The 120,582-nt window shown below is 36.7% G+C and overlaps 2 protein-coding genes across 8 annotated transcripts; both read left to right on the forward strand.

Annotated features, from left to right (window-relative positions):
• Positions 1-27,160: 27,160 nt before the first annotated feature.
• Positions 27,161-47,586, forward strand: STEAP2 (STEAP2 metalloreductase). 4 transcript variants are annotated; one of them, XM_045496994.1, is made up of 6 exons: positions 27,204-27,313; positions 30,894-31,082; positions 33,690-34,214; positions 37,483-38,010; positions 40,400-40,564; positions 42,514-47,586. In XM_045496994.1, exons 3-6 carry the CDS (start codon positions 33,723-33,725, stop codon positions 42,799-42,801), a joined length of 1,473 nt encoding a protein of 490 aa, XP_045352950.1. In that variant the 5' UTR covers positions 27,204-27,313; positions 30,894-31,082; positions 33,690-33,722; the 3' UTR covers positions 42,802-47,586. The 4 variants fall into 4 exon arrangements, with proteins under 4 accessions (XP_045352948.1, XP_045352950.1, XP_045352949.1 ...); XM_045496993.1 differs by having other exon boundaries at positions 27,205-27,313; positions 30,897-31,082; XM_045496992.1 differs by lacking the exon at positions 30,894-31,082 and having other exon boundaries at positions 27,161-27,313.
• A 7,760-nt stretch (positions 47,587-55,346) lies between these two features.
• CFAP69 (cilia and flagella associated protein 69) lies at positions 55,347-115,961 on the forward strand. Of its 4 annotated transcripts, none has more exons than XM_045496987.1 (23): positions 55,347-55,731; positions 65,514-65,573; positions 67,369-67,434; positions 69,820-69,929; positions 72,568-72,644; positions 74,962-75,060; positions 78,442-78,591; positions 78,696-78,873; positions 80,936-81,059; positions 83,881-83,929; positions 84,020-84,141; positions 86,842-87,058; positions 90,141-90,305; positions 93,858-93,973; positions 99,350-99,468; positions 103,171-103,252; positions 106,151-106,343; positions 109,309-109,446; positions 110,069-110,145; positions 111,474-111,671; positions 113,374-113,460; positions 115,327-115,431; positions 115,744-115,961. In XM_045496987.1, the coding sequence occupies exons 1-23, from the start codon at positions 55,612-55,614 to the stop codon at positions 115,912-115,914; spliced, it is 2,823 nt and encodes a 940-aa protein (XP_045352943.1). In that variant the 5' UTR covers positions 55,347-55,611; the 3' UTR covers positions 115,915-115,961. The 4 variants fall into 4 exon arrangements, with proteins under 4 accessions (XP_045352943.1, XP_045352944.1, XP_045352945.1 ...); XM_045496988.1 differs by having other exon boundaries at positions 78,699-78,873; XM_045496989.1 differs by having other exon boundaries at positions 78,798-78,873.
• The last annotated feature ends 4,621 nt before the right edge of the window (positions 115,962-120,582 follow it).

Consider the following 120,582-nt stretch of genomic DNA (forward strand, 5'->3'; position numbering starts at 1 on the left):
CATGTAAATTCAGTTTTAGAATTTCAGTTTGTTTGTTTTCATGGTTTACAATTTCCTGTCAAATTCCCTAATCTGTCCTTAATCTCCTTGAGTGAATTAAGAATCCTAAAGATAAGTTCATGATGCTCCTATGAGTCTATTTCTACTATTAGGAGTTTCCCCCACCCTTGGTTTTCACTCTGTCATTTTATCTCCTCATATGACATGTTATTTTACTGATTGCCAGACACTGTATATGACGACATTGTAAAAATAATTTGAGGCTTTAAATTACGTTGTCTTACTCCATAAGAAAGTTGTGTTTTCTTCTGGCAGGTAGTTAAGAGCACTAGCGATGTAAGATTTCCTTAATTTCATTTTAAGAATTGAGATTATTTGAAGCTGGGCTACAGTTGCTGCCAGACTTGAACTACTTTTGATTTATATTTATTACTTAGAGTCAGTTCCTTGGGATTCAAATGCAAAATCTGGTAGAAGGTGACTACCTAGCTCTCTCCCTTGGCATACTCTGGATTACATATTTTGTCCTAACAGTCTCTTGAGGCTGTTAAAAATCCTGTTGAGTTTCTCAACCTCTCAGCTACCTCATCTAATTAAAAAATAGACTTTGGTGCTGGGTTTGTCTCTCTGGGTCTCTTTCTTCTTCCAAAACTTATTATCCTTCACCCTTTTGTTAGCTATCCAATACCTTCAGGCAAATAGTTTTTATAATTAGGCTTGTTTTTCTAGTGGTTCTCAGTATTGGTACATATAACTCAGCAAGCATTACCAGAAGCAGAGTCACTGGAGAGAATTGACTGTTTACTGTCATCGGTCCTCTTCTTCCATTTTCTGGCTTCTATTCTGAACAGCTTTCTCTCTCACTGTTCCACTGTATGCTCTTTTGTCAAGATCACCAAGTGATCAAGTGTCAGCCCTCATCTCATTTGCTCACCCAGTACCATTTGACAAGTTGGAGACTCTCTCTTTCTGGAAACATTTTCACTACTTGGCGTCTGAGAAATCATACTCTCTCCTCCATGCTTTCTCTGTGTCTTTTGCTGGTTCCTCGTCTTCCCATCATCTCAGTTAGCAAGGTTAACTCCTTGGCCCCCTTCTCTCTCTACACCCACAATGTGGGTGATCTCCTTTAGACTTGTGGCTTTAAATATAAAACACTGGAAGCATATTGATGTGTCTCAAATTTCTATTTTATTTCTAGCCTTGAACTTTCACCTGATCTCCAGCATATTACATCTAACTACCTTCTTGACAACTTTATTTGAATGTCTAAAATGCATCTCAAGCATAAAGTTCTAAAAATAAAATCTTAAGCTCCTTCCCATCTACACCCAGTTATCCAAGATGGACACTCAGGAGTTTCTTTAATACTGCTGTTCCCTCACATTCCACATCCAATTTATCAGCAAATTCTGCTGGCTCGACCATCACAATATAATTTGTATCCAGCTGTGTCTCATTACTAAAACCCATATCAGTCCAAGCCACTGTAGTCATACTTGCTATTCCCTCTTCCTGGAAATCTCTACCTTTCCCATGATTAACTCTTTTACATCATTACATCTATGTTGAGATGTCATCTCTTCATAATGACCTTCCCTGACTGTCCTGTCTAACATAATTCTCTTCCTGTATCACTGTCTCCTTTTCCTTGGTTTCATTTGTGTAGTTCTCATTACTATCCAATATTGTATCTTGTTTAGATATAACTTGTGTTTGTCTGGTCATCTGGTTCCCCCACTCATGGGAACAGACACTGTGTCTAGTTCATGACAAGGTTCTCGTGACGTAGAACAGAGCCTGGCACATATTAAAAGCTCAATAAATACTAGTTGAGGGGCACTTGGGTGGCTCTGTTGGTTAAGCATCCGACTTTGGCTCAGGTCATGATCTCGTGGTTTGTGGGTTCAAACCTCCCATCAGACTCTGTGCTGACAGCTGAGAGCCTAGAGCCTGCTTCGGATTCTGTGTCTCCCTCTGTCTCTGCACCTCCCCCATTTGTGCTCTCTCTCTCTCTTTCTTTCTCTCTCTCTCAAAAATAAACACTTAAAAATAAATGAATAAATACTTGAATGAACCAACAATGAATGGATGAATAAGGAACACAGTTGTATTGTCAAAAAATGGTTGAGATGGTGGTGTTTAGGAAATAAAAATTATTTAGATGAGTGGTTCTCAAAGTATGGTCCATAGACCAATAGTATCACATCACTTGAGAGCTTATTAAAATTGCAAATTCTGGGACACCCCCTCTAACCCCTGACCCACTGAGTCAAAAACTGGAGGTGAGGAGGCAGTCTGTATTTTATCAAGTCTTTCCATAGATTCTGTTGCAAGATAACTTTGAGAACCACTGATTTCAGGGATAGGCCAAACCTGGCCCACTGCCTGTTTTTCTAAGCAAAGTTTTATTGAAACACAGTCACTTGCATACATTTACATCTTGTCTATATATTTTTGCACTAAAACAGCATTGTCAAAAATTGCAACAGAGCCCTCATAGCTCCAAATGCCTATAATATTTACTATCTGGTCCTTCAATGACTTCTAGTTTAGATCAGCACCTTACACTGTGTCATGATGGTAGCATAAACTCATACATCTATCTCCTTCCCCACTAAATTCCCCACTGACATTAAAGAAAACCTGTGGTTAAAGAAGGATACATAACAGAAAACAAGAAAGGGTGGTCTCAGTGGACCAGAAAACCTAAGGAATTTCTAATACAAAAAAAAAAAAAAAAACATTTTGGGGAGGTAAGGGGAAACAGATGAGATCAGATTAACAGAGAAACAAGTGGGAGAAGCTGCAACACAAGATTCAAATACAAGCTATTGCAAAAGGAAGCAAAAGCTCTTAAGAAAACCCTGAATGAGTTTTATGCTCTAAGCTAACCAAACCAAAGCAGTCCTGGAGAAATCATTGGATGAGTCATTAAAGGACCAATCAGAGAATCTGGCCAGTGACCCTTTCTTCCAAAGATCTGAACAGCTGGCCATAAACCTCATTTATAAACAAAGCTAAAAAACTTTGGGAAAAGCTCCTGGCTTCAGTGCTGGGGCCTGAGAAGCAGAGTCCAGCAAGACTTCCACAATGGCAGCAGAGGACAGAAATAGAAGGTCATCCTGACTCAAACATTTGCACCATGATAAACTGGCATGCACAGGTCTCCAAACTGAGTTCCGGAATTAGAGACTCCCAGAGTAGTTTCTGGTACTGCAGAAGCAGGACTATGTCACAAGGGAAGGGATGGGAAGCCCACTTTTACTAAGTGGACAAGCTACTTACCCACTGTTGTAGGTAAAATTGTGTGCCTCAAAAAGATATGTTAAAGTCCTAAGCCCTGGTAGCTCGGAATGTGACCTTATTTGGAGATAGATGATGGCAGATTTAATTAGTGAAGATGAAGTTATACGGGAGTACAATGGGCCCTTAATCCAATATGATTAGTGTCCTTTTAAGAAAAGGAGAGAGACACAGAAATGAGAAGGCCACATGAAGACAAAGAGACACACAGACCATCACAGTGAAGACAGAGGCGGAGGTGGGGTTACTTTGCTATAAGCCAAAACACTCCTGATGCTACCAGAAGACGGAAGAGGTAAAGAAGGATGCTCTCTTAGGGGCTCTGGAGGTTGCATGGCCTTGCCAACACCTTGATTTTAGATGTTTAGTCTCCAAAGCTGTGGGAGGATAAATTTCTACTTTTTTAAAGCCACTCAATTTGGGGTATTTTGATAGGGCAGGCTTAGGAAACTAGTACACCAGCCCTCTGGACCACATATTCCACTGTGTTCCCCTTTATCACCAAAAGTGGAACCTGCCTTCATAGACAAGTAAACAGAGATTCTCATGTGGCCAAGGAAATAGATCCACACCAACAATAAGAACAGACAATCATCACCAAATATTTGAGGAAAATTAACACCATTAGAAAGGATGATCTAAGGGGTGTCTGGGTGGCTTAGTTAGGCAACCATTGTCAGCTCAGGGCATGATTTCATAGCTTGTGAGTTCGAGCCTCACGCCAGGCTCTGTGCTGCCTGCTCAGAGCCTGGAGCCTGCTTAGGATTCTGTCTCCCTCTCTCTCTGCCCCTGACCAGCTCGCACTCTTCTGTCTCTCTCTCTCTCTCAAAAATAAATAAACATTAAAAAGAAAGAAAGAAAGAAAGAAAGAAACAAAGAAAGAAAGAATCATCTTATTCAAATAACAGAACAACTAAACCCTACAGAAAATAATGGAGGCAACAGAATAAGACTTATATAAATAAGTATAAGTAATTTATTTAGAGAGATCTTAGAAGATACTACATCCATTAGCAAAAAGAGGATTGCTATAAAAAACAGAAACAATTGGGTGCCTGGGTGGTTCAGCTGGTTGAGCTCAATTGGTTGACTTTTGATTTTGGCTCAGGTCATGATCCCACAGTCATGGGATCAAGCCCCACATTAGGCTCCGTGCTGAGCATGGAGCTGGCTTAAGATTCTCTCTCTCTCTCCCTCTGCCCTTCTCCCTCTCTTCCCCACTCACCTGCTGTGTGCTTTCTCTCTCTCTCTCTCTCTCTCTCTCTCTAAAGCAAAAAGAAAGAAAAGAAAAAGAAGCAATTGGAGTTCTTTGGAATTAGATCTTCACTGCAAAATTTTTTTTAAGCCATGCTGCATAGCACAATACTGTCTATCAGTTCAGGAAAAAAGCATGCAGAGAAGACAACACAACATATTTTGGCATGCAGAATTACATGCACATTTAAGAACATACATCAAACATCTTAAATAAAAACACTGGTAGGAAGAATGGGAATGCAAATCAGGGAGGAAGTTTTGAAAAACAAGAGAATGAAATAAGACTCTTACACAGACAAATGATAACAACATTGTGCTGTGAACTGAGGTGTTACAATTAAGCCAACTCTTTACACTCAGGATTCAAAAAGGAAAAAAATTAAATATTAATGGAAGAATGGAATTCCAGAATAGATATAGTTGAAGATTAATTTACAGGTTTCCAGAAGGCAGTACAAAAGAAAAAATTCATGAAATGGAAAATATTGAAGAAAATTTAAGAGACATGGAAAAGCATCTGGGTGATTTCAAATACCTCTCATGTAAGCTTTAAAAGGATGGAATGAAAAAGATAAAAAGAGAAAATAAATAATAAAAGAAATTTTCTGGAGCTAGAGACTGTATAGGTGTGGATTCCTGCCACCTCTCAGGCCACCAAGGACAAGGGGGAGAAAAACCAAAAACTTCTATAGGGAAAAAACAGATTATTTACTTTAGAAAAAAAAAGTATCTAAGGTTCAAGCAATTGAGCACAGAGTAGGTGGTTATGCAGTGCTAAAATTTGGCTTTAGAAAAAAGCTGGGTAGTAGATGGTATAACTCGAAGGGGTGTCATTAATAATGAGCTAAGGATTCTAAAATTATTACTTTCCTCTTAAAGCTTCATGTTCTGACAGGAATGAGGCCATCATAATTCTGGTCTCTGCTGTAAATGAACCGGTGCCAAAATATCAATGCACTGTTGCCCAACTTTTCATATAAAATCAGTCTAACATCCATCTCACATAAGAAGCAGAGTTTATAAAATCACCTCCTGATGTCTACATATCTGTAATCCAAAATAATTTCTGCAAATTCTAATAAGTAGCATAATTTTGTATCGTAAATCCTCCATGAAGTCCCATTTTACAGATGACACAGAGGCCAAAGAGAGGAGACTCTTCCGGAATCACACAGTTGCAGGTGTCAGAAAGAGGCCTGAAACCCAGGGCCCCTGACTTTGTAGCCACTGTGTCATGCTGAGAGCTTAGCACTGATCCTTCTACGTGCTTGTGTTTGGTCTCCTCTGTGATGAAGGATGGGCATTTGTGTCATTGCAAGTGTCAGCAAAGAGTCCAGAGACTTAAAACAAGCACATTTCCCTGTATTTTGCAGAAATCCTCACCAAAGCTTACCACTCAGAGGCAGGAAGTCTGAATTTGCTTCAGATGGGTGAGGGGCATAATAGTGCCGGGAAAAGGGCCACCTGAAAACCCAGGGCCAGGAATTGTTCAATGACTACTAATAAATACTTCGTGGCAAAATTCTTCTTTCTGTTGGGACAGAAGGCTAGAAGCAGTTTCACACGCCCATTAATCACCACCATGATTTCCTGATTCATCTTGGTTTTCAGATCCCTGGGCCTCATAGGTAAAATTTAAACAGTAACTCTAGCAATCGTTCCTTCTCAGAGCAACCCTAGAATAATCACCAAAATCCCGTGGACTCGCCAAAATAGTGAGGTATGCTTTTAAATTAAAAGGCACTGCGTTTTGAGAGAGAGGCAAACCATAAGAGAATCTTAAACACAGAGAACAAACGGAGAGCTGCTGGTGGGGTGTTGGGTGGGGGAATAGGCTAAAGGGTGAAGGGCATTGAGGAGGGCACTTGTTGGGATGAGCACTGGATGTTATACATAAGTGATGAGTCACTAAATTCAACTCCTGAAACCATTATTACACTATATGTTAACTAACTTGGATTTAAATAAAATTTAAAAATTAAAAAAAATAATAATAAACGGTACCATGTCTTCCTTTAAAGAAAATATTTTGGGTGGACTCCTGGGTGGCTCAGTCAGGTAAATGTGCAAGTTCGGTTTGGGTCATTCTGTGCTGACAGCTCAGAGCCTGGACCCTGCTTCAGATTCTGTGTCTCCCTCTCTCTTTGCCTTTCCCTCACTCTCACCCTGCCCCTCTCTCTCTCTCTCTTTCTCTCAAAAATAAACACTAAAAAAATTTTTTTAATAAATAAAAAATTTTTTTAAAAATTTAAATCTTCTAAAAAGCAAATATAATGTGAAATTTATTAAGTATTGTTTTAAAAACCTGAAATTCACATGCAAAATAACCTATTAATGTCTAACTTTTCAATACTTACTGGAGTTTCCTAAATCTATATTATAGTGATTATAAAATGAAATATTGTCTTTACCTAAATAAGGCAAATTTAGTTTTTCTGAATTTTCTTTGAGGGCAATTGTTTTAATATAGACCAGCACACTACCCACTTTTCCTATCTCTGTTAGTCAACCCAAACCACGTTTCTTTCTTCATAATAGTCCTTTGAAAAACATTTATCATTTTGTTCTTTTCAGAGACTAAGACAGAAAGTGTGACTAATGCATAAGAAGTCAGTGAAAACCAAAATCATTTCAAGTTTTCACTACATTTGTGCAATGTCACCAGTAGGGGAGGAATGGCTTTCCAGACAACTTTCTGGAAGGAAAATATGAGTGGGAAATACACCAGGCCTGTATAGTTAAACAATTCCAAGATAGAAATCACTTTTCTCCCTGGAAACCAAAGGCTTGATTTTCATAATTCAACATATAATTTTAAACTAGGGCAACCAGATTTGCAACATGAAAACTGGAATTTTATTATTAAATTACACAAGTATACTGCACAAATCATACCAAAAGAAACAGCAAAATATTTCCAAAAGAGTCTTATACAATGAACGCTTAGGAATCTTCTCCCTGAGGTAACTATAGACAAAGGAACATTTTGTCTGTTGAGGGCTCAGCTAAATTTGTTCCACAAGAGCTGGTGAGATTTATTTCTCACCTCTAAGGGGATAAAGAAAGAAGAATGCACATCGTCTTTAAGAACATCCAGAATGCTGCCAAAATTCTGCCTCCAAATTTGGCATTCTGCCTTTATCCTGAAAGATAATATCTTTATGTTATAATAGCTTATGGTAAAACAAACTGTCAACAAAAAGGAGGGAGGCTGGAGAGGCAGAGGGAAAGGAAAATTATGAAGTCAACTGAGTCACAATACTCTCTTGGTTTGCATTTTATTTATACAAACAGAATTAAAAAGTCAAATAGCCCTGTTAGCCAGGTACCGTGTAGTTAGAAACGGCTGATTGGGAAATTCCCTACTTTCTTTAAACAATTGATGAGTGAATATTGCATCAGCCTGGTCTTTTGAACGTTCCTAGATGGCATAAGAAAACCTTAAAATGTTAAGTGTATCACCAATGATGAACAAGTCTCTTGTGTGATTTTACAAATCATTAAAAGTATCACTGCTTTTGCTAATCCTTTTACACTTGCCAAAACAAATATTTTTAAAGATAGCCTCTATTTTTCATTAAAATATTCAAGTGGATGCAGGGAAAGTACATAATAAATCTCTAAGGCAGGCATCTACCAAATCTTGCAAGTGGAAGAGATTTTTCCAGAATTGAAAGAAAAAAAGCATTCAGTGAATCCAAGGCATGGATTAAGGGAGACAAGAGAATGAGGCAAGACTCTGATGGACCTGCTTTCTTTGCATTGTTGCACTTCCTTGTTTTCTGTGTTGCACAAACGCTATTGAATATCAAGATTTGGCTTCCCATGAATAAGACACTTAATAAAGAATCATGTTAGCCCTTTCAAGCCCATAAATGCCTTTTAAGTGTTCACAGAATTTTACAACAATTTGATGAAAAAGCATTTAAAAATATAGCTTGCATAATTGTATCACTACAAGTACTTGAAACTATTACTAAAGGAGTTCAGTGACGCTACATACAAAATCCTTAGGACTTGCTATTTAAATTTATGAGCTAAGAGGAATCTTAGCAATTATCTAGTCTAACTTCCTTGTTTTACATTTCTGTTTTATTTTCCCCAAGCCATGTATTGTGTTTGCTTCAGGATCATGTTAGAGAAAAGGAGAAATGTTTTTAGAAAAATGGCCCAGAGGATAACATTTTTTTAAGGGAAAAGAAACTTCAAGGAGAAGGGAATTGAAGTGTATTGGGTACTATCAGAAAAATGTTTACAGGTCATAAAATCATAGTGGTAAAAACACATATAAACAACACAGTTTGTCCGTTTGCTGGAGTGCCTGTTGGTTTCCCCTGTTTTTCTGAGTATTTTGTGAGAATGCCAATTTTATACAGCATGGAATCAAGTAGGAATGGAGCTAAAGTAGTTTGCAAAGTTAAGGGATGGATGTGACCAGGAGTCCCCTGATCCTGGTTCCAGCCTGTCTAGTAAACTGGGGTAGGTGCTCCAACAGAGGTTATAATTCACCTGAAGCAACAGTGAGAAACAAGGAGAAAACTGCTAAGAGCTCTATGATTGGAGAGATTATGGCTATTGCCTCCATTTACCTTTACCTTTAGTGTGAGTGTGAGTGTGTGTGTGTGTAACAACTAGTAGCAATCAAATCACTCACTCAGAAGTGATTTTAGATGCTGTATTATTATAAGTCCAGTCTCCAACATCTGCAATAAGGAATCGAACAGTGACAGAGAACTCACTATTTTGTGAGTCTACCTCGTTTTTCTAAATACCAGCCATTGTTCCTAAAACTGCTACCTAGAGCCTCAACCTGATGATAAATTTCTTACCTCCTATTCATCTAGCACAATATAACAAATCCTCCTTCCAGACATTGTTACATCTGCTAATGATATAACCATTTTGTCAAAGTTGAAAACTTTGCATTCTCCTACGTCTAAAAATCCAATCAATTACCAAGTGTTGTTGATTCCATTTTGGAATCTGTAGCTTCCAGTTTCACATATAAAATACCACCACTTCTGCTGTATACTCATGTATCATAAAGACCAACCCTAATACAACACAAAGGAGACTATACAAGCATGTGAATGTCAGGAGGGAACGTTAGGACAATGCTGGGGTCTAGCTAGCAAACAATGTTACAGGAAAGATGAGCACTGACGATGTTAGGGTCCCCGAGGAAGAAGGTATCTTTCCTAATAGGTCTAGCAGAAAAAATTTCTAGAGGTAAAACTAATTGGCTCAATTTAGATCATGTGCTCATCTGTGAACCAATAATTATAACCTAGGAATGGACTCTCCTAGTTGAGTAGATCAGGGTCATGTGCCTACCAGTGGCTCTTGAGGGGAAATTGTGCCCTCTCCAGCTGAACCACTGAATCAGAAAGGAAGGAATACCAAACAGAAAAATATCATTATGTTTGCTGCTCTACCTCGCACTTCAACTGCTTCTCTCGAACAGCCTCATATTACCCTGTCTCTTAGCCCTCCTTTTCTTTTCTTTTTTTTTAATAACTGAAGTTCAGTTTATTTTCTGCATATTCTAATTATCAAAGGAATTATGCTTGCTTTATTTTTTTAAATATAATTTATTGTCAAGTTGGCTAACATTCAGTGTATACAGTGTGCTCTTGGTTTGGGGGGTAGATTCCCATGATTCATCGCTTACATACAACACCCAGTGCTCATCCCAACAAGTGCCCTCCTCAATGCCCGTCACCCATTTTCCCCCTCCCCCACTCCCCTATCAACCCTCAGTTTGTTCTTTGTATTTAAGAGTCATTATGGTTTGCCTCCCTCCCTCTCTGTTTGTAACTATTTCTCCCCTTCCCTTCCCCCATGGTCTTCTGTTAAGTTTCTCAAGTTCCACATATGAGTGAAAACATGATCTGTCTTTCTCTGACTGACTTATTTCACTTAGCATAATACCTTTCAGTTCCATCCACGTTGCTGCAAATTTTGCCCTCCTTTTCAAGTGGTACATAGCTGACAAACTATTCTTTCTGAAACCCAACTTGGATCAAGCTTTTTCTTTTATCAAGATCTTCCCCAAATACCTCCTCACTGCTTACAAAATACTTAGTCTTTAATCTGGCATTCACATTCTTCCACAATCTTGCCCAAAATGCTTTTCTAGCCTAATCTGCAATTTTTCACCTTTCTGAAAAACTGATTTACTCACTCTCCTCCAAAAATGTCTTTGTCTCCATGGTCTTGCTCACACTATTCACATCCTTTATTCTCCAAGAAAGTCTTTCTCACCTTTCTTTCATTATTCAAAATCCAGTCATCCTAAAGTACAACTCAAAGTCTACTTCCATTTAATTTTCTAAAGTCATCCTATTCATCCCAAAGGAACTCCTCTCCCCTTCTTCCTCAGAATAACATTTTTGTTGTATTATTATATGACCAATATGATGCACTGCTTTATTCTATCATGAATTCATATTTCAATAAATAACACATACTATCTACCTATATCTACCTATCCAGATTGCAAACTTCTTAAAGGCAAGGATTATGGCTTGTATTTCTTTTCAGTGCAAGTAAGGCTTAGCTTACAATTAATAAACAGGTGTTTATTTGATTTTGATCATACAGCCCTGTATATGTATAGGTATGAATCTCTTTAACCCAGTTTGGGAATCTGACTCTGATCAATGTACTATAAGGAAAAAAATACCAAGTTTCTATTGACTCTTTAGTCACTGTACAATGACACTCACATGTATTTTTTTTAATCCATTCAACATATTTGCTTCAACCAGAGAAAGAGCTGTTCAGTAATTAGGAAAGTACTGCAGTTCTAAAAATCTGTGTACTTTTGGGGTGCCTGTGAGGCTCAGTTGGTTAGACATCCAACTCTTGGTTTCAGTTCAGGTTATGATCTCACAGTTCGTGAGTTCAAGCCCAACACTGGGCTCTGTGCTGCCAGTGTGGAGCCTGGTTGAGATTCTCTCTCTCTCCCTCTCTCTCTGCCCCAACCCCACTAATACTCTCTCTCTCTCTTTCTCTCTGTCTCTCTCTCTCTCAAAATAAATAAACTTTAAAAAATATGTATAATTTCTCTTACATATCTGCAGAAAATGAATTGCGACTTTCTAAAACGAAGTGAATTGTTGACACAATAATCTAGATGATTTTAACCAAGAGTTAAATACTGCTACTCCAATCTAGTTATCTACAATGATTAGATTTACTACATACTGCTATGTCACTTTTTTAAATGTTTATTCATTTTTGAGAGACAGAGACAGAGAGATAGAGAGACAGAGTGTGAGCAGGGGAGGGGTAGAGAGAGGGAGACATGGAATGCAAAGCAAGCTCCAGGCTCTGAGCTGTCAGCACAGAGCCTGGCACAGGGCTCGAACTCACAAACTGTGAGATCATGACCTGAACCAAAGTTGGATGCTTAACCGACTGAGCCACCCAGGCGTCCCAATACTGCTATGTCACTTTTAAAGGAGGCTCTTTGGACGAAAGCACAGTCAATGCAAACTGCTTCCAAGAAACCATTTCTGAAAGAATTTGGCTGTTTATGTCTTTGGCCAGAATGATTTGAGTTTGGCTTACAGTCTCTATTTTGCTTTCCTGATGGAAACATCTACTCACATTATACTCACTGCAAGGATGCCTCGCCAAAAGAAAACCCACACTTCTTCATCATGAAAGGATGATAACAGATAGACAACTGGCATGTACTCTAAATGAAATCAACCCAGCCATCATTTCATTCTTCTTACCAAGTGTCTAATAAGACACAACACTGTTCTAGGTATTATGATAAACACTGTGCGAGGTGTTGCAGATATACAAAATCATCCAAAGGTTATTCTAGAAAGAGAAGCAATACAAAATAATAAGCATGCTCTACATCAATAATAGGATAAGTGCCGTATGTAATTAGAGAGAGAGTTTTGTGTGGGCTGGGAAAACACAAGAGAGGCTTCCTAAAGGAAAGAGATCAAACCAGTAGATCATTAGTAGAGGTGGGTCAAGTCTCATCAGGGGATAGGACTGCAAATAACATATTGTAGGCCAAAAAGATGTAAAAAGAGAGCTTACACAAGGGCATAGTAAGTGAAAGAAGCTAAGTAATTTGGAAGTACACTAGAGAAGAGTTCTAATAGTCTGTGTTTTATCCTATAGACAATGGAGATTTTTTTTTAAATTTGGAGCATCTGTGAAATAGTGTTTTAATATCAAAATGAGAAATAATTAAATCATTAAACTAATTTTTGAAGAAAAAGAGACAATTAAAAATAATCTTTTTAAACAAAATCACAGATAGCTTAGAAAGGAAGTAATAAAGGTCAGAGTCAGCATGATGAGGAGAAAGCATAGATTCTAACAGTATACTGGTTAGACCATAAAAAGTAATAATATTATATAACTGAAATAATTTAGCACTTTTATTCACATTTAGTTCATTTTCCTGATTATAAAACAATGCATATTCATTGCCTAGAAAAATCTCTTAGAAATTTAAATGTGTAAAATATAACTGGGAACTTGGTAAGAAGGAAAATTTATAAATAAAAATGTAAAAACTCTTGTGATATAAAAGGAATGTATCAAAAATCTTTGCTCTAAAATTACATTGTTTTTAGGGAGAACGTCATTCAAAACCCATTTACAGATACTTTTGACGTGGTTATATCAAACTTTTATCTAGTTTATCAGTTTATTGCACTTTGGATACAATGACTTAGAGGAGTTTTACTGCTAGGTGTTGGCATATTAATATCAGAAAGTTAAAGCTCATGGTGAGAACAGTCCTAAAAAGTATGAAAAATTTACACTCGTTGTTAGAGTCGTCCCCTTACATATAAAACAAACAGCTACTTGCATCTAAAATCATTGTAATTATAACAAAGTAATTTACATTCCTAATGACCTTGCATCATAAAGAAAACATAAAATTACATAGCATTTAATATGTCTAGTACGGCTTGAGAGATTACTATCAATAATATTTTTTTAAAAAGCTTTCAGACTTAAGGGGCACCTGGGTGGCTCAGTCGGTTAAGCGTCGGACTTTGGATCAGGTCATGATCTAACGGTTCATGAATTTAAGCCCCGCGTGGGACTCTGTGCTGACAGCTTGGAGCCTGGAGCCTGCTTCAGATTCTGTGTCTCCCCCTCTCTCTCTGCCCTTCCTCTGCCTGTGCGCACGCTCTCTCTCTCTCTCTCTCTTAAAAATAAAACAAAATAAACATTTTTAAAAAAACCTTCAGACTTCAAAGAGAAATTTTCAATTATTTAAATAATTTCATAATTATTCAAAATAATAAGCTGTGACAATAATAGTTTGGGAAAGTTGTCTATTACAACATTTTAACAATTAGAATAATATTAAAATTTTCAATAAGAAGAGGGGAGCCTGGGTGGCTCAGTCGGTTGAGTGTCCGACTTCAGCTCAGGTCATGATCTCACGGTCTGTGAGTTCGAACCCGCCTCGGGCTCTGTGCTGACAGCGCAGAGCGTGGAGCCTGCTTCAGATTCTGTGTCTCTCTCTCTGCTCCTCCCCCGCTCATGCTCTGTCTCTCTCTCTGTCAAAAATAAATAAGCATTAATAAATAAATAAATAAATAAATAAATAAATAAGAAGAGAATGAAAGTTGCAATTATATCAAAAGTCAATATGACTCTAAGAATGACCTATAGAAACATCTGGAACACAAGGACACAGGCATAGAAGTCACTATTTCAACAAGTTTTTAACACTATTTCTTGGTCCAAATGCCAACACACTTAAAAGGAGCTTTTCTTATCGAATCAAAATCTCTTTCTACCAAAAATTTAAAGCATAAATTTGGAATTCTTTAAATTTAAAGCACAAAGTTGGAATGTTATGGTTATAGAATAATAGAAGGATTTAATAAAATCATTATGCCTCTTAATAGGTTCATTATAGCTAGAAATTCAGGTTAGCAAAAGTCAAACAGGAAAAACAAGGATTTTAATAGTTTGGTATAAGATAAGAAGTGCTAACTGAAATACCTATCATACCTATTTTATGTTTTGTGGCCCTGAACATTTACTAATTTTTCCTGCTTACATTTTTCCTCTTTCAGTAATTTCGTCATTCTGGCATTCAGCCTTTCCCAAAGCTCTTCAGCTCTGAAGGAACATGACCTGTTCCCCAAGCTATAGGAGTGCACTCTGGATCAAACCATACCTGAAACTCTCTCCTATTGGATTTTCAATTATGAAAGTCAGTATATTTCTTTTATTGTTGTAGTCATTTTGAATAGATTTTTGTTACATTATAAAAATGTTTTTAATTATATATTTATATGTGTGTATGAAATATGTACATGAATGCACAGTTAAAATAATAATGAAATTAACACCCATGTGACAGACATCCAGCTTAAGAAATAAAATATTAGTCTCTCAGAAGCCCCCAAGTGCCCCTCCTTATTGTAGCTGGCTCCTCACTCCCACCCCCAGAGATAGACAGCAACCTGAATTTTTGGTTAATCATTCCCTTGCTTTCCTTTATCATTTTAGCTCCTATGTATAAATCCCTGTACAAAACTACTTTTAAAATAATACTAAGATGTTATTTTACTATTTTTTAAAGATTTTTTTAAAGCTTATTTATTTATTTTGAGAGAGTGTGAGCAGGGGAGGGGCAAAGAGGGGAAAAGAGAATCCCAAGCAGGCTCTGAGTTGTCAACAAAGAGCCGGACCTGGTGCTCGACCCCATGAACCATGAGATCATGACCTGAGCTGAAATGAAGAGTCACACGCTTAACCAACTGAGCCACCCAGGTGCCCCAAAATAATACTACGATGTTATTTGACTTTTTAACTTTCATTCTCTCACAAGTGAACAGTGGAGTTTTCCAGAGGCTACATGACTTGTGGTATTGCAACAGACTGAGTACAGAAACAACTAGGAGAATCAGGCTGTCCGTTAAGCTCGGCATTACAGAAATCTTTCAAAATATATGAAACAGTGCCACTTTTCTCACTTTTTGTTTTGGAAAATACACTAATTTTTCAAAAACTTATTTATGTTCACATGTAATTGGTCTATTATTGTCATTTTGAAATTAAATAATAAATATTTTTTAAATCTCTCAGGTTTAATTTGGTAAAAATTGATAGATATAACCCACAGAAACAAAAACTCTTAGGGGTTCTCCAGTAATGTTTAAGAGTGTAAACAGGTTCTGAGACAAAAGTATCTGAGGCAAATAACAGGAATAGTATTGCTAGGGTGAATACCATGCACATGTTTTCAACCATTTTTCTTTTGGATTGCCATTGCTCTTATAAATTTGTACAGTTATTATTTTTGGATGCTAATAGTTTGCTTATACGCATAGCACGTATGTTTTTACAACATGACTAGTACTCTTCAATCACTTTATGGTTTATTTTGGTCATAAGGAGCTTTAATTTCTGCATCAAATGGATACATCTTTTCCTCTTTCGGTTCACATCTTTGTACGTATGTCTTATTTAATAGATCTATCCCTACTCAAAGGTCACAAAGATATTTTCCTATGTTTTCTCTCTTTTTTAATTTTTATTTAAATTCTAGTTAGTTAACATACAGTGCAATCAATATTGGTTTCAGGAGTAGAATTCAGTAATTTATTTCTTACATCACTTACTGTGCTCTTCTTAACAAGTGCCTTCCTTAATCCATGTCACCCATCTAGCCCATCTCCCACCTACCTCCCTCCATCAACTGTCAGTTTGTTCTCTATTCTTAAGAAACCAAAGCAGGAGGCATCACAATCCCAGACTTTAGCCTCTACTACAAAGCTGTAATCATCAAGACAGTATGGTATTGGCACAAAAACAGACACATAGACCAATGAAATAGAATAGAGAACCCAGAATTGGACACAAATGTATGGCCAACTAATCTTTGACAAAGCAGGAAAGAGTGTCCAATGGAAAAAAGACAGTGTCTTTAGCAAGAGGTCCTGGGAGAACTGGATAGCAACATGCAGAAGAATGATACTAGACCACTTTTTTACACCATAGACAAAAATAAACTCAAAATGGATGAAAGACCTGAATGTGAGACAGGAAACCATCAAAACTCTAGAGGAGAAAGCAGGAAAAATCCTCTCTGACCTCAGCCGCAGCAATTTCTTAACGCATCTCCAAAGGCAAGGGAATTAAAAGCAAAAATGAACTACTGGGGCCTCATGAGGATAAAAATCTTCTGCACTGCAAAGGAAACAATCAACAAAACTAAAAGGCAACCGATCGAATGGGAAAAGATATTTGCAAATGACATATCGGACAAAGGGCTAGTATCCGAAATCTATTAAGAACTCCCCAAACTCCACACCTGAAAAACAAATAATCATGTGAAGAAATGGGCAGAAGACATGAATACACACTTTTCAAAAGAAGACATCTAGATGGCCAACAAACACATGAAATGCTCAATGTCACTCATCATCAGGGAAATACAAATCAAGGCCACACCGAGATAACCACCTCATACCGGTCTGAGTGGCTAAAATGAACAAATCAGGAAACTATAGACAGATGCCAGCGAGGATGTGGAGAAACAGGAATCCTTTTGTACTGTTGGTGGGAATGCAAACCGGTGCAGCTGCTCTGGAAAACAGTGTGGAGGTTCCTCAAAAAATTAAAAATAGAACTACCTTATGACCCGGCAATAGCACTGCTAGGAATTTACCCAAGGGGTACAGGAGGGCTGATGCATGGGGGCACTTGTACCCCAATGTTTATAGCAGCACTTTCAGCAATAGCCAAATTATGGAAAGAGCCTAAAAGTTCATCAACTGATTAATGGATAAAGAAGATGTGGTTTATATATACAATGGAATACTATTTGGCAATGAGAAAGAATGAACTATGGCCATTTGCAGCAACGTGGATGGAAATGGAGGGTATTATGCTAATTGAAATAAGTCAGTCAGAGAAAGACAGATAGCATATGTTTTCATTCATATGTGGATCTTGAGAAACTTAACAGAAGACCAGAGTGGAACAGAAAGGGGAAAAATAGTTACAAACAGAGAGGGAGGGAGGCAAACCATAAGAAATTCTTAAATACAGAGAAGAAACTGAGGGTTGATAGGGGGTGGAGGAGAGGGGAAAATGGGTGATGGGCATAGAGGAGGGCACTTGTTGAGATGAGCACTGGATGTTGCATGGAAGCCCGTTTGACAATAAATTATATTTAAAAAAAAAAAGAGCCTCATTTCCCTCTCTCTTTTTTTCTCCCTCCCATATGTTCATCTGTTTTATTTGTTAAAATTCCACATATGAGTGAAATCCTGTGTCTTCTTCCTTAAAGATATTTTCCTAGGTTTTCAAGTTTCCCTCTCATAGTAAGTCTTTCGTTTTCCTAGAACTAATTTTTGTGGGATAAAGTACAACTTCACTTTTTTTCATAAAATGAATTTGTATAAGAATATAAACAATAGCACTTCCTTCCCACTTTATGCTCTGCCATAAATCACACTTTTTTTCTCTGTGCCCGGGGAACAGATGTTGTCTGTTCTATTACCTTGGGCTGTTTATCTAACCCTATGTTATACAATTTTCACAGTTTTGTATTAGCCTTGTGTCTGAAAGGGAAAATCATCTTATATTCTTTTCCTCTGGGAATTTCATGCCTGTCCTTGACCTCTTGCTCTTCCGTGTCAATCTTGGAATTAATGTGTCTAGTTCCATGAAAAATCCTGACAGGACACCTATTGGAGTCACACTGAATTTATAGATCTATTTGGGGACAATTGCATTTTCATGATACTGAGTCTTTCTACCCAAGTTTACGGAAGAACTTTATACATTGAAGATTAGAAAGTCTAGAAATTTCTTTATTATATAATTGCATAATAAAGGTGAGAACAAAAGAAATGTTGTCCCAGCATTTTTAAGCCAATGGCCTACTTAATTTTTGCCTTAACAAAGATTCACTGCAAATTTTAAAGAGTTTCTTTAAGTGGTAAAACCTTTGATGATTTGCATAAATACTGGATTGTTCAAAATTAACCAACAGGAGAAGAGTGAAGAGATTACGAAAGCCTATAGACGGTATCTTTCCCAGTGTCTCTGTTTATTAAACAATTTTATATCTTCTTTATTAAAATGTTCAATTCTTTTGTGCTTTTATTGGAGCCTAAAGTTGCTTCTGTTCTGAATTTGTGTGAGCTATTTAAATATTTGACATTACTCTTTTGTTAAGTTACAGCAAACATTTCCCCTCAGTGTATGTTTTTTAAAAACGCAGAACTTTAACTCTTATTTAGTTGAAATTATAATTCTTTATCTTTGGGATTGCTTCCATTTATTCAAACTTAAAGAATCCTTTCCCCACTAGAAATATGACTAATGTTCACTTTGGTTTTATCTGATTTTCTTTATCATATGACTTAAATTTTGACCCTTTGACCTAAATAGAATTTATTTTGGAGTGTTGTAGGAAATTAAGTATTATAAAACAATTGTCATGTATAAATGCTGTGGTCAGTTTTTATAACATTTGTATAAAATGAAATGGCCATACCTTTTTTAGAGATAGTTGGATTTACAGTGATGAAATTCCAACATTTCAAAGTACATTACAATTTTACTTAAATGTGTTTTAAAATAAATAAACTAGGTTAAAAATAACTTAAAAAAAATAAAAGTGATTATAAAATAGACTCCTGTTTTATATCTCTTCCTTTCCTAATCTTCTCTGATCCCTTTATAGTCATATGGTCAAACATTTATGTTTATAGAACTAGCACTTGGGTTTTGTTTCTTGAAGCTGATTTCTTTCATGAGTATTAATGACAGGATTTGTAATGTTGGAGATAACTCAATTATTCCGGAAACCTACATCTTAAACCAGGCATTAAAAAATGATGAAATGACATGAAACCATGAAATAATGTCTTTGTGATTTTTTTTAAATAATAAAACAAAGAAAGAAATAGTCTCCTGAAAAAAGTGCTAATGGAGATATTTTTTAAGGAGTTCTTATGAGAGAGATGTAAAATGGGTATTACTGATCGAAAAGAAAATGAACTTTTTTTGGTCCTTAAACAAGCTACTGTACCACTGCATAACAGCTTGCCCCAATATTGACAGTATAAAACAATTGTTTACTTCTCACAGTTCTGTGAGTTGACTGACCTCATTCTGGTGATTCTCCTTTGGAGTCTTTCATGCTTTTGTCATCAGGTGGTAGCTGGGGCTGACTTCATCTGATGTTTTGTGTTGGACATCCAAGACAGCTTCTTCCCTCACATGATTTACACCTTAACTGGGCAGACTGGTCAGGTGTCTGTCTCTTCACGTGGGCTCTCAATGAGTCTAGATTGGGTTTCCTCACAGCATGGTGGTCTCAAGGTAAATTTCAAATGGCTGCTTGCTTCCCCCAGAATAAGAGTTCTAAGAAACCAAGGCAGAGGCTACAAGGCTTCTTGTGTTCTATCCTTAGAAGTCACAAAGCATCACCACTACTGCAGTCTATTTGTTAAATGGGGCCAGCCCAGGTTCAGTGTGGGGAAAGACTACACAAAGGCATGAATACCGGAAGGTGTAATTCACTGGGAGGCCATCTCTGAAGACCAGCTACCACAAGAACTTTCTACATTTTACATGGTGGCTGTTAAGATGGTTCCTTGGGGCGCCTGGGTGGCGCAGTCGGTTAAGCGTCCGGCTTCAGCCAGGTCGCGATCTCGCGGTCCGGGAGTTCGAGCCCCGCGTCAGGCTCTGGGCTGATGGCTCAGAGCCTGGAGCCTGTTTCCGATTCTGTGTCTCCCTCTCTCTCTGCCCCTCCCCCGTTCATGCTCTGTCTCTCTCTGTCCCAAAAATGAATAAATGTTGAAAAAAAAAATTTTTTTAAAAAAAGATGGTGCCTAAAATGATATCAAAAGAATATGATGGGTTAAAAAAGAAAAAAAAAAATCAGGAATGACTCTTTAATACTGTGCAGCCAAGTGTGAATTTTCTAGTTAATTTTTCAATCTTTAAATAATCCATATATTCTCTACTTCTGACCATTTTACCTTCTGCTACTTTGGAGAATCTTGCTGTGTATTCAAACTGATACCAAATGAGAAAAGGGCAGACCACTAATCACCTTCCAACTAGGTGATACCACATGAAAGTTTGGAACCTTGAAAGGCACATCTCTCTATTAAGTACTAGGTGACATGACAACTTATCACAGAACAATAGTTGGTATACTGAAAATGTCAGAATTTTAGACCTTGAAGGGACTTGAAGATCAGTCTTTGTATTCAAGACACTATACCTAAGACCCAGAATAATAAGCAACTTGCTAAAAGTTCACATAAGTCATTGAAGACTTTCTAACTCCTATTCCACAAATTTGCACTGCAACATGCTGCCTTTTTCATTTACTTACTAGTATTTCAACTCAAACTGTAAGCTATGAACAAGGCGACTAAACTTGGGTATGGTTGATCCTTATTAAATTTTAAGACTTAAAAAGTGATGGCAGTGAGGTAGTGGAGAGTACAGAGTGACGTATGGAGAGAAAAAAAAAAAAAAACAAAAAACTAAAACCTAAGCTTATTCTAAACCAGTGTTTCCCAAACTTGAAGTATGAAATCTTTTTAAAGAAAAAAGAAGGGGGACAAGTCCTCAATAGCCATGTTGTGGACTTACATTTTTTTATTAAAAATTACAGGAATAGGGGAGCCTGGGGGACTTAAGCACCTAACTTCGGTTCAAGTCATGATCTCATGGTTCATAAGTTCAAGCCCCGCGTTGGGCTTTGTGCGGACAGCATGGAGCCTGGATCCTGCTTCAGAGTCTATGTCTCCCTCTCTCTTTGCCCCTCCCCTGCTCACATTCTATTTCTCTGAAAATAAATAAACATTAAGAAAATCTTTTTAATTACAAGAATATATTCAAATGTAAAACTTAATATAAATTTCTTATGCTTAGAGCATGTACACAACTATAAAACCAAACAAGTTTGCAAGTTGTTAAATAATATCTAGCATTTACACTAGTTAATAAGTACTAGGCTCTTTACTTACACTGTCTCATTCAATATTCGTAACAACCACTATTAGGTGGACACTATTATTATACCCATTTAATAGATGAGGAAATTGAGACTGAGACAACAGTCAGCAACAGACTGAGCAACTTGTTCTGTGTCACACAATTGTAAGTGGGAGAACAGGCTTTTACAAAAAGTTCAAAGCTCATTAAGTGAATGTAAAGAACGATATTGTTTGATAGAAGTTAAATGACTGCTTGTAAAAGGTGGGCATGGTACTAACTATAACTCTGTAGATCTTCAGGGTTTAACATACATAAATTAAAATGTAGGGCGCCTGGATGGCTCATTTGGTTGAGTTTCCAACTCTTGATTTTGGCTCAGGTCATGATTCCAGGGTCATGGGAGTGAGCCCTGATTGGGCTCCTTTCTGAGAATGGGGCCTGCTTAAGATTCTCTCTCTCTCTCCCTCTGTCCTTTTCCTCTGCTTGTGCTCTAAATACATACATACATTTTAAAGAGATTTTTAAAAATAAAATAAATAAAATAAGAGTGAGTAATTTCTTCCATCACTTTTTTCTCTTCTGTCAACTGCTAAATATACCTTAGTAGAGCACAGATTTAATGTTATCTGGTCTTCACTTGAAGGGGATGCCTTGTTAGAAATTGTCTACATCTGCTCACTCATTAAGCTTTTGGGGGTTTTGGGGTTTTTAAATTTTTTTTAATGTTTTTATTTATTTTTGAAGGAGAGAGACAGAGCATGAGTGGGGGAGGGGCAGAGAGAGAGACACACACACAGAATTTGAAGCAGGCTTCAGGCTCTGAGCCGTCAGCACAGAGCCCGACAGGGGGCTCGAACCCACAAACTGTGAGATCATGACCTGAGCTCATGAAGCCAGACGCTCAACCGACTGAGCCACCCAGGTGCCCCTATTTTGTTTTGTTTTGTTGAGACAATCCCTGATTACTATTTTTTTTAATTATTGAGATATAATTCACATACTATAAAGTCTATAAAGTGTATAAAGACTATAAAGTCTACTATTTTAAAGTGTACGATTCAGTGGTTTTGAATATATTCACCAAGTTGTACAACCATCACTACAATTTAATTCCAGAATATTTTCATCATTTCAGAAAGTAAGCCCCTACCCATTAAACGGTCATTCCCTACCCCCTCCTCACCAGGTAGTAGATTAGCAATTCCTAATTCATTTTCTGTCTGTATGGATTTGCCTATTCTGGACAACTTATATAATGGAATCATAAACTATATGGGCTTTTGAGTCTGGCAGCCTTCATTTAGCAGACATTGTCAAGATTCATCCACACATTGTATCAGTACTTCATTCCTTTTTATAATAATATGTGAATAATATCCCCTATATGGATATACTACCTTTTATTTATACATTCCTTATTTGATAGACTTGATAGACATTGGGTTGTGAGCTATTATAAATAGTACTGCAATGAACATTTGTGTGCAAGTTTCTGTATTCTGTATTTCTGTAGACATGTTTTCAACACCAAGAAATGGAATTGTCAAACTGTTTTCCAAAGTAGCTGCACCATTCCACATTTCCATCAGCAATGTATAGGGATTCTAAATTCTCCCCTTCCTCGCCAACATTGATATTATGATACTGACTTTTGGATTACACCCATCCTAGTGGATGTGAAATGATATCTCATGTGGTTTTGATTTGCATTTCTCTAAGGACTAATGATGTTGAGCATCTTTCCATGATCTTATTGGTCATTTGCATATCTTATTTGGAGAAATATGTACTGAAATCCTTCATCCATTTTATAATTGGGTTTTTTGTCTTTTTTTTGGTCAGCTGTAAGAGTTCTCTCAGTAAGGTTTGACAGGGTAATATTGCTAGGTACCAATGCAATAAAAAATGCAAAAAAAAAATGGGATCTGAAATTGCATGGTTATTGTGAGTTACAAGATGGTCATCCATGAGATCCAGAATCAAATCTGCTTGTACCAAAATTTTTTTCATTATTTTTAAACACACATTTTTAGGGGTGCCTGGCTGGCTCATCAGTAGAGCATTGTTACTCTTTATCTAGGGTTTATAAATTCAAGCCGCATATAGAGTGTAGAGATTACCTTAAAAAGTCTTTAAAAAACACATTTTTAAATGTGTGTGGAGAAACAGGGGATGGGAATTAAAGCATACACTTATCATGATAAAACAATAAAAATGATTTTAAAATATGCATTTAAAACATTTTTTTAACGTTTATTTTTTTTTGAGAGAGAGAGAGAGAGAGAGAGAGAGAGAGTATGAGTGGGGGAGGGGCAGAGAGAGATTGGAAGACAGAATCTGAAGCAGGCTCCAGGCTCTGAGCTGTTGGCACAGAGCCCCAATGTGGGGCTTGAACCCACAAGCTGTGAGATCATGACCTGAGCCGAAGTCAGATGCTTAACTGACTGAGCCACCCAGGCATCCCTTAAAATATGCATTTTAAATGTTTAATAAAGAAATATTCCCAGGGATGCCTGGTTGAGTGTCCAAATCTTGATTTTGGCTAGGGTCATTACCCTAGGGTCCTGAGATCAAGTCCCAAGTAGGGCTTTATGCAATATAATGAACTATATAGTGATTAAGAATTATAACTATCTAGACCATATTTATATATGGAAATACATTCTACAAAATACCTTTTAATACAGATGCATATTCATATACTTTAATAGATTTAGAAATATTCTGTCATTTTTTCCTCAGACAATATCCATAAAATATATTCTTATAAATCTATTGAAATATACAAATGTACTTATGTTTCTATATAATTTTGTCTTCAAACTAAACCTATTTTAAACAGATGGTATGTATATTTATAAATCTATTAAAATATATGAATGTGCACTGACAAAAAAAGTATGTTCATTGGATCCTTTGGTTTCAAAAAAGCAGTTTCACAAAAAATGGTTCTATTTTATGAAGAAGCATTCCTCACAAAGTTTCAGTGCTCAAAATAAATTTGGGAATTTGTGGAAAATAGATTAAGTAAGTCTTTACAGTAGAAATTCTGAGCCTCTAATCCATAATTTGCATTGTGAATCATGAAAATGAAAAAGTTCTTTTTATTATTTATCTCAAAGTCTGTTGTTTTTATCATGATTTATATTACTTTACTTGCATAAATCAATTTGTATAAATCTTATTTGCATTTGTTTACTAATTTAGCTTCCCCACCAAACTATAAATTCTAACAGGACAGATAAGTTTATCTGTGTTCTTCATTGTTTCTAGTGCCGCAGCCAGGGGATATAGTAGGAGTTCAATAAATATTTTTGTAGTGAATGAATTACTGGCAGAGCATCTCGAGGAACCAGTGCATGGTTCCACATCTTAAGAACTACCATTCTAAAGTTACTCAATTGTGTAATAACTTCAAAAAAACTTGTGTTAACACCTCTAGGCCACTAGAGATCCATTTAATAAAATTATTGCTGCACTTGAGTGGAATCAATTACTACTTCAGGGAACTGTAGAGATTTCTCAGAGAGCACATCATGACCTGGAAAAATCTTGCAAAATGATTTTTATATTCTATAACTCCAACTGAAAAACAGTAGTAAAAATTTCAGTTACCCTGGAATAAGCTGAAAGGAATCATGCTTTGCATCAATGCCAACAATTTTGGGGGACACAATTGGCAACATGAGATTTTCCATCAGGGATATTTAATAGTTCAAATATGAAAAGCAGATATTCCTTCTGGCAATTGCAAATTATTGACTGATTCTCTTTTAAGTGATTTTGCATATAACTTGACGTTTGGGTGGGAGGGGGATAGTCCAATGTTAAGATAGCTTTTAAAAATACTTAAAATACATGGTTTAGGGGTGCCTGGCTGGTTTAGTTGGTAGAGCATATGACTCTCGATCTTGGGGTTGTGAGTTCGAGCCCCAGGATGGGCATAGAGATTACTCAAAACAATAAAATCTCTAAGGGTAAATAATTAATAATAATAATAAAATATATGGTTTACCTACATGTTTTGCACAATAATTAACAGTTTTAGGATAGTTAGAAAATGCTTCATTTTTAAATAACCCTTTGTGAAAGTTTATAATGCTATTGTTTTTTCTAAAAAAACACATGAGGAAGCTGCATGCTTTTCATTAACAACTAAGATTCATGAATTTCCTCCCCTTGTCCTCCAGAGTGCTAAAAAATGCTAATTTCATTGAGAGTACAATTGAAGCAAAATAATAAAAATTGGTATAAAATTTAACTATTTTTTTCCAGTTACCAAAATGGAAAGAATTTCACCAGCTGTCAATACCCCAACATCACTAAAAGCTTAGCTTATGCCTAAACTTGAAACCTTAATAATATTTGGAGGTAGGGGACGGGGCAAATGTCAAGTCAAACAAAGAATGTATTTCCAAACCAGCATTTGCAAAGGTTAATCTGTGAATGGACTACAGAGGGGAAAGTGCAGTTGTCCAGTGATCGATCAGAGACCCCTTCTCGGTTCCCCCCCACCTCCGGTTAATAAACCACCAGGAGAGATCATTTTTAAACTTAATTTGCTGAAATGAGAATTAACGTATGAAAAAAAAGTTACCCAAATTTGAGAATTTTCCCAAATTGATTTTAATTGTGAAAATAAAGATCTCTTGCAAAAGATAAAGGAGTCCTGACTAGGTAATCTGCAGGGAGAAAATTTACAGAATCCCAAAGCCAAAAGAGTCCTTACAGCTCAGAGATTCCCTGGGCATTCAAGGCCATTGAGGCCCCAAGAGTTAAGTGGTTTTCCTAGGAACACAGTTCTCCTGACTCCCTGTCTAACCCCTCTGTTCCCCAACTCCACAGCTAGCTCGGCACCAGCTACAGTAAAGGTCAAAGTCAACAGACTAATCTGCATTCCGCAGGCTGTGAGGATCCTTCTATCTGAGGGAGTTTTTAAATATGGTTCATGAAAGGGCATTTCTAAACATTTTATTACAAGGACACAATCCAGACAAAAGACGGTTTGGGTGGGTAAAGGTGAGGGAAGGAACACGCAGAGGAAATAAAGCGCAGTTTCTTGGAGACTTGTCAGGAACTGAGAGTATGGAAGAGGGAACGGGGAGGGGGTGGTGCACGGCGTAATAAAAAGCAAAGTCTAGAGTGGAAAGGAGACTACGCAGCACAAAAGCAGTGGAGTAGAAAAGTGGGCTTGATTTTTCTAGAGCTTTTTCTAAAGGAATCGAGGGGGAGCCTTGCGGAGACTGAGGGCAGGGTGGGGGCCGCAGGCGAGAGGCGGATACTCAGCAGCTCCCAGTCCAGGGGATACTCAAAGCTGGAGCGAGGCAGCCGGGCTCTCCGCGGCACTGCTTGCCTGGGTCGGTGCTCTCTCTCCGCCCTCCCCAGCTCTCTCCGCGCCCTCTCCTGACCCCGCCGAGCTCCCCGACTCCTCCAGACGCCGCACGGCTCCACACCTCCGCCCGCTGGGCCCTCCAGTTCGCGTTCCCGGCCCGCTCAGCGCCCTCCCCGCGCGCAGCCCCTAGCGGCGCGTCACTGCGAGGCCGGCCTCTGCGCGCCTCCCTCGTCCTCCTCCTCTCCGGCAATACGCGATCCAGCTCGGGGAGGCGGGGAAGCCGCCGGAGCGCGACTGCCGCGGCAGCCACCCTGCAGCCGCCGGTCCGAGGCGCGGTCCCTAGGCCCTAGAGCGCGGACGAGCCCCTGGGGTGTCGGCGCCTTGTCCGCAGAGCTGCCAGGCTCGTCCCTGCCCGGCGCGGGAGGCGCAGAGGTGAGCGGGTCGGGTAGGAGCGCGAGACCAGGTGGTGGCGGCGGAGTTGAGGGTCAAGATGCAGTCGGCGCCACGCGCTGCGTCCGTCCTCCCCGGATTCCGCGCCCTCTGCGGGCGTCAGTCCTGATCTCTTGGCATCTCGAGGTCAGGAGTGGGAAGGGTGGAGAAGGGTGTCTGTTCCACCTATTCCGCCCTCTACTCCTCTTGGTCTTCCACGAGCTCCCAGAAAGTCCTGAGGTTGGGCCCAGGAGAAAGGCCAGGAGAGACATCGTCCCAGGTAGGATGTGCCCCAAAGGGTAAGGACGGGCAGGTTACCTTAGCCTTCCTGATCGTCTACCTACCACTTTGGGTTCATGTAGCGCATCTCACTGAGTATCACGCGGCGCTGCTTTGCGAAAAAGTATTTCTAGTAGTCATTCTGTTTATTAGCCAATTATGCATCCGTGGGGTGTTTAGGCCATTATGTGTTAGGAGGTAATTGGCTGCTGCTTTGAGTGTCCTAAATCGTTTTTCAGCCTTGTGTTCAGCCTCAGCCAAAACTTGTTGAAAATTATGCCCTAAAAATCTTGCTCTTAAAATAGAGCAGAGAGATAAAGAGAATTTTGTCCAGAGATTTCCATTTATTATCTTCCCCACCCCTTGAAGAAGGATTGGTGTCAGTTTTTACTCCTCAGGCAGTTCATTTTTTAGGTGGAAAAACTTATTCCGAGCCATGGTTATTATCACTCATCACTGCGGGTGAAATTGGGAGAAGCAGAATTTGAATTTGAACTCCTGCCTCTTCCCCCACCCTCAAGACTGATTAGATTGAGTCCTGGTAGCAGCTCCACTACTGGGAACCCTGAAAATTCTCTCCAAACCACCTCCTCCACCCCATCTCACGCAACTCCACCCCCACACACTCTTACCACCTTTATTATTTCTTTGTTGTGCTGATCTGCTGTATTTATTTTTTCTTTCAGGAAGTGTTTTTTGTTTTGTTTTGTTTTTTTTACTCAGCATTTCCCCCTCTGTTGTTTCATAGATTAAAAGCTATTTACAGAAGAAAAATACCCATCCTAGATATTTTGCAGGGTATTTAGAAATGGTTTGCAATTTCTTTTTCTTAGCTAGTCAGCCTTTCAGAGGGGGTAAGAGGTTGAGACACTTTTATAAACAATGATAAATTGAGCTAATTGTGCAAAAAGGGAATGAAAAACTGTATTCAAGTCACTTTTTATTTTACTGGAGACATGGAAAATAATACTTGTAATGAATGAGCATAATTATATTTTAATACTGAAAAAGCACAGACGAAGGCAACTACATTTTTAAAGAAAGGATAATAAGTAAGAAAGGTGAGAAAGAGGGTACACCAGTTTGAAAGACTAGGACTGAGGTTTCAATAAAGGACACAATCAGGACAATCAACATCAGGATGTTTTTTCTGTGCTCAGCCAGTGACCATGACACTGGCATATCACTTACTCACTTTGGGCTACCATGTCTTGATCAGCAAAGAGAGGGATCTTACCTATAGATTTTTTACATCTCTTTAGGTCCTCACGTTTTTTTTTTTTTAACGTTTATTCATTTTTGAGAGACAGAGACTGACTGTGAGTGGGGGAGGGGCAGAGAGAGAGGGAGACACAGAATCTGAAGCAGGTTCCAGGCTTTGAGCTGTCAGCACAGAGCCTGACGCGGAGCTCGAACTCACGGACCGCGAGATCATGACCTGAGCTGAAGTCAGACACTTAACCGACTGAGCCACCCAGGTGCCCCTGGACCTCACATTTTTTTTTGATACATTCAACAAAGATTATTTATTGCATTCTTTTTTTTTTTTTTTTAAGTGGTGTCCACCCCCAGCATGGAGCCCAACACAGGGCTTGAACCTATGACCCTGAGACCAAGACCTGAGCTGAGATCAAGAGCCAGATGCTTAAATGACTGAGCCACCCAGGTGCCCCAAGAATATTTATTGCATTCTTATTTACAGAACAGATTCAGGTACCACTTCCTGGTTCATGGACTATCATCTTGTTGTCCTCACGGCAGGAGAGAAAGAGTTTTCTGAGGTCTATTTTATAAGGGCATTAATTCCATTCAAGAGGGTTCTACCCTCATGACCTAATCACCTTATAAAATCCAGACCATCTGATACCTTCCCATTGTTAGCATTTCAACATAAGAATTTGGGCGGGAAGGGATACAAACATTTAGTCCTTAACAAGAGTTAATCTTTTTAAGCAAGTGACAATAATTATATCCTTTGGAATTTAGGATGGGTAAAGAGAAACCAGGAGGAGGTCGAAGGAGAATGATAAAACAGTGGGTCAATGTATCAGATTTCTTCTGCTGTCTAGAATTATCACTTTGAATATTTGACTAGGATTTTTGGAAGACTCAGAAAATGAGTGACTGAGTGGGGTGGAGGCAGAGATTCATTATTTTTGATGAATAAGTGACAGAAACAAGAGGCCATGAGGTTGAATGGTTTATCCATTTGAATGATGACATACTGGAGAAGGATGACCACTGTTGGTGTAGAGAGGAAGACTGTGTATGTATTGGGGGCCAAAGGCACTAGTGATAAAGAATAAGCTAGAAGTCAGTAGATAAAAGCAGTGCTTATAAGAAAGTTTTATGAGGTGCCACGAGCCTCAGTGCAGCCGAGTGTTTGCAGGAGAGGAGAAGAAAGGTTCAGATGTGGCCTTGCAAAGTCAAAAATACACCTACATCATGGCCCTGGGGGATTACATTTTCTTGGTAGCATATCTAAATCATCAGGTTGTGAATGTTATCAAGGTATCTGAGGTCAGCCTTTTCAGAGTTACTGTCATCAATAATGAATGCCCTAGATGTTTATATGTGAAACAAATTAGGTTCTATTTATGTAGCATAACAGCTGCCATTCAGCCAGAGGAATGTCAAGGAAACTCTTCTAAACAAAATCTTAGGAGGGAGACCACATAGCTGAGTATAATCCAATTCTTTTACCTTGATGGTAAATACACTTCAAGTATTAAATGCAAACAGCAAGTTGAATGGCCATTCAAGAAAAACTGTGACCTTGAAATTTCAAGGAATCCACCCATGTGCTACTTACATCACATTTAAATCGAGCTCGTAAAGTTGAAGTGTCACAGTGTGAAATATAAAGTAGTGATATAACTATTATTATATAGCCTTAAGACTTGGAGACAAAAGGATTTTAGTATTGGACTGCAGGAGTCAAGTACAACCTCTTTGTTTTACATTTTACAAAGGAAACTGAGACTCAGGAAACAAGGTGATTTCGGAGGCCTCAGCCTGTCTTTTCTCCTCAACACCACATAAACAAAACTTTCCATAAATGACATAGTCTTCTCAATTCTTTGATCTGAGAAGGTAGAGAGACTCCAGGACCTTGCTAATCAAATTATAGCCCATGAACTACAAGGACCAGGGCCATCACCCAGGAGCTTGGGAGAAACACAGAATCTTGAGCCTCACACCAGACCTAGTGCATTTTAACAAGATCTCAGGTGATCATATTCACATTAAAGTTTGATAGACATTATTCCAGAGCAAGTCAGTAACTCCCATTTGCTCCAATCAGCAGAACCCCTGATGCCTGGAGAGTTGAGGAGTCCCTTTGCAGACAGAAAGAAAAGATACCATCACTGACCATTCCAAATGTTGAATGTGATGAAACAACAGGAACAAAGTATGCCGGGCAGTGGGATGACACAGTTTAAAGAGCAGTACTGCCCTTTCCAGAAAGTGGAAAAAGGGAAATTGCAAAATAGTGAGTGGACCTTCTGATTCTGCTCCTGCCCAAGAAGGAGAGGGGAAAGGACAGCGTGCATTTCCTCAGCTTCCTCTGCTCCAGAGGGCAACCGTTACTCTCTTGCTAGTGTTACTTTTCATTATTACGAACAACAGTGTAAAAATGAGCATAATTGAGGATCAAAAAGCCACATTTGTTCTTTCTAAATACCAAATTTAAGTATTAGCTTCAATCCTGAATCTTTTAGTAGGGTTGTTTTCAAGCGTGGCTGCATTTAATTAAAACACTTGATGATCTCCAGAAACAAAGAAACAAATCCCGATGCCCAAGCTGGACTGCAGACCACTGAAACAAAAATGGGTGGAGTGGTGGAGGTGACTGGGTATCGCTGGGTTTGAAAGCTCCTCAGGTCATGTCAGTGTGCAGCAAGAGCTGAGAACCACTGCTTTAGCAGGCCATTCTCCCGTGTGGGAAGAAGCAGCTCTGAGATTGGAATTCTGCATCTTCGTTTACTCAAGTGCTGGGATCCCCTACTACTCCCATAGCACCAAGCAGAGTCAGCAAACCTCAGGTCACGCCAGTGGGGCAGTTTTCGTATTTAGGAGATGCCACAATCTCTACTCAGAAGAACTCAGGACTGGGAAACAGGACACTTGGGTTCCTATGTGTGAGTCTAATAACTCTTTCCCCCTTAGGTAACATATATGATTAGGGTCAAGTTGGCCAGTTCACCTTGCATTGTTGAATGAAATGACCATTGATTTAATTATATCTGTTTTTTTTAACTGCTCTTGATTCCCAAGATAGCCCATGATTTCTCCAAGAGGATGTTGATGGTTTGTATTACTCTGGTGCCTCTGACCTCTGCCTGGCCTTCTGAGTGCATGGGAAGCAGATAATTACCACCCCCTTCTATCTTGAAAAGTGTGAAAGGAAACGTGTAATAGATTCAAAAATAGGGAGTTTTCTCCCTTCCCAGGATCTGAGTTAGACATTAAGATCACTAGCTAATGCTGAGGAGCAAACCACGGCCAGAGAAGGAGAATATACTACTCTGTGGTTGAACACAACCATAACTAACTGTTCCATGTCACCCCCCACTCAAAGAAAAAGCCCTCTCTTAAATTCTTGACATACACCAAAGTAACAACATGCCTTCGCTGGACTGCATGGGTTCTAATCATGGCTCCCTGACTTTCTCACCTTTCACCTTGGACAAATTAGTCATCTACTGCATGTCTGGTGCCTCCTGTTCACAGTGGGCATGGCAACATTAGCACCTGTCTCACAGAGTGGTTGCAGGGTTCGGTCAGTGAATAAAAAAAGCACAGTTGGCAGATAGAATGAGTTATGTGAGTATTAGGCAATATTATTATTGTTTTTCTGAAGATTAACTTACAGGTTTTTTGAGTCATTGTGATCCATTTCTAGGGTAAGAAGTTGAGTTTTTCTGGCTTTTTTCTACATTTCAAATGTCATTTAATTAAAACCCCAAAAACATGTTTTTTGAAGCATTCTACCTGTTCCTGTAAAATCCATTAAATCCTCTGTGGTGCTTACATCTGCTGTAAGCATAAAAGACATTGTGCAATGGGGATGGAGTGGAAGAGTGTTTTTTGTTCAGATCCAGCAGTGACACTGATTCATGGCCATCTGATGTGTCTTCTTGAGCAAGTCATTATGTTACTCACTTAAGTAAAAAAGAATTTGATAAATTTTTTCAGGGAAAATAAACGGCATCCTGTGAAGCCAACAAATAAAAGGGGAAGAAAAAGATTTCATAAGTATTGTGTAATTTAAGACCATAAACACATTACTAACCCCGCTTTCATCGGAAAGCTGTCTTTCTCAGTAAAGTATAGGACATAGGGTGAATGACAGAAGTCAGTGGAATCCTTTGTTATATTTTAAAGCCTGTTTTTCTTTAACTCTTATTTAAATGCAGGGGTTCATTTTTTATTAGCTGATTTATCTCTCATTTAAGAATAAAGTCACTCATTAGCTGTGGAGGTGTATAGGATCATTGATTGACTCCATCCTAAATGATTCTAGCCAGTTTTAGTTTAAATTGTTTTTTGTTTTTTGTGGCTTTTTTGTCTTCTGTTGTCATGTGAGCTGTCACATGCCAGCATGGTCCCCTCTACCTCTAGTGGCATTTCTGATTGGTTCCCTCTGATCTGTTGCCAAACTGGGGAATCAGACTTGTTAGAACCATGTTTCTAGGTGAAAACTTCAGTCTGGTTCCTTTTGTGCCATGGTGTCTTGCTGCTCAACGAGGGGTCAGCAGACCAGCAGCATCAGCATCACCTTGTTAGAAATGGAGAATCTTGGGCCTCACTCCAGACCTACTGAGTCAGAATCTGCATTTTAATAAGATTCTTGGGTGATTCATGTGTCCATTAAAAATTTAGAAGCCACACTTTAGCATATCAGCTTTGTGACAGTTCATTTTTCTACTCTGACATCCTTTTTTAGCTTACAAATTGTGTCTTGCTGGGTTCTAGGTTTTATACACCTAGCCAAAATATTTCACCTCTAGAAATGAGAGGTAGTATTTTAATGTCTAGAAGTGTTTGAATGTTTGGTCATAAGTAATTGATGAAGATTTTATTTTCTCTCCCCCAGGATATCTCTGGTGATCTTGAAAGAGCCTGTATCATGGAATCGATCTCTATGATGGGAAGCCCTAAGAACCTTAGCGAAACTTTTTTGCCTAATGGCATCAATGGTATCAAAGATGCAAGGAAGGTCACCGTGGGTGTCATTGGAAGTGGGGATTTTGCCAAATCGCTGACGATTCGACTTATTAGATGTGGCTATCATGTGGTTATAGGAAGTAGAAATCCTAAGTTTGCTTCCGAATTTTTTCCTCATGTGGTAGATGTCACTCATCATGAAGATGCTCTGACAAAAACAAATATAATATTTATTGCTATACATAGAGAACATTACACCTCCCTGTGGGACCTGAGACATCTACTTGTGGGTAAAATCCTGATTGATGTGAGCAATAACATGAGGATAAACCAATATCCAGAATCCAACGCTGAATATTTGGCTTCATTATTCCCAGATTCCCTGATTGTCAAAGGCTTTAATGTTGTCTCAGCTTGGGCACTTCAGTTAGGACCTAAGGATGCCAGCCGGCAGGTATGTGTTTTTTGTGTTTTTTTTTAATTTGTTTTTAAATTTTCTTTTCTTTGTTTTAATTATTGAAGTATAGTTGACATACAGTGTTCTGTTAGTTTCAGGTGTACAACATGGTGATCTGACAATTCAGTACATTACTCAGTGCTCACCACGAAAAGTGCAGTCACCATCTGTCACCACACATTAGTACAATACTATCGACTATGTTCCCGATCTCTACTTTCATCTCCATGACTTACTTATTCTATAACTAGAAGTTTGTACCTCCTAATCCCTAATTTAAGTGGTGAAAAAAAATGTCATACTTCTAAAAAGCAAATTCTGACTCTCCAAGGATTATCATTTTGAAAACTGTATAGGAGCATCTGAAAAATCGTGTCCCGACCTTGTAAGGGTACATTTCTACCCCTATAAAATAATGTGGAAAGCTAAGAAAATTACTTGGATTTTCCTGTCACTTGACTTTTCCTGTCACCAGCTAATTCAGGGAAAGGCAAAGTTGGCTGATGAATAATGGGCCACATTGCCTTGAGTCTCTCCTGGCTTCCACAAAAACAGAAACAATAACAAACATATCTTTTTTCTTCCTCTATCTCCCAAACTTTCTTCCTCCCTTCTCCTTCCTGGCAGCTGTTTGATAACAGGATTCCATCTGCATATGAAACACTATTTAGTAGGATCCTCAAGAAGAATTCTTTAGTAGTACCTTTTTACTTTACATAGATTCTTCATAGAATTTAAAATAGTGCAGTGTACTTTAAAATAAAGTACACTTTATTTAAAGTGTAAATTTTAATCTGTGTGGGGAGGCAGGCTGGATTTCTTAGGTTCTTTTTTAGTATATGGGTTCTATCTAGTTCAACTTGAGAATAAAGCAGATGGGGAGCTCCATCAATGCCTATATGGAATGAGAACCTTTAGAAGTAAACGTGTAAAATAGTGCACCTTAAAAATCTTTTAAAGGTGTAGTCATGCATCATAGTTAAGCATGGTGGTAAAAGACTTTTATTATTTTTGTCGATAAAGACAGTTTATGCCTTAGATTAAATGCCTTAAGAAATAAATTCAAGTATTCTACCACTGCATGCATATCCAGTCCTGACATGCATATCAGGTCTTTGATTTGGAAGAGTTGGGAAAGATTATATACTTTCCAGCTTTCCAAAGGTCATTTCTAAATCCTTTTTTCTTTTGTATATCTATCAAAGTTTAGGAATGGATACATACCAAATTTAAATTTGTTTAAATTTAAACCTAAATTTAATCCTTTGCCCATACTTGTGATAATTGTTATTTATTCATTTATTTTGAAAGACAGAGAGAGCAAGCAGGGGAGGAGCAGAGAGAGAGGAGGAGCAGACAGGCTCTGTCAGCACAGAGCCCAGTGTGGGGCTTGAATTCATGAACTGTGAGATCATGACCTGAGCTGAAATCAAGAGTCGGATGTTTGGGGCGCCTGGGTGGCGCAGTCGGTTAAGCGTCCGACTTCAGCCAGGTCACGATCTCGCGGTCCGTGAGTTCGAGCCCCTCATCGGGCTCTGGGCTGATGGCTCAGAGCCTGGAGCCTGTTTCCGATTCTGTGTCTCCCTCTCTCTCTGCCCCTCCCCCATTCATGCTCTGTCTCTCTCTGTCCCAAAAATAAATAAACGTTGAAAAAAAAAAATTAAAAAAAAAAAAAAAAAAAAGAGTCGGATGTTTAACCAACTGAGCCACCCAGGCACCCCTTGATAATTTTAATTCATTAACAACAACTGTGGAACAAATAATTAAATTTAAAGTGAGTTACAGAAATAGTTTTGTTTATATTTCTTGGTCCTCTGCCTTTATTACAAAAGTTGGATTTATACGTTTAGGTTTATAAATTAAATAAATTTTAAATTTATTTAAATTTAAATAAATGTTATAGTTTATAGGTTATATCTATAATTAAATTTTATTACTTTAGGGTTTTTTAACAAGAAGTAAAAAAAAAAAAAAAGTCACCATTGTCAAAACTGTAATAAATTACCTTAGAATGCTTTTCCTTATTTCTTTGGAATATGTATTCTTCCCCACTCCATTTTAGAAATTTGTGAACATTTGTATAATAGTATAGAGTCTGTTACTCCTCTGGTTAATGTTAAGTAGAATTAATAATTGGAAGAGCTCTACATTATTAGCATAATGCAAATTTTAGCATGCAAATATTTTAGTGTGGTCTGTTCCAGAGACCTTATGTAAACATCTTCAGGGATATATTTAGGAATTTGTTTTCCCCAAACATTACCCAGAGATTTTATAGCAATATTTTTCTAGCCCTGAGTAAGATGACCTCCCCGTAAGTTATACTGGCTCACTTCAGCAGTGAATTGGTGACAATTCACAAATACTTGTTGAATTCTCAATTACAGTAATTTATCTAAGAGGTTTGTGTAGTTCGAAAGTCCACTTTCACCCCCCCACCCATCACATCATTATATTATATAGAGGTAACATCTTAGTGTTAGAAAATGGCAGTTGCTTTACTATTTAAATTAACTAAATCTTATAATACCATTTTTCCCCCACATAGGTATAGTATCACTATTTATAGATGAAAGAATTTCATATTCTGACCAGTGAAGTAATATAATAATAATAATAACTTGAGATTCATGGTTCTTCAGATACTTGGTCAATCAGTTTCTAAACCAAGATAAATTTTATAAATAGTACGTCATTGTGACATAAGTTAGAGATTTTAATTGCAAATTCAACCACCCAGAGTTCATGCCCATCTTCTCTCTTGCTGAATATCTATAAAGGATAGTACTTGTAATCCCTCTACTAGACAGAATCACTACAGTCCTAGAACTGAATATTGTTCTCGAAAGTCCAGGAAGCCAACCCCACCCTGATACCTGTGAGAGTGAGAGCTGGAGTGGGCAGGAGAGGGCCAGCAGCCCAAACTCCACCTCAACCTTACCATGCCACTGCTGCCAAAACACGTGGTCTAGAAACCTTTCTTTCCTCCTGGCTTTCTTCCCGTGAGGACTTCCCGATCCCAGGCTCTAGCAGGATTGTTCTGCATTTTATTTTCAGGTCATCACAGGTAGCAAGGACTTTGTTTTAACAGTTTTAACCTATTAATAAATAGACAAATATGTTAATAAATGCTTTACCTCCTTAACTTTTTGCATCCCTCAAGGTCGTCACAAATGACGTTCCATGGGTGAAGTGGAGCATGCGATCGTCACTGTCACCATTTTTACAAACAATAGTAATGATGAGTCTTTTGTTTTTGCCGCAGGTCTATATATGCAGCAACAATATTCAAGCTCGACAACAGGTTATTGAACTTGCCCGTCAGCTGAATTTCATTCCTGTTGACTTGGGATCATTATCTTCAGCCAGGGAGATTGAAAATTTACCCCTGCGACTATTTACTCTCTGGAGAGGGCCAGTGGTGGTAGCCATAAGTCTAGCCACGTTTTTCTTTCTTTATTCCTTTGTCAGAGATGTGATACACCCATATGCTAGAAACCAGCAGAGTGACTTTTACAAGATTCCTATTGAGATTGTGAATAAAACCTTGCCCATAGTTGCCATTACTTTGCTGTCCCTGGTATACCTAGCAGGTCTCCTGGCAGCTGCGTATCAGCTTTATTACGGCACCAAATATAGGAAATTTCCACCTTGGTTGGAGACCTGGTTACAGTGTAGAAAACAGCTTGGATTACTAAGTTTTTTCTTCGCTTCGGTCCATGTTGCCTACAGCCTCTGCTTACCAATGAGAAGGTCAGAGAGATACTTGTTTCTCAACATGGCTTATCAGCAGGTATGGAATGTGCTCCTTATTTACTGGATACGAGTAAAATACCTTATCAGTATATCTGTAAAATGTAAGATTTAAAGTAGTGTGAGCTTTTACACATCTTGTAATAGAAATTTTGGTATATTTAGGGAGGGGAAAGAATTATTCTTCACACAGTGTTTCTGTTTAAGAATTACGTGGCTGATCCAAAATCATTTAGGATAAAAACTGCTACTATACCTTTCTTTGAAGAGTAAGAACAGAAATAAAGGATTCAATTCTTTCTTTCTTTTTTTTTTTTTTTTTTTTGATGTTATGATTGCAGTGATTGTTTTCAGCATTAAACATTGAGTTAATGTTTTATGATTGGCCATGTTCCATGGAACAATGAGGCATCTCTCAGTAAACATATGCGACAAAATTACAACTAGTGAAAATACAAAACAGAATAGGAAGCCAAGATCAGGAGACATACATTTGTAAGGTTTTTGATATCAAAAAAGCTGAAAAGATACTTTGGTGAAGCTTTAGTTTCTCAGGTGAACCTTTATAGCACTTAGCTCTTCAAGAAAATCTCAGGGAAAGCTTCATGGAAGGAGCTTGATGATGGAGCCAAGTATGATTTTCCTCAATAATTCCCACTGAGCAAATGTAACATAAAGGGTTTCACTGAAGTTATCTGCTGTAGCATTTACCTGTGACAGCCAAGGACACTGCACCAAAACAAATGTGAGCTTTTGCGTTTTATAAGGAACCAAGGCATCATGATCCAGCTTTGTAGCACTAGGTACTTAGGCCTGTTTCAACAATTTCAACCTAAAGTTATTTGAAAAAAATTTGGTAAATTGATGTTCTTGAAGCCATTGTCTCTGTAAAAATACCCCTTCCCCTAACTGAATGCTAAGGCTTTGCTATCTGCTGCACCAGCTCCCTCACTGGTTGTTGTTTGCTCAGATCTCACCTCCTCAGGGACGCTGAGCCTGGACACCCTTTTAAATTCTGCTATGCGCTTCTGATTCAACCCCTAGACTCTTCCTCCTCCCTCCAGTCCCTCCTCCTCTGCTCTACCTTCACTCTTTTCAATAGCATTTATCACCTCCTAATACACTTTATGTTTTCCTTGTTGATTATATTTACTGTTGTCTGCCTCCTCTTATCAGAACATTATTTCATGAGAGGAGGGACCTTTGTCCATTTTGTTCACTGATAGATGCCTAATGCCTAGAACTGTGCCTGGCACGTAGTAAGGCACTCCCAAAGTGTATTTGTGGGATGAATGAATGAACCAGGAGGCCAGGTAGATCCAGGTTGTAAGCTGTAGGTATGTCCTACCGAGGTATGTCCTTGTTCTGTATTGTTGTATAGATGTCAAAAAAGGTATCAAACAAGAGCCTTTTTCCACAGAGGAGCTCTGTGGCTTTCTTCGGGATGTTGGTATGATTGTTCCAGGGACCTCATGCTCAGAACTAGCTTTTCTTTTTTTATTTCAAGTTTGTTTGGTTAACTGGAACTGGACAAAGTTAAACTGTTTTAAGTTAGAGTCTGTTATCCATGAACAGATTTTATTTAAAACAAAGCTTTAGCCCAAGGATGTATACTCTTGATGTATACTCTAATCATATTGTTTACAATAAACCTTTTTTTAAGTAAATAGACAATTCTAAAAGTAATCCCTGTGCAGAATACCACACATTCAGAGTTAATCAAGTCTGACTTGATTATATATGTATTATCAATGTAAGGGAAAGACATTTGGAAAAGTACTATATCCGAGTGAGGCAACTGAATAGTTGGAAAAGTATATTGATGAGGCAATTCAAGAGAATAAATATTTGCGTTCGGTATGATTTTATCCATATGGAAATCTCAGCTTCCTGAAGAAAAGAAGTTACGAAAAAAGAGATAAATTAACATATAAATATTCTTCATGTGAGAGAGGAAGATAGAGGCATAATTTAGAAATTCTCTTCCTGAGTTCTAAGTTGATCTAAGACCAGAATGTATCCAAAATATTTAACCGAGTTTAAATCAACTTGGAGAAGTCCCTCAAAACTAATTGTAACTGCCAGTACGTTTTTTATGTCACCTTGGAACCAACCACTTTGCATTCATGGTCTTGGGACTTCAGGCCAGGAATGGTGGTGAATTATAATGCAAATGGTAGATTTACTCACCCCCTTACACACATGCAAGGAAAGAGAGAATCTTAGTCCTCCTTTTATTTAACTCCCTCTTCTCTTTTCCCCACACCTGGAACAATAACATCCACTAATAGGTTCTCCATCATAGTCTTAAATTGAAATAATGCAACTTGAATATATCCATATATGATGTACTCTCATGCCAAGAGTGAACTGTGCTGAATCAGTTAATGTTCTGCCAAATAAAAGAAATTCACATTTGCTCTCATTAGGTTCATGCAAATATCGAGAACTCTTGGAACGAGGAAGAAGTTTGGAGGATTGAAATGTATATCTCCTTTGGCATAATGAGCCTTGGCTTACTCTCCCTCCTGGCAGTCACCTCTATCCCTTCAGTGAGCAATGCTTTAAACTGGAGAGAATTCAGTTTTATTCAGGTATGTGGGTTGAGGGATTGGGCGGCATAGAATTTAAGTGTTAAATACAGTTTAATTTTAAATATGCTTCTTATAAAAGAGTGCCTTTGGGGCTGCATTTATACATCTAGCTCAAGGAACAAAAACTGCTGGAAGCCAGCTTAGGACCATTTGGGTTTAGTAAGTAAAAGACCAGTACAGGATTCTACTAGAAGACTCTGATAGCACTGCTTACTATGTTACGGGTTAAGGTTATTTTAAAAAGAAAAAAAATGAAAGTGGGGATGGGTAAGCTTAGATCAAGTTTAGTGCCAAAGTCAGTTTGTTATTAGACCAATGAGTGAATAATTATTTTACATTTTGAGCCACCTTGATCTTTCTAGAAAAATCTCATTAATTTGAATTCAAGTTGGGGAGAAGGTCAGTCTGAATATTGTAAAAGACAGGTGTGTGTATACACACAAACACAAGCAGTGGCAAATTAGGTAACTGGGCTGCTGGGTTATGACAAGCAACCAGCCTTATGGATCTTGTTAGTATATGTATTTAATATATGAGTTGTATATATGTGTATATGAGTACATATAAAGGGTTTTCAAAGTAGCACTGTGTTCTTTAATAAACAATTCACCTTCTCCAGTAATGGTTATTTAATAAATTTGCCTATTTTTAAAACATGTAATTCAAACTTAGACCCTACCTATATTATCACAAAGTCAGGACTGGTTGTATCCAAATGGTTTATAGCACAATATGTGGATGACTGTCATTGGGTAGTACACTAAATTTTGTTTTGTTTTTGCCTATTTGCTCAATTCATCTAAAGAACTCATTTAAGTTAAGGGCATATCCCTGTCTAAATTAACTTTTCCTTTTTGAAGGCAAGAAAATGTGAAAACTTTTCCCATTGTTAGCTTAATCACATCTGAAAAGAGATAGAAGGCCCTCTGATAAAGGGTGTTAGACGGATGCAAATTATCATTAAATAGAGATGAGTAACTGCCAAACAGGACAATTTTCTGCTAGTTGATCCTTTCCCAGTGAAGTTAGACATTACATCATTATACTGATGTAATGTTACACAGACCATTTTGTCAAAGTAAGCAATCAAACATAATAATTTAGGGAACCCAGAATGCTGGCCTTTTAGATTTTCACCTATAAACTAACAGAAGTACTCTTAATATAAATTTCATTTAATGTCGTCAATAAAGCCACATGTTTGAAATGCTATTCATATTATATACTAATACTATAATATTTTTCATGTTCAATATTTACATGTTTACTTTCAACTAGTATATTTATGTGAGGCAGGGCGTGAGGGGGTAGTGTATATGAATGAGAATGCCCTTCAGCATTCACACACACACATACATACATACTATTTTTTTAATACACACAACTGGTGGAAATGTGGATAACCTTCATAAAGAAGTTTGGCAGTTTTCATCAGTATCCTTAAAGAAAACCCAGATGTTTTCACCACTAATCCCACTATTAGAAACAAGTTATAAGAAAATAAACCAAGATATAGAAAAGGGCTTATAGTTGAGGAAAGTTGGAAACAGAGTAAATGATCTGTTGGAAACAGAGTAAATGAGTAAAGAAAAAAGGAAAGGTCAAGTAAATTGTAACACATCCATTCAGTGGGATATTACATAACATTAGGGTCAATTTTTTCATATTTAATGACATGAGGAGAAAGTTCCTGATATAAAATAATCACAGTATCAAGCTATATGCAGTATGGTCTTATTTGTATAAAATGTGCAAATATATAAATAAATATATATGAAATATATGAAGATATTAAAATTCTTTAATTCAGGAGAGAACAAAGAGTAGCTCAATAATTTAAGATAAAATAGTTTTAGCACACTATAAACATGGGTGTAGCTGGATAGGTTAATTTATGAGTTTGAATAACTTCTTATACTTTGTTTCTTTTTCTTCCTCCTCTACCCAAGTCTACGCTTGGATACGTTGCTCTGCTCATAAGTACTTTCCATGTTTTAATTTACGGATGGAAACGAGCTTTTGAAGAAGAGTACTACAGGTTTTATACACCACCAAACTTTGTTCTTGCTCTTGTTTTGCCCTCAGTTGTAATTCTGGGTAAGATCATTTTACTCCTTCCATGCATAAGCCGAAAGCTAAAGAGAATTAAAAAAGGTTGGGAAAAGAGCCAATTTCTGGAAGAAGGTATTGGAGGAGCAGTTCCTCATCTCTCACCAGAGAGGGTTACAGTAATGTGATGATAAATGGTGCTCATTGATGCCATATAGAATTCTGCTCATGCCATTATTTTTATGACTTCCTTTATGTTCATTTGCAAGTGCATTGTCAAATTGACGTGGGCTGAAATCCTTACAGTAAGATCTCAATCAAATTAGTGGCAGAACTTTCTTGAAATTAATTTTCACAGAGATCAATTTTGGCAATATGAATTTTTGTGGTCAACTTATATGTTTTGTTTTACACAACCATAACACTCTTGTTATTTTAATAAACTGTATTCCATAATCAGGCAAAAATATTTATGGCGAATAATATAGATATAACCTAATGTTAAAAAAACTTTACAAACCAGCAGAATTTTAAGTGTTAATATAATTGAATGGATGCATTTTTTTTTCCTGAAGCTTACTTAAGGTTTTAATTGTCATCCAGCTTAAGAAATAGAAACACATAATCATACATTAACTTTAAGAAAGGACATGTGACATTAGCATCTAGGTAAGGGTGAATGGTAACATTCCTATATTTTTCTCATAAGATAGGGTTTGAAGAATGTAATTAATTGTATGAACCAGTGTGCTTTGTGAACAAACACAAATTAAAAAAAAACAAATTGAATCTGACGTATTTGAAATGCAAAGGAGACATGAAATACATACTGATAATATGTACCTTATGAAAGATTTCATTCCTTATCTTTTTACAGAGCAGTTTCATTTGCATATTAATATGTTGATTTGGGAGAAGACCGTGATATTTGGCTTCCAAAACTGAATTTTTCTACTATAGTACCAATCCAGGGAATCTTACAGTTGTTTCTAGTGACAGGGAGGGTATTAAGTTTATACACAAGGGGTTGTTTCTCAGCTGATCTATGTTGTTGTACATTAGCCAGTCCCCACTCTCTCTGGTATATGATTTTACTGATGTTCACTGAGGGATTATAATATGCCAGGCACTGTTCTAAGCACTTTACTCGTACTGTCCCATCTAATATTTACAACTCCATGACAGAGGTTGTTATATCCTCATTTTACATAGGAGAAAACAGAAGGACAGAAAAGCAATTTGCCCAAGGTCACACAGTTAGTAAGAGCCAGAGCCAGCATTTAATATGTAGACAGTCATATTTCCGAGGCTACGGTTTTAACCACTAGGCTAATGGCCCCTGCTCCATCCTTATGCATTCATTACCATCATGATGCCAATCTAGATGCTTCCTCTTTTGTCAGTAAAGGCACTGACATTCTTCACAGTGTGTTGTGGGTATCAAAAATACATGAAAATATTACAGTCATAAATTTATTATTGATTGTGGGATAATCTACAGTCCCTCACCTTGCAAGAGGCTCTTGCTTGGGACCTGACCCTGGAGACCTATGGCAGTCCATATGACCCTATGCAGTGAGGGACTCCAGCAGGGTAGGACCATAGCAGTTTTAATGAATGGCTAAGGACCTGCAGAATCTTAAAAGTCCCTGAAGAGTTGGTCATCCCTTTTTTCTCTCCCTGAGAAGTCCTCCTGCCTGTTCAACCATTCATGAGGGAGCAGTTTGGAAGCATGAAGGATATTAAGAAAAGTGGTTAATTATAAATCTACTCTAGAGACATATAATCATACAAATTATTCATAAAAATTTTCAGTGCTGACACTCCACATTAAAATTGCATTTTGTTCAAACTTTGATTAGAATGCCCTACATTTTTTTCATTTGTTCCTTCCTTATTAAAATAGAAAACTGCAGATAAGATACAATTATATGCATTATGTAATTATATACCCTGAAATTATAACATTTCTAAACTTATACCCACTGAAGTACTACTGAATGCAACTGCCAAAATAAAAGTTCTATTCAGTGGAGGCTACCTTTCCCATCATTGGCTCTTTCCCTCCTACTGCACCCTGTCAATTTGGTAAATCACTCATGATTCTCTGGTGTTCTCTTCTTGGTGAATTTTAGTATCTTGTACTTCTTAATTGAGCTCTCCCTTTGTAAAATTTTAATTCTATTTTTTTCCCTCTTCATAATCACTTCCTTGCTAGTTTTTAGTAGGAACTACCTTGGGTGATAACTTTTAAAGGGAAACACCCATACACTGTTGTAGCACACTAGTGAAATTAATAGCATATTTTCAATTTGTTCCTCAAGTTACCCTCTGTCAAGACCATTGCTTTCACCATTTAATGTGAAAATACAATGAGACATTTTTAAAAGCTATATGACTATTGAATTATATTGTTGTATGTGTATATTAAGTAGCCAATAATATAACACTATTACAGATAAATGGGGCCTTTGAAAATGTGAAAAAACAAACTTTATGAAAATGTATATAGTATATAACTTTTGTTTCAAATGATAAATTCTTCTTTTTCAGTACTACAAAGATGAAATAATTTTGAAGTTTTAGAATAAATGTAATATATGCATTCTAATTCTAATTCTAAATGTTTAAAAACCTTTCTAATACTGCAAAAATATTGACTTTTAATTTATTTATTTAATTGACTCTTAATTGCTTTATTTTACCATTTTCTACCTGATTTTTTTTTCTTAATCATTATTTCTCATAATCACTTTTTTTTTTTTTTAATCATTACTCTGGCCTCAGAAGTAGAACTGAATTCTGCTCTTGCTAGATGTGAGAAAGTGGTAGGAACTTTAGTAGGGGTTTGTATTTTGAGAAGTGCCCCTGAGAAAATTATAAGAATGTAGAAAATATACCCAGTCTTAATCCTATGCAAAAAAACTAAGTAAGTTTTTTCCTAACAGGGAAGTAATCACGGGCTGAATCATGCTACTTAGCTTTTGTGTGCAGATTTCATATGTCTCCTCTATGAAGAATATTTAAAATCATGTTTAAATAAGAATATATTCATGCTAACATATATTTTTCAAAGCACATATGGAAATTTAGCCCAGATTGTCTACATATAGAGATTTTTATTTAAATTTTAAAATATTTTAAGGTATGAAGAAATTATATTTATAGGTATTTATGAGATAATTATTTTCTGCTACATACAGTATTGGCTAGTGAACTCTGTTTTAAATTATCTGATTAATTTCTTGTAAATTAGCATAATCTTGACTTGATTAAGGAATTTTACTTTCAACATTAATTTGATAATAGCAATTTAAGATATATTCATACTTTCAAATTATGAAAATTACTTGTGTAAAAGGGCTTCAAGAATATCATATCTGATTTTTGTATTGTTTATCTCTTACATAATATGATAAAATTTTAATTCTTTTTAATTGCCTTTTGCCATTAAACTATTTCATAATAAATTCTGTACAAAGAGTTTTTCCCCCAAATAGAGGTTTATTTGTGAAATGTAAAGGTTTCTTATGTGATATTTTAAATACAGTACCATAAATGTAACTCATAAGTATTTCTTTAGGAATATTATAAACACTGAACCTGTGTCAGCCTAGAGAATCTCTGTTTTGAAATAAGTATTCAAATAGCCTAAAATGTGGTGTTGAAATTATTTTGTGAATTTTTGCCTAAAGCATTGCTACATGTGCTCATGCCTTGATCCAGTGTTAACATTTCTATTTGTGATGTGTCATCATGAAAATGAGATGCTCTAACCTTAATTGTTTATAAGTGAGTAAAAAAAATATTCTGGTGGATATTCAGTATATGTAATTGCTCTAAATGAACATGTACTGATTTTAGTGGAAACACAGTCTGTTCTTACCTTTGAACAGTGGATTTTATAGGAATGAATGGGTTCTTTAATTTTTTTAATGCAAGAAAATTATAAAGTGCTAATAATCACAGATTCTGTCCATATGATACCAAAACAGTATTTTGGTTAGTTCAGCCTAACACACAAACATACCGAGATTTTTTTAACTTTCCAAATCACTGGCTTTCTATCATGCAGTCATACACAATTAGAGCAGACTATACATATAGGACTCTCCCCATGGCTGGACAGGCTAAATTAAATCACTAAGAAAGGTGCTTTTTTATGACTTCAAATTGTCAACTTCAATCTTAATTCTCTTAAGATTTTCCTTGAAGGTCTTTCATAGCTTTGCAGACATTCAGCCTACACAGGGCCTGGAAGTTGTCTCCCAATGTCTGGTTACCCTACTTCTTTAAAAGCTGCTGTCCATCACATTACTCAACTGCCCTGGCAGTTGGGTGTAACAATGAGACTGAGAGTTGGTCAGTGAGATGTAGGGGCACTGTGGTTGACTTCCTGGAAGTCTCTTCAAAGAAAAGCAGCACGTGTTCTTTATCTTATTCCTCCATCTTGCTGCCGTAATTGTGGATACAATAGGAGACCTGGCAAAAGTCTAAGAGGACCAAGGCCACACCCTAAGGAAAGCCTATTAGAAACTAAAAAGATCTTGACAACTTCTACTTCACTATTTGACTCCCTCTGCCTGTATTTAACTCACTGTGCATTTGGGTTTCTTTATATGAAGTCAGACTAATCCATTCTGGTCTTCTGTTCTTTGTCATGATTCTATTTAACACTGAATGAACTAGACTGCAATAATTCTTATCTTTAAAAGTTTTTCAAGGATAATGTGCAATTCAAATTGGAATTGATTTTCCATTGTTAATTAATGATACTCATTTTCTTGCCTTTGATCTTTCATTTGATATTTTGTATCTGCTTGGAAAATATTGTTTTCTTTATAACTGTGTAATAGCTATTTGCTAAAACTCTGTAATAGCCAAAATATCGCTGTCAAATTATATGCCATTTTTTATATCATTCTCATAGAGCTGCCTTATGAGCATCTAAATAAAAAGCATTATTTAATGTGTTTTAACCTCTTTTTTGAAGTGTTACATACAAATGGATTTTTCTTTCTTACTGAATAAGACTTCCCGTATTTGATGAAGGCCGTCTGTTTCTTTCTAGAAGCATCTGGAAAGCAATACATGAAATAGTTTTGGGCTTTTGGAGGTTTTGTTCATTTTTGCCAAAGTAGTCATTTAGGAAGATATCTATCTAATGAGGTGGTATTTTAAAAATTATTTCAGGGCACCTGGGTGATCAGTCAGAAAAGCGAGTGACTCTTGATCTCGGGGTTGTGGGTTCAAGCCCCACGTGGAATGTAGAGGTTACTTAAACTTAAAAAAAATTATTTCAGGGGCGCCTGGGTGGCTCAGTAGGTTGAGCGTCCGTCCAACTTCGGCTCAGGCCATGATCTTGCAGTCCGTGAGTTTGAGCCCCACATCGGGCTCTGCTGACAGCTCGGAGCCTGGAGCCTGCTTCGGATTCTGTGTCTCCCTCTCTCTCTGCCCCTCCCCTGCTCATGCTGTGTCTCTCTTTGTCTCAAAAATAAATAAAAACATTAAAAAAATTAAAAAAATATTATTTCATTTCACTAGTGTTAAGTATCTTTAAACCAGGACTCAACATAATAGTTGAGCTGTATTCTGTAAGCAGAAACTGTATCTTATTCACTGCTGTATTCCCAGTGTCTAATGCAGTATGGTCCTGAAGATACTAATGAGATAATGAATGCTGACTCATCTTTAGAGAAAATTATGTTATTTATCACCCCACATGCATGCAGCTGTGCCTGCATCCTCCTGCCCACACCCCTCCCCATCACTGTCTCTACCTCCTGCCTTGCTTCCTGGCTGCCACCATCGCCACACTGCTGTACTGAGGAGAAACCAACCTTGGTGCCTGTGCGCAGGATCTGTGGAAGCTCTGGCTTCCCTGACAGCTGCCAGGGAATGCATGGGCGTTAATGTCCTGAGAGTAGGGTTGCCAGGCAAAATACAAGACACGCAGTTAAATTTGAAATGCAGACAAACAATGAATAATTTTTTATTTAATTCTATTACAATTGCACGGGACTTTTTTGTTGCTAAATCTGGCAACTCTCCCTGAGGAGTGATCTTTGACCAAAGAGATGCAGCACAAGAGGGAGCTGGTAGATAAATTCTCCCTTCCTTTCCCGCAGATAAGCTAGCTATTCCATAGTATAAAAATGCTTAAGGCCTCCATGAAAACATCCTAGAAGACTGAGCAATTGGCTGCATTTGTTCCAAAGCTATGGCCAGCTCAAGTAACACCTATATTTGCCTGCCTCAACTTCTGTCTTTTCCTCACCTGCTTCCCAGAGAGAGTGCCCACTAATAAAGTGGCAGCAAGTAAATGTTTGTTTGTTTGTTTGTTTGTTTGTTTGTTTAAGGCAGGCTCTAGGGAACCTAGGCTGGCAAATTAACTTTGGTAGAGGATTCTTCAAATGGAAAATGCGACCTGACATAAATGATGTTGACAAAGTCGCGCCCAGGGCCCTGCAGGCTCAAAATCCAGATCACTTGAAAGCTCTGAGAGTGGATGCATCTCCCAGGGACAGATTCGTGTAGATCAAATGTATAGTGATTGTTAAATCAGAATAGTCATTTGTCATTTCTGTGAGAAATAATCAATGTCCTATAGGTAAGAATACCAGTATTGCCTTAACTAAGCATATTCTATCCTTTAATTTGTTCTTAGAAGAATTCAAATTATAGCCCAAAGTATGTTGGGATCTGTTATGGGATGAATTAAATCCCCCTAAAATTCGTATTAATTCATAGGACCTTTAAAGAGGTATTTAAGGTAAAATGAGGTCATATGGGTGGGCCCTAATCCAAGGATAACTGGTGTCCTTAAGAGGAGATAAAGGGGCACCTGGGTGGCTCAGTTGGTTAAGCCTCTGACTCTTGATTTCTGCTCAGGTCATGCATGAGCTCATGGTTCCTAAGAATAAGCCCCGCATTGGGCTCTGTGCTGACAGCGCAGAGCCTGCCTGGGATTCTCTCTCCCCGTCTCTGGCCCTCCCCCACTCACTCTCTCTCTCTCTCTCCCATTCTCTCTCTCTCTCTCTCAAAATAAATAAACAAACATTAAAAATAAAAAGGAGATAAAGACACTGAGGGAAGACCATGTGATGACAAAGGGACAAATGTCCACCTACAAGCCAAGGAGAGAGGCCTCAAAAATGAAACCAATTTTGGACACCTTATGGACTTCTAGCCTCCAGACTGTGAGAAAATAAAATTTCTGTTGTATAAGCCACCCAGTCTGTGGTATTTCTTTTGGCAGCCCTAGCAAATTAATACAGAGTCCATGGAATTGGAGCAAGTCAAGTCAGTTATAAACCTTGAAAAATTAATGTCATTGGAATAAACTTGTCTGATTAATCCTGCTCCACAATAAAGACAGTTCTATCCTGGGTTTACTACACTGTAACCCCCACCATGTGAACACAATAGTTCTTTTTAGTTCTAAAAGCTGGAGAACATTTTCATTTCATGGAATATTCCTAAGTCACAGGACTGAAACTTTGGTTAGGTACAAATCACTCCATAAATTCATTTCATTTACATATTACCATTTAGTTTCTCCATTAAACATGAATAGCTCTTCTATCTTCCTATTTAAAAGTCACTTGCAATTTGGATTATTAGTACATTTTTTATTAGAATAGTTGACTTCAGAGGTGGCTGATCTTTTACTTTTGTTCTGTCCCATGTATTTATTACTCCCAAATTTGCACTAATGATTCTGTCAGAAAGAGGTAATTATTTTTGTTTCTCTTTAAAGCTTTGTTTCTGTCACAAACTGAAAGATTTTTTAAAACACTGAAGTAGATAAAATGCCAGCTTTATATGTTTTCTTTCTGTTACATAATTCCCCTAAAGCTAACCTACAAAGACTATACTCTAATTACATTTCTTATGTGCTATAAAAATTCTATTTAAAATGAATTACTCTGACTCACAAAAGAATAACATTTGTTTGAACATTTGGAACATCTGGCATTATTTAGAGACTACAAATTCATATGTAATCTAAAATACTTACTAGAAACATTCTTAAGTTGTGCTAATGAATAATTACAATTTTACTAAATATTGCTTAATTAGGCAGTGTGCAAACAAGTATCAGGAAAAAATATCAGAAGAACAATGTTATTTCTTAATACTACATTTATTAATGTTCAAAATATCCTTAGTTTCAGTGGGAATGCAAACTGGTATGGCCACTCTGGAAAACAGTATGGAGGTTCCTCAAAAAGTTGAACATAGAACTACCCTATGACCCAGCAATTGCACTACCAGGTATTTACCCAAAATATACAAAAATACTGATTCAAAGGGGCACATGCACCCCAATGTTTATAGCAGCATTATCGATAATAGCCAAATTATGGAAAGAGCCCAAATGTCCATTGATTGATGAATGGATAAAGAAGTGGTGTGTGTGCGTGCGTGTGTGTGTGTGTGTGTGTGTGTGCGCACACATACACAATGGAATATTACCCAGCCATCAAAAAGAATGAAATCTTGCCATTTGTAACAACATGGATGAAGCTTGGTGTATTACACTAAACAAAGTAAGGCAGAGAAAGACAAATACCCTGATTTCACTCGTGTGGAATTTAAGAAACTAAACAGATGAACATAGGGGAAAGAAAACTAGACGGAGGCAAACCATAAGACAGACTCTTAATGACAGAGAACAAACTTTCTGATGGAGAAAGGTGGGTGGGGGATGGGCTAAATGGGTAATGGGCATTAAGGAGGGCAGTTGTGTGAGCACTGGGTGTTATATGTAAGTGATGAATCATTAAATTCTATTTCTAAAATCAGTATTATGCTATAGGTTAACCAGAATTTAAATAAAAACTTGAAACGTTAAAAAAAAAATCTGAACTAGAACCAAAAAATAAATAAATAAAAAATATACTTAGCTTTATTTTAAAAGTAAAAAATGTACATAGGACAACATATTATTAAAATGTCAAGTTAATCTTCAATCTATAGCTGCTTTTAAGGAATTGCAATTTGTAACTAAACAGATGTTTAATTCTGCAAAAGTGTTATCAGACTGAAACATTTCTATTCTCCATAATTTATTTCTCATACATTTCTCTACTATTAATTTATCTTTTTGCTGAGATAATTTACCATTTCAATAGTTAGTCATTTTACCCTTAGATCCTTCTGTGTTGTGGTGTCAGGAAACTGTCCTGTGCTCTTAACTTAGAGTCTTCAAACAATACATTTTAAAAGGTTCAGTGAAGGATTAAACTTAAATCCTTTACTGGGGCCCTGGGTGGCTCAGTCAGTTGAGCATCCAACTTTGGCTCAGGTCATGAGCTCATAGCTCATGAGTTTGAGCCCCACACTGGGCTCTGTGCTGACAGCTCAGAGCCTGGAGCCTACTTCGGATTTTGTCTCCTTCTCTCTCTGCCCCTCCCCCACTTGTGCTCAGTCTCTCTCTCTCAAAAATAAATAAAATATCAAAAAAAATTAAATTCATTACCTAATATAAACAATTAAAGCTTTTTAAAAGCTTAAACTTGGTGCACTTAACAAAAAGAAAAACAAATATTATCACCAGTAAGAAAACAAAGGAAATGGAAAATACACAGATGGATACTCACTGAAAGCCAATTTTATGGAGATCGTTAAAACTACTCCCAAATAACATTAATGAAAATATACACGCATCACGCTAGACCAGTGCTTCTCAATTTCAATATGCACACTAATCACGTGGCAGTCTGGTTAAAATGGAGATTCTGATTCAGGAGATCCATCCTGGGTAGAACTTCTGTATCTTAACAAGCCCCTAACTACCTAACAATGCCTATGTAGGTAGTTCAAGGACCCATTTCGAGCAGCAAGGACTTATAATTTACCTTACTCTGGGTAACTTATGAAATGCCTTAATTTGGCTTCAGTTAAAATTTAAAAACCAATTTATAATCGTTGAAATCTTTAATGTACATTTGTTGAGTACCATTAGCCTGACTAAGAGCATAACATCACTTAGGAACTTGTTACACATGCAAATCCTTGGACCTCCCCTAGGCTTAACTGAAGCTGACTCAGGAGGTGTGGTGCAGACAGTCGGTTTTAATTAGTTTTCCAAATTATTCTGATGCATGTTAAGCTTTTAGAAACATTACTCTAGATACTATGCTGAGGGGTTGGGGTGCAAATCTGGGGAAGTGACTTTCCTTGCTTTCAAAGTCTCTAGAAGGAAGGGGTTGGGCACCTGAGTCAATAAACACCATTAAGTATGTGGTAAGAACAAAACCATAATGACAAAGTGGCATCCAACAGAGGATGTAAAGAAGGTTCCCCCAAAAAGTCACATGAGCTGGGTTTCACAGGGAGCTAGATATTTGAAGACAGTCTCATGTATAACAATATGCAAAGGTAATGCAGGAAGAAGCTTGGAACCTTCCTGAAACAACAAATAATTCACTCAAGATGGCTTGCATGTGGGGTGTTAAGATTTCCATCCTGGTTGCCTCTCATTTGTCAAATAATAAAAACAAATACCCTTAGGGGCACCTGGGTGGCTCAGTGGGTTAAGTGTCTGACTGCAACTCAGGTCATGATCTGTGGTTTGTGGGATTGAGCCCTGTGACAGGCTCTGTACTGACAGCTTAGAGCCTGGAGCCTGCTTCAGATTCTGTGTCTTCCTCTCTGCCCCTCCACCATTCACACTGTCTCTCGCTCTCAAAAATAAAATAAAACATTAAAAAGATTAAAAACAAACAAAAACTAATACCATTAGAGCTAAAAAAAAAAATTACAAAGTTGAATCTATTAATTTCCTAGGTAAGGGAACCCCTTCCTATGAAGAATTTCACTGACTTCACTGAGCAGGAAAAGAGTTTTTAAGTGCTAGAAAGGGAGCATTCACAGGAGTCATGCTAATTAAGCATTGGGAACTGGTACTGTGGATATAGGACAGAATGAATATATAGATTTGTAAACAATTAAAGTAAAATAAAAATCTTTTTGTTCATTTGTTAGGAAAGTGTCTGCAATTAAGTCCAGTGAGGAGAGTGTGACTTTCCAGTCACTGAGGTTTATGGATTCTCATCAGATTCACCTTTTGTGCTGAAACACTATAGTCAGTTGATAACTCCCAGATAAACTTTGCTTTAAGTGGAAAATTTTTTTTGACAGTCCCTCCTCTTCATCTTTACTCATCCGGAGATGCCAGGCTCAATACACAAAAGATTAAACAAATCATCCGACTGTCAGCTCTCCACTACTATCTTGGTTTTGGGTGCCATTCTCACAGGATCCCCTTGTGTTTACTCAAGTGATTTCAGTCTCCTTTTGATATAGTTTACTTGGAATGTGCAACAGCAATTTAGCTCATGTTAATACACTTGACACAACCTTTATACTCTCCTGGAGTAATAGCAATCTTACACCTATTGGACCCACCTCTAGGTGTTAAGGCCTTCAAGGAGCTCTAAAAACGCCAATGAGTAAAGATAAAAGGAAAACAAAAAGAGAGCTGAAGTCCAGGCAAGGGAGTTTCAAGAAGGGGAGAAATACTAGAGATACGTACAAGATGAGGACAAGAAAGGGTCCACAGACTTTGGCCACATGTAGTGGTGACTCCAGGGCACTTTCAGGGGATAAAGGATGAGGAAAGTGGAAGAATGAATATAAGTGAGGAAATGGAGACTAGAAACGCTCAGTTCTCTTTCAAAAAAGCTTGGTTTCTTTGGCTATGATTTACATCAAGTGCTGGCATGCCCAATCTAGTTTTTCCATTTCTTTTTATTTGTGTCATCAGAAATGTCATTCAGTGTCTGAACTGGTTAAAGAAACTTAGAAATGACTGATCGACCAGCTCATTCTACAAATGAAGAGAGAAATGCTGAGAGGTGAAGTGAAATTTATTTTCATGCAGGTTGTTATCCGTAATTTTTAAGGCAATAAACTTTATAGATAATATAAAAACACATATGAATCTTGAAGAGTTTCTTCAGGCTAAAAAAAGATGAAAAGGTTTAAAGGACTTTAAGATATTTTCATAGCCATGGCCTTTGGGGTGATTAAGTTATACTGATGATTATCATAAGCAGCTTTCCATTAAAGTCGTGACCCTCCTTGTGTCATCACTCAGGATACAATGGATAGATAACAGTAATAATAAAGATAATGATAATATTGACCATTTACCTGGGTACTTAAGTGCAAAACGCCAGTCTGCAAACTACCATCTCATTCTGTCTTCTCACAGCAATCCTGTTGACAAGAAATGTTAAAAATTTATGAGAAAGGGGGAAACGTGGGGCTTCTAGATTCCATGATTTGACTCAAAACCTCTAACACTGTGTACTATGCCTTGTTTGTTATTTAACTATCTGGTAGAGCCACGAAAGCACAGAAGAGGGAAAAGGCAGGGATTGTAGGTGACACGGGTCACTCCTCTGAGGTGAGATAAACTGCTCCACCTCTAAAACTACCTATCCATCACCCATCACTCTTACAACCCACATCCACCCCTCATCTCTCCACCCACTCTTGCGTTACTTTAAGGCCCGGCGCAAACTAGCAAGACTGAGAACACAAGACGCCAAACTAACACGCCACTGCCACGTACCGGGGTCGTCTACTCCCGCCTCCCTCCCGCCAGCGACCAAACTGAGCTCCTCGCAACTTGGAGGTGCCTTTAGGGTTTGGGGTAGTTTGGCTCCCCAGGCTTCCGTAGGAGCCGACGCTTCTGCCACGCCCCCCCCCCGACCCCGCCCCTAGCAACGCTCTGGCTTGTTAACAACCCGCCAGCCCGCGGGAGCCGAAGTCCGCCGGTGGGCTGCGCTGGCTTGATAATAAGGGTGGCGTCGTGGTGGCCGAGGCCACTGCCGGACTCCCGAGGCTTTTCGCGACCCTAGCGGCTCTCCGGCGGCTTTCGCTTCTTGCTGGGGGGGGACTCTGTGGATCTTGAGGCTAAGGGAACTGTGTAGGACTGGAGGACCACCCCCGCCCTCCATCCCTCCCTCCCTCCCACTTCAGCCATGTCGGTAGCTAAGGCCGCGGGGACCTCCGAGGTCCCGGAACCGGGCCGCAGGAACAGGTCCAGCAGCCCTCGCCAAATCCCGGTGGTCGGGGTGGTGACGGAGGACGAGGACGCACAGGTATGGTCGGGTATCTGTGCTTTGGGAAGTGTGGAGGGGAGGTTGGGATCTGGGGGGGGGGGGGGGCGGGAGAGGCCTGGGGGCAGCAAAGGGCGGAAATGGGGGCCGAAGTGGAAACAGTCGGAGCCCGCGGGACTGAGGTTCCCAAGGCAACGCCGATCCTTCCGAGAACTGCCGCCGGTGGGAGGGTCCAGCTGTCGTCAGCCAACCTGTCTGGGGACTGTGGCGCGAGGTTCTCCCGCATCGTCCCACTAAGCAGAATAAGCAAGGTTTTGCCGCTTTTCTTCGAAAAGTGTGACCACGAAGGGCGTGGGAGGAAAGGACACGTTTGTAGCAAAATCATGGATTTAATGAGCATTTTGTTTGCAATGGGCTTGTACGTAGATACCTGTTAGTAAGTGATGTTCTTGACATAGGGGTAAAATCTCTCGTGTTTAAATTAGCTCCCACTTTAAAACCTACACCTGGAGGGAAGGAAAATCTGTCAAAATTAGAAAGTAGCCTCATTTTCATATGAAATTGGAGGCTGGTTGTGGAGCCGGAGTTGAGAGAGAACAGAATTTACATATTTTACTGTACTTGTATTTGGTTTTGAGTTTATTTTTATTAGGAATACAAAATTAGTTCTTCTAAGTTGGTCTGTTGAGATGTTTCACTTCGGAACCCTCGGCTAGATCTCCATTCGTGGCGGAAGTGTTTGTGAACTCCACGTCGTTTGTTTCATACTAGGGTTCCATTGCCCCTCCCTGGAGAGTATTGATCAAACCCTAAAGCGTGAATTCTCTGGAGGAATCCCACCCTACCTCTTCACACTGATGTCGTGGGGTCACTATGGGAATTCCTGTGGAGGTTTTGCGAGTCCCAGGCTGCGTCAGGAACCCTGTCTCCTACGTCCACATCCTGGAACCTTGGAGAGTTCCTTGGGAGTGGCCAGTTGACTGGGGACCTCTTCTTTGGGAATAAGATTGAACTCCCTGAGGACTCTCTGACATTTGCACGGTTTTAACTGTGGGCAACAGCACTTTTGCATGAGGAGGAACGGGGAATTTACCTTATCAGTTTTGTGGACGTATTCCAATAGGGTAGGGAGAAGAAAGACTTTCAGGAGCAGCAGCTCTCCACTCCCAAGGCTGCAGGGGGGCTCAACGTTACCGCCATTGTCCCAGGAACCGGGCGCAACTGAGAAGTAGGTGAATTTGGTATCTAATGGCTCTTGTTCCTTCACTCGCTGTAAAAGAGGTGGCAGGGATGGGGGGCAAAGTTACACGAGGCAGGCTAGCATGGGCTAAAAAGAAAAAAAAAAGGGAAATGCTTTTAACAGGCCAAAGCCAGAATAGTCCACAACATATCAAGTAAAGCAAAACTAGTAAACCTGTGTATATGTGTGTGTATTTTCTCCCTTCCCCTTTCCCTTTCTTTTTTCCTTTTCTTTCATTATTACCCCTCCTTACAGAGCCTTGGATTCTCTTTCAGGTAGAACTATTTTTGTATTAATTGGAGTTCCTAGCTTGTTAATAAGTACTTGGAGAAGCATTAATATTTTTCAAAGTACTGGAGAAGGCAGTTTCTACCAAAAGAAATGAGATAAAAACTTTTTTAGAGCTAGGAAAAATGATCACTCAACCTTTTTGGGTATTCTTTGTAGTTGTTCTTACAAATGAGGCCATGAGAAGTTAACTGAGAGTTACTTAGTTTCTTTAATCGGAGTGAGGTCTAGCCATCTTTGCCATCATTGAAATGATAACCTTTTAGACCTCTGCCTCAGACCAGTAGAGGAAAGACTCATGGAACCCTTGGAACACTTGAGAGACAGTAAGTATATACTGGTAGCTAAAAGTGACTTTGGAGAGTCTACCTCAATGTTTTAAGTCAGCTCCATTCTATGCTTGAAATCACAAATTGTTTACCTTTATCTATGTCCTATTTTTAAAATTATTTATTTTGAGAGAGAGAGAGAGAGAGAGAGACAGAGAGAGAGTGCATGAGTGGGGGAGGGCCAGAGATGGGGAGAGAAACCCAAGCAGGCTCCATGCTATTAGGGCGGAGCCCAAGGCAGGGCTCAAACCCACCAACCATAAGACCATGACCCGAGCAGAAATCAACAGTCGGATGCCTAACTGACTGAGCCACCCAGGCGCCCCAATTTCCTATTTATTTTAATGTTGTTTTCATTCTAAAGAATCAGAAGCCCTCTAGAGGTGCTTCTCAAAATTTAACGTCCATTTGGAAAACCTGGGGATCTTATCAAGATCAGACTGTGATTCTGTAGGGCTGGGGAGGAGCCCCGGATTCTGCTTTTCTAACAGGTTTCCAGGTGATGTCATTGCTACTGGTTGAAGGACCTCATTTCCCACCTGAAGTAGCAATGCTTAATTTATTATAGCTGCAGTAAAGTATGAACAGTGCTACAGAGTTTCACAACATTTAACTCCTGGATAGCTGTAGGAAGTAGTTTCATGTGGATTCAGATTATAAAACAAAATAATAACAAAAATAAAACAAAATTCAAACCCTACCCCCACTGTTCCAGACTGTGTGTTAAAAAACAAGAGATGCCAAATAGAGTTTTAAAAGAACTACTTGCTCTCTTTTCCTGTCACCACAAAGCTTCAGTTGATCTTGGATGAATGTCACATCCTTCTAGTCAGCATCTCTTCATCTCTTCCCAAACTGCTTTCCATAAATACCACTTTATGGTCCTCCTTCCTCCCTCTGAGCCTCACCCCTCTTTCAGGATTCCACAGTAGTTTCTTATCCCTTACGTCACCACACAGAATTACCCTGATCAAATCACTTAATACTCTATTTTCTATAAAGCAAGCCTGTTTGAGAGGAGCGTGCCCCAAACCTGGGTGACCATCATAGTCATCTGAGGGGTTCAAAAAACTGTACATAGCTCATTCCTAACCCAGATTTACTGACTCATAATCCCCAATATGGAGTCTGATACTTTTTAAAAAGCTGTCTCAAGGGGCTGGGTGGCTCAGTCGGTTAAGCATCCGACTCTTGGTCTCAGCTCCGGTCATGATCTCTCCATTTGTGAGTTCAAGCCCCATATCAGGCTCTGCCCTGATGATGTGGAGCCTGCTTGGGATTCTGTCTCCTTCTCTCTGCCCCTCCTCTGCTTGTGCCCACCCACTCACTCTCTCTCTCATTCTTTCTTTTTCAAAATAAATAAATTTATTTTTTTTTAAACTCTTGAGTGATTTTTAGCCTCAAAACCACTGAACTAGATGATATCCGAGGTCTCTGCCTTCCCTAAAGTGCCTCAGGTCTACTTCTCTGTTGTGTTTTCAGGGTTTCCCAATGTATTATTTGTACTTAATCTGTACCAGATTCTCAGTTTAGTGTCACCTCCAAGAAGATAGAATTCTTGCCTGTTGTCTTTTCCTGTGGTGTCCCCCATAATCTTCCAGTATTCCCCAGTAGCACAGCACAATATATGGTACACAGGAGGTGATATTAAATATTTACTAAATGAATGCTCTTCCCCCTTTTCTGAATTTAAACCTTACCCTACCTCCCTACTCTCCAACGTAAAGTACTCTCCCAATAGGAAGCATTTATTTTCACCCTCACAGATCTTCTTATAAATGAATATAGTCGTAGGTCTCAGTCACACCATTTGTCACCTAATTATCACTTGTGTTATGTTGGCAACTGTTTCGTTTGTCTAAATTTTGCCTCTTTCCCTAGAATATGGATTCCTTAAGTGTAGGAAATATATCTTAATACCTATGTGTCCTTCCTTCCTTGACTCTGAGCTCAGAGTAGAAATTTAAGTTCATATAAATAACTTACAAAGCCTTTTGTGTTCCACACTGGCCTCCTGGCTTCTCTTCAACCTTGCTGGGTGTATTTTATACCTCTGCCTGAGGGCCTATGCACTTGGTGTGCCCATTGCCTGGGAGTTTTCCCCTATTTTTCATACCTCCTTCAAGACTTTGCTGAAATGTTACCCTCTCTGTGAGTCTTTTGCTGACCGTTGCTTAAGCATCTTAACACTTCCTACTTTCTTTCCTCCAAAGATATGTCATCTTGTAGTAAACTATATAACAGTGATTTTTGTCTCCTCCAAAGCATATTAATTCACTTTAAATTTTTTTATTTGTGGGGTACCTGGTGGCTCAGTCGGTTAGGTGTCCAACTTTGGCTCAGGTCATGATCTCGTGGTCTGAGTTGGAGCCCCCCACCCCCGTCAGGCTATGTGCTAACAGCTCAGAGCTTGGAGCCTGCTTTGGATTCTGTGTCTCCCTCTATCTGTCCCTCCTCCACTCATGTTCTGTCTCTCTCTGTCTGTCTCCCTCAAAAATAAAATAAACATTAAAAAACTTTTATATGATTATAGGTAACATGATGTTACATTAGTTTCAAGCGTACAACATAGTGATTTGACAAGTATATATATTACGCTGTGCTCACAAGTGTAGTTACCATCCGCCACCATACAATGCTGTTACAATATCATTGATTCTATTCTCTATTTCATCCCTGTGACTTATTCATTCCAGAACTGGAAGCCTGTATCTCCCACTTCCCTTCACCCATTTTTTCTATCCTGTTCCTCACCCGCCTTCTCTCCATTGGCAACCATCAGTTTGTTCTCTGTATTTATAGGTCTGATTCTGCTTTTTATTTGTTGATTTATTCATTTGTTTTATTTTTTCATTTTTGAGAGAGAAAGAGAGAGAGAGAGACAGACAGACAGACAGACAGTGTGAGCAGGGGAAGGGGAGGGGCAGAGAGAGAGGGAGACACAATCTGAAGCAGGTTCCAGGCTCTGACCTGTCAGCCCAGAGCCTGATGTGGGGCTTGAACCCATGAATTCTGAGATCATGACCTGAGCTAAAGTCAAACATGTAACCGACTGAGCCACCCAGGTGCCCCTATGCATTTGTTTTTTGTTAGATTCCACATGTGAGTAAAATCATATGGTATTTGTCTTTCTCAGTCTGACTTAATTCATTTAGCATAATACCCTCTAGGTCCATCTGTGTTGTCACAAATGGCACAATCTGATACTTTTTATGGCTGTGTAATATTCCATTACATGTATATACCAAATCTTCCTTATCCATTTGTCTATCAGGGATACTTAGGTTGCTTCCATATCTTGACTATTGTAAACATTACAATGCTACAGTAAGCATAGAGGTGCATATATCTTTTCAAATCAGTGTTTTTGTTTTCTTTGGGTAAATTCCCAGTAGTGTAATTATTGGATCATGTGATAGTTCTTATATTTTTAACTTTTTGAGGAACCTCCATACTGTACCAATTTATGTTATTGCCAACAGTGTAGGAGGATTCCTTTTTCTCCACATCCTCACCAACACTTGTAATTTCTTGTCATTTTTTTTTTTTTGCTTGTTTTTAGCCATTCTGACAGGTATAAGGTGATAGCTCACTGTGGTTTTGATTTGTATTTCCCTGATGATTAGTGATATTGAGCATCTTTTCATGTATCTGTTGGCCATTTATATGTCTTTAGAAATGTATTCTATTTAAATAGAATACAGCAAAAATCCCCAAATAATCCAATTAAAAAACTAAAAAATGGGAAAATAAGTTTATCCTGTAACTGTAAGTAAAGGTCTAATTTTCTTCAAAACAGTTTATTAGACTTGATCTTAAAATGTTTTGTTAAATGTTTTTACAATTCTCTATAAACATCTTATGTTAACAGCAATTATTTTCATGTTTACATCTGTATGTCCTCTTTTGCTTCATTCTGCTGTGTGATCTCATTTACCCAAACTCTTCCAATTATTACTTTAAGTCTCTGATTTGGAAATCTCTACCCTCCAATTTAACTTATCTCTAGCCTCAACGCAGGCCTCTTCCTCCAGCCTTCCCTGTCTCAGCAAAGGGTGACACTACTTCTATAATTGCCCAAGCCCAGGAGCATCATCACCTTTTCCTCTCTCTCCCATCAAATCAAATCACTCTTTAAGTCCCACAGACTCTACCTCCTTGATGTTTTTCCTTCCATTCCCTGTTGTCGGCCTGGGTTGCCAGTACCTTAGTCAAGGCCTCAAGTTACAGATGTCTCCTACCTTTCCAGTTCAGCCTAGACCTTTCCAGTTCAGTCTCTACTCAGCAAACAAAATTGCCTTTTTATTGTTACACTCCTCTGGTTAAAGCCTGTGGAAATAAAGACCACCCTGATGAGAATAAGCAGGCACTATTTAATATACAGAGCTTGCTATATAGGAAGTCAGCCAGCATTACTTACATTTGGCAGAGACTCTAAGGCAGGCAGGGAAGCTTTGTAGTGAAAAAAGGGAAAGCTTCTGGTATGCTCTGTTTGGAGGTTGTTGCCATGGGGAAGCTGGAGGTGGGCTAGCTACAAACAGGGCATTCTATGTGATTGATTTGGGAAGCATATTTGGGTTTCTCTGGTGGTCCTACATAGCAATATGAGGGGCAAAAAATAGGGAATCTGGCCGTCATTGCCAAATTCTGACTTTCCTGAGCAAATGGCTCCTGGGTTTGGTTGCTGCAGAGATTACAGGCTAGAGTTCTGTTGCCATAGGTAGTCTGGCCATTGTCTGTTTATATATCCAGTCTCTCAAACCATTCAATATTTTTGAAGATCTTTAGCATAGGATACGTACAAGGCATTCTGTAAAGTGGGGTTAATAATAGTATCTACCTCATACAATTCAATTAGCAAATACGTGGAAAGTACAACTGTACCTGGAAATAGACATCACCATCATTGTTATGATCATTATTGTTATTATTCATGATTTGACCTCTACTTACCCAATTAGCATCATCTGTAGCCACTGTCCTTTGCACTATATCTTCCTCCCCATCCTCAAAATGCCTTTTCTTTTGCCTCCAGGCCTTCACATATGCTACTCCCTGTCTCCACCTCTCAAACCTTCAGTTCATCTCACAGATCCTACTCCTCCTCACCTCTCCCTGCCAATTACTTTTTACAGCAACTGTGTCATGCTTTCTGTGCTTCCAGTCTGTGTGCTTCCAGAGCACGCCTTTCAGCATCCAGGGAGCATTTTGTAGCTTTTTATTTGTATTACTTGTATTCCATGCCAGACTGATAGCTACTTGAGGTCAGAGCAGTGTTGTTCCCCACATTTAGCACAGTTTCTGAAACCTAGAAGCTGCTTCTAAATATTGATGGAAGGAGGAACAGGCTAAAGGAGGGAGGGCAGGAGAAATCTTAAAAATACAATATATGCTTAGCAAGTAACACACAGAGTAGCATGAAGTAATCAACATAAATCTGAAAGGAATCTATGCTTTAACCTTTACTACTCTCTGTTTCTTAATAAAAGTTATACCTGCTCACTTGGGAAAAACAATTCTGATAATACATGCAGGTATTAAAAAGAAAATGTTGCATTGACTTTTCATTTCAATATGCTTTCCAACCTTCAAAAACAATATTGCAGAAAATCCGAAAACAAAAACCTCTTTTTTCCAAGAGGAAGAAAGAAGACAACTGAGGTAGTGGCAGATGGCACTGAACTCAAATCTTAAAAGACAAAATTCTATTCATCAACTTTTTTGGTAACAGTAAATTTAATAATTTAAACAACTTAACAGTAAAATATAACAGTTTTTAAGGATAACCATAATACCAGGTAAAGAGCAGTATTTAGGAAATCTTTTTTGATTATTTTTTTGGTAAAAAGCATTTGGAGTTAATAAACTCACTCAGATACTTACCCTACAAACTTAAAATTAGAACACTTTACTGAAAATTGTTTTTTTGTTTGTTTGTTTTTTTTAAGTTTATTTATTTGAAAAAGACAGAGAGAGAATCTTAAGCAGGTCTCTGCACTGGTATTATGGAGCCGGATGTGGGGCTCGAACTCGAGCCATGAGTTCACAACCTAAGCTGAAACCAAGAGCAGGACACCTGACCAACTGAGCCACACAGGCACCCCTGAAAATTGTTTTTGAAAGACATTGCCTGAGATTAGAATATATGAGTTTGTAATTGTGAAAGGAAAGGAAATTCTAGACTTAAGAGGGAATAGAATAATATCTATGTAGACATAGGGAAAGATATGTATTATAGATTTAGGAATCAAAATACAATGGTATTAACACTAAGTTAAATTATATATTTATACATGTAAACAAAAACAGAAAGTAGCATATAAAAATAAATATATAAAAACAAAATTATATATAAAAGTAGATGTATTTAGATGATAGGAATAAGTAGGATTTTCTTCCCTTTTGAATTTTTTTATATCATCATCTTTTATATAATTTTTTTGAAGTTATTTTTTATTAAAAAAAATTTTAATGTTTATTTATTTTTGAGAGAGAGAAAGCCCACATGAGCAGGGAAGCGGCAGAGAGAGGGGGACAGAGTATCTGAAGTGGTCTCTGTGCTGATGTGTGTGCTCTCTCTCTCAAAATAAATTAATAAACTTAAAAAAGGTTTTAAAAAAAGGGAAGAAAACGTCATGCAACAAAGCATTAATCCCCAAAACTGAATTTAAAATGTGGAGATTTTTGTATAAGTACTTAAATTTGGGATGATAGCACTTCCTGTTTCCTTCTCCGCTTACCTACAAATAACTTCATATGCCAGGCCCAGTTTCTGGAGCTGGGGTGCCAGAAAACAAAAGTCTTTGCCTTGAGTGAGCTTTGGGGAGGGTGTGGTGGGGGATAAACATGCAAACCATTCTAGAACCATGATGGGAATTGTAGTGGATAAAGAACTTAGGGTGCTATGGGAGCACAAAGGAAGGACATTTGTTCTATCTTTTTCCTTCCCTTGGGGAGGCAATACCTGAGCTGAGTTTTGAAGCACCCGTGGGGTTTAACCAAGGGAAGGAAAATAGAGGAGGGGTGAGGGGCACTAATGGAGAGTAACTGAATGATTTAGATGGGTTATGTTCAGAATTGAGTTTTATTATTCACCATAGAGTAGAGGACTATGATGAAGGGTGGGAGAGTAGAGGCACTGAGAACAGCAGGATACATTCACAACTCTGTGAATAAATCAGTTGCGCTCAAGAAATATTTAAAATGTAAAATCTATAGAACTTGGAAATTCTGTTTTCTAATGTTGATGACTGTAAGAATGCTGGTACCACCTGAGAAAGGGGATACCTAGTTCAGGAAGATGATCTCCTACCTATAGTTTAGAAGCGAGTCTTATGTATATCTGCATAGACAAACTCAATGTATTGTGCATGTGTGGGATGTGGAATATATATGTACCGGATCATTTCATTTTCCAAAGCATGGAAGTGCGATTATTACAGGTGTTTTGAAATTTAAAGACCATAAGATTATAAGATAATACTAGAATTCAAGAGGCATTTAAAATATTTTTTTCAACTCCAAAATTTATTTACTCCTATAAGGTCTCATCTGCTTTTCATTCTCCCCTCCATATCTTTTATAGAAATTGAAGTACAGTTGACATGTAATGTTGCATTAGTTTCAGGTGTACAACATAGTCATTCCACAAGTGTATAGTTAATGCTATGCTCATCACAAGTGTAGCTGTTGTCTGTCACCATGCAATACTGTTAGAATACCATTCACTCTATTTCTTATGCTGTATGTACTTTTCATCCCTGTAACTTATTCCATAGCTGGAGGTCTCTATCTCTAACTCCCCTTCACCCATTTTGCCCATCCCTCCATTATCCCTTTCTCCTCACTATCTTTTTGTCATAAGATACTTTTAAGTTGCTGAGGGATAATATCATAGAAAAATAGTGTGTTTGATGTGATTTCTTGATTCTCATGACACAGAATTGTAAGAGTTGTATGTTTTTTAGGGTGCTTTCAAGACCATGGACCTAAATCGCGTCATCAAACTCCTTGAAGAAACTGATAAAGTAAGCTTTGAGAGAAAATTTCTCTACTGTATCACTTATAAACTATGATTTCCCTGAAAGGTAACATGTATTCCCCCAAAATAAGTCTTGTTTATTCCTTTTTGTTGAAAACATTTCAAATAGGAACATTTCTCATATTCAAGGACTGTTTAAATTTAGTATGAATGTGTTTTACCTGGTATGGAGGCTGGAGGAGATTTCATTTGGTTTTGTGGGATGGACAAATCCATGGTAGATATAAACAGAAGGTATGAAGAGTACAGGAAGACTCCTCCAGCCTCTATTAATTGCTTGTTACCAAAAAGGATGTGGGGAACAAGAGTAGAAAAAGTGATTCATGATGTACTACTTAAAATTTCCTGACATGAAATCTGGATATATACACACTCAGACATATTCATAAGTTAATCTACTTTGAGAGGGATCTTATACAGAATGGAATGGAAATAAAATTATTTCAGATCTGAGACTCAAAGTGGAGAGTGTAGGCATTGGGAGGAAGGATAATAAATGCATTTCATGCATGCTCACACACCACACTCTCCTGACATTACCCAAGAATCGATTGCATGCCTAAAAGCCAGCACACACTATAACATGACTACAGGATGAAGATTTCATGCTTTTAATATGTGGAAAATGGGTTGATCATGGTAGAGTCAATCAAAAAAAGTGTCTAGTGATTAGTAGGCCAAAAATTTAGTTACTGTGTTAGCATTTTTTAGTCTCACATTTTCACATAGAGAAAAAGCACAATAAAAATAATGGCCCTTATAAGAATAATTTATCTCTTGCTGGCTGTGTTTGTTGTGAAAGTTATTTTTAATTTTGAATGTGCCTTCATTAAAAAAAAGAAAACCCAACTACATAGAGTTCCAACTAGTTTTTAAATAAAGGTAGACCAAAAAAAAATGTATAGAAAATGCCACAGCTTCTTATGAACAATTTAAGAACTTTAAAAGGACAGTGTGATTCAGTTATGAAAACAAACATATCACTGTATTGAGTGTTGTTCTTGTTTCTTTGTTTTGTTTTAATTTGCTGAAGATGTTTGTGCCATTACACTGGGCTTGGTTTAGAGGTTAAAAATACAATTTCTACAGCCAGATAGCCAACTTTGACTCCTAACACCTCCAGTTACTAGCTAGGTGATTTTGGACAAATTAGCGTTTCCACTTGAGTTTCCTATTCTGGAAAATAGAGATAGTAATGGTACCTTCCTAATACGGTTATTTTAAAAATTAATTAAATGACATGTATCAATAGAGCATAATGGTGCATGGCATAGAAAAATGCTCAGTGAATTCAAGTATTGTTAATATTATTAATGGAAACAAATGCTGCTTTTATAATAATCTACTTTTGATTCTCAATTTCCTAATCAAATTAAAAAAAAATATTTTTAACGTTTATTCATTTTTGAGAGAAAGTGCGAACAGGGGAGGGACAGAGAGAGAGGAAATATGGAACCTGAAGCAGTCTCCAGGCTCTGAGCTGTCAGCCCGGAGCCCAGCCCAACACAGGGCTCGGATCCACGAACTGTGAGATCATGACCTGAGTCGAAGTCAGACACTTAACCAACTGAGCCACCCAGGTGCCCCTTCCTAATCAAATTTAAATGATATATTTATTTTTACCTTCACTGTTTGAGGAAATATTTTATAATGCTTGCATTATAATATAGTAACTTAATAATTAACAGTTTCAATTTACTTTCTTTTTATATTCAGGAAAAATTTTAATATCTCAACATATTTAACAGTACAAAAGAACTAAAATAGATAACTTGTTTTAGGATGATTTAGAAGAAGAACAACTTAAATCTGTCAAGAAACTGGTGCAGTGTTATCAGAATGGACTTGTATCCTTTACATATATCTATATCTGTATCTAGATCTTTATGGGTTTGTTTCATTTATCCTGAAATGGGAGAATTTTTATTAGAAAATGTATTCATTTCCTCTTGCTGCTATAACAAATTGCCCCAAACTTAGTGTCACCAAACATCCTAAAGCTTTTTCTTACAGTTCTTGAGGTCACAAGTCCAAAATCAGCCTCACTGGGCTGACGTCAGGTGTTGGCAGGGCTGGTTCCTTCTGAAGGCTCTAGATGTGAATCCCTGTCTTTGCTTTTCCCAGCTTTTAAGGTGGCCGGCATTCCTTGGCTCATGGCCCCTTCCTCAGAGTAGCACCACTCTCATCTCTGCTTCTGTGGTCACATCTTTTGTGATCCTCTCCTGCCTCTCTCTTTCCCATGTAGAACCCCTGTGATTACTTTGGGCCTACCTGGATAATCTCGGATAACAGTCCCATCTCAAGGCTTTTAACGTAATCACATCTGAAAAGTCCCTTTGCCATGTAAGGTAACATTTGCATTCCAAGTTCTAGGAATTAAGGTATGGACAACTTTGGGCAATCCATTATTCTGTCTACCACAGAAAATATCTAACATTTGTATTTTTCACAGAATTATATTTTTTGTTTACCAGGGAATATAAAATTGAAGAAACACTATAATGCGATTAACTCTGCACAGATAATGGCAATTTTTAAAAAGTATATTTATTTATTTTGAGAGAGAAGGAGCACAAGCAGGGGAGAGAGGCAGTGAGAGAGGGAGAGAGAGAAAATCCCAAGTAGGCTCTGTGCTCCACACTGAGCCCAATGCAGGGCTTGATCTCACAACTGTGAGATTATGACCTGTGCCAAAAGAGTCACTTTACAGGTGCCCCAATGGATGTAGTTAGGAGGGTCAAGTCAAAGTCTTATTTTTACCAATTTACCTGATTATTTGTACTGTTGATAAACGTACTAACTTCTCCACCTCTTAAGAAAATCGGGATAACAGCACCTCATCATGTTGTTAGGAAGGCTAGATAATGTACATGCAGGTGCTTGATAACCTGCAAAACATTATATAAATATATTATTTCCACTGTATATACCACCCTGATCAGAATATGTGGAAACCAGTGCAGCTCAAAACTGTGTTTAAGAACCAGTTTATTGTTGGGTTGTTGTTGTTGTTGTTACTGTTTTAACCTTTGCATATATTAGCTATTATAAAAGGCAGTGCAATTGTCACAGGAAACTCTCACTCCCTGTAGTCATCTTACCAGATTGGTAACAGAGAGTTCCAGAACTGGCTGTTATGCACCAGGTGGGGTTTTGTTTGTTTGTTTGTTTGTTTGTTTGTTTGTTTGTTTGTTTGTTTTTAATGTTCATCTATTTTTGAAAGGGAGAGAGTGGGAGCAGAGCCAGGTAGGGGTAAAGAAAGAGGACAGAGGATCCAAAGCAAGCTTTGTGGTGACAGCAGAGAGCCTGATGTGGGGCTCAAACCCACCAACCATGAGGTCATGACCCGAACCAAAGTTGGATGCTTAACTGACTGAGCCACCCAGGCACCCACCAATTGGGGTTTTTAAATAGATAAAAGGTGCTGTTACCTCAAGATTTAGAGAAGATAAATTTTGTTTTTAGACTAATATAAAAGCAAAATTTTTATTTCATTAGTTTCTTCTTAATGTTTATTCATTTTTGAGAGAGAAACAGAATGAGTGGGCAAGGGGCAGACAGAGAGGGAGACACAGAACTTGAAGCAGGCTCCAGGCTCCCCACTGTCATCACAGAGCCCCATGCAGGGATCGAACTCACTAACCATGGGATCATGACCTGAGCTGAAGCTGGATGCTTAACTGACTGAGCCACCCAGGTGCCCCTCATTTCATGAGTTTTAAATGAAATAAAATCTCAGCCAATTTACAACATAAAAGTAAGAACATGCATCTGAATAATGTTAATAAAATAAATAAGGTAGGTTTGGGTTGCTTATTCTGGAGCAGTGTATGTTTTGTGTGTGGGTGGGGGAAAAACAAAGTATAAAATTGAGCTATTATTTTTTTCTATGTGTTATTTCTTATTTCCAATAGTAAGTTATTGATCAGCTGAATCCATGGTGTAGTAGTTGGTAATCAAATTCTAAAGGTGTGGTAAGGGAAAATGATATTTTGAATAAGCGATTACTGAGACAAAAATTAAATAATATTCCTAAAAAATATATGGTTCCAAGTTTTCCTCTTTAGACTTCAAAATTAGTATAATTAAAAGTGTCAAAAAATAAAAAATAAAAGTGTCAACCACATTTAACAAAATAGATGGAATTCTATAGACTTTCTTGAGAGAAGTGCTATAGAGTATGTTAATAAAAATATTAATCTTATTTTATTTCTTAACTAAAAATATTAAAGCCCCTAAGGGATTTAGCACAAATATTTAAAATTCTGAATCTGTGTGCAGAAAAAATTGAAAACCAGCCCCACTTTATAGAATCTGCATTTAATATCCTAAAATTATGTGGGTAAGTTTTTTTCTTTAACTTTATTTTACATTAGCATGTAGCATATTATTATATTTTATTTTATATTACAAAGATATGCATCATGGTATAGTATGTGATAAAGAACTCAAAAACTTCACTGGATCACTTGATTCCAGTTGATATTTCAGAGGTGGTCAATTTTATTGTAATGGGAGATTCTAGCCACAAGAGATTAAACTATATTAAAATTTTTTCTCACAATAAGTTGCTCTCAAGTGAATGATAAATGTGAGATGAAAGCAAGAAATTATGATTTTTTTAGAGAATTTTTGAGAAAATTTATGAACAATACTAAATAGTTTGCCTAGTATTTTTTCCTCTGTTTAGAAAATTTGGCTCTCAAAGATATATTAACTTCTGAGTCATGTTTTATTGATTTTTCAAATTCCAATGAAGAATAAAATGTCACCAGTTATTTTTGGTATATATATTTTAAATGTAAATTAGAGGTCAGCATTATAAAAGTAATATATTCTATCCTCCATACTATTGTTTCTTCACCCATTTGGGGCAACTAGGAATATCTTCTGCTTCCTTGCTGCCACATAGTAGCTAATCAAGACATCCATTTTTAGGTTTCAATATAATAGAGGAGATTTCTCAAAGTAGGAATAAACCTTTCTGATAATTTAACCTTCTAAATCTTTCTAACAATTCAACTTTTTAAATAGCATGTTTCTTTTAATACACAAATAACACTAGTAGGAGCATATATATATGGTAGTTTTAACACTCACTTTTAGGTTTAGTAGCAATAATATTTTAAAATTTTATAACTATATACATTTAATTTCTTTGATATCTGAATAAAATAATCAAAAATCATTTATTGAATACCTTTACCATACCTTACTTTTTAATACAGACCATGAAAAAAAAAAAAAGAAGTAAATTATTACTCTGGTGCTTTTAAAGAACTTTTTTTTTTTAATATGAAATTTATTGTCAAATTGGTTTCCATACAACACCCAGTGCTCATCCCAACAGGTGCCCTCCTCAATGCCCATCACCCACTTTCCCTTCCCTCCCACCCCCCATCAACCCTCAGTTTATTCTCAGTTGTTAAGAGTCTCTTATGGTTTGGCTCCCTCCCTCTCTCTCTTTTTTTTAATGTACTAATTGCAAATTATGATATTGATGTGGATTATATTGTTATCGTTTCAAATTCTGAGGCTCTGCAAGTCCTAGAATACCAGGTTTATAAGCATTACTTTCAACAGCAATGCTCTTATGGAGCTTGACCAAGAACTGGTTCTGTGTGAAAGCTGCAACTGAATATTTCCTTACATAATATGACAGACTTGAATTGCACTCTTCACTTTCCCTCATATTTCATAATTATTCAAATTACTTAATAGTTTTCTTTAATAATTTCTGCTTTCATCCTGCATTTCTCCATACCTCACCCTCACATGATTGATTCTTTCCTCAAGACATTTTTGGGAGATAAAAACATTGAAAATAAAAAATAAAACCTAGCCTTTCTGTTTTTGGTGCCTATGTTTTTCTCACTACATCAGAGATATAATGCATATTATTTTCATAACCTTTTGGGGGGAACTTTTCTAGCTTTATCTTTTAGGTTGTTTTCTTTGGTAGAAAAGTTTGAGGACAAAAAGTAATTTTAGAGTTCTTCACTTTAGAGATTTCAACAACGAGCTGGATAACAAGTAACAAGTTATTGGTTTCAAATGAAAAGTTCTAACAAACACTAAAAAATGAATCTCTGTGGCATTTATAAAATTGTGCTTTTCAAAGCTTTCCCTTGAAATATCTTTAAATTTTTCTTGAAAAGCATGAATTAAAAGTCCTATAGAGAGGATATATTATACTTTATATAGTACAGGAGATTCAAATTTTGAACGCATGAAATGCCAAAATAGTTAATATTTTGTATTTAAGAAATAACTTTTATCTCTCACATTTAGACTAATGACTTAGGTTTGAATGCCCTTCTTTTTATGATTTTTAAATAAATTATTTTCAAATAGCTTTGCTTATAGTAGCTGTGAAATAGAAGTCTAATATAATTAATATTTGTTAACTTGGATTCTTTAGAGTCTTAAAAAGTGTATTTGTTATTTTGTGGATGGTAACAAGGATCCAGTTAATCCAGTTAATAAGGAAAATCCAGTTAATAAGGAAAAGGTCACTAACCTTTGAGAACAAATAGACCATTCATCTATCAGATTTTCAGAACTTTAAAAGCCCCTGAGCAGAGCAGTTTTCAAGTTCTAGGTAAGCCGAGGTCTGTGATTTGTGTCTGATTATTCAGTGTCTTCCTAATTTTGATAGAGGTATACGTGTAATCCATTATTACTTTGCCTTCAGAGAGAAAAGAGGATTCTTAAGTTTTTTATTTATACAGTGTTGCAAGATGGCTTTCTTAACCTTTGCCTTTTATGTCCATCTCTCTTTATTTTTATAAGCCTATTTTCCTTTTGGTCACTTAGTTAGAAACAAAAATTTTTTTGATAGTTGCCAATTCTCCCAGGGCTACAGAATAGGATATTATTTTCATTGTTTTCTTTAGAAAGGAAGATTTCTCATACTTTACAAATGGCTCAATTACAGACTTTATTAAACATAATTCATTTGTTCTTCATTCTTATTGAAGCTTGCCATTTTTGAAAAAGAAAGTATCGGATGAAATAACATATGCTGAAGATACTGCTAATTCAATCGCTCTTCTGGGTAAGTTAAGATTTCCTTAAGGTAGAGGGGTGTAACGTATGACAGGCCCTACTGTCAAGAAAAAAGTGTCTTATATACTAAGTCTTAGAGTCCCTCAAATGTAGGTTCTTTTCTTGTTTTTGGTTGGGAATTAATCATAGCGTGCTTGATGATAATTTTTGTTATCATTATCCACTTAGGCATTTTATAATACCAACAAGATTCTGTGTTCCTTAATTTAAGGACTGGCAGATGTTTATTTGTCTTGATGTTATTTAGTTTGTTGAAATATTTAACTTTTTTTGTAAATCAGACATGTGTTCCTCTCAGTAATCACAAAAATGTTTTCAATGTTAAACTCTCATAATTGCTAGTCTAATTGCTAGAATCATTGGGATCCAAATTGTTCATTAAATCTAAAATTTTATATAAAATCATAAAATGGTGAGACATCCTTTTATATCTAAATAAGTTTCATTAGTCTTCTATGGTAGATTCTGGGAGAAATTATTATGGGCTAGAATGGAGTAAGGGTGTCCAGGAAATTAGAATAAATGTGGGGAGTTAAATAAGATGACCTTAAGGAGGAGGCAGGCTGGAAACTAATAGGAAACTTGAACTCTGTGAATTTCTACCATCAGTGGAAATTTACAATGGGAAGCCAACCCAAAGGAGGACATGATAACATTAATACATAAAAGATGTAGGTTTGGGGGCACCTGGGTGACTCAGTTAAGCATCTGACTCATGATTTCAGATCAGGTCATGATCTCATGGTTTGTGGGACTGGGCCCAAGCACAGAGCCTGCTTGGGATACTCCCTTTCCCTATCTCTTTGCCCCTCTCCCTTTCTCTCTCTTTCTCAAAATAAATAAATAAACATTAAAAAAAAAAAAAAAGATGCATGTTTGGATGATAACATTAAAAAATGCCTCTATTGCCCTTATTGTTTTTAAATGTTGCCTCCATAAGAGTGTTGGCAGGCATTTGTATGATAAATACATGGCTCTTTATTACTGTGTCAGTCTGGTCTTTGCTGAATAACTGCTTGCCTGCCTATAGAAGAATGAAGGAAGTATGAACTCTTTGCTTAAAATGAGCTCCCTTCACTGATTATTGACTGCAAATACTACTGTCCTGTCCCTTATTTTTTAATTGCTGAAAAGATGAGTTTTAAGCTAAAATAATTGTATAGAGTATAAGGGGTTGAACAAATGTTGTAGTTATTTTTACTAATAACTTCCAGCTTCTACCTAGTAGTAAGTCATAATACTTTTTTCTTCTAAGTGATAATTATTTCTGATTCAAGAGCAGGATTTTGGAAACGTATGAGGGAAAATGTTGGTACTCTGTCCTGAGATAAAACAGGAAACCGTAAGAAATGATCTAAACTTACAAGAACTAAAAGGGTGGGGAGCAGATGAGAAACCTTAGAATTTCCCGTAAACTTGTTTAGTTTTGTTGGAAAAGTTTAGTTGTTTCTGTTGACTAAGTTTTTCCAAAATGTAATGATTTTTCAACATAAAAGGAAGTGTTCAAAAAATTAAGGGAATCATCTGGAAATTGTCTTCTTTTCTTCTTCTTCTTTTTTCTTATTTTAGTGGTATTTTTTGCAGATAGATACTCCTAAAGCAAGTGTGAAGCTTTCCTATGTGCTTTCTCCTTTGGTCCATTTGTGTCCCTACTCACTGACCACTCCCAGAGGTGAACATTGTGCAAATCCTAATGCAAATCACAGATTTTCCGGGAACACCTCATTATCTGTTTCCCTCACAGATTCCACCAAGATCTGGTTCAGCCCTGAAGTTGATTCTCCCAACTCTAGTCTCCAGTTGGGACACACACACGCACACATGTGCATATGTGTGTGTGTGTATAACCCATATCTTGCCAAAATAATAATAGTAACTTATTATATGCCAGACTCTATTCTCAGCTTTTTCTCATATTAACTCATTTAATCCCCACAGCAATCTTTAAAGTGGAAACTGTTGTTATACAAATTTTATAGATGAGAAAACATACAAGTTTACATAGGTAGTAAATGGCAGAGCCAGTATTTAATCTTAAAACCATCTGGTTCCAGCATTTATGCTATTAATCACCATTCCTTTCTCCTTGGGAAGAAGAGGCTGAGTTGATTGAGGGGCCAAATGTTATAAGGATAGATCCAAGGTATTTCATGTATGGATGTTGTGTATGTGTGTGCATGTATAAAATACATGATCCAGCTTGAATTTCCAGTGAGGATATTTTTAATCATATTACTCACACATTTAAATTTGCAAATAAACTTATGACAGTGTTATTAAATAGCATTCATTTATCTTTCTGGCAGGTGAATTAATGAAAATACCAAATTCTGAATTGAGGATACAAATTTGTAAGTGTATTGTTGACTTCTATCATGCAGAACCACCAAAGAAGCATATTACAGGTGAAGTTTTCGGTAGTCTTTTAGTAACAACTTACGTCTACAAAACATTATTCTGTCTCTTTGAACCTACAAAGACATGGTGGGATTGATGCAAGCTAGTGGGATCCAAGGACCCAGAGGTATTCCCATAGGACTCAAACACAAGCTGAGAGGTAGTAAGAGCAGAGTTTATTGAAGACATAGAGTGTAAATATGGATAGAGCATCTGGGAGACTCAGAAAGGAAAGAAGAATGAGTCTTGTCTTTGCTTGGGGCCTGTGGTTTTTATTGAGGATTGTGGTCCTGTGCACATCTCCATAAGTCACTTACGCCCTAGAGCCAGGGGTCTTGATGAGTCAGTGGTTCTTGGAAAACCTCACCCAATTACTCTTAAGATATTGTCTGTTGTTCTGGAAGACTCCAAAGAAATCATTACATCCATGACCTTTATAAGAAGGATATGTATGTATGTATGTATGTGTAAATGTATATAGATAGATAGATACACACACATATACTTATATATATACACATACATATATAATTATTTGCATGATATTTTTATTCTAATACTAAATATTTAGGATACAGTTTTAAAAGTAATGCCTAAATTAGTTTAATTGTAATTATTATTATTAATGTTATTTAATACTGTTAATGATATTATTTATTGTTTCTCTAACTCTTCTATAATTATTCACAATATCTTTTCCACCCAATTAGATGTTAAATTCTAAATGCTAATAACATTCTCACTCATCTTTGGGAAGAAAGTTCTGTATATTATAGCTAAGGGATCTTAATATATAATGGTAAAATGAGTCACACTGAAATGGGTGGTATCAAGCCAGGGGGCACTTGCATTGTGGATGATATTATTTAGGACATAGTTCCTACCTTCATAGTTTCTATAATTTATAATCAGTATAGGAAGGGAGAGAAGACATAAATAATTTAAGTGATATGTTTCTTAAGAGATGAGGAAATAAGCTATGGTAGTAAAGAAAGATTACTTATGACTAAGGAAAATGGAAAGACCTCTGAAGCACAGAGTAAGGAGATTATTAAATGTCACATTTGAATTATTGGTGATATAGACAGGTAGAAGTGTTTGGTAGATAGTAGACAATGGATACTTAGAATAGACCAGAAATGTAGGTTTGAAATTTATACAAATAGAGATGAAAGTTGAAGCCATCAGGATAGTTCAGTTTGCCTGGAGATAAAGCATATGAATAGCCAAGGAGCAAGAATGGCAGCATGGACAGTGCCCATGTTGACATGTGGAAAAAAATGACCCAAAGAAATCAGCAGTGAAAGGCTCAATGAGGAGAAAGAAAACCTCAGGACTGTTAGGTCTTAGGCGCCAATGAATGAAAAATTTGATGAAGGAAGAAGTGGTTTTAGCATCAAATACTGTAGTAAAGGCTTCGGTGATTGATGAATGAAAAGGCCAAATTAATATGGTACCTGAAAAGTTGTAGCTAGCCTTTGGTAGATGTATTGCCATGAGGTGGTCAGGGCAGGTACAGGATTGTCAGAAGAGAGGCAGAGGGAGTAAGGGAGTAGAGGCAGTGAATGCTTCCTTAAGTTGTGAGATCAGGTGGTGAAGAAAAAAGAAGAAGATGGAGAAGAGCTGAGCTGGTAGGAAGATCAAAGAGGGATATTTGGGTTTTACTGTTTTTTATTTGTTTATAGGAGAGGGGGAAATGAGGTTTGTAGACACAACAAGAAGCTAGTAACTCGAAAACGGGACGGTGAAAGTCCCAAAGAAAGCAAGAAGAGGATGGAATTAAGAGCACAGGGATAGGGTTAACCTTGGCAAGAGACAGGCACCCTTTAATATAGAAAGAAAGAGTGACAAATGATGTCTAAGATAAAACAGAGTAGTTAAAGTGTGGTGAGGCTGACCTTAATTTAATCAGGCTCCAAAATTTAGGAGCCCTAGGCAATGCTCTCACTGTCACACAGTTGGTTTTTAGTGGTAGGCATGGCTGGACATCTGGAACCACAGAGAAAAGTCCTCAGTAGAACAATTTAAGAGACAGCCCTGGAGACAGGAATCCAGTCCATGAGCCTTAATATTACTATATGCTTCCATAGAAATAGAACTCAATAGAAAAAGATATAGGGAGTTTAAAAGTATATTTTGGTCCATCCATATGATAGATTAGTATGGAATTAAAAATCATGATTTGGGAAAATATTTTACAGAATGGGGAGAATCTTAAAAAATGTTTAGTGGCTGCAATCGAATATAAAATTCCACATATGAGTATTGTTAAAATTATATGCGTACATTAAAAATATTAGCAAGAAATATACCAAAATCTTAATGTTGCTATCTCTTGATAGTGAAATTACAGGCAATTTTTGCCTTCCTCTCCATACTCTTTTTTTTTTCTTCTCCATACTTTTTAAATTCCTAAAGTAAGTAACTAGGGTATACCATAGAGAGCCCATCCCAGAAATGAACAGGGCCTTGTCCATTGCCAAAGATGAGATTCAGAAAGATAACACAAACTGACAGACCTCTAAGAACTATGGCAAAGTCAAAGAACTTCATTGGTTTCAAAAGTGAAGAAGTCAGGGAGCTAGATAATTCACAGCACCAAGAGAGGAAATAGCTGCATCAAGTGAGCAAGTACCCTCTAGTGTTTATTTAATGTTTCTCATTGAATGTAGTCAGGCAGGCACCTGTGCAATTATGTCAAAAGAGGAGGTAATGTTTCTCATAGGAACTAAGGCAGAAGGAAATTCTTTTGCATTGCCAAGAATCACACTTTCCTAAAATATCATTTTATTCACTAGCATTTATCAAAACAGCATATTTTCACTTATGTCATTGTCATGTCACATCATCATTTTTCCTTGAAAGCAACTGAAGTAATGCATTGACTTAAATAGTGAAAACATTTAGTATTTGTAATCATACCACTTTTCTTTGTGGGGAGGCATATCTACGGACAAATAAGAAATATTTTGCTCCTTTTTAGAATTCAAGATGTGCCCCCTCGGATCTGCGGTCCTATTTCAAATTTTACACCAGGGACCAGCAAACTATGGACCCCAAAGCTAAAATCAGCCCACTGTAAATAAAGGTTTATTGGAACACAGCTACATCCATTTATTTTCTGTATTACTTATGCTTGTTTTTGTGCTATGGTAGCAGAGTTGAGTATTTGAGACAGAAACCTTAAACTTGCAAAACCTAAAATACTTATTACTTGGCCTTTTACAGAAAAAGTTTGCCTGTCCTTGTGCTATACCATTTAAAATGCCATACACTTTTTAAGTTGTTATTGCTGTTGTTTATAATAATAAATTACTCATTCCTTTGTCTGAACATAGATGATTACTATGTGAAATAACTGTACATATTTTTTAACTAATTGTTTTTAGGTTACCAGCAAGCAAGTTCATCATACAAGATTAAGATGGCTGAAGTTGGAGGATTGGCAAAAAAAATGGTCCAGTCATTGGCCTTACTTGAAAATCAACTTGTTGAGAAGCTTTGGGTACTTAAAGCTCTGCAACATCTTTCAACTTCTGGTTTGTATATTATTAAATTTAAATACTTCATTCTCAACTATTTTTGTTTTTATTTAACAATGTCAAGACTATACAACATAAATAACTTTTAAATTTATTTTAAGAAGTTAATTGTACTTTAATGATGAAAGCCCAAGCAGCCAGTGGAATCTGTGCCCACCTCAATGACCCAGATCCCTCTGGACAGCTTCTGTTTCGTTCATCAGAAATACTTTGGAACTTATTGGAAAAATCTTCAAAGGAAGAAATCATACAACAGCTTAGTAACTTGGAATGTTTGCTGTAAGTATGTAGTTAGATAGGAATGCTTTTTAACCTTAAAATGATAGCCAGTGACATCACTAACATCCTTGTTTGAATATGTGTTTAATTAGGCTTTTGAGTCATGTAATGGCTATGTTTCAGGACATCACTTTTATGCTGTGGTATAAATGCATCTGCACATCAAGCCATTTTTTTTCTATTTGGAAAGCTTTTAAAGTAGATTAATTAAAACTAAGTTATGTCTCTGAATAAGTATAAAGGAAAATTATACATTTAAAAGAACTACTTCATTTGTTCATTCACTAAACTTATTTTTGAGTACTTACTGTCTTCCAGATGTTGCAATAAGCATTAACAAGAAATATAAGTGAGCCTTTAAGTTACTTATTCATTTATTCATCAAGTAATTGTCTTCTCTGTGCCAACTTCACTACTAGGCCATAGAAATACAAATGAAAGCAATGCAGACATGGTCTCTGCTTTCATGGAATTTGTATGATGTTAGGAGATGGACAAGTCAATAGCAACTAAATGTTATGAAAGACATTATCACAAGGTGCTACATGTTCGTTAGAAAAGAGTGAATCAGCACACCCAGACCAACAGATTTAAACCATTTAGGATATTTATGGGCTTATGTAACTACAAAGTCAAGGATAAAACTTGTTTCGTGGGCAGTTGTAGTCAAGGCTCAGCAAATAAAAGGAGTTGGGCCCTCGTCATTCCTTTGCAGTCTTCCAGTGTGTTATCTTTATTCCCAAGATCCACATGGTGAGACCTAGGAAATGTACGTTTATATCATCACAACCCCAAATGAAGCAGAAAAGACTTGCTATTCTGAAAGTCCAAAGAAAATATTTCGAATTGAGTCCCTGTAGGCCCTGCGTAGTCTGGATTGGCTACATGCCATTCCAGAATGAATTACTAGTGACAAAGAAATGTTCTGGCTAAAAGGAAGCTGAAGGCATCTTTGCAAGACCAAAAATGGGGAAAGAGTAAATGCCCAAATAAAAATAAGGGTAGTGTTATCATAAGAAGGGCAAGTGAGGGGCACCTGGCTGGGTCATTCAGTACATCATGAGACTCTTGATCTCATGGTTGTGAGTTCAAGCCCCACATTGGGTGTAGAGATTACTTTAAAAAATAAAATCTTTCAATAGTAATAATAATAATGAGAAGAAGAAGAAGGAGGAGGAGGAAGAAGAAAGGAGAACAAAATAAAGAGAAGAAAGAGGGAAGAAAGAAGAGAAAGAAGAAGGACAAATGAGTGCTAGAAGGCAAAGCAACAAATGCCCATTGTACAGGAAACCTGATATAGATTTAGAGAGTTAATAAATACTTCCTGATGAACCTTAATTTGGTATCTGAATGATAAATGTGAATTGGCAACAGAGAAGAGTTTTGTGTCCTAGACAGGGGAACAGAAGTGAAAATAGAACCTAGCAACATTAAAAAAAAAAAACAAAAAACTGAAAGAAATTCAATATATCGAGAGCAGAAAATAGTAAAATAGGGAGAGATGAAGCTAATTAGCAGGGACCATAACATGAAAGGCTTGATTAGCCTTGGTAAGGAGGTGTAGGACTTTTTAATGTTAACGACAAAAAAAAAAGCCTTTAAGTAGTTTACAAAGGAAAATGATATGAATTAATCTTTATTTTAGAGCACTGTACCCACCTTGTATAGATTTGGATTGATGGATTCTTACGTGATAGAGATTTGAATCCTATGTAGAGGCAGATTTGGAAATGTAGGAAAGATTACAAATACTTTGAAATGAATAGTATAATATGAAAATGGGGGAGGTGCCTGGGTGGCTTAGTCTGTTAAGCCTCAGACTTCAGTTCAGGTCATGATCTTGGGGTTTGTAAGTTTGAGCACTGCATCAGGCTCTGTGCTAACAATGCATAGCCCACTTCGGATCTGCTGTCTTCCTCTCTCTGCCCTTCCCCTGACTGTGTTCTATCTCTCAAAAATAAATAAGCATTAAAAAATAAAAATAAAAATGGGGCTTTTGTTGGTAGACACTTAAGTAGCATTTACAAAAATATGGTTTTAAAGATATGATTTTGCTTTCTAGGACTTTGAAGGAAGTATTTAAAAATCTGTTTATGAGAGGTGTTAGTCATTATGATCGTCAGCTTAGAAATGATATATTAGTAATCACTACAATTATAGCTCAAAATCCTGGAGCACCAATGATTGTAAGTATGAATCAAATTGCATTAATTTTAATTGTGGAAGTAGTTGGTATGGGGGGAAGGAGTCCTAAACTATGTTGTAATAGTTATGAGCTTTTTTGTGATGCCCAGGTATATTGTAATGTCATTATGGTCACCGATACCCTTGCACTCTGCCGGTTCTTCTTTGCAACCTTTTGGAAACTTGAGATTCTCTTAATATTTTATAATTTACTTACATATTTACCATTTATGATATGTTACTTTGCTTTCTGATAATATGAGTTTATATCTGGCATCATTTCTCTTTCACCTAAAGAATTTCCTTTGCCATTTCTTGTGATGGAGATCTGCTGGCTGCTGGCAGTAAATTCCCTTAGTTTCTTTTATCTGAGAATATCCTTAATTCAGCTTAATTATTGAGGTCTGTGTTCACAGAATATAGAATTCTTAAGTTGAACATTTTTATCTTTTAACATCTTCTGGTTTCCATTGTTTCTGATAAGAAATATTTATTATTTCAACTTGTTTCCCCATGGACAGTGTATCACATTTCTTTCTGGCTGTTTTTCAAGATTTTCACTCTATCTTTGGTCTTCAAAAGTTTCACTATGATGTGCCAAGATGTGGTTTTCTTTGTGTTTGTTTATCCTGCTTGAGGTTAATTCATAGAGCTTCCTGAGTATTTAATTTTACTAAATTAGGAGAATTTTGGGCCATTATTCAAGTATTTTTTCATCCCCTCTCTCCTCTTCTTCTCTAATTCAGATTACATGTATGTTTGTCATGAGGCTCTGTTCACTTTTTTCAATAATTTTTCTATTCTTCAAATTCAATAATTTGTATTGGTCTATATATGTAAATTCAATGACTTTTTTTTTCTATCCTCTTCATTCTGTTATTAATTCCATCCAGTACATTTTTATTTCAGATGTTACATTTTTGGGATTTTTTAAAAATTTTTGTTTCCTTTTTTATAGTTTATATTTCTCTGCTGAGAGTTCCTGTCTTTTGGTTTATTATGAGCATCTATACCATGGATTCTGGTGTACTCCTCTGACAAGTATATACTTTTTTTGTATTAATAGGCATTTAGTTTGGCTACTCATCCTTATGGTGGATGACAGGTCAAATCTGAGTTCATTTCTTTTGGCCTCACTTGGGATGCTTGAGAATTCCCTGCCCTGGCATGATTCAGGCATTAGCCAGAGATTTGGGAGTTTATACACAGAAGTTGAGGTTCCCTTTCTGTGGCTCTCTCCTTTATGTGGGATTTCTCTTTTCACATTCCAGTAGTAGCAGTTGCCCTGAGATTACCTCTGCCCTCTGAGTCTTCAAACCACTAAGATTACAGCTTTACTCTGGGTTGTATCATCCATACAAGGTGTAGACTAGGGCCTGGCCTCAGTCAAAAAGCCATTTTTTTAAAAAAGGGAAACCCATGCAGTTTGCATTTTTTAAAAAATGGGAAATCCATTTCTTTCTTCAAAGTTCTGAGTCCCTTCCAGCATCTGCTTGGTTTTGGTCACAAAACCATTGTTTTTATATTTTGGTAAGGGTTTATGATTGTTACCTGAAGAAAGGTTTTTTATAGGAGCTACTCTGCCATCCCAGAAGCTGAGCCTTCCCACATTTTATAATGTAAACCTCACTGAATGATTGACACCCCAGGGTAGAGATCTTTGGCAATGACATTCACATATCAGCCACACACTTTCTAAGTTGTACTTAAAGGAAATTTTGGAGCGAAGGCCTCAGTCTCATATCAATGGTTATCAAATGATCCCAACAAAGAACAGTCGTGGAATTTGTAATGTGCAAATGGGGCAACAATCCTCCATAGCTTCCTACTCAAGGCTGCAATGTATGGGTAGACCTGTATGTTTCTCTGGAAGGCCCTGGTTAGTTAATAAGTTCTCATTAGCATCTTTGCAAACATCCAGGTGCATTTTATGAGTCATATAACATATTCACATTTAAACAAACTATAGGGGGGCATCTGGGTGGCTCAGTCAGTTAAGCATCCGACTTCGACTTCGACTCAGGTCATGATCTCACAGCTTGTGAGTTCGAGCCCCACATCAGGCTCTGTGCTGACAGCTCAGAGCCTGGACTCCACTCCAGATTCTGTGTCTCCCTCTTTCTCTGCTCCTCACCGGCTCGTACTCTGTCTCTTTCTCTGTCAAAAATAAACATTAAAAAAAGTTTTTTTTAAAGAAACTATATGGATCCTAAAGCAGTACAAATGAAATGCTGCAAGCTCTAAAGCCCAGGGTTTGTCCCTGTAAACTCTCCCTAATTACAAAGTCCAATTAGGATATCTCTGTCAGTAACGAGTTACCTCATGCTGAGATGTTTGCAATTCTGTTTATTCTTCAGGGCTTTTAATGTTAACTAGAAAATGTTATGTTATCTCTTGACCAAACCTTTGACATAATGAGATTGGTTGGGGTAAAGGTGGCAAGCGGGGTTGTTTAAGAAGAAAAGCTGTCGAAAATAACATCTTTCTCCCTCATTTTGTCACTTAAGGGTATAAATAATAAATTACACGAGTAATTTATAGTCTTAATACATTTTGGGTTCTTACCAAATTTTAAATAGCATCCTATAAAATATAGAGTAATCTAAAAATATTTCTTAGAACCAACAGAAGGAAGTTTATATTAAATAAATTAGAAGTTTATCTGGCTTCACATTTCTTGCTTTCATCCCTTTCTGTTGTGAGTAGTTTATGAAGTCAAATAAATGACAAAGGGAATCTGATAAAGATAATTAAATATTAAGTAAATGTAGACATCTGTAACTTCCATCTAATTAAATCATCCTTCTGTGTATTTATTATTAGGAATGTGGCTTTACCAGGGATTTGATACTATTTGCAACTTTTAATGAAGGTAAAAACTATAAAGCTTTCAACCTATAATTATCCTGATGAGTTTTATACATTATTTTAGCTGTTATTTTCTTTTTTTTTCTCCTAACAGTTAAAAGTCAAAATCCTTTGGTAAAAGGTCTTAAGCTTTCTAATTCCTATGAAGATTTTGAGTTGAAGAAACTGCTATTCAATATAATTGTGATCTTATGTAAAGATTTGCCTACTATACAGGTAAAAAGAAAAACAATCCAAACAAAGCTAAAATTGCCTCACTTTGTAGTGTAACTTTTTAAAACTCATGACTGCAAATCTTTCATCAACACATAGGTTTACTATAGAAAGTAACTTTTATTGGGCAGAATTTCATCTTTGCAAAATTTCTTTTGATTACCTGTTTAATAAACAGTGAATTTACCTAAATTTAAACCACATAAGCCAAATAAAAGCAGGAGAATCTTACTGATTTATTTATGTATTTAGATCTCTTGAATAAGAAAAAAAATTAAAGAAAATCCATATAGGCCCATCCAGCCTAATAGTCTGTCTCTGATCATATTATGACTAAGGCTTTAGTCAGGCAGAATGCATTGCTGCCATTTTCTAGCAACGTGATCCCACATAGGCTGTCTAGTTTCTAAAAATCCCAGATATCTTAATTTCAAAATGGGTATAACACCCATTATTATGAGGGTTAAAGGAGCTCAGGATTTTTCGGTATTACAACTTTGAAGAACATACACACACACTAAAAAAGCCCAGAGAAAGAAAAATTGTCTTTAAAGTTATGGCTTTTTTAAAAAATTTTTTAATGTTTTACTTATTTTTGAGAGAGCGACAGAGCACAAATGGGGGAGGGGCAGAGAGAGAGGTAGACACAGAATCCAAAGCAGACTCCACGCTCTGAGCTGTCAGCACAGAACCTGACATGGGGCTTGAACCCACCAGCTATGAGATCATGACCTGAGCTGAAGTCAGACGCTTAACTGACTGGGCCACCCAGGTGTCTCATAGTTTTATTATTTACATCAAAAATATATACTCTATAGAAACTAAGTGTATTTTCTGAATTGCCAAATAGAAAATCATTCCATAAAATATGGTTTTATTAGTACAGTGGAGTCTTCTATAACTATTAAAATGATAGCTATGGAGACAAAATGTACACTACAATTTATAAACCAATTTTAATTGACAACAGAGTCAAATAGCATAACAACTGTGGTGAGATTCTTAATACAGTATGTAAGCAGTGGAATCAACTAATTTGTTTTATGTCGTAAGTTTGTGGTCCATTAATAGTAATGATGATAAATATATGTCCTATTATTTGAAGTTCATGGAGTATTTTGAAAACATCCACTTAGGGGCACCTGCGTGGCTCAGTCGGCTAAGCTCCCCACTTCGGCTCAGGTCATGATCTCAGGGTCCATGAGTTTCAGTCCCACGTCTGGCTCTGTGCTGACAACTCAGAACCTGGAGCCTGCTTCGGATCCTGTGTCCCTCTCTCTCTCTGCACCTCCCCCAATTGCGTGCGCTCTCTCTCTCTCTCTCTCTCTCAAAAATACATAAACATTGAAAAAATTAAGAAAACATTATCTACTTAGTACTTATGGTAATGCTAGAACTAGCTGTTGTTCTTATTCCTATTTTCTCATATCTACATCTTGTGTTCATTCCACATGGACTAGTAGAAAATTTAGAAAATAATCATAGATGTTATTGTGAAAAAATCTTTATAGAATAATACCAAATGAAGGGGCGCCTGGGTGGCTTAGTCAGTTGGGCATCCAACTTTGGCTCAGGTCATGATCTCATGGTCCGTGAGTTTGAGCCCCGCGTCGGGCTCTGTGCTGTCAGTTCAGAGCCTGGAGCCTGCCTCAAATTCTGTGTCTCCCTCTCTCTCTGCCCCTCTCCCACTCATGCTCTGTCTCTATCAAAAAATGAATAAATGTTAAAAAAATTTAAATAAAAAAGAATACCAAATGAAAAGAAAATTGAATAGAATATAGCATATCATGTGTTGCTATCTTGTGAACCATATATAAGCATCAATCAGAATTAGCCGTGGGGCACCTGGGTGGCTCAGTCAGTTGTGTGTCCAACTCTTGATTTCAGCTCAGGTCATGATCCCAGGGTTGTGGAATCATGCCCTGTGTTGGACTCTGAGCTGAGTGTGGAGCCTGCTTGAGATTCTCTCTCTCTCTCCCCTCCCCCCCCCCACCTCTGCCCCTCTCCTCTGCTGGCACACACTCTCTCTAAAAACAGAAAAGAAAAAAGAAAAGAAAAGAAAAAGAATTAGCTATAACATTGACAATTGTCAACTGTCAACATTGTCCTATTCTAATAGCTATACATTTTTGTTCTGTTTTAGTGAAATAATGGATTCAGTACCATTTTAAAATTCTAGGCATGTAATTATAAATATGGCTTGTGACCTGAGTGGAATTCATTGGATAGAAAATTTATATAAGTTATATTGCAGGTGCTTAAAAGTTAGCCATAGTCATTATTCTGGATAAAATTGATTTGTTTATAGTATACAATTGAGTCTGTGAAGTGTTTCTTTTTCAAAAAGTGAAGGGAAGAGAGAAATGGCAGCAGTTTGTTTGCTCCAAATTTTCTGCTACTGTGGTTTAATAACAGGCAGAAGCTAAATTACATATATAAGCAGCATATATGAAAACATTCATACTTGCTTTATATAATTGTCAGCTAGAGAGTGCATATCCCAGATAAAGGGGATCATAGCCAATTGCTGTTTTTGTTTTTGTTTTTTGTTTTGCTATTTAACATAGGCTGGGATCTTTAGGAAGGAAATAATTTTTTAATGATCATAATAAAACCTAATATTGGAAATTTTTAATTTTCTTAGATTAAATAAAACTGTTTTAATTATGCTTCTAATAAAGTACTTTTTGCCCTTTCTCATAGCTATTAATTGATGGCAAAGTTATCTTGGCTTTGTTTACCTATGTTAAAAAACCTGAGAAACACAAAACAATTGAATGGTCTGCAGCACAGTATGAAGAATTACAACTGCACGCAATTGCCACTTTGTCATCAGTGGCTCCTTTACTAACAGAAGAGTATATGTTGTGTCAGGGAAATGCTCGAGTCCTTGCATTCTTACAATGGTGTGAGAGTGAAGGTGAGTGATCCCTGTGAAAATTCTAATTTACAAATTTCAATGGAACTCTCAATATATGCATAGAAAAAGAAATAAAATTAATTAAAGCAAAGAAATAAAAACATATATCTGGTTTCTTGTGATTTATATTCATGTAAATATATTCATGTGTTTACATGTTGTTTTAAGGGAAAAAATCTGAGATTTCATTTAAAGTCTGACACATTAGTAAATATCCTAACTATAGGTAACGTGTACCTCTCAGTAAAAGAAATCATTCGTATAACCTGATTTAAATTTTTTATCATTAGGCTTATCCAACAATTATACTAAGTCCTGGAAATATTTTAATTATTCAACAAATATTTGTCGAATACTTACTGGGTATAGATATTGTTTTAGCTGCTAAAGATACATTTATGTTCAAAAAAATAAAATCTCTACCTTCATGGAGCTTAAAATCTCCAGCCAGAAGTAATGACTCCACAAATAGCCTACCAAATTAGCAAACTCCCAATTTGTACAAATACTTTATTTCAATTCTCATCATTCTCAGAAAGGAAATAAGAAATGACTTTCTTTAAAAAAAAAAAAAAAAAAAAAAACATTTATAAGGAAGATACTGCATTCTTTTCTGGTAGTAATTTTGCTCTAGAAATAATTTGGTATGATACATTTTCAGTAGATCAAGAAAATCATATATCCATGAGAGAGGGAAAAAATTATACCTGATTTTTTTTTATCCTCTATTTTCTAATATGCTGAGTTACTAATTTTTTTCTTGGTAAACTGCTGTGCATTAAATAAAACAATTCTTCAGTCTATTCTTTATATCATTTATGTTTACAAAAGATTATAAGGAAAAAGAGGAAATGCTGCCTAACATGAGGAAAACTTACAGCTAACAGTTATTGAGTACCTACTGTGTGGAAGGCCTTAAACACCTAACAAGTATTAACTCATTTAGTCTTCACAACAAATCTAGGGGTTATAGGTACTATTTCTATCCCTGTTGGTCAGATGGGTAGAACTTAAAAAAGTTAAATACCAGGGGTGCCTGGGTGGCTAAGTTGGTTGAGTGTCCGACTTCAGCTGAGGTCATGATCTCACAATCTGTGGGTTTGAGCCCCGCGTCAGGCTCTGTGCTGACAGATCAGAGCCTGGAGCCTGCCTTGGATTCTGTGTCTTCCTCTCTCTCTGCCCCTCCCCTGCTCATGCTCTGTTTCTCTCTGTCAAAAATAAATAAACATTTAAAAAAATTTTTTTAAATAAAAAAAAATAAATAACATGTTCTTGGTCACACAGGAAGTGGCACATCCAGGATTTAATGCAGGCATTCTAGCTCCAGAAACCCATTTTTAACCTATACACAATACTCACAACAGTACTTTTTTTAACGTTATTTTAGCTTTAAACAAAACGCTACTTCTATGGGGCGCCTGGATGGCGCAGTCGGTTAAGCGTCCGACTTCAGCCAGGTCACAATCTCGCGGTATGTGAGTTCGAGCCCCGCGTAAGGCTCTGGGCTGATGGCTCAGAGCCTGGAACCTGTTTCCGATTCTGTGTCTCCCTCTCTCTCTGCCCCTCCCCCGTTCATGCTCTGTCTCTCTCTGTCCCAAAAATAAATAAATGTTGAAAAAAAAAAAAAAAACGCTACTTCTAAAGACACTTTTATTTTTTTAAATGTTTATTTATTTATTTTGAGAAAGCACACACAAGCAGGAGAGGGGCAGAGACAGAGAGAGGGAGAGAATCCCAAGCAGTGCTAACACTAGGTGTGCGCCCAACACGGGGCTCGATCTTACAATTGTGAGATCACAACCTGAGCCAAAATCGAGAGATGGACAATTAACTGACTGGGCCACCCAGGTACCCCTAAAGAACCTCTTAAAGAATGCATATTTTTGTAAAAAAGAAAGGAGAACTAGCCTTGCTATTTACCAAGGCCTACCATAAAGCTATAGTAATTTAAACTGTATGGTACTAGACAAGGAATAGATCAATGAAAATAGAATATATGGGAGGTTGGCATTATCAGAGATGATATTGCTTTCAGTGAAAATAAAAATTAGGTTCTTTCACCTTGTTAAAAAAAATGAAATGCAAAATAAATTAAAGCCCAAAATGTGAAAAGTTAAACTGTAAAAATCTTAGAAGAAAACATGGGAAAATATCTTCATGATAACAGGGTAGGGAAAGACTTAAAAACCAGAAGAGCCTAAACTATACAGAAGATGAATGCATTTAATAATAAATTTAAGATGAATGCATGTAAAATTTAGAATTGCCTGTGTGACTAAATCTGAATAAAGTAACAATCTACAAGTTGAGAGAATACATTTACCACTTCTGTAAATAATAAAAGATTAGAGTCCTGGCTCATAAAGAACTCAAGAAGAAAATAACTCTGTAGAGAAGGTGACAAAGAATAGGGACTGCCAAATCACAGACAAAATCTCAAATTTAAAAAGGAAAAAAAAAACATTAAAAGATATTAAACCCTATTGGTACTCAGAGAAATGCAAATTCAAATAACAACAAACTATCATTTTCCATTTAACAGATTGGGGAAAATCTATTGGTCTTATACATTGTATCCATATAACCACTTTGGGAAGCAATTTAGGAATTTAAGTAAAATTCAATGTGGGTATATCCTATATGATTCTGGTGTCACTTGGCAAAACCTTTCTCAGTGGGAATAAGAGACATGAACCAGAATGTTCACTGTAGCAGTTTGTACTACTGAATGGATAAACTGTGATTTATTTATAAAACGAATGTTGAAAGCAGTTAAATATTTCAGTCTGTAAGAGTGTGACTACTTTAAAAACCGTAATGCTGAAGAATAGTAGCAAGTTACCACAGATACACACAATATGATACATTTGAGTAAAATTTTAAAGCATATTTCCATTCTGGGAAGAGAAGGAGAAGGGGGAAAGGATACTATTTATTTCTCTAAAAAAAACAAGTATGACAAAATTTTAACATCTTTTTAAAATTAAGCATACATATATAAGGTATTTGATGTATTCTATTTTATTTGAAATGTTTTATGCTGTAAGTTGATACAAAGTATTAAATTAATATTTCTCCACAGATTCCTTCTTTAGTCATGGTAATAGTTACCATGGTACAGGCGGCCGTGGCAACAAGTTTGCCCAGATGCGTTACAGTTTAAGACTCTTGAGAGCCATGGTCTATCTTGAGGATGAGACTATAAACAATGATCTTTGTGAAAAGGGAACAATTCAGCAACTGATAGGTAAACATAACATGTTAGTATACTTATGAAAGTAGAATATTTATAAACTAGAGGTTTTGTTTGAAATATTTCTTACAAATTTATTGTCTTTATAGCTTAAAAACCCCTGAATATTCTCTTGATTTTTGTTTCATATTGTTGCTATATAAGACAGTTTGTCTTTACTAAAACATCATGATCACTCATTCTGTAAACATCTGTTTACTCAATTCAGATACTATTTCATTTAGGATTATCTTTTTTTTTTTTTTTTTTTTGTAATGGGCTACTGTTTCATTTTTCTAGTAATAAGATCACTACTTTTTGGCCAGGAAGAGGATAACATTCCATTTTCCAGTGTATTTGACATACCAGAACACTGGTATGCTGGGATATACAGATATGTACATAGGATATTCTTTTCTGTTATGAAATATCAGGATATCCTTGATTTAAAAAAAAACAATGTTCATTTTTGAGGGGGCTGTTTTGAGGGAGAGAGAGAGAGCGCACAGGGGAGAGGGAGAGAGAGACACAGAATCTGAAGCAGGCTCCAGGTTCTGAGCTGTCAGCTTAGAGCCCCTGACGTGGGGCTAGAACCCATGAACTATGAGATCATAATCTGAGCCAGTCGGATGCTTAACTGACTGAGCCACCCAGGTGCCCCATATCCTTGATTTTCAACTTAGATTTGGCTGTTGAATCACCTTACCCCAAAGTACATACATGTGAGCTCAGTATAAACTCAGAACACCTTAAAAGCTTTTTACCTTTTTCTAGTTAAGAAATAAATAGTCCTCTGGCCCTAACCTTTCCTGACTTTGAAAAGAGCTATTTTGGTTATATTCAAATTCAGTAATTGCCTCATGAGTAAGAGATAATTTGTTGGATGTCAATTAATTACAAATGCCTACTCAAAAACTCTTCTAAATGTTAAGTTAAAGTGCCTACTCTTCCATCATTAGTGGAGTAGAGTGGTACCCTTTAATAGCGGTGCTTTTTAAAATGAGGATATTGAGAAGGGTGCTAAGCAAAAATACTCACTCTCTTGATGACTTTACTCAGGATGACCAAACCCAAAAGTAGATATTATCACTTCTATGCACATTCCATTGTACAGAACTCAGTACCAGCCTAACTGGATAGAGTCTAGAAAATACAATTTTTCATACGTCCAGGAAGGAGTATTAATCTTACCTGTGTAGGAAGTGGGGTAGAGACACAGGAAAACAAATGTAGAAGGATTCTTTTCTTCTTAAAATCCTTTCCCTTTAACTTGAAAGAAGCTGATCTTTATCATGTGAGTTCTTAGAGGCAGTAGTGGCCTTCCCTTAATCCAACAGAAGGCTCAACAAATAGTTTGTTCAACAAATAGTAATTGCATTGTAAATGCAAATGTTTATAAATACTCTTTGTGCAGGCACAGGACCTTGGCCTTAATGAGAACAAAAGAAAAGATGCCTATCATAGAAAAATAGCATGTGTTACCTAACACCATCAGTAAGGCCCCTAATAAGTAACACAGAGAGTAAATACCACAGAAACTAAGAGGTTATCAATAGTTTTTAAGGCTGGGTAATCTTGGCAGGATTAAGCCGGAAGCTTTATTGGGCTTGGGTAGGAGGGTAAAGCTAGTTTTGAGACAGAAAAATAAAAGAGATGGTTTTTCAAGCAAGGGAAGAGCAGGGGCAGAGACATGGTGTCAAAATATGTATGATAATGTGTGCTGAACTAGCTTAAGTGAAGTCTTCATAAAACTGAACATATGCATCAACTATACTTCAATTTAAAAGTAATAAAAAACAGAAATTGAAAATAAACGTTTTATGAAAACAAATAATATGAGATATATGTCTAGTTAGGAGCCAAGCTAGAAAGAGTTTTGAATAGCATTGTCTTTAGGCATGGGGAGCCATTAGTGGTTTTGATTAGAGAAGTTAAGTATAATGATGTATTAGGAAAAGGAACCTGGAATAAATATATCTGATGACTTAGAACAAGGAGAGGGCGACTGGGTGACTCTGTCGGTTGAGCATCTGACTTCGGCTCAGGTCATGATCTCACAGTCCATGAGTTCGAGCCCCAACTCTGTGCTGACAGCTCAGAGCCTGGAGTCTGTTTCAGATTCTGTGTCTCCCTCTCTCTGCACCCCTGCCCCCCCCTCCAATGCGCGCTCTCTCTCTCTCTCTGTCAAAAATAAACATTAAAAAAAAAAAAAAGAATAGAACAAGGAGAGGATAAAGGCAAGGAGCTAAAAGATACTGAAATATGAAGGAAATAATTCAATATTAACATAACATGTGGGATAGAAAACATAAAAAGTAACATACCTGCACTCAAGTAGGAAGGAAAATGAAATCCTCTAGAAAGGAGAATCTGACCTCTGGCTAATGAGATTGAATTCCTAGGTGTTCCTAATAAAGGAGCATTGGCCCATCTGTCCCTGGCATGCTCCTAAACTGGGCCTCCAGCATGCTCAACTAGCCCCCTAGAGATTGATCCAGCACCTGTCTTTCGTTCTAATGGGACCAAAAGTCATCCCTTCAGGGCTAGCTATGGAAATAAGCTGTGATTTCTGTGGCCCTCTTACTTTGTTTGGAACATAACTCCACCCCTTCCTGCTAATGCCAAGGACTTCTTTAACAGAGAAGCAATGACTTTTGTTCCTCATTTAAAGCTTGAAGGAAAACTTCTTTTTGAGGCAAAATTTTATTGTGACTGTCATTCCATCACTGTAAGTGGCTCTTTTCCAATCTTTCTAAATTTTTATTAAAAGCAGAGGAGAGATTTCAAAGGACATGGGAATACTGCTATCTAAAGTTGTCGAAGACACCTCCAGGTAGACATAAGGAGAAAATGCAGAAAAAAGTAACAGAAAAATAAAAACATATTTAGAGATATCTACCTTTGCCTAAAATTGACCCTGTTAACCATAAGGAGATGAGCAAGTTGGGATCAGGCATTTTAGTCATATATTTGCAGCAGCACTCATCTCTGCCTCATGGCACTCTGTATATTTCTAAAGAGTTTTGTTTGCTGGGCAAAGTATCAGGTTGTTAGGGCATCTTTTTAAAAAAAATTTTTTTTTTCAACGTTTATTTATTTTTGGGACAGAGAGAGACAGAGCATGAACGGGGGAGGGGCAGAGAGAGAGGGAGACACAGAATCGGAAACAGGCTCCAGGCTCTGAGCCATCAGCCCAGAGCCTGACGCGGGGCTCGAACTCCCGGACTGTGAGATCGTGACCTGGCTGAAGTCGGACGCTTAACCGACTGCGCCACCCAGGCGCCCCAGTTAGGGCATCTTTTAATGTCACTCCATTAATTCTGTACTAGACATGCTCTACATATGGGGCTACTGATTGTAGTCAGAGTCCCTTTATCATCATCTGTCTACAGCTTCTAAGTAACTGTGCAATGAAAACAGCCCCTTTTAAAATAGTTGCTCTAGCTGAAATTTTATAAGGAATTTCTTTTTTTTCTTTTTTTAAGAAGAGATTTCAAAACAGTAATTGATCAAAATAAAAATACAATGTCCAGTAAGTTTACATTCTTTCAATTTTTTTCATACCAGGAGTTTTTAAAAATATAATCAAGTCTCATGACAAAGAAGAAGCCATTGTTTTGGAAATTCAATCTGATATATTACTTATCTTATCTGGTCTTTGTGAACATCATATTCCTAGAAAGGTAAGTATGCCTATGAATCCAAGTTTTGTTCAGATCTCCCAATCACCTAGCACTATGAACTTTTTTTTTTTTATTCTCAAGTTAGCTAACATAGAGTGTAGTCTTGGCTTCAGGAGTAGATTCCAGTGATTCATTACTCCCATATATACCCAGTGCTCATCCCAACAAGTGACCTCCTTAAAGCCCATCACCCATTTTACCCACCTCCATCAACCCTCAGTTTGTTCTGTATTTAAGAGTCTCTTATGGTTTGCCTCCCTGTTTTTATCTTATTTTTCCTACCCTTCCCCTATGATCATCTGTTAAGTTTCTCAAATACCACATATAAATGAAATCATATATCTGCCTTTCTCTAACTGACTTATTTCAGTTAGCATAATACCCTTCAGTTCCATCTGTGTTGTTGCAGGATTTCATTCTTTTTCATCACAGAGTAGTATTCCATTATATGTATATATACCACATCTTCTTAATCCATTCATCAGTTGATGGACATTTGGGCTCTTCCACAATTTGGCTATTGTTAATTTCACTGCTATAAACATAGGGGTGCATGTGCCCCTTCAAGTCAGCACTCCTGTATCCTTTGGAAAAATTCCTAGTAGTGCAATTGCTGGGATGTAGGGTAATTCTATTTTTAATTTTTTGAAGAAACTCCACACTGTTTTCCAGAGTGACTGCACCAGTTAGCATTCCCACCAATAGTGCAAGAGGGTTCTCCTTTCTCCACATCCTTGCCAACATCTGTTGTTTCCTGAGTTGTTAATTTTAGCCATTCTGACTGGTATGAGGTGGTATCTCATTATGGTTTTGGTTTCTATTTCCCTGATGATATGTGATGTTGAGCATCTTTTTCATGTGCATATTAGCCATGTGGATGTCTTCTTTGGAAAAGTGTCTATTGATGTCTTCTGCCTACTTCTTCACTGGATTATCTGTTTTTCATGTGTTGAGTTTGGTAAGTTCTTTATAGATTTTGGATGCTAACCCTTTATCTGATTGGCCATTTGCAAATATCTTCTCCCATTCTGTTGGTTGTCTTTTAGTTTTGTTGATCATTTCCTTTGCAGTGCAGAAGCTTTTTGTCTTGATGAGGTACCAATAATTCTTTTTTGCTTTTACCTCCCTTGCATTCAGAGACATGTAAGTAAGAAGTTGCTGTGGCCGAGATTAAAGAAGTTGCTGCTTGTTTTCTACTGTAGGATTTTAATGGTTGCCTGTCTCACATTTAGGTCTTTTATCTATTCTGAATTTATTTTGTGTATGGTGTAAGAAAGTGGTCCAGCTTCCTTCTGTATGTTGCTGTCCAGTTCTCCCCTCACCATTTGCTAAAGACACTGTCTTTTTTCCATTGGATACCCTTTCCTGCTTTGTCAAAGGACAAAGGATTTGTGTGTCCAGTTCTGGATTCTCTATTCATTGGTCGATGTGTCTGTTTTTGTGCCAATACCGTACTGTGTTGATGGTTACAGCTTTGTAATAAACAGGAGAAAGTCCAGGATTGTGATGCCTCTACCTTTGGTTTTCTTTTTCAACATTACTTTGATTATTCAGGTACTTTTGTGGTTCCATTCAAATTTTAGGATTGTTTGTTCTAGCTCTGTGAAGAATGCTTTGATAGGGATTGCACTGAATACGTAGACTGCTTTGGGTAGTATTGACATTTTAACAATATTTATTCTAGTCCATGAGCATGGAATATTTTTCCTTTTTATTTGTGTCTTCAATTTCTTTCATAAGCTTTTCATAGTTTTCAGTGTATAGATTTTTCATCTCTTTGGTTAGGTTTATTCCTAGGTATTTTATGGGTTTTGGTGCAATTGTAAATAGGATTGATTCCCTGATATCTCTTTCTGTTGCTACATTATTGATGTATATAAATAGAACCGATTTCTGTATATTGATTTTATATCCTAAGACTTGGCTGAATTCCTGTATCAGTTCTAGCAGTTTTTGGTAGAGTCTTTTGGGTTTTCCACATAGAGTATCGTGTCATCTGCAAAGAGTGTAAGTTTCACTTCTTTGCCAATTTGGATGCCTTTTATTTCATTTTGTTGTCTGATTGCTGAGGCTAGAACTTCCAACACCAGGTTAAGCAACAATGGTGAGAGTGGACATCCCTGTTGTATTCCTGATCTCATGAGGAAAGCTCTCAGTTTTTCCCCATTGAGGATGGTATTAGGGCCTTTCATATATGGCTTTTATGATGTTATGATATATTCCTTCTATCCTGACTTTCTTGAGGGTTTTTATTAAGAAAGGATGCTGTATTTTGTCAAATGCTTTTTATGCATCTATTGACAGGATCATATGGTTCTTATCCTTTCTTCTGTTAATGTGATGTATCACATTGATTGATTTGTGAATATTGAACCAGCCCTGCAGCCCAGGAACGAATCCCACTTGATCATGGTGAATAATTCTTTCTATATGCTATTGGATTTGATTGGCTAGTATCTTGTTGAGAATTTTTGCATCCATGTTCATCAAGGATATTGGCCTGTAATTCTCCTTTCTAGTAGGGTCTTTGTTTGATTTGGGAATCAAGGTAATGCTGGCTTCCTAGAATGAGTCTGGAAGCTTTCCTTCCATTTTTATTTTTTGGAACAGTTTGAGAAGAATAGGTATTAACTCTGCTTTAAATATCTGGCATAATTCCCTTGGGAAGCCATCTAGCCCAGGACTCTTACTTGTTAGGAGATGTTTGATAACCAGTTTAGTTTCTTTGCTGGTTATGGGTCTGATTCAATTTTCTATTTCTTCCTGTTTGAGTTTTGGTAGTGTGTGAGTGTCTAGGAATTTGTCAGTCTGAAGAAAGCCACACAATTTTGAAAACTCTGATCCTCAGCTCCTGGCGCTGTTTGCAAGGTAGAAACTGGCATTCTCCATATTTCTCACTCCCCAGTCCATGGTCTGGAGAGGTTTTACTCTTGTACTAACACAATACCACAATTCCACAGCCTCTGTCTTTCCCTTTTGTCTCTCCAAAGAAGAGGTTCCTTCCCCTCCATGACTACACTGTTTTATCTCCCCCAGTTTGCATACATGCACCTCTGACCCACTAAGCTGTCTCCCTCAACCCGTGGAGATCCTTCTGCTACCCCCCCCCCCCGCCCCCCACCAGATTGATTTCCTGGTGTTCCAAATGCTCTAACCTCAATATAGCTGTGTTTGAGGGAGGAGGGAAATCCTGGTCCCCCTACTCGTCTGCCACCTTAACTCCTCCTCCTAAACTTTTTCTTGGTGTCCATAAATGTTGGTGTTTTTTTAATCCTGTGACGTTTTAATATTCTTTTTTGTAGAGTATTCTTATATACGATAAAATATATATTTTGTGTATATTTTGATAGGTTTTGATGAATGTATATACCCATTTAACCAGTACCCCAATTAAAACAGACTATTGTTGGGGCGCCTGGGTGGCTCAATTGGTTAAGGGTCCGACTTCAGCTCAGGTCACGATCTCGCAGTCCGTGAGTTTGAGCCCCGCGTCGGGATCTGGGCTGAAGGCTCAGAGCCTGGAGCCTGCTTCTAATTCTGTGTCTCCCTCTCTCTCTGCCCCTCCCCCATTCATGCTCTGTCTCTCTCTGTCTCAAAAATAAATAAACATTAAAAAAAATAAAAATAAAAAAAAACAGACTATTGTTATCTCACTATAAATTTTTTTTTTTAATTTATTTATTTTTGAGAGACAGAGGGGGAGAGAGAGAGAGAGAGAGAGAGAGAGAGAGCAAGCACTAGCAGGGGAGGGACAGAGAGGGAGAATTCCAAGCAGGCTCCATGCTCTCCACAGAGCCTGACGTGGGTCTTGATCCCACATCTGTGAGATCATGACCTGAGCCAAAATCAAGAGTTAAATGCTTAACTGACTAAGCCACCCAGGTGCCCCATCCCTATAAAATTCTTTCATGCCCCTTAGCAGCCATACCCCCACTTGCCTTCAGGTAACCACTATTCTGATTTCTATCCCCTTAAGTTAGTATTGCCTATTTATTTACTTTAAATGAATGGAACCACATAGTATTTACTGTTTTATAACTGGTTTCTGTCATCCAGCATTATATTTCTGAAATATATTGATATTGTTGCAGGTATCAGCAGTTCATTCCTTTTTATTGCTGAATAGTATTTCACTCCTTGAATATACCAAATTTTTTTTATCCATTCCCCTATTGATAAACACTTAGGTTGTTTCCATTTGGGAGTATTATGTATAAAGCTTCAGTGAACATTTTTATAGTTGTCTTTTTGTGGACATCATTCTTTCATTTCTCCTAAATACCTAGGAGTGCAATTAATGGTTCATAAAATAGGTGTCTGTTTTTAAGAAACTGGAAAACAGTTCTTGCAAAGTGGCTGTAGCTTTATAAATGTTTTTTGAGTTTACATTTGATTCAGGGTGATGGGCATTAAGGAGCACTTGTGTGAAACCCTGGGTGCTGTATGTAAGTGATGAATCACTGAATTCTACACCTTAAACTAATATTACACTGTGTTAACTAAGTGGAATTTAAATAAAAACTTGGAGAAAATTGAATTCATAACTAGAATTAAAAATTAGAAAAAAAGAGCTTAATTCCCTTTGATCTTTTTTAACTCTATAACAAACTCTGAGTCTCTAAGATTGATAAATAGCAAAAGATAGAATTGGAAAGATAAAAATTAAAGATTATGAAGTTTTCAATAGAGGGGTTTTAGGGAAAGCCAGCAAGAACAGTAAATCCACACCTCGCTCTGAGCTTTGGTGCAACTTTTCCTTCTATTCTGTCATCCTGTGCCTGTGTTCTTCTGGAAAAATGCTCATAGTCTTGCTTACTGGGTAGCAGAACTGAACAACAAAGCAATGGGAAAGGCAATTGTTAAGGGAGAAATATTAACTGGTAATAACTTCATATAAATTATTAAAGGTTTTACAAAACCTTATATGAGTCTCATATATATATGAGAGAAATATATATATGTATACATATATGTATGTATATTTCTTGGGAGCATTAAAAAGTCTTCCATGATAGAATTTTAGCCTCTTAAATTAGTTTTTGCTATCTAGCATTCATCTGACAGGATATTGGACTACATTCATTATAATGTGGAAGAAAATCACAGGGCAAGCTTATGGTTAATTTAAAAAAAAAAAAAGGGAAAAATAAAAATTATAAAGAGACATTACGCTAGCATAGTGATTGATGCCCTTTCTTAAAATGATTAGCTTTATAATAATTTGTTGTAAACTCCTAAGACTGAGTATTAATTCAAAAAATTGTATAATAAAGTAACAGTGTTTTCTGCTTCTCTGGTAGAAAAAGTTTTAGGGGACAAAATGAAATAGAAAAGGATGAGATTATTTCAAAACATAATTTTAAATAAATCTCTTAGGAAATGTTCGGAACAGAAGGAGTGGATATAATTCTTCATGTAATGAAAACCGACCCCATGAAGTTTCAGAGTGGATTAGGCTATAATGTACTTCTTTTTAGTACACTGGACAGCATTTGGTGAGTATTACTGTAACCAAGTTAGAACTATAATACAAGAAAATTACCTCATGACATTTGTTGGCTTGAGGTCTGATTTTTTAAAATAGATTTAAGATTTCTATCTAATTTTTTAAAACTGCACAAATTTGTATGGAATAAAAGCCTAGAACAATTAAAACTATAGATTGGATAATAATTGAAATTAACTCTAGTGTGTATGATAGAGGAGGGAAAATTTTGTTGCAATAATTTCTCTCTTAAATCAGTTGAAATGTATTTTTGTACCACAATTTAAGCTTCAATAAGTTTTGCTAAATTCATAAAAAAATTTTTCTTCCCTTAAAATCACACCATAAAGATAACTCTTCCAATGCCCTTTTTTTTTTTTTTTTTTTTTTTTTTGCCTTTTTGCCTTTTTCTTTTCAATAGTCCAGAAATGATATTTACTAACATCCTTTGGAAAGCAATCTTGTCTGTACCTCAGGATACAAGTTTGTATATAAACTTAAATTCTTGTTTTTGTGATTTGAATCCATTCCATTTTGGCCTGGTCTGGAAAAACACAAGCATCTACTTTTACTCATACAGTTCCTCACTCATTTCCTCTTTGAAGAGTCAAAAACCAATTGATTAGGTATTTCCTAACCAATATTTTTCCCCAAATGTCTTAGCATTCCTAAAGAGCAATAAATAAATAAATATTGCTTTTCTTAACATTAATTTATGAAATTTTGTCTTGGAGAAAATTACTTGAGTTTCAAATATCATTAACACTTAACATATTTCTTTTTTTCTGCTTGGGTGGGATTCATGACAGCCCCACTGCAGCATATCTGGGGGGAAAAACTGACTATAGATCTAACACAAAGAGCAATGAGAACATCTTTTGTTACAATATTTGGTCTTTTATTCTCAGTTCCTGTAATAGCTCCAGAGTAATAACTTTTGAAGGCTGTGTCTTTTGTTATATATAACAAGCCCCTTTCAACCACATCTGAGTTTATGTCAATGAGGTAGTTTTTGGAGAGCGCCTAGATAACCACAAGATGGGGGGCTGGTTCTGCCTACAAGGTCACAAACAAGTCTTAACAAATTTAAGAAGACTTAAATCATTCAAAATATCTTTTCTGACCACAATGGAAGAAAACTAGAAATCAATACCAAATGGAAATTAGGAAAAATCACAAATGCATGGGAATTAACACACTCTTGAACTACCACTGGGTCAAAGACAAAAGCAAAAGGAAAATTAGAAATTTCTCAAGACAAACTAAAACGAAAGTACAGCATAACAAAACCTATGTGATACAGCAACAGCAGTGCTAAGAGGGAAGTTTATGGGGATAAATACCTAGATAGAAAAGAAGAATGATTCAAACAACCTAACTTTACACATAAAGGAACTAGTAAAGGAAGAACAAACTAAGCTCAAAGTTGGCAGAATAAAGAAAATAATAAAGATTAGAACAGAAATAAATGAGGGATTGGGAAGAAATCCAGAAAAATAAGAGCTGGTTTGTTTTGAAAAGATATCAAAGTCTATAAAGCACTAACTAGACGAAGAAAAAGAAGGAAGATGATTCAAAATAAATGATGTAAATGAAACAACATATCACAACAGATGCCATAGAAATAAAAAAGATCATAAGGGATTATTATGAACAACTCTATGCCAACAAATTGTACAATATAGAAGAAATAGATAAAATTCCTAGAAACATACAACCCACCAAGACTGAATCAAGAAGAATTAGAAAGCCTGAAAAGACCAATAACAATAAGGAGATTCAATCAGTAATCAAAAACCTCCTGGAACACCTGGGTGGCTGAATCAGTTAAGTGTCTGACTCTTGATTTTGGCTCAGGTTATAATTTCCCAATAGTGAGACTAAGCCCGTGTTGGGCTCTGTGCTCAGCGTTAAGTCTGCTCAAGATTCTCTCTCTCTCTTTCTCTCTTTCTCTCTCTTCCTCTGTCCCTCTCCCCAGCTTGTGCTCTCTCTTCCTCTCTAAAAAACAAAAAACAAACCTCCTAACAAAAACAGCTCAGGACTTGAGAGCTTCACAGTTGAAATTTACCAAACATTTAAAGAAGAATTAATACAATCCTTAAATTCTTCCAAAATATAGAAAAGGGAACACTTCCAAAATCATTTTATGAGGCCAGCATCACCATGATACCAAAGCCACACAAAGATACTATAAGAAAATAAAAACTACAGAGCAATATTCCTGAGGATCATAGAAGCAAAAGTCCTGTAGAAAATATTAGCAAACTGAATTCAACAACAAATTAAAAGGATCATACACCATTACCAAGTGGGATTTATCCTTGGCATGCAAGAATTGCTCAATACAAGCAAATCAATCAGTGTGATATACCACATTAACACAATGAAGAACAAAAATCACAATCATCTCAGTTCTAGAAAAAATGCATGTGACAAAATTCAACACCCTTTCATGATAAAAACAAACTTTCAACAAATTAGGTAGAGAAGGAACTTGCCTTAACACAATAAAGGCCATAGATGAAAAACCCACATTATACTCAATGGTGGAAAGCTAAAAGCTTTTCCTTTAAGATCTATAACCAGGCAAAGATACCCACTCTCACTATTTCTACTCAATACTGTAAGTACTAGCCAGAGCAATTAGGCAAGAAAAAGAAATAAAAGGCTTCTAAATCAGAAAAAAAGAAGTAAAATTATCTCTTGATGAGCTTACATGAGCTTACATGAGCTTATAAAGTTTCAAGATACAAACTCATCTACAAAAATCAGTTGCATTTCTTTACACCAATAATGAACTATGCAAAAAGAAAATTAAGTAAATAGCATCAAAGAGAATAGCACCAAAAAGAATAAAGTACTTAGGAAAAAACATAACCAAGGAAGTAAAAGACTTAAACCCTGAAAACTATAAAGCACTGATGAAAGAAATGAAAGCAGATACAAATAAATGGAAGGACTTCTTGTGTTCATGGATTGGGATAATTAATATTGTTTAAATGTCATACTAGTCAAAGTGATATATAGCTCCATGTAATCCCTATTAAATCCTAAAGATATTTTTTACAGAAATAGAAAACATAATCCTAAAAATTCATATGGAACAACTCATCATCAGGAAAATGCAAATCAAAACCACAATGAGATATCACCTTATACCTGCAAGGGTGGTTATTCAAAACAAAAATAGGTAAATAGATAGACAGGTAGGTAGATATATATAGAGATATATAGACATAGAAATGTTGGCAAGAATATGGAGAAAAGAGACTCTCTTGACATTGTTAGGAATGCCAAGTGGTGCAGCCACTATGGAAAACAGTATGGAGGTTCCTCACAAAATTAAAAATAGAACTACCACCTGATCCAGTAATCCCTCTTCTACGTATATATCCAAGAGAATTGAAATCAGGATCTTGAAGAAATAGCTGCAGTCCCATGTTCATTGCAGCACTATTCACAATAACCAGGATATGGTATATATACACACTATGGAATATTACTCAGCCTTAAAAAAAGAAAATCCTATTTATAGCAACATGGATGGACCTGGAAGACACTATGCTAAGTGAAATAAGTCAGTCACAGAAAACTCTCTCTTATACATGATTTCTCTTAAATGAGGCATCTAACGTAGTCAAAAATATAGAACTAGACAATATATATAGATAGTAGAATCCTTGTTAAAGGAATAACTTCCTTTTTATTTAAGGTGCTGTATTTTGGGATGTTATCCCTTAGAGGATTATTTTCTTGAAAAGGAAGGCATTTTTCTCCTTTTGGATTTACTGGCAGTAAGTATGATTGTTAACAATTATAAAATACTAATAATAATATGTCTTTATTAAAGCTTTCCAAAGCTAAGTGCCACAGAACACTATTCTGTAATTAAATGTGTCCCCAAATCATGTTTAAATGTTTGTTTTAAATAAAATCTTGGTGGCTCAGTCAGTTAAGTGTCTGACTTGGCTCAGGTCATGATCTCACGGTTCATGGGTTCAAGCCCTGCATTAGACTCTGAACTGACAGCTCAGAGCCTGGAGCCTGCTTTAGATTCTGTGTCTCCCTCCCTCTCTCCATCCTTCCCCCAGTTGTGCTCACTCTCCCACTCTCTCAAAAATAAAGAAATAAACATTAAACAAAATCTCACCTGGAGATCATAATTTGCATTTGTATAGATAAAAGCTCTGAAAATCCCTCCTCTGAAGAAACCAGTGTACTTAGGTCAGAACTCACAAACACATAACAAAAGGTAATTTGTTTTATGGGATTTGTTTTCCCCACCAACCTTTAAGGAAATAGTGTGTGAAGTGCTAGACAGTATCAAAATGTATAATCATTATTGATAACTTCTAGCTTCTTTTAGTATTAAAAGTTAAGGGCTACGTTACACAAAGGAGTAAAGATCAGTATTTTTTAAGAATTGTGTATAGTTTGTAGGTTATGCGAGGAATTAGTATGTCATAGACCATTTCACAGAATGAACAGGAATGGATATATTAAGCCTGTCAGGAAATATAGTTGCCATCTAATACCAGTGAAGAATGGCAAAGACCCTCAATTATCCTCAAAGTCATTTTCTACTGGCCTGAATTCTAAGTAAGTCCATAGTCAAGACAATGTGGGAGGAAAAGTTATTTTGGTTTCAGTAAAACTTTGAGAGATATTCTGTCCCTGCCTGTGATTGCCACCATTCATGATTTTATTAACAAAATAATGAACTTACTTGGATTTAGCAAATGTACTACAGTTATTTGTGTCCCTTCATCTCTCTGAAAGAAAATTAGTTGGCATTACAGATAGGAGAGCAAACTCATTAGATATAAAAAATTACATACAAAACATAAATAATGATAAACTTTGATAAACAGCAATGAATCATGACCAGAAACCCTTGGAAAATTCAGAGATATTGGACATAATATGGAAGGATATATGTGTGGCTCTACTAAATGATGTATACCTCACCATGCTTCTCTGATGAGAGTACAAGTGTGCCCAGAGACACATGGTGATGTGTCAGGAGATTCTCAAAGTCACAGAATTAATTTGGCATATCTTCCTAGAATCTTGTTTTTATTTAAAGACTCAAAAGTAGGGAGTTATATAACAGGGGCACCTGGGTGGCTCAGTTGGTGAAGCCTCAGGTCATGATCTCGCTTGTGTTCTCTCTCCCAAAAATCAACATTAAAAAATAATTATAAAATAATAAATTCTATAGGAATATTTAAGATTATATAAAAACTTCACAGACATTTCTCAATTGTGTTCACTCTCCTTCACCACTAGGGTTTCTCTGATGGAAAGGCATGAAGAAGACTGCTAGGAGCATATATGGTTATGAGCATAGGCTGCGATCAGTCTGATTGAGGCCTCCAATACTTGTTAGCTGTGTACTTTGGACAAGTATTTAACATCTCTGTAATATGTTTCTTCATCTATAAAAGAGATAACAGTATCTACCCCGTGCACTGTTGGGAGATTTATATGAGTGATTATATATGCGTGTGCACGTGTGTGTGTGTGTGTATAGACAGACAGACACATACACACACATACACACTTATTTGGAATAGTGCCTGACATATTTTTACCATGTAAGTGTTTTCTATTATTATGAATATAATTATTAGATTGTACTTAATGTGGATCAAACAAATCAAGTTAATTACAGATAAAAAATATTCTTTAATGAAATTTTTAGATCAACTCCAAACTTTGACATTTGCCCCTTTTTCCTGAAAGTGATGTATAGGAATAAAAAACTCAATTGAGGGTTCTGCTTAATACAATTTGCTAAAATATTTATTCAGTATGCAATAATTGCTAATTATGTTACATATTATTTAGAACTTTCTATGTGCCAGGCAGTCTTGTATAATTCATCATAATAACTCTTTAAAGCAGGTAATATTATAATCTTTCATTTTATAAAAGAGGAAATGATAATGTTTGCAGTTCAAACAACAGGTTACATGTTTCCTTTGCTATATTATATTAGTGGTATACTATGAGTTAATCAACAAAAAATATTTCAGACACAAATTATTGTGTGGAGGAGGCTATTATTCTGGATGGACTTTTCTATACCTAAATTTTGGTTTGCTGAAAACTAGTAGCAAAACAAAGGAATATGCTTGATGATTTTTCTTAAAAGCTTACTGTTTTGGATGCTGATTTTCAAAATACAAAATTATATTTCATTTGTATCTATTTTCATATATGACTTCCACTTGCAATTACCATCAGTTATTTTCTTAATCACAATGAGATTATATTTAATATGAGTCTTTATAAACCATAATAAATCATGTAAATTGGAAAGATCCTATAAATACAGTGAACTATGTATAGTACTGTTGCCATTGCTTTACCTAAAATGAACATCTTCATTTATTTTTATAATCTCTCTTTTTCTGACTGAACCTAATCATTACATTTTGGTCATGACATATATTCATGACTATATCAGAATTATATTGAATCTTTTTCTTTTTATATTTTCTAATTCTTAATGTTTGAAAACATACTTTTTAACAAGAGATTGTCCCAAATCATACTTAAGTCTGAATTTTAAGGCAGTCATTTAGAAGAAAGTTACTGATCAGTAATACAAATGTTTGTTTTCTTTTTTGAAGGTAATAATTTTTAAAATTTATTGCATTTTTTTCTTTCCTGTTTCCTTGCAAAAGTTGAACCAAAAAAAATTCTGTAATCTAGTACTTGGAATAATGGTTGAATTTTGTGATAATCCCAAAACTACGGCTCATGTTAATGCTTGGCGAGGGAAGAAGGACCAGACAGCTGCTAGTCTTTTAATTAAATTATGGAGAAAGGAAGAAAAAGAACTAGGAGTAAAACGTGATAAACATGGGATGATCATTGGTAAGTGTATTTATAACTGTTATAATAGCAATTAGATGCATATTTTTAATTGAGATATAACTGAATTTTACGTTGCATTAGTTTTTTAGTTTTTTATACATTACAAAATTATTACCACAATAAGTTTAGTTAACATTCGTCACCACACAGTTACAATCTTTTTCTTGTGATGGAACTTTTAAGAACTACTCTCAGCAACTTTCAAATATATAATAAAATATTGTTAGAATAGCCACCACCCTGTTAATTACATCCATAGGACTTCATCATCTTTCACCCATATTTTTAGAAAGAGATCTTTAAGATATGAGGGAAGTATGAGAACTTTCACCCCTTTGTTTAAGGTTCTTTTCACAAGAGTTTGAAGAACTTGCTATCATAAATTCTGAATGAATGGAAGAAAAGTATATTATCAGCAGATTCATATTTTTATAGATATTTTCAGGAAGTGGTATTTGATTATATTGTTTAACTCAAAACAAAACAAAACCTAACACCATGTCCTAAAGAAGTTCCTTTGAGTTTCCTGCTTTTACAAATAGATTCAACCCATTTCATTTACTGATAAAATTGGGGATATAAATAGAGTGCCTGTATAGTATTTTGCACATTTCTGTTGATTCATATTCATGCAGTTTACTTTTTTTTTTTTTTTACAAATGAATAGTCTAATGAATTATTATAAAGTCAACATCTATGTGACTAATACACAGTTTACATTATACATTGCATATGTATATGTAACACATATATAAAATGTTACAATAGTTTTATTGCATGTAAGTTAAACCACAATAGGAATGATTTTTAAAGGAAAAACAAAGAGAAATGATCTATTGTAAACACCCCAGAAAGACCCTACTCATAGACCCTTTCCAAGCACAACTGGATCTCTTCTATTCAATATTGTTCTTAAGATTTCATCCACATTAGATTTAAAGCTGTATTACAAAGCTGTGGTCATCAAGACACTATGGTACTGGCACAAAAACAGATACATAGATCAATGGGACAGAGGAGAAAACTCAGAAATGCACTAAACTATATGGTTAGTTCATCTTCAACGAAGTAGAAAAGAATATCCAATGGAAAAAAAGACAGTATATTCAGCAAATGGTGTTGGTAAAACCGGAGAGTGACATGCATACACCATACACATGCTTACGCCACACACAAAAATAAACTCAAAATGGATGTAATACCTAAATGTGGGACAGAAAACCATCAAAATCCTAGAGGAGAACACAGGCAGCAACCTCTTTGACCTTGGCCACAGCAACTTCTTAGTAGACACGTGGCTGAAGGCAAGGGACAAAAAGCAAATGTGCACTTCATCAAGATAAAAAGCTTCTGTACAGTGAAGGAAACAATCAAAACTAAAAGGCAACTGACTGAATGGGAGAAGATAATTTGCAAATGACATATCTGATAAAGGGTTAGTATCTAGAATGTATACAGAATTTATAAAACCCAACATCCAAAAAACAAATAATACAGTTAAAAAATAGGCAGAAGACATGAATAGAGACACTTTCCCAAAGAAGACATCCATATGGCCAACAGACACATGAAATGTTGCTCAATATCCCTCATCATCAGGGAAATACAAATCAAAACCACAATGAGATATCACTTCCCACCTGTGAGAATGGCTAAAATTAACAACACAAGAAACAGGTGTTTGTGAGGCTGCAGAGAAACAGGAACCCTCTTGCACTGTTAGTGGGAATGCAAACTGGTGTAGCCACTCTGTAGAACAGTATGGAGATTCCTCAAAAAAACTAAGAATAGATCTACCCTACAATCCAGCAATTTCACTATTAGGTGTTTACCCAAAGGATACAAAAATACAGATTTGAAGGGGGTATGTGCTCCCCAATGTTTACAGCAGTATGCTCAATAATAGCCAAACTATGGAAAGAGCCCAAATGTCCATCAACTGATGAATGGATAAAGAAGAGGTAGTATGTATATATATATATATAGTGAAATATTACTCAGCCATCAAAAAGAATGAAATCTTACCATTTGCAATGATGTGGAGTAAAAATATATTGTGCTAATAAGCAACATAAGTCAATCACAGAAAGACAAATACTATATGATTTCACCCATATGTGGAATTTAAGAAACAAAACAAACAAACATATGGAAAGGGGTGGGGGAAGAGAAGAGAGGGAAACAAACCACAAGAGACTCTTAATGATAGAGAACAAACTGAGAGTTGATGGAGGGAGGTGGGGATAATGGGCTAGATGAGTGATGGCTATTAAGGAGGGCACTTATGAGAAGCGTTGGGTGTTGTATATAAGTGATGAATCACTTTATTTTTTTAAGTGTATTTATATATTTTGAGAGTGAGAGAGAGCATGAGCAGGGGAGGGGCAGAGAAAGGGAGAGAGAGGGTCCCAAGCAGCCTCCACGCCACCACTGTAGAGGCTGATGTAGGGCTTGAACCCCAAACTGTGAGATCTTGACGTGAGTTGAAATCAAGAGTCAGATGCTTAACCAACTAAGCCACCCAGGCACCCCAAAAGTAATTTTTTAATGTTTATTTATTTATTTTGAGAGAGAAGAGCGTGAGAGGGGCAGAGAGAGGAAGAGAGAATTCCAAGCAGGCTCCGCCCTGTCAGCACAGAGCCCGATTCAGGGCTCAAACCCATGAACCTTGAGATGATGACCTGAGCCAAAATCAAGAGTCAGACACTTAACTGACTGAGCCACCTAGGCACCCCTAAAATAGTTATTTTGTGAAATTTTCATATTGTACGTAAATAACAAAAAAGCTTTAAATTTTGCCATAGAATGGGGAATAACTGGATTACTTATGCTTTCACAAGAATAACCATATACAATGCACTATTTTATAATACATATTCTATGTCTGGAGTAAAATTTCAAATTAAATTAATTTACTAATGTTTTTACCTGTCCCTTCTATGTTTTCATCATATGCAATGAGTAGATACAAAGAAACCTCTATTTACTAGTTTCCAAGAAGAGCAAAAAATCATGCCACTGCCTGCAAACTGCCCAACTATTGCAATTATGGATGTTGCCGAGAATATCAGAGCAAAAATTTATGCTGTGCTGGGCAAACTAGGTAAGAAGCTACTTGTCACATTCATAAGAGCCTCTGTTTTGCAGAGTGTGCAAGTTCATTTTGCTTTGGAGTCTATTTTTCAGACATGATCAAAAGTCCCCTGATACAGATAAATGCATGTTTCATTGTTACTCTAATGTCCAGCCTACACCCTTGATGAATTACAATCAGAATCTCTGGGTATGGAGCCCAGGCATCAGCATTTTTCAAAGCTCCCGAGGCAGTTCTAGGTGCAGCCAGGATTAAAAGTGGTTAGTTTAGATGATTAGGCTTAAACACAAGAATTCTGAAATACTTGCATTTTTAAAGTCCTTCTTTTTTCCCTTTTCTTTTTTTTTTTTTCTAGTCCTTGCTTCCTATTAAGGGAAAAGGTACTCAAACATTATTCAGCCTCTGACAATACAGTATCATTGTCTTAACCACAGCAGTGACTCAATAAGGATGACCTGGCAGAGGTTTCTTATAGGAGGAAGACAAAAGCTCACAAAACTAACTTTTCCATAATCAAGATGAAACAAAAATAACTGTTTGCATTAGTTTTTATGATAGATATATGGGGTTATTATTTTTTTTTAATTACTTGCTTTGTTACAGTAATTCTTTCTTTATAAACTTTGTTTAGATTTTGAAAATTTACCTGGCCTATCTGCTGAAGATTTTGTCACTCTTTGTATCATACATAGATACCTTGATTTTAAAGTGAGTACTTTCTTATAATCTGTTATTACACTCTGATATGACAAAAAAAAATCAATTGGGAAATAAAAGATCTATATTCATAGTTGTAAGCAGTAAACCATGTATTGTAAGCAGTCAACCATGTACTGTATAGTTTTTATTTTCCATTTTGCATCTGATACTGTTCCAGAAACATGCAATTAATTAACTGGCTATTTTCCATAGGATATGATTTCATCTAACTATTTATAAAAGAAGATGGATGTTACTGACAGAGGCATTCAGAAGTTTTACAGAATTTTTAAAATATAATTTCTGTTTATAGAGCATTAGGAGCTATAATTAATTGAATTATTAATGAATTATTGCTTATTAAAATCAATTAATATTTATTAAAGATTTTATTATTAGTTTATATGGTAATCAAATATCAGTTAAAGGATATTAGGTTGCTCACCCTGATGGTTATATCTTTATTGGCAAATAAATGCTTTTGAAGTGTCAGCAATGTCTTTTTAAGTACATTTTCTTCTACTAATATTAGTATTATATATTTGAATGTTGCCAATGAATAAACCTATTTTCAAATGAAAACGAAGCTCCTTTTCTTCCCAATCCTGGATATATAAATTTTTCTGCAAATATAAGCATACTCAAGCACATTAATTTCCAGACAACCTAGAATATGAGCTGTCAGTATGATGAAACCATGGAGTTTTAACAGCTTACGATTCAGTCTTAGGTAGAAAATAAGGGGCAAGAGACAGGAGTCTAGATTCCCAGGAATCCCCATGTTCAATGTCCTACAAGTTCAGCCTGACTTAGATTTTTTTTTTCTTTCAAGCAATTTATATTCTTTATTTTTTATTTAAGTAGGCTCCATACCTAGTGTGTGACTTGAACTCACGACTCTTGAGATCAAAAGTCGCATGCTCTATGGACTGAGCCAGCCAAGCACTCCTTAACTCATTTTTTAATACATGGGTTTGGGGAGGAAAACATCAGTAGTTCCAGAGGATGAGACTAAAGCAGCAGTTTCTGCAACTATGAAAACAGTGTGACTATAAACCAGAGGGCAGTGACAATGACAGTGAACTAGACTTAGGTAGTAGAGCCTCATCCACAAATACCTTATCACTATAAAACATTTAATAAATTACTTCTGAATACTCAAATGTAACTATTGCCTCAAATTATTCCCAATGCATTTATTCCCAAGTAGTAAGATGGGAAAGGGTGGTTCAGTAGGTGTTAACTTTGGAACAACCACCCAAATAAAGGATTACCTAAAATTATATCATTTATTTTTGGTTAATTTAACTTTTTAAACTTAAACTTTATTATAACAGATTGGAGAAATATGGAATGAAATCTATGAAGAAATAAAATTAGAAAAGTTAAGACCAGTCACTACAGATAAAAAAATTTTGGAAGCTATTACAACAGCATCAGAAAATATTGGAAAGATGGTTGCTTCTCTTCAAAGTGAGATGATTGAAAGCCAAGCACACCAAGATGTGCAAAATGAACAAAAAGTATATGCAAAAGTAAGTCACATATACTTTTAAGGCAGAAGATAATTTCATTGTATAAGCTAGTTGACCAGAGGATATATTTGCCTGACTTGTGTTTCAGCACTTAGAGTTATTGTGTAGTTTTTTCTTATAGTTATTTTCAGTGTTCTTGTGAAATTTTTAAAGAAACCATGGAGTTAAGAGCCTGAGATTCAATTACTATATTCACTATGAATTTATGGCATTGTAATTTGATTTCTACAGGCTTACATTTTAAAAAATAGACAACTGAGATACATTTTTTGAAATGTCAGTTCCAAAAATTGTGGTCTATTTAAGGGTATACACTTGGCAAATTGTGTCTGATAGTGTATCTCTGTGACTGTACATTTAACCCCACTGGGAAAGTTGGCCCTCATCCATCCCTCTGTGATAGGCCCTTACTGGCATGCCAACCATAGGCATATCCATAAAGCTCCATCCTCATTTCACTACAATACAACTTACAATGAATGTTCTATCTGAAAATCCAGAGGTAAGCTGGCCTCTGACTTTAATCAGAAAAACCTTCCAGGAAAATATAAACCATTCTCCTAAAGCTTTGTGTTCAGTCAGAAACTGAATACAACAGAAGTTTTTGAACAAATAGGTTAAGTAGCTATTTAGCTTGTCTCCAGATACAAAGGTGATGCAGATTCCCCACTTCTGGTTGGTGACCCTTCATGATTACAATTAAATGTTTACAACTCTTTAAGGTGATTTCCAAAGTTTTCTATTGTCTGATCTTTCACATAGTCTATTAAACGTTTGTATCTACAGCCTAGTAGGAATTCTGTCTGCATCCACCTGTGAATTCTCCATCTTAGACACCAATTTGCTTGAAAGTTTTAAGAGGTTTTATTGCACAGATGTTGCCATTTAAGTAATTTATTTCTCTTAAGCGGGAGAGCCCTCTTGGAAGTCCTGCTGCCTCATTAGTTCCATAGAATGGCAGAACGTCTGCTGTGTGGACTAACAACTGTTGATTTGTTGGTTATTTTTGATTTGTTATCATGGCTTTGACCCCATTTATTTTTAAGTAGTTGTTTAATTAAATACTTAGGTTCATAATTCATAAATTTAATAATATATGCTAAGGGCATGTGTCCTCTGATTATAATTTAGTAAATAGCCTGTTGAGAATTGTTTCTATAATTTAGAAATAGCCTGCAGTTAGTGGTCACCTCCCTAGACTGCATTACCACAACCAACACGGCACTCTCACAACACTGCTTGTGTTAAATTGCTACAGTCACAAATTAGTAGTTTTCCTGAAGTAACCTCGCGTAAACTATTATCAGTGGCGGTAGGAATCTCTTTATTATCTCCCGTGAATTTGCCATTGGGTCATTTACTTAGCTTGTTCTGGATTATGATGTGTCTTCACAAGTGATAATCACATAAAGCAATCAGTCTTTGGAGAATGATTATTGTTATTTTATATTTTATATTTTTATAACAACAGTTTTATATTACATTTCATGGAAAGCAGTTCAAACCTTAGCCACATAGTGAAGGAAGGATTTTTCCTCCATATTTAGACTTTTGCTGAACTCTGAATATTCTAATCCTCTGGTAATCATTCTAAAATTTACATTGGCAAAATCTAGGTCTTCCTTCAAAGTAAGGGCTTTAAAAGAGCGCTTTGGTATTCTTCCATAGAAACTGGAATTCTTACTTATCTTTCTCATTTCAGATACAAGCCACACACAAGCAAAGAGAACTGGCTAGTAAATCATGGGAAAATTTCTTGGCCAGAACATCAAATGCTAAAACTTTAAAGGTAGGACTTTTAAAATCTTGTGATATCCACAACAAACAGTCAACTCAGCAGACTTTTTCAGGAATATTCATTTGCCTCTTCCGCTGATCTTTTTTTTTTAATGTTTATTCATTTTTTTTAGAGAGAGAGAGCATGAGTGGGGGAGGAGCAGAGAGAGAGGGAGACACAGAATCCGAAGCAGGCTCCAGGCTCTGAGCTGTCAGCACAGAGCCTGACGCAGGGCTCAAACTCACAGACCACGAGATCATGACCTGAGCCGAAGTCAGATGCTTAACTGACTGAGCCCCCCAGGAACCCCTTCTGCTGCCCTTTCTATAGAATACCAACACTGTTAGATCCTCACACGCAATGTTGGATAATAAGTGAAACTATGCATTTTCATATTACAGAAGACACTACTTGGAGTTTTATTTGATCTAGCAATGGGAATCAAGGATGATTTCCTGGATTGCATAAAGGAGATGATAGTTAGCCAGCAATGAGCAGGAGAAATGTGCTCCTACTTTCCACTTTGAGTCTTCTTATTCATTGGTCATTTCTTTAAGAAGTAGAGTGAAGGACAGAAAAAATAATTGTCTGTACTCTCTCCCCTAAGGGTATTTCCCTTCCATGACCATCAAAAGTAACGTTATATTAAAGCTTAAATGAGAATTGAGAAGAAACCTCCCTTTGGAAAAATGTGATAAGCTGTTTCAGGAATAAGTTAGAAACTAATCTAAAAAGTTTATAATGTTGAATGTTTACTTGAGATATGTGAGAAGCAGCAAGTATTTCCAAAACCTCCTTTTTCTATTAATACTTTTGGATATGCTTTTATGTAAACTTTTTTTATATTTAAACTTTTCCCACTTTTTCCATTAATACTTTGGATATGCTTTTATGTAACGTTACAGTTCTTCCACTAGATATTAAATTGTTGAATGTTAAGTTAGGCCCTGAAAATAGTGAAACCACATTAAGGTAGCAAAACCAAAGTTAAGAACAAAAGCTCACTTGAGGTACCATGTCTCCCCCTTCTCAATAAAAATTCTTCCCAACTTATAAAACATCCTCACAACTATCTGTACTTTTAAGGAATAATTAATGAAAATCATTCCCTTATTTGTTTAAGAATGCAGATCATTTGTTACCTTGAATTTCACCTGTGGCAGTGCTTCAACTATTGAGTTTAACTATAGGTGCAACAGGGTCACCTGGGTGGTTCAGTGATTAAGTGTCCAACTCTTGATTTTGGCTCAGGTCATGATCTCACAGTACATGGGTTTGAGTCCCACATTAGGCTCTGTGCTGGTAGGGCAGAGCCTGCTTGGGATTCTCTCTTCTCTTTCTGTCCCTCCATGGTTCTTGTGTGTGCGTGCTCACTCGCTCACTCTCTCTCTCTCTCTCTCTCCCCCACCCCTCAAAAATAAATAAATAAACTTAAAAATTTTTAATATAAGTGCAACAAATTATACAATTTATATTATTCTGTTTGAAGCATTTAAGTGTTCTGATTAGTTTAATTTATGAAAAATATTTTGAAAATATGCATCACCCAAGTTAGTAGCTTATTAAATTATGTGCTAAAAATTGAACATGATTTCCTTAGGACTGCCTTATTCCTTGGTCATATATGACCGGTACCTCTGGAAATTTCAGTAATGTTTTTAGGTGACTGGTGTCTTCTGCATTGTATAAAAGATATAACTTACTAATAATGATCTTTTTAGCCTAAGTGAGTAAGTGTAGGTTACAGGGCTACTTAATGAACAGTCTAAGTATAAGCCAGGCACAATTAAATGTACTTCATATACTTCATTCTAAGTACAATAGTTAATGCTTTAATAGAAATTAATACTACTTTCTTTCTAATTTAAAAATCTTCAGAAAGCAAAGAGGCTTCAGGAAAAAGCTATAGAATCCTCTAGATACAGTGGGCAACCTCCAAATGCAATATTTCATAGGACAGATATTAAAGGCCTTAACACAACGGTAAGGGTTTTTGCTTCATGACTTTTCTTAGTAGATACTGAATTTAGTCTCCATAGAATGTTATTTCCATGGGGTTTTGTCTCATATTTGTTCTTTTCACTGGTCACATTTCCCATAGTTAAGGCATATTTATCTCTAAAGTACCTCCACTCTCACCCAGTACTGGTTTAGACCAGATCAGCCTTCCAGGATTTCCAAGAAACTGCTATAATTTGGTATCTTTTCCAAAGTCAGCTAACGGATGAATGGGTTTCTCTCTTATTGGAAAATTTTGCAAATGAACTCTTAGATATATACCTTTTGCTTTTCCAGGTGCCTTCTGGTGGGGTAGTAACAGTGGAAAGCACTCCTGCCCGATTACTGGGAGGACCTCTGGCTGATACAGACATTGCTCTTAAAAAACTGCCCATTCGAGGAGGAGCCTTACAAAGGGTGAGAGCAGCCAAAACTGTGAATGAGCCAAAGAAGATCGCTCCTACATAAGACAGTATACAGACTGTCTGAAATAAAGTCTGCTTATTTTAGTTAAATACATGTTTATTTATAATTATAAAGCAAATATTTTGGAATATTTTTGTAGGAAATACTAAGAAAAAATAAAAGTAAGCACACACAATTTATTTATACTGAAAATATCAACATTTGGCATCAGAAGAGCTGTCATCAATTTCTTTCGAAAGATTGCTAATTCTCTTAATTGTAAAACATATAGTATCAGTTAAAACTCCTTTGGTTGCATGACTACTCCATCTGGTTTAAGCCAATAAAAACTTTTACAGTCACTCTGTAGCTATCAAATCTAGGAGTAAATAAGACTGCAGGCATTGTTGGATCCAGGGACTAAAGCTCTGAGTAGAATCTCCTTCCCTAGCAGCTACTGGATTATATTTTCCCAAATTGATACCCAGTACAGAAAAATACATGCCTGTCTCTCCACAATCTCTGCAACTGCCTCCACATGTTGGGACCCTTGATTGGTCACATCCCCACTGAGCCATCCACCATGACTTTGGCCAGATCTAAGTACTGCCTACTCCCAGAGCCAGAAGCAGGCCAACTCCAAACAAAATATAGAGATGGACTGGAAAATCAGGATATTGTTATCATATGTACATGTAAGTACTGGGCAGAAAAAACATTTGCAACAATTTGTTGGTCAAAGTAAAATAAATTATGTCTGTTATAAAAAGCAAATGTTATTCATGAGCTAAACAACAAAATAAAAATACAGATGGTTTTACTCTTAATATATAAATATGCAAAGTTAATTCTAATGCTATTTTCTTCTTTAATGGGGAAGGGAAGGGGAGAGTTGGGAAGTGTTTTCCCTCCTTTGGTGGTGGAGATGTCTTTCCAAAAAACAGGAGATAGATGCCTTAATGCTGGATGCGGAACAGAGTGTCCATGTATGTATGCAATTATGAGGTTTCCATAGACTGTCTCCATTCCCATCAACTCCAGGGAAGCCACAAAGTTGAATTCATGTCCAGGATAGGGAGAGACAAGAACCTGTTTTCTTTAATAGGAAAATATGCTGGTATTTGAGTCTAGATTCTAGGCCCATAGGCACACTCAGCAGTATACTGGTAATTGTGTAGCAACTGGTTCTTCGAGAGGAAATAGCCCTTATTTGTAGTGTTTGCCAATTTCCATGGTGTAAATACTCCCACTGTGACCATTACAAGCTACCAACATGATGCTACTGAATCCAAAGTTGGGAAGACCTGCATAGAGTCCATGTTATCAAATAAGAGAAGGCTCCATCACCCCACTGGATCCACCTCCTCCAACTTCCTCCTCCCTTCTCCTCCTCTTACCTCATCTCACATTCCACCAGAAACTTTCCATTATCCCCATCTGTGAAGGTAGTAGCATCTGCAAAAAGGGGAGAAAGTGCAACGTTTTTCATGTTCTAATTAAAATGAGTTGACAGTATACCATTGGCCAGCAGCTTCTAATACTGGCCCAGCTGCTTATTCTCCTTGTGACCCGCAAGAATAGATAACATGCATCAGCTTACCATGCAGCTTTGTCTCTCCCTAATCCTTTTCTTTATTACCACCACCACCACCAAGATATTAGAAATCATAATTTGTTCCTCTTCTTGACAGGAAGCCCTAAGTACAAAGAGTCCATGAAAGAGTAGTTACTGGGTCAAGAAAAGATGTGGATAAGAACACGCAATGATGAGATGTCCATACAAAAAAGCAACAGATACACCTCAAGTATGTCAGATACACACACAATCAAAATGAAGTGTTCATGGCTAAGAGCAACAAATCTTGCCTCATTTTGTAGACTATATGCTTCTTCCTCAGATGCTAAGCTCCCTAAGCACAAGGTAGAAACTACATTTCATTCATTATTGAAACCAACACTTCAGTAAATAAATCATTAAATCAGTGTAATGGTGGCCCCAGCTCCTGACAGCCTTTCCCTTGAGCTCTGCAAATGCAGCAAAGTTCTGAGCTCAAAAGGAAGATTCAGCCAACAAAATACAGGTAATACTAAACACAGATATATTAAGGTAGTTCACATGTATTTACTCCATAACAGTGATATACTTTATCCAAAATGAATTTTAAGTATTTAAGACATAAACACTATTACATTAACTGATTACATAAACAATGTGTAGAAATAGAATTGATATTACTTGGTTGAATATAATTTTTTGTATCTAGTACAATGCGATATCTCCGAACTGATTAGGACAGACTACAAAGTAGTCTGTTATATCGCTGGACCCCTCTGCTGTGTACATCTTACCCATCAGGAAGAGGAAAGGTAAGATAGGGCAGGTTGTTACCTAGCAGCCATTTAACAGCTAAATAAATGTAGGTGGATGGAGGATAGTGTTGCTTCATACAGACACTTAACCTTGGTAGACAGATGTGCATTGTGTTTGCATATTACAATTCCAGCCACCTTTGTAGTGAGCAAGTGAACCAGTATGACAATGTCACTAACTATAATAGGTGTCTCTCCTCACATCCTGTGCTCCTACACCAATCCTGAGCCCTCTAGTCCATCCAGCCTGGCTGAAAGGCAGACAATATATTTTCTTCCATGAGTCAGTTGAAACAAAATTTCAAGCTCTCAAACTGAAACTTTTGCTAATAAACTAAATTCAAAGAGAGTCAAAAGAATAAAAATGGAGTTTAGTGAATACAGATGAAATGGTTTCAACATGCTTCAATAATGAGATTTTTACCACATGAGGGAGCTCATCCCATGGTTAAACTCTATTAGCCAGTTCTTGCTTATATTGGATGAAAACCAGTGAATAATTAGGTGAATAACTCATCTCTTCCTCTGTCTTCTGGAGCACAAGATATGTTTCATATCACAGGAAAAAAACTATTGTGTTCAGCCTAAGTCTTTTCCGGTCAAATATCTATTTTCTGTAATCATTCCTCTTTTTTTTTAATGTTTATTTTTGGAGAGATAGAGTGTGAGCAGGCAGAGAGAGAGGGAGACACAGAATCCGAAGTAGGCTCCAGGCTGTAAGCTGCTCTAAGCTGTCAGCATAGAGCTTGACATGGGGCTCAAACCCATAAACCATAAGATCAAGACCTGAGCCAAAGTTGGATGCTTAACCGACTGAGCCACCTAGGTGCCCCTTCTGTAATCATTCTTATTTAATCATTCCAGACTTTATGAATCTGGCTAGCCCCTTCTGAAGTGCCACCATTTATTAATTTTCCTTTAAACTGTGACCAGACAAACTAAACAAAGATTTCCAGGTGTTGTAGGTCCCATGGAGGTTATAATGAAAACAGTATTCCTCATTTTTACATACTTTCTGCCAACAGAACCTAAGCTTACATGAGTTTCATTAGCAGTTATGTTTCATAGTTGCTTATATTGAGTTTACAGTCAAAGATGCTTTCTGAGAAAGAGAAAAGCAGCCCCTGACAGTCAGGAATTGGCCTGGTACTATCAGGTCAAAATTCTATAGATACACCTAGTGCCTAGATCTTGATTTCTGATAATATTCTCCAATAAAAGAAACCAGGGCTCCTTGGAGAAATGGCTGGTTCTGGGGATGGGGCAGAAATACACAAGATGAGTCTGGAACATCCTATAGAGCTCCCAATGACCAAAGCTGGAACAATTTCAGCAACAAAATAAGTAATGTAGTAGTACTGGATTATAACCCAAAGTATAAATAAATGTCTGTTAAGTTCCTACTGATATGATGACGAATGATATGATAAATGATGAAAGAAAAGGAATGAAGGAAGAAGAAGGGGGGGGAGTGAGGGCAGACAAATCTCCCATATAAATTATCTACAGATAATTTATGTAGATATTCCCTCCTTCAGCATGTGGAACATAACTTCCCATTTTCTTACATGTGGGTTATACTTAGTGACTTGCTTCCAAAGAATACAATATAGAAACAGAAGAGAAAGTAACATGATAGCGGAGAAACCTGGGATACACTACCTTAGCCAAGGTTAAACATCATCAGTGATAACTTATGTTGATAGCATATACCCTTGATCTGAAGTATTGAGAACAGTACTTTACTTTTGTGGTCTTCACCCAAAAATCCTATAAATTCAGTCTAACTGTAAGAAAAACAATCAAGCAAACCCAAATTGGATATTCTGTAACATACCTTATCAGCACTCAAAACTGTCAAGGTCATTGAATGAAAACACCTTCTTAGAGCCTAAGGAGACATGATACCTTAATATATTATGGAGTCCTGAATGGGATCCTGGAACAGAAAAAGGATATCAGGGAAAAACTAGTGAAATCCAAATAAAATATGAAGTTTGGTTAATAATGTATCAGTAGTGGACCATTAGTTATGACAAATATACCATACTAATGTAAAAAGTTAACAATAGGAAAAAAATAGGTGAGGAGTATACAAGATCTCTGCATTATCCTTGCAACTTTTCTGCAAACTTAAAACTATTCTAAAATAAAGTTTATTTAAAGTTTAAAAAAATGATCTTTTGAATGATCTAGTCAGATGATTTTGAACAGGGCAAAAGAGAAATACATATTGTCCCCCACTCAATCATATTTGACCACCATTTCTCTTTTTTTAACTTACATTTTCATATCATAAAATTGTTTTTGAATTAGTGTATTAGTTCCTACTGTACCTTTGTCCCACTGCAATGGCAGCTC

Source organism: Leopardus geoffroyi, chromosome A2 (assembly GCF_018350155.1).
Source record: "Leopardus geoffroyi isolate Oge1 chromosome A2, O.geoffroyi_Oge1_pat1.0, whole genome shotgun sequence".
In the NCBI taxonomy this organism is placed as follows: domain Eukaryota; kingdom Metazoa; phylum Chordata; class Mammalia; order Carnivora; family Felidae; genus Leopardus; species Leopardus geoffroyi.

Bases quoted from the DNA above. Each gene is read 5' to 3' on its own strand.
- STEAP2 (XM_045496992.1), top strand. From the start codon at position 33,723: ATGGAATCGATCTCTATGATGGGAAGCCCTAAGAACCTTAGCGAAACT. The intron at 34,215-37,482 runs GTATGTGTTTTT...TTTTTGCCGCAG, and splicing joins CTAAGGATGCCAGCCGGCAG to GTCTATATATGCAGCAACAA. The intron at 40,565-42,513 runs GTATGTGGGTTG...CCTCTACCCAAG, and splicing joins GAGAATTCAGTTTTATTCAG to TCTACGCTTGGATACGTTGC.
- CFAP69 (XM_045496987.1), top strand. From the start codon at position 55,612: ATGTCGGTAGCTAAGGCCGCGGGGACCTCCGAGGTCCCGGAACCGGGC. The intron at 106,344-109,308 runs GTAAGTGTATTT...TGCAATGAGTAG, and splicing joins TAAACATGGGATGATCATTG to ATACAAAGAAACCTCTATTT. The intron at 115,432-115,743 runs GTAAGGGTTTTT...TTGCTTTTCCAG, and splicing joins TTAAAGGCCTTAACACAACG to GTGCCTTCTGGTGGGGTAGT.